This window comes from Neovison vison, chromosome 13, assembly GCF_020171115.1.
Source record: "Neovison vison isolate M4711 chromosome 13, ASM_NN_V1, whole genome shotgun sequence".
Lineage (NCBI taxonomy): Eukaryota > Metazoa > Chordata > Mammalia > Carnivora > Mustelidae > Neogale > Neogale vison.
In genome coordinates this window covers 147,679,404-147,822,113 of record NC_058103.1, presented here as the reverse complement: position 1 = coordinate 147,822,113, position 142,710 = coordinate 147,679,404, and the positions used below count along the sequence as shown (strand labels likewise).

Below are 142,710 nucleotides of genomic sequence, written 5' to 3'. Positions count from 1 at the left end.
GTGTGTGTGTGTGTGTGTGTGTGTGTATGTGTGTGTGCTTATCTTCGTTAAATTTTACTTTATTTTACAGTTTACCCATCTCTTTTTAAATCTCATTTCTGATTCCATTAAACCTTGAAATAGAATGGTACCCCGGGTCGTTGGCTTTGGGGTTCTGCATAGTCTGTTCCTTGAAGTTGACACCAAATCTACAAGCCAGGAAAAGTCAGCTGCTCCATAACTAATACAAGTAGAATGAAGTCCACAATCTCCTAGGTTGCTGAGGAAAATGTAGCTGGAGAGCTTTTCACAAATCAAGTCATCCCCACATATTCTCTTTGTTTATCTTGTCCATCATGGACAAGTTAATCCTCAAAAAGCTCATGTTTCCAAAGACTGTGCATTCTGTAGATGGGTTTGGGAGCTCCAGGCCTCACTTCGTGATGTGCGTGTTGGCCAAGGGAAGGATGATGTAGAAACAGAACAAGAAAAGCAACTCCTCCGTGGTTGACAGAATTTACCTCATTGCTATTCTAGGCGGGGGGCGGAGGGGTGAGGGTTGGGGAGAGTGGTTTCTTTGGGTACCCTGGTGGCCACTGGGGCTGTCTTTTGGTTTTGAGACAATGATTAGAATGTCCAGAGAACTTTTGATGCATACTGAGGTCTCTTGCTTTAGGAACTTAGGACTCTCAATGATGTGGCTGAGGACTTCAGGGAAGAATGGGTTACCTGGACACCGCTTAGAGAATCCTCTTCAGGGGTACCACCCAGCACAGTTAGAAGACTGGGCTCTCAAAGGGTAAGGCTGCTACTCTCCTTTAGATTTCAGACTTAGATATTGTGAGACTGTCCAGGTCCGAGTGGTCTCTAGGGAGCCTGGTCTCTTAGAGCACCAGCTCTCTGAGAGTCTTTGTTGCCTCCCTTGTAGAAAAAGAATAACTTCCACTTTTTTTTTTTAATAACTTCCATCTTTATGGCACTTTATGGCTTGCAGATATCGTTGATATTTATTGTCTTGTTAATATCTCACCACAACTCTTTGATGTGGTTATTATTATCCCCCTCTTTCAGGTCAGGACCCTGAGACTCAAAGTTAAGTGGCAGAGGTGAGAGTCCAACCCAGGTCTTTGTGGCTAAGGGGGAGCTGTGTTTTCTCCTGTCACTTCAAAAACAGACAGAACAAACCTCCAGTGCTTTTTCTAAAATCCAACAGCTACCCCTTCTCTTTGCTTTACTTCATGAGTAGTATATGCCCCTTGAAGAAAAAGAGAGACAAAATGGAAACCAAAGTCCCACTCCATGCCACGACTGAAGAGTTACTATCGTCCCGCATGGTTCTAAGGATGTATGTAATTAACAAAAGCAAAAGAAAAAAATTGGGCTCATACTTCTATGTTCAGTTGTGTATCTTACTTTTTTACATAATGTATTGTGAATATATATTGACAACAATAGTTTTCTATACATTGCTTAAAATAACTACTTAGTAATTTATTGATTGGAATATGATAACTTCTTCCGTTAGGTTGAACTGTATACTTGACCATTTTTAAACCACTTTTTAGCTTGTACCGTGGCAGATTCATGTGGCTTAGTCACATATGATTATTCCTTTGTCATGAGACAGGTCTCCAGATCTTCACCAGTATGTGATGACCATCTCTTAGCTGTCTTTCTTTTTTAGGTCTTATTTATTAAAATATACTTAGTTAGTAATTAGCTAATATATCTTTTGCACAACTTTTTTTTTTAAGTTTTATTATGATGATGATTATTATTATTTTGTTGTTGTTGTTGTTATCTCTACCCCCAAGATGGGGCTCCAACTCACAACTGACGTTAAGAATCACATGCTCGGGGGCGCCTGGGTGGCTCAGTGGGTTAAAGCCTCTGCTTTCGGCTCAGGTCATGATCTCAGGGTCCTGGGATCGAGTCCCGCATTGGGCTCTCTGCTCAGCAGGGAGCCTGCTTCCTCCTCTCTCTCTGCCTGCCTCTCTGCCTACTTGTGATCTCTGTCTGTCAAATAAATAAATAAAAATCTTTAAAAAAAAGAATCACATGCTCGGGGCGCGTGGGTGGCTCAGTGGTTAAAGCCTCTGCCTTCGGCTCAGGTCATGATCCCAGGGTCCTGGGATCGAGCCTCACATCGGGCTCTCTGCTGGGCAGGGAGCCTGCCTCCTCCTCCTCCTCTCTCTCTCTCTCTCCCTGCCTGCCTCTCTGCCTACTTGTGATCTGTCTGTCAAATAAATAAAAATCTTAAAAAAAAAAAAAAAAAAGAATCACATGCTTTTTCAACTGAGCCAGCCAGGCGTCCCACAGCTTTTTATTTTAACTTTTTTATTTCCTTAGAAGTCCCAGAATTTGGGGCGCCTGGGTGGCTCAGTGGGTTAAAGCCTCTGCCTTCTCCCAGGGTCTTAGGATCAAGCCCTGAATCAGGTTCACTGCTTGGCAGGGAGCCTGCTTCCTCCTCTCTCTGTGCCTGCCCCTCTGCCTACTTGAGATCTCTGTCTGTCAAATAAATAAGTAAAATCTTAAAAAAAAAAAAAGAATTCCCAGAATTAGAATTGCTGGATCAAAGAATAGATACATTTCTGAGGTATTTCATATTTTTGCCAAATGCCTTCCAAAAAGATTGAATTATTTATTCCTACAAGTGTTATATGAAAGTGTCCATTTCTTTACATTTTATCTATCCTGGTAGGTATTATAATTTAAGAGTCTGGGTTAAATAATTGTGACAGTGAACATTTATTGAGGACTTACACTTAATCTGCTATGAGATAGGTCTTATCATTATCCCTAGTCTACAGAGGAAGACCCTGAGACACAGAGAGTTTAAGTCACTTTCCTGAAGTCACACAGCTTGTAAGAGGAAGGGTTAAGATTGAAACTTCGGTGGTTTGCACTCTTTATCTCCATATTGTATAGTCTGTTTTTATTGTCTTTATTTGAATTTCTTTGATTAATGGTAAGGTTAAAGATTTTTCACATCTTTATAAAGATTTTCACATTTTTACACATTTACATGTATGTGTGTGTGTCTGTGTGTGAATTGCCTATTTGTATCCTTTGCCCATTTTTTTTTTCTTACAAGTGTTTGTCTTTTTCTCATGCATGACTGTATCTACTGCTGTCCTTCTGGGAAAAGTTTAAAGCCCAACATTATAGTTAACTTCCCTGATTCTTTCTAAGGGTGAGGTCATGGCAGCATTGTTGCTGATAAAATTATCTCTCTACGTGACTTTAGCCTTGTGCCTTCAGAGATGAATTATTGTGCTCACTCTGGACTTCTATCACCCATGTCTCCTTGTTTTGTTGTTGTTGTTATTGTTTTAATGGGAGGAAAGGGGCTGTTTTCTCATCGTCTTGGGGAAATCACCCTGTTTTATCACTCCATCATGGCAATTCTTCCAAGGAGACCAACACCCATTAGCTTAGCGTCTCCCTGGGCTTTCTCCTCTACTTAGGGAAGGAGAAGGGCTTGCCTTTTTGGTCAAGCATTGTGTGGTTGGCTCAGATTAATATCCTACATTCACCTTCCTTTATAGACTTGCCGGTACAGGTGTAATCTCCCAGCTGGAACAGAAGGAAGAGCCGTGGGTGCTACCACTCCAAAACTTCGAGGCAAGGAAGATCGTAAGGGAAAGTCACACGGGTGAGATGTGGATATTACCCCGTGGGAGGAAATCTAGCATTTCAGCCTTGGTTTCTTGTTTTTGTTTTTGTTGTTGTTGTTTTTTAAGATTTTGTTTTTATTTATTTGAAAGAAAGAGAGAGCATGGGAGATGGGGAGGGGCAGGGGTAGAGGGGGAAGCAGACTTCCTGCTGAGCAGAGAGCCCGATGCAGGGCTCAATCCAGGAACCCTGTGATCATGACCTGAGCTAAAGGCAGATGCTTAACTGGCTGAGCCACCCAGGGTGTCCCCCAAGATTCATCTTACAAAGGGTTTAGGAATTTATGTTTTCTGTAAGCTTAATGAACTTCAATAAACTTTTCACAAGTGAGAGGTGCCTGCCTGGCTCAGTCTGCGGAGTGTGCAATTCTTGATCTCTGGGTTGTGAGTTTGAGCCGCACATTGGATATAGCGATTACTTAAAAATAAAATCTTTATAAAAAAATTAAAAAAAAAACTTTTCCCAAAGTGAAAACTTTACACAAAGTCAAATTAAGTGTAGTCTGTTGCCAAAGCGCTAACCTCAGTCTTTCTCACTGCCTTCTGATGCTTTGTCCCGATAACTGGTTAACTTTGTTCCCCGTTACCTTTCGTTCATTTTTCAGACTTTGAGAATCAGGTGACAAAACTCAATCAGGACATTTCAGAAATAGCAGAACGATGTGGAGCATCTTCAGAAAGGGCCAATAAAGATATTTCTCATCCTCCTAGATGGGGAGGAAACTGGGAGAGGGACCTTGAATTCGAAGGGCAACATGGAACCCTACCAGGAGAGGGCCAACCGGAGCCCCTTCCACAGGAGAAGGATTTAAACAAGCTGCTGGACGGATATGTGGGAAAGAAGCCTGTGTGTGCAGAATGTGGAAAAAGCTTCAACCAGAGCTCCTATCTCATAAGACACCTGAGAACCCATACTGGTGAGAGGCCTTATAAATGCATCGAGTGTGGGAAGGGCTTCAAACAGAGTTCAGACCTTGTCACCCATCGCAGAACGCACACAGGAGAGAAACCCTACCAGTGCAGCGGGTGTGAGAAAAAATTCAGCGACAGCTCTACGCTCATCAAACACCAGAGAACCCACACAGGTGAGAGACCCTATGAATGCCCAGAGTGTGGAAAGACCTTTGGGCGGAAGCCACACCTCATAATGCACCAAAGAACCCACACAGGAGAGAAGCCCTACACGTGTCTGGAATGCCATAAAAGCTTTAGTCGAAGCTCAAACTTCATCACCCATCAGAGGACCCACACGGGAGTGAAGCCTTATAGGTGTGATGATTGTGGGGAAAGTTTTAGCCAGAGCTCAGACTTGGTTAAGCACCAACGAACCCACACAGGGGAACGGCCCTTTAAGTGCCCAGAGTGTGGGAAGGGCTTTAGAGATAGTTCTCACTTTATAGCGCACATGAGTACTCACTCAGGAGAAAGGCCTTTCAGCTGTCCTGACTGCCACAAAAGTTTCAGTCAGAGCTCACACCTGGTCACGCACCAGAGGACACACACAGGGGAGAGGCCGTTCAAGTGTGACAGCTGTGGGAAGGGATTCGCCGACAGCTCTGCCCTCATAAAGCACCAACGGATCCACACGGGGGAAAGACCCTACAAATGTGGTGAGTGTGGGAAGAGCTTCAACCAGAGCTCCCATTTCATTACCCATCAACGGATCCACTTAGGAGACAGACCCTATCACTGTCCCGAGTGTGGCAAAACCTTCAATCAGCGTTCCCATTTTCTCACACACCAGAGAACACATACAGGAGAAAAACCTTTCCACTGCAATAGATGTGACAAGAGCTTCCGTCAGAAAGCACATCTCTTATGCCATCAAAATACCCATTTGATCTAGGAAAATGGTATGTAGTGGTTCTTCTGCCCTTTTCCAGATTTTCATTTCTGCTGCCTCCCGGTGCTTCCTGTAGAGAAAGTCTGAACATGGACATCAGTGGCTCAAGCTGGGCCTTTTCCTACACTTTAATGGTGACGATAAACCCATAGGCTGCAAATAATGTTCTGAATACAAAAGGCATTCCTTCAGTGTTTTTAACTGACCTTATGGAAAGGTGAGTTTGGTGGTTGAGGCTTGATTACGGAAAGAGGAGTGAGATATGTGGGGCCACATTATCACTATTAGTGATTAATATTTGAGCTCTTATAAGCCCTTAATACTAAATAACACCGGGCCCTTAAAAAGCCCTCAATACCTTTATTAGCCTTGTGATTCACTAAGGAATTCATTAGCACAGCCCTACAAGGCCAGAACTCGCAAGCAATTAGATTGCAACTAGAGGATTTGGGCCGTGAACACAAAGATGTAATAAAGCAGAAAACACTCTCCCTATCCAGTGCCATGCAGACGTTAGTCACCAGATGTCTCATCGCTGTGACAAGGCAGAATTCTCCTAGAGGATGTTTGTGGTCTTGTGACTTCAAGGCTGAAAGAATTTCAGAAGCTCTTTGCACACAGGGTATGAGGTACTCCCACTGGAGGCTTGCTGCCATTGGAGGCATAGAAAATACCCCACCATCAACTAGCCAGAGGAGGCTGGAGAGGACTATAAAACTGGAAGCAAAACCGCTGAGACGCTAAATATTACCAGGATCCTTCCCGGCATTTAGCTGAAGGAAACAGCTCCCGTTTTCTAATCAACTGGTTCGTGGGCCCTGTAGTTTTAAGTTAACGCAAGCCTGATTTTTTTTTTTAGATTAATCATTTTATGCACCAGCACATTCCTATATTTAGCAGAAATAAATTGAGGGAAGGCAGTGTGTTGGAAAGAACACTGACTGCTTTGAGAAGGTGAGGTGTTTGAGCGCTGGCCCTGATATTTAATTTGGCCGGACTTTACCTCCTCTCGGCCTCTACCTTACCTACCTCACAAGGTTGTTGTGAGGGTCTAACGTGCACACGCACACACACAAGCACTTTGTTGTTAAATTATAAAGTCATGATGTCTGTAAAGTGCAGTTTTCTAGTATTGTTGGAAATATCTTTCCTCCAAGGAACTCTGGTTAATATTTCTCCAGGTGCCCCCTTTTCTCTCATAATAACAGATTTCTTTCTTTACATGTTGAAAACCTAAGGCCCGAAATCGCCAAATGACGCATTGTGGGTCCCACAGGGGACAGAAGAGCCAATATTTGGCAGCAGGTCCCCTCTACAACAGCACAGAACGGACCAGTTCTGTGTCTCAGAAGTGAGACACTCCGTGTAGGACTGGATGCCCCAGATTATATGCATCAACCCATTTTGAATTTGGAAATGATGGATGGATGTGGCCCAAATTCCAGGGAGCTTTACGGGATCCTGTGCTGGGGAGTGAGAAGGGGAAGGGCAGAGCTGGGTGTGTCACACTCGGACAGAAAAGCGATCTGAAGGTGTTCTTTCACGCCTTCCTGTGGCAGTACAGACTAAATTATTACGTGAGCCTTTTAACAAGAGTTCATTCTCTTTCATTATATGGAATCCTGTCGGAGAGCTGTAACCCAGCGGGAGAGATAGAACTCAGCTGATAACCTCAGCTCTTTCTTTGAAAGAGTAATCAGATTTTTAAAATACAAAATCAGTGCAGTGGTTCTCAAAACGTGAGCCCAGACCCGTAGCATTAGTGTCACCCGCGAACTTGGTAGAAATGCACATTCTAAGTTCCCACCCCAGAGCTGCTGAATCAGAAACTAGGGGTGGAGCTCAGCAGTCCGTGTTTTAATAAGCCCTCCAGGCGATGTGACATATGCTCTAATTTTGAGAACCACTGCTGTAAAAGGTGTCTCTTCTATTAAACACAGCCGCAATACTATTATTACTCTTGAAAAAAATGAGCAGTGATTCACAATATCATCAAATATTACAGTCAATGTTCACATGTCCCTGGTTATCTTACGTTTTTTTGCTTTTGTCATTTTTAGTTTGTTTGAATCAAAATCCAAGTAAGGTCTCCATATCCATCTGTTGGCATGTTCCTTTCATGTCTTGATCTGCTCCCCACGTCCTCTGTCTCTGTTCTTATAACTTATTTGTTGAGGAAACCTGGTTGTCCTGTAGTGTTCCCCCAGCTCTGTGTTCGTCCACTTCCATTCTCTGGGGTCTTTTAACATGATCCTCTATCCTCAGCTCCCCCCTCTTTTTTAAAAAAATATTTTATTTCTTTAACGTAGTCTCCACACCCAACATGGGGCTCAAACCCACAACCCCAAGATCAAGAGCCAAGAGGCATGTGCCCCCCGCCGCCCCCGACTGAGCCAGCCACCCCTCCTCTGCTCTCCTAATATTGGTATTTGGATGTATAAACATGATCAGATTCAGATTCCGAGAGGTAAGAATACCCCATGGTGAGCTCGCGTCCTTCTACCGGGAAGTACATGGTATGATTTTATCTCATGATGTTGGTAGTCCTCATGCCATTTGCGTTTGCCAAATGGTGATGTTTTATTTTCATAGTTTATTCCTTCTTCATTTATTAGCTGAAATACTTCTATAAGGAGAACTCCCTCTTCCCAATTCTTTGGTTTCCTCAAACTAGTTTATATAGGAACGGCACACTAGGTGGGCGTTGGTGGTGGTCGTTTTTAAGATTTATTTATTTACTTGTATGAGAGAGAGAGTGAGCAGAGGGAGAGGGAGACAGGCAGACTCCCCGCTGAGTGGGGAGCCCAACATGGGGCTCAAACTACTTGAGCCCAAATCAAGAGTCAGACACTTAGGGGCCCCTGTGTGGCTCAGTTGGTTAAGCATCTGCCTTCGGCTCATTTCATGATCCTGGGGTCCTGAGTTCGAGTCCTGACATCAAGCCTCATGTTGGGGCTCCCTGCTCAGTGGGGACTCTGCTTCTTCCTCACTCTATCCCTTTCCCTGCTCATGTTCTCTCCCTCTATCCCTCTCTCTCAAACAAATCTTAAAAAAAAAAAAAAAAGTCAGACACTTAACCAACGGAGCCAGCCAAGTACCAACCCTAGCTGTTTTATTAGAATTCCCTCAGTTTTTAAATATTACTGCCTGGATTTCAGCCCCATGCCTTAGATTTCGGAGCCCTGTCTCCTGAGAGACTGTTTCTGGACATTTATAACTGCATAAATCTCACAACTTTTCTAAGGTACTCCCTTGTTTTCCTCCTGCCTTACTCCCCTCCAGTTTGTCCGGTTCTGCCATCAAACAGTGTGTAAAAGAGTTCAGTAAGTACTTGAGTGATTCCTTAGTCAGGGACGGACTCCAACTTGCCAAGTCATACTTGCCAGGACTGTCCTGCCTGAAGCAGGAGAAGAAGCCACGTCCCTATTAGCAGGGAATGATTCTGCCTCTTTTTCAGGATAATATGAGCGTATACCATCTTTGTCTCTTTTATCTGCCTACGTATTGTTCTAAATCAAATACGATCTGTATGATTTTTTTAAAGATTTTATTTGTTTAATTGACAAACAGAAATCACAAGTAGGCAGAGAGAGTGGGGGAAGCAAGCCCCCTGCCAAGCAGAGAGCCCAATGCGGGGCTCAATCCCAGGACCCTGGGATCATGACCTGAGCTGAAGGCAGAGGCTTTAACCCACTGAGCTACCCAGGCGCCCCAAGCAGGAATATTTAAATGCTAGTGGTGAGGGTTGAGGTAGCTGCCTTTCCCTGTTTTCCCTTTGTTTCTAACCTATGCCTGGGTCATTGGTGTCTTGCAATACACCACATTTCCTCACTCTGTCACTTCAAAATCCTCATCCTCACCAAGCCCTAACGATTTTACTTCTTCGCTGATTGCTCTCAAACCTGTGTCAGACCTCCATCCCCACTGCCACTCCCCAGCTCCAAACAACCACCACCGTGTTTTCTGAGTTCCTGCCTTCATCTCCTAACTGATCTCCCTGATTTTGTTTTTGTTCTAATTCCTTCTCATAGAAACAAAGTAATCATTTAAAATCTTAAATCGAGTCACATCCCATCACCTGTCTGCAGCTTCCCATTGCTTTTAGGATAAAAACCCAAATCTTCAACCAGACCTCCAAGGCTCCCCTTGATTTAACACTCCCCCCGCCCCCACAGCCTCCTCTGAAATCACCTTCCTTCTCATGTTCCCTTCATCCCTTGATCACACCAAGCTTGTACACACCTTAGAGCTTTGGTCCTAACAGACCCCTTGCCCCAGAATGTTCCTTGCCCACATCTTTGCTTAGGTTCCTCTTTGCCAACCAGCTTTCGGCCTGAAATTCACCTCCTTGCAGAGACTTTCCCTGACTGTCCCCACTTAAGTCAGTCCTCATCTCCCTGCCCTCACTATCCCATTACCCTCTCTTATTGTCATCAAAATCCATACAGCTGACAGCTTCTAGCTTATCGCTTGTTTGGGTGAGCTCCATGAGAGGAGGGAGGCACTTGTCTACCGTTCTCTTCCCAACACCTAAATAGTGTCTGACATGTAGGGGCTGGTCAGTGAGTGCTCCCTGGATGGGTTAATGGACACATACTCACGGCAAGGAACTTACTGTGTTGGAAAAGTAGCAGTGTGAGACAATGCTGGACAGGTGAGTGAGGGTCACCCCAAGAAAGCTCTTAGCTGCCAAACTCAGGATTTCAGACACTATTCTCTGGGGCGGGGCGTGTTGCTGATGGCCTGGTAGCGGCCGGGCATGATCAGCCGTTGAGAAAATGTGATTCGGCAGCTATATGTAAGTTACATTAGAGAGAGAAACTGAAGGCATTGAGATGATCTGTGATATAAAGTGTTTATTGCACGATGTCTGGCCCCACAGTAAGTCTCCAATAAGTGAGCGGCATCACTGAGCACCCTGGCAGGCCCCGGGAGACACCAGAACAAAAAGGCAAGATTGTGAAATCTTTCTACCTCAGGATAATTCCTAGGCCCCATTATTACATTCTTTCCCTTTCCTCATGTGTGCGTAGCTACTATCTGGCCAGTACATGTAGCTAGTCTCAGGGCTGTCAGGTCTAGGATCTTTTATTTTATTTTTAAGATTTTATTTATTTGACAGAGAGAGAGAGAGAGATCACAACCAGGCAGGCAGAGAGAGAGGGGGAAGCAGGCTCCCTGCTGAGTAGAGAGCCATGCAGGGCTCAATCCCAGGACCCTGAGATTATGACCTGAGCTGAAGGCGGGGGCACCCAGGTGCCCCTCTAGGCTCTTTTAATAGAGCTTCCCATCCCCAGCATGGCTTTGGCTTAGATTCCTTCTTCTCCCTTATTTGCTATATATTGTTGGTGCCAAGTCACATAACCTCTGCCTCTGCCCTGCTTTCTCTCTTCTTTTTTTTTTTTAAAAGATTTTATTTATTTATTTGACAGAGACAGATCACAAGTAGGCAGAGAGGCAGGCAGAGAGAGAGAGGAGGAAACAGGCTCCCTGCCGAGCAGAGAGCCTGATGCGGGACTCGATCCCAGGACCCTGAGATCATGACCTGAGCCGAAGGCAGCGGCTTAACCCACTGAGCCACCCAGGCGCCCGTGCTTTCTCTCTTCTTAAATTGAAAAAGAACCACGTGCTTTCTTTAAAATTTTCCACGAATACAGAACTGCCCAAACTAAAAAAGAAAAAAAAAAATGGAAGGGTGCCCAGCAGGCTTAGTCGGAAGAGTATGAAACTCTTAATCTCGAGGTTGTGGGTTCGAGCCCCACATTGCATGCAGAGAATACTAAAAAAATAAATAAACTTTATAAAAAATTAAATAAGAGAAAAATACTGGCCCCTGAGCGTTTATATTTTTTAAAAGATTCAATTTATTTATTTGAGAGAGAGGGAGAGAGCACGATCGGGGAGAGGGGGAGAGGGAGAGGGAAAAGCAGGCTCCCCACTGAGAGAGAGCCTGATGTGGGAGTCGATTCCAGGATGCAGGGATCATGGCCTGAGCCAAAGGCAGATGCTTAACTGACTGAGCCACCCAGGTGCCCCTGGTCCCTTAATGTTTTTAAAAACAAAAACAAAAACAAAACAATCTCACAACCCAGATTTTACCTCTGTAATAGCGTGGCAAACCACATCTTGTTTCTGGCTCCTCTTCTCCACCCCTGCTGTCATCATCTGAGCTAAAGAGATGGTTTTCCATCTTGACTTTTCCCTTCAGTTCAGTGCAACAAACATGTACTGAGTCCTACACTGGACAAGACAGTGAAATAGGTCCTACACTGGACAAGACAGTGAAATAGGTCCACATGTGAGAGCTCTTGAAATTCAAGCAAGTTACCAACTCTTTCTGACCCTTATATCCTTATCTGCAAAATGAGGATAGTCCCTCTGCCTTCTTCATGGGGTTGAGTGGGGATCTATGAGATGACGCACAGAAGACTCTCTGGGTAGTACCCGCTTTTATCTGGTCCATAAATGTCAATGACAACAATGGTAATGATGATAATCTTTACCTTGGAAGAGTTTATAGTTTAATGGGGAGACTTGAAGAATAAGAATTATCTAGGGGCGCCTGGCTGGCTCAGTAGGTGGGGCATGTGATTCTTGACCTTGGGGCTGTAAATTCCAGCCCCACGTTGAATGTTGAGATTACTTTTTTTTTTTTTAAGATTTATTCATTTATTTCATAGAGAGAGAGAGAGAGTGTGGGGGGAGGGGCAGAGGGAGGGAGAGAAAGAACCTTCAGCAGACTCCCGCCAGGCACAGAGCTTGACATGGGGCTGGATCCCAGGACCCTAAGATCACCACCTGAGCTGAAATTAAGAGTCAGACACCCAAGGGACTCTGCCACCAGTTGCCCCAAGTGTAGAAATTATTTAAAAAAAATTTTTTTTTAAAGAGAATTTTCTAAGTGAAGAAAGGTGGGAAAATATTTTTGGAAAAGAGGGGGTGAACAGTTTAATTTAAATTAAAAGGTAGAGGAGTACCTGGCTGGCTCAGTGGGAAGAGCATATGACTTCTGATCTCAGGGTCATAATTTCAAGCCGTTTGTTGGATGTAGTAGAGATTACTTAAAAAAAAAAAGAAGAAACTAAAAGACAGACATAGAGCGTGGGAGGACTGAAGAGAAGGAGCTTGGACTTATCCTCTAAGGATATGTTTCAAAGCGTGAGCCAAAATAAGAAAAAAATACACACAGAAGGGTCAAAGTACAATAAAGGTAAAAACAGGCTAAATTAAACAATGGATCACTTGAGCTGTAGGGGTAAACATGCATTGTATAATCAAAAGTAAAGGATTTATAAATATGAAATTCAAAGTAGAGGTTCCCTGGGATGGGGGGAAAATGCTCAGTTTCTATTTCTTAAGCTGGGAGTTGAGCACACAGGTTTGCTTTGTACCATAATTCTTCGAATTAAATGCATTATTGACATCTTATTTACAAGATATCTCACAAGGAAGAAAAAAAAAATAGGAAAACAGAACACTCCTCCAGACACTGAACTTTTCCACTTACATCTCATAAAGTTAGGGTATTCTATGGGGCGAAAAAAAGGAAAAAAAAAGACAACCCAAGAACCAAGGCCTAAACAGACACCAGGTCAATCCCCACCATTCTTCCTCAGTCACGACCTCATACTTCTTCATTTTTCTTTCAGGTAAAAAACCAAATCCTTCTGTGGATAAACTAGGACTAATAATGTTCAGAAGCTTACAGGCCCACCCTTCTATAAGCAGCCAAATGTGGACCCTCCATCTAAATGAGGGGCCTGCTCCATTAATGGTGCTCTTATGAACACTTTTTCCCCCCAGGGGAAAAAAATATTTCACCTTGTAGATTATTTCCATAGGGTGTGAATATTTTTACAGCTCTGGTTACTTGCTGCCGAATAATTTTCAGAGCAAATTGTACCAATTTACAATGTTCCCAGTAATTAATGACTACAGTCTTACCACACCCTTATCCTTGAGAGATAGTTTTGCTGCTTTAATAGACCTGATTCTCACGTATTGTTTTAATTTGCATTTCTTTGATTGCTAGTGAGGTTAAGCCTATTCTTCACATGCTAGCTTCTTTCTTGTTATGTCTTCAGTTGTTAGTCATTTGTGTACTTAGGCCTTGGGATCAGGATCAAACTCGAATATTTGAGGTGTACCTGGTTGGCCGGCTCAGTCAGGAGAGCATGAGAGTCTTGATCCTGGGGTTGTGCATCTGTGCCCCATGTTGAGGGTGAGGTTTCCTTAAAAAAAAAAAAAAAAAAAAAGACAAAAACTTGACTATTTAACATGGAGAAACTCACGTTTTTCCTGTTCCCGTCCCTTCCTCTCCCTACTATACTATTTTTTTTTTTTCATTTCAGAAGTTATACATGGGGCACCTGGGTGGCTCAGTGGGTTAAAGCCTCTGCCTTCGGCTCAGGTCACGTTCCCAGGGTCCTGGGATTGAGCCCCGCATCGGGCTCTCTGCTCAGCAGGGAGCCTGCTTCCCCCTCTCTTTCTGCCTGCCTTTCTGCCTGCTTGTGATCTCTCTCTCTCTGTGTGTCAAATAAATAAATAAATAAACAAATAAAATCTTAAAAAAAAAAAAAAAAGAAAGAGAGCCCAGAAATGTACCGTCAACTCTGGTCAACTCATCTTCCACCAAGCTGGAAAGAATGTCCAGTGGAAAAAAATCTCTTCAACAAATGGTGTTGAAAAAATCAGACAGCCACATGCGAAAGAATGAAGCTGAACCATTTTCTTACACCTTACACAAAAATGGACTCAAAATGAATCAAAGACCTATGTGTGAGACAGGAATACACCAAAATCCTAGAGGAAAACACAGGCAGGAAACTCTTTGACCTTGGTGGCAGCAACTTCTTCCTAGACATGTCTCCAAAGGCAAGGGGAAAAAGGCAAAAATGAACTATTGGACTTCATCAAATGAACTTCATCAAGATAAAAAGCTTTTTCACAGCAAAGGAAACAGACAAAACCAAAAGACAAACTACAGAATGGGAGAAGATATTTGCAAATATCTTATCAGATAAAGGGTTAGTATCCAGGATCTATAAAGAACTTACTGAACTCAATATCCAAAAAAAACAAATTATCCAGTCAAGAAATGGCCAGAAAACATGAACAGACATTTCTCCAAAGACACACAAATGCCAACAGATCATGAAAAAATGTTCAACATCATTCAGCATCAGGGAAATACAGATCAAAACCACAAAGAGGGGCGCCTGGATGGCTCAGTCAGTTGAGTGGCTGCCTTCAGCTCAGGTCGTAATCCTGGGGTCCTGGGATTGAGCCTCACATCAGGCTCCTTGCTTGGCACAGAACCTGCTTCTCCCTCTCCCTCTGCCTGCCTGCTGCTCCCCCTGCTTGCGCTCTCTGTCAAATAAGTAAATAAAATCTTGAAAAACAACAACAACAACACAAAACCGCAATTAGATAACACCTTATACCAGTCAGAATGACTAAAATTAACAAGCCAGGAAACAACAAATGTTGGCGAGGATGAGGAAAAGGGGAACCCTCCTACACTATTGGTGGGAATGCAAGCTGGTGCAGCCACTCTGGAAAACAGTGTAGAGGTTCCTCAAAAAGTTAAAAATAGAGCTACCCTATGACCCAGCAATCGCACTACTAGGGGTTTAGCCCAAAGATACAAATGTAGTGATCCGAAGGGGTACCTGCACCCCAATGTTTATAGCAGCAATGTCCAAAATAGCCAAACTATGGGAAGAGTCCGAATGTCCATGGACAGATGAATGGATGAAGACGTGGTGTGTATATATATATACAATGGAATATTACTCAGCCACCAGATAGAAAGAAAGAAAGAAAGAAAGGAAATCTTCCTATTTGCAATGATGTGGATAGAACTAGAGGGTACTATGCCAAGAGCAATAAGTCAATCAGAGAAAGACAATTGTATGATTTCACTCATATGTGGAATTTAAGAAACAAAATAGAGGATGATAGGGGAAGGGAGGGAGAAATAAAACAAGATGATATCAGAGAGAGAGACAAACAATAAGAGACTTTTAACCCTAGGACACAAACTGAGGGTTCCTGGAGGTGTGGTGGGTGGGGGGATGGGGTAATTAGGTGATGGGCATTAAGGAGGGCACGGGATGTAATGCGCACTGGGCATTATATGCAACTGATGAATCACTGAACTCTTCCTCTGAAACTAATAATGCACTATATGTTAATTAGCTGAATTTGAATAAAATAAAATATTAAAAAAATATCAGAAAATACAATTAAACAAAAGTAGGTAAAATCACCTGATATTCCACCTTCTAGAGATGACCACCACTTGTTGTATATCCTTTTAAACTTTTCTCTGACAAAAATAGTCACAAATGTATCACCTAATCTTTCTGAGCCTGTTTCCTCATCCATAAAATAGGACTACTTGTCTTTCAAGTTGACGGTGAAATAAGCCAGTGCATATGAAAGTGATTTATAAAGTTCAGGATGTTATATAAAAGGAAGTTGCTGCTATTAATCAAATACTCTTTATTCTGTTAAGCAGGGGGACACTCGGTTCCCTGATCACTGCCCGCCCTCTCCAGAACGGCATCTTCTTTCTAGAACGACTTCCTGCTGCAAGTCTTCCTACGGAACAAGTACCCACTCTATTTTTCAAAAAATTCAACGTGTAAGATAGAGAAAAGATATAAAGGGTAGTGCCAAGAACAACCATGTACCTAGCACACAGCTTAAGAAATAAAATTTTAGGGGCTCCTGGGTGGCTCAGTGGGTTAAAGAAATAAAATTTTAGGGGCGCTTGGCAGGCTCAGTCTGTGGAGCATGTGAGTTTTCATCCCAGCGTCATGCATTCAAGCTCCCCGTTGGGTGTAGAGATTATAAATAAATAAACTAAAAAAAAAAAAAAAAAGAAAGAAAGAATTTTACTGATAGGACATAAAGGTTCCTCTAACTACTTCCTCAATTACTATCCCTTCCCCAATCCATATTCTGCTCACCTGAATTTGAATTCCTCATTCCGTGATACTGTGATTTATAATAAGAAACAGATATTTAAGGGCACCTGGGTGGCTCAGTCAGTTTCTCTTGGTTTTTGCTCAGGTCACGATCTCAGGGTTGTGAGATGGAGGCTTGACACTGAGTCTGCTCGAGATTTTCTCCCTCTCCCTCCACTCCTTTCCCTGCTTGCACGTGCTCTCACTCTCTCTAAAATAAATAAAGAAATAAAATCTTTAAAATATATATGTGTGTATATATATATATATATATATATATATATATTTATTTATTTAGTCTTACCCCCACTTCAGGCACAGAGCTCCCCAACCCTTGGAATTTCCTAAGTGTGGAGAGTGTTAAATGTGTTAAATGAGTCTTTTCTTATATTAATGAAGCGACTTTTGGAAAGCTGCTGGTTGCCAATGGAGCTAACCAATGGGTTAGAGTTGGAATTTTCACTCCCACTCCCTGACCCCTGGGGAGAGAGAATGCTGGACTTGAAGCCATCCTGAATGATGATGACCAATGATGACCAACAATTTAATCAATCATGCCTACTTAACAAAGCCTCCCTAAAAACCCAGAAGGGCAGGGTTGGGAGAACTTCCAGGTTGGGGAATGCAGGGCCGATGGGGAGAGCAGTGTTGCTGGAGAGGGCTTGGGAGCTTAGAGCACCTTCCCCACCCTCCCACCCCCACCATGCGCCTCTTCCAACTGGCTGTTCCCAAGTCATAGCTTCTTCTTCTTCTTCTTTTTTTTTTAAGATTTTATTTTATTTATTTGACAGAGAGAGATCACAAGTAGGCAGAGAGGCAGGCAGAGAGAGAGGGAGAAGCAGGCTCCCGGCTGAGCAGAGAGCCCGATGCGGGACTCGATCCCAGGACCCTGAGATCATGACCTGAGCCAAAGGCAGAGGCTTAACCCACTGAGCCACCCAGGCAATAAACCATTCATCTACCATATAAAATGTTTCTCTGAGTTCTGTGAACCACTCCAGCAAATTAACTTAAGCTGAGGAGCAAGGAGGTCTTGGAAATGTCTGATTTATAGTTAGTTGGTCAGAGGAGCACAGGTAAACCATCTAAGCTCACCACGTGTCTGAAGGGGGTTTGGGGTGGGGGGCACCTTGTAGGTGAGTCCTTAATTTGTGGAATCTGATGCTATCAGATGTAGATCATGTAGCTAATGTAGATGTAGATAATGTCAGAATTGAGTTGAATTGCATTGAATTCTCAGACATCCTGTTGGAGTTCAAAGTGTTGTTTGTTGGTGTGGGAACCCTGTTTTGGAATTTGGGTCTCAAAATACACTCCTATGCCTTTACATTTATTTATGCTTTCTCTCTCTTTCTAGAGATTTTATATATATATATATATATATATATATATACATACATATATATATACACACATATATATATGTATGTATGTATATATATATATAAAATGAGGTAAATGCTACACCCAATGTGGGACTCAAACTCGCAATCCCAAGATCAAGAGTCCCATGCTCTCCCAACTGAGCCAGCCAGGTGCTTCTCCACAGAGGTACTGATGTAGGTCCCTAAGCAATGTATGGCACTGATTTGCATGAACTTGTTTAAATTGTGTGTGAATGGGTATCAAAGTGAGTATTCTGTGCTTCCCCTCCCCTTTCAGTATCATGCTTGTAAAATTCATCTGTGTTTGTACCTGGACTTGTACTTCATTCATTCCCCTCTTTCATATTGAGTATGTGATCACACTGCAATTTATTTGTTTTCTCGATGATAGCCATTTAGGTCATTTCTGGGTTTTGCTGTCTCAAAAATGTTCATTTCTCCAATGTGCATTTTGGTATGTCTCTTTGTGTTCACGTGTAGGAATTCCAGAGAAATGCATATATACCTAAAAGAGCAATTCTGAGGTCCTAGGGTAATTAACTAGATATGGCCAAATTACTATGCTCTCCAAAGTGGTTGTACTAACTTCCATTCTCACCAGAAATGTATAACTTTCCTTCACTATTCTTCCTTGTCAACTCTTAGTTTTCTCAGACTATTAAATGATTCTAATACGATGGATGTGAAATGACATCTCATTATAAGTTTTAATATGCATGTCCCTGATCAGTAGGGAAGTTGAGCACCTTTTACAAATTTATTGATTCCTGGGGTGCTTGGCTGGCTCAGTTGCTACAGCATGAAGCTCTTCATCTTGGGGTTGAGTTCAAGCCCCACGTTGGGCATACAGCTTACTTAAAAATTGAAAAGAAGGAGCACCTGGGTGGCTTAGTTGGTTAAGCTTCTGCCTTCGGCTCAGGTCATGATCCCGGGGTCCTGGAATCAAACCCTGCATCGGGCTCTCTGCTCAGCAGGGAGTCTGCTTCTCCTTCTCCCCCTGTAATGCCCCCTGCTTGTGGTCTCTCTCTCTCTCAAATAAATTTTTAAAAAATTATTTTAACTGAAAAGGAAAAAAGCAGAAAACAAGTTTATTGATTGTTCATGTTGCTTCTTTAGTGAATTCTATGTTCATAAAGTACCTATTTCTTTTTTTTTTAAGATCTTATTTCTTGATCTGACAGATGGAGATCACAAGCAAGCAGAGAGGCAGGCAGAGAGAGAGGAGGAAGCAGGCTCCCCGCTGAGCAGAGAGCCTGATGCGGGGCTTGATCCCAGGACCCTGAGATCATGACCTGAGCCGTAGGCAGAGGCTTAACCCACTGAGCGACCCAGGCACCCCCAAAATCTTTTTAAAAATTTTAAAAAAGAGAGAAACACATAGAATAGTTGAGGGAAACAGACCACACAGAGTTTCAATACAAAAAGGAATATGTGAGGGGCACCTGGGTAGCTCAGTCCGTTGGGCATCTGATTCTTGATTTCGGTTCAAGTCTTGATCTCAGGACCCTGGGATCCAGCCCCACATCAGGCTCAGTGTTCAGCAAGGCGTCGGGTTAAGGATTCTCTCTCCTTCCCCCCTCTGCCCCTCCCCCTACTCATGCGTGTGCACATGTGCTCACTCTCTCTCTCAAATAAATAAATCTTAAAAAAAGAAAGAAAAGAATATGGGAGCTAGAGAAGGGCTATCCCAAGCACCAGGGAAGGCTCTCTGAAGGAGGGTGTCGCTTAGGGGAGCTGGTGTATAACGGACAAGATGAATGTGAGGCACAATCGTGAGATTAAGCTTTGTTTAAGCTTTGCACCTGAATTCTCCTCCATCAGATGCTCTGATACATGAAGATGTTGCCAGTGAGTCCACTAAAATGAATAACACGATCGGTACTTACGGGTCAGAGAGCCTCGCTCTGTACTGTGCAGAACAACCTAGAACTTGGCCGTTATCTCACCAGACTGGATGTGGGTCAGCTAACTAGTGTCTTAGGGAGGACATGGCTGGCATATGTGTGTGTGTCATTTTTTTCTGCGATAGTCTTTACATATGCTTCAAGTCTTGCGGTATTTTAAGTTGCTCTGTTCTAGCAATAGAAGTGGTGGTAGAAATGTTCCCTGTAATCTCGTGAAAGGCCTAGTAAGATTGTCTCTTCTCCATAGCTACAGGAGCCCACAGGAGAGTGGCATTCCACCAAGGACCTGCCACCTGTATAATCTTTAAAGGGAATGAGGAACGATGAGGGGAGACGTTATTTATAACCCTCTCACCTGAAGCATCCACCCGTTACCCAACCGATAACCCATCATGACTGAGGAAAGAGGAGGTCACCCCCCCTGCAAGGATTGGGTGTCTTTCTAAAGAGGTTCCACTTGGACTTCTGTAAGCATCGAGTGGCCTCCGCTCTTGGAGACGAGCGAGGGAGCTGGGGGTAAGCCGGACACATGCACACATGGGTATGCCCACGCACAGCACGTTTTTACAACTCCCTGGCTTTGTTTACCCTATTTGTCCAACTTGAGCTTTCTCACACTTTCCACGGGTCATTCCTTGGAAGACTTGTTTAAGTAACACCTCTTCTAGGAAAACTTCCACCATCTAATAAAAACCAATGGTTCTTGGGGTGCCTGGTTGTCTCAGTCAGTAGAGCATGTGACTTTTGATTTTAGGGTCCTGAGTTCGAGCCCCATGTTGGATGTAGAGTTTACTAAAAAAAAAAAAAAAAAAAAATTGGGTCACCTGGGTGGCTCAGTTGGTTAAGCATCTGCCTTCCGCTCAGGTTATGGTCCCGGGGTTTCTGGGATTGAGCCCCTTGTTGGGCTCCCTGCTCAGCGGGAAGGCTGCTTCTCCCTCTGCCCCTCCCCCTGCCTGTGCTCACTCTCTCTCAAAAATAAACAAATGCAAAAAAAATTTTTTTTAAAGATTTTATTTATTTATTTGAGATAAAGAGAGTGCCTGAGAGGGGAGAAGTTCAGAGAGAGAAGCAGAATCCCCATGGAGCTGGGAGCCCGATCCGGAACTCAATCCCATGACTCTGGGATCGTGACCTGAGCCAAAGGCAGTCACTTAACCAACTGAGCCACCCAGGTGCCCCAAATAAAAATTTCCTAAAAATCAACTGTTCTCTGCTCAGCGCTCCTAATGATTTCTCGATGTCCAAAAGCTCCAGGAGAGTCCTTCGTCATGTCTGTGCTCATCGTGTTCCCGGGTGGACGCGGCCTCACAAACCTTCCCGCTCAGTTCTCCTGGTAGCCGCTCCCGCAGACAGGGGGAGGCATATCGGCAGACCAGTGTGTTCCCGCACGCCGGCTTTCGGTCAAGTGCAGTGTGAATCCAGGGTATGTTGCTAATTACCTCTGTCATCTTTGGAAAATGAGTTAACCTTTCTGAGTCTGTTTCCTTATCCTTAAATTCGGAGAATTATAGTAGTTCCTGTCTCACAGGCCTGTTATGACAGTCAAATAAGATGAGTCACAGCAAGCATTTAGAGCCGGGCCTGGAAGGCACTCATTACAAGTTAGCTGTTCTAACGAGCAGCACACTGTCGTCCTGTAGATGTTTAAAAGGCGTGTGGTGAGAGAACCCGGCAGGTGCAGGCTTGTCTCAGGATCCAGGCCTGCCAAGGAGGTCGCTCCTTGCTTCAGCCTCCTCTTCTCTCCAGACTTCGATGAGGCTACCTTCTGAGCTCCTGGTTCCTCACGGGTCCTTACATTGGTCCTCTCTCTTTCGCCTTGAAACTGTACTAGTGCCTTGCGGCCTACTCTAACCCCAGTCCGGAAACCAATGCCCCAACTCCATTCTGGGCTGACTTCCTGGCTTCCTCCCACAGCTTCCGAGTCTCTGTTCTTAGTTGTCCCTAGGCCAGGGCACAGATGTTCACAAATGTTTCTTGAAGGGTTTCCAGAGGGAATCAGGCATGTGTAAAAAGTGAGAAACAACTCCTCACTGATAGAGGCCAGTAAACTGGGAGGTAGAACTGAATAGCAATTGGCCAGAGATTTTAGAATCAGAAAGACCTAGACTTGGTTCCTAAGTCTGAATCTTATCACCTTGAGCAAAATACCTAACCTATATGTACCTGTTTCCTCATTTATAATATGAGGATAATTATATCTCTCTCATAGAGTTATTGTGAAGATTACATAAGACAATATATATAAAAGACCTAGCACATTCTAGAACATAGCCAGCAGTTGGTAAATGGCTGCAATCATGAGCAGGTAGTTAAAATGCTTTGCTCCTTTCTGAAAACCGGTGAGGTTGAAGTGTCTAAAGTCAGACTACTTGCCAGGGGCTCTGCCCAGACGTAAGATCCAGAGAATCTGAAGTACAAGGCAAAATTTATTTGTCAGAGAGAGGCAGAAGTAGGGAAGTGGCAGGCAGAAGGAGAAGCGGGTTCCATGCTGAGCAAGGATCCTGATGCGGGACTTGATCCCAGGACCCTGAGATCATAACCTGAGCCAAAGGAAGATGGTAAACCCACTGAGCCACCCAGGCACCCCCATTTTATGCAAAACTTAATTGTCAGCATATTTGGTAAGACTACCTTTGAACCACCTCATTCCTCTCCAGATTCACCCAAATATCCCTGGGAATATGTATTAGTTCCCTACTGAAATCTGGGCAAGCTTGACTAGATTCTTTGCTCAAGGCCTTATAAGGCAAAAGTAAAAGTATTCACTGGACTGGACCCTTATCTTGAAGATTTGGGAAAGAATCACGTCTAAGCTCACTTAGGTCATTGCAGAAACAAGTCCCTTGTATACGTGGATCTGGGGTGCCTCTTATCTAGCCGGCTCTTAGCCAGGGGTCACTCTCAGCTCCTCAAGGTTGCTGTCAGGTCCTTTCCGTGTGGCTCCCCCAATTCTTAAAACTGGCAATGGCCCACCTGTGCTTTGAGTCTCTCTGACTTCTACTGCCAGCTGGAGAAAACACTCTGCTGTTAGAAGGCTCAAGTGTTTACCTGGATAATCTCCCTATTTGAAGATCAACTGATTAGGGGTGTTTTGGTTTTTGCCTCTGGTTTCAGCTCAGGTTGTGATCTCAGGGTCATGAGATTGATCCCCAGGAGGGATCCAACAGCAGTGCACAGTCTGCTTGAGGTTCTCTCTCTCCCTGTCCTTACTGCTCATGCTCTGTCCCTCTCTCAAGTGACTAAATAAAATCTTTTTAAAAAAATTTTTTTAAAAAAGATTTTATTTATTTATTTGACAGAAGGAGAGAAAGTGAGAGTGAGAATACAGGCAGGGGAAGCAGGGGAGAGAGAAGCGGGCTTCCCTCGGAGTGGGGAGCCTGATGTGAGGCTTGATCCCAGGACACTGGGATCATGTCCTGAGCTGAAGGCAGATGCTTAACGACTCAGCCATCCAGGTGCTCCGCTTTTTAAAAAAATACTTGAAAAAAAGATTTAATTTAGTCACTTGAGAGAGACAGAGACAGAGGCAGAGGATGAACAGGGAGAGAGAAAAGGCAGTGGAAGAAGCAGGCTCCCTGCTGAACTGTGAGCCTGATGTGGGGCTGGATCCTGGGACCCTGGGATCATGACCTGAGCTGAAGGCAGACATTTAATCATGTGAGTCACCCAAGTGCTCCTAAATAAAAAAATCTTTTTTAAAAAAGGATCAACTAAAAAAAAAAAAGAAAAAAGGATCAACTGATTAGTAACATTAATGATATCTGCAAGATCTCTTCAAAACAGTACCTTGAGTAGTGTTGTTGTTATTTTTAAAGATTTTATTTATTCATTTGACAGAGAGAGAGAGCACAAGCAGGGGGAAATGGAGAGGGAGGAGCGACTCCCTGTTGAGCAAGGAGCTTGACGTGGGGCTCAATCCCAGAACCCCAGGATCAAAGCCAAAGGCCGATGCTTAACCAAATGAGCCACCCAGTTACACCCCCCCCCCCGATTAGTGTTTGACTGGATGTCTAAGGACTAGAGATCTTGGGCAGCCGTCTTAGAATTTTGCCCGACACAGCATAGTTACAATCCCCTGAAAACCCCCCTCAGTCCCTTGAGTTCCTTGACACGTGACCTTTGGGGTGTTGAGAAGCGATTGCCTCCGATTTCTCAACCTCATTCACAAGATGCTGGTATCCAAACCCTGTAAGTTCTCACACAAGGGACCAAATCAGTCAAAAGTGTTACTGTCTGTCCTAGGGAATGCATCGTTCCTGAAAATTTCTGTATAAAGTCTATAAAAAGCAAATGTTAAAATTCTGACATTAAGGATGCCACATTTATTAACTATTCATGTTGAGTTTATCTACCCAAATGTCTGAAGAGTTAATGATCTGTTTGGGAAGATGGGTAAATAAATGACTAATTATAATTCAATGAGGTAGGTGCTATAATAGATTCATATAAGGTTATAGACTTCCTGGAATCAAAGACAACTTTTTTTTTAAAAAATATTTTATTTATTTATTTGACAGAGAGAGATCACAAATAGGCAGAGAAGCAGGCAGGTAGAGAGAGAGAGAGAGGAGGAAGCAGGCTCCCTGCTGAGCAGAGAGCCCAATGGGGGGCTTGATCCCAGGACCCTGGGATCATGACATGAGCCGAAGGCAGAGGCTTTAACCCACTGTGCCACCCAGGCGGCACAAAATATATATATTTTTAAAGTTGTCTTTGAGGGGCACCTGGGTGGTAGGTGGTAGGCAGAGAAGCAGGGGCACCTGCTTCTCTGCCTACTTGTGATCTCTCTCTGTCAAATAAATAAATAAAATCTTAAAAATATATATATATATATATTATTTATTTATTTGAGAAAGAGAGTGAATGAGAGAGAGAGCACAAGCAGGAGTTAGGGGAGGTGCAGGGTTTGGGGAGAGGGGACGAGGGAGAAGCAGAATCCCCGCTGAGTAGGAAGCCTGATGTGGGGCTGGATCCCAGGACCCTGGGATCGTGACCTGAGTTGAAGGCAGAAGCTTAACCAACTGAGTTACCCAGGTGCCCCTCAAAGACAACTTTGTTGTTGCATCATCAAGTTCCAACAGCCTTTTGGGACATTAAGAATATCCTATGGGCACCTACTGACTCATGCAACTCTTGATCTTGGGGTCATGAGTTTGAGCCCCATACAGGGTGTAGAGTTTACTTAATATTAATAAAAAAAGACTATTCTATCAAATGTATATGTCCTAAAGATTTTATTTATTTATTTAGCTGGGAGAGGGGCAGATGGAGAGGGAGAGAGAGAATCCCAAGTGACTCCCCTGTGTGGGGAAGCCCAACGTGGGGCTCGATCCCACAACCCTGAGTTCATGATCTGAGCCAAAATCAGGAGTCAGTCACTCAACTCACTGAACCACCCAGGTGCCCCTCAAATGTATATGTTTTTACAAAAACTTGACTTACAATAGCATATGTTTATCACTGGAATTACTTACTAGCCTCTTCTCTAAACCAAACGAAAAGACTCTAACTTTTTTGGATCCACTAAACTTTTCTTGAAGAGTGAATCTGTCATCAGTTCTAAGTCTGAAAGTTCTTTGACTTTTCCCGAGAAATTTGTTAAGATGTGCAAACCATAACCATCCTGTTACTTTTCCACCTACTTCTCAATTTGGTAGCTGACTAGTTTTTTGTTTTTCTGGTTTTTTTCCCCCAATACTGATTGTAAGACCTATCCTGATTGCAGAAGTATTAAAATGTGAAAAACTTGGGGCTTATTTTTGAAGATATATGGTTTCTAAAGGCTACTGAAACATGAATGAGGAAGTGATTAAAATTTTGCCTGGGTGAGGTGTGACATTTGACTTGGGTCTAGGAAGTTGAATAGGACTTTCCCAGGCAGATAAGGGGATTAAAGGTATTCCAGGCCCAGAAAAACTTCTGTCCTGGTGCTTATCTGAAGCTATACTGTTAATGTTACACTACTCCCATGAGTCTGTAAATTCCTTGAGGTCATGAACCAATTTCATCTCCCAAAATGACCATTTAGCTAATTATTTTGTAATTTAATTTTATTTGATTAATCTATTTCAGAGTTACTAAGTTGATTCATATTTATACTTACTGACAGAAGGAGTATTTTGTGTAATTCATCATAGAAAACTTGGTAAATACACAAAAGCAAACAAATTCCACACAAATCCATCGGAATTCCACCACCTGGACAAACCATTGTTAATGGGGTATATGCTTCAAGGCTTTCTATTTCCATCCTTTTAAAGCAAAAATGGTATCATATTTATCAGTTCATAATTTGCTATTTTCACTAAATCATCGTATTAGAAATATGGATCATTATTTGCATACTCAGTGTCCCATTGGAGGAAATACTGCCTAACTCATAGTTTTCTATCCTTAATTGGCTCTATTTCCTGACCACAACTAATTGAACTAAAGGGTTGGCATCTGATTGCAGGACAGCCCACCTGTGGGTGGTCAGAGACATACCCATGAGGTGAAAAGATGAATTGGGCCAATCATGCTTCTGGGTTATAGAATTGGGCGACTAAAAGACTATCCTCAAAGAAGCTGATGGTAAGGATGCTGTGACCTTGAATTAAAGCCCTGGCAAGTCAAATAAATAGAAGTCAGAGTTGTGAAGGAGCAGAAAAAATTAGAACGGAGGAGGCTGGTAGTCAAAAAGAGGAGGGTAGGAGCAGACCTACAGAGAAGTGGAGATACCTTCAACCTTCCATTAGTCCTGTTTTTCTTTTCTTTCTTTCCTTTTTTTTTTTAGATTTATGTATTTATTTGAGAGGGAGGGAGAGAGAGAGTGAACAGGGGGTAGAGAAGGAGAGGGAGAGAGGATCCTCAGGCTGACTCCCCACTGACAGTAGAGCCTGACATGGGGCTCGATCCCAGGACCCCGAGATCATGACCTGAGCTGACCAAGAGTTAGCCGCCTTACCGACTGAGCCACCCAGGCTCCTCTAGTCCTGTTTTTCTTGCTCCAGTTCCCATCCATACATATCTTTATTATAATGGCCTCTCTTCTAGTCTATTTTCTCTGGAGGTAGAATAAGTGGGTCGCTATCTCCTGTGGCCAGTCAGGCGTGACCAGAGCCACAGACCATCCCAGTTATGACTATAGAGCATTTTATTGGGTGGAAGCCCTTGCTGACTTAAAAGCCTAGCAATGGGCATTTAGCTCATTTCCAATAAGCATATTTGTTGATAATTTTTGCACATTAAAAGTAATTTCATTATGGGGTGTCTGGACTGGCTTAGGAGCATGAAACTCTTGATCTCAGGGTTGTGAGTTTGAGCCCTATGTTGGGGGTAGAATTTATTAAAAAAAAGGGGGGGGCACCTGGTTGGCTCGGTCAGTTAAGTGCCTGCCTTTGCTGGGGTCCTGGGATCCAACCCCTTATTGGGTTCCTTGCTCAGCGGAGAGTCTGCTTCCCCCTCTCCCTTTGCTTCTACTTTCTTCCTCCCTCTTTCCCTCTTGTGATCACTCTCCCCATCTCTCTCAAATAAATAAGTAAAATCTTTGAAAAAAATTCCACTGTGATACATTCCAAGAGAGGGACTTCTTGGTGGAAGGAAAGCTGCTTAGCGCCACATTGGACTAGATTGTATCCATTTAGTCCAACGGTCTGTGCAGGAGACCAGTCGCTTTTCTCAGCCCCTTGCCAACAGTATCAATTAAAACAAACAAAACATTGCTACTCTGATAGGCAAGAAGTACTAAGGGACCAGTTATGATCTTAATGTGCATTTTCCTGAATCTTCTGTTTATTGACCAGGCACTTGGGCTTTGTCATTAGACTTGGGATTTTTTTTTTTTTTAAAGATTTTATTTTTATTATTTATTTGAGAGAGACAGTGAGAGAGAGCATGAGCGAGGAGAAGGTCAGAGAGCGAAGCAGACTCCCCATGGAGCTGGGAGCCTGATGTGGGACTCGATCCGGGGACTCCAGGATCACGCCCTGAGCCGAAGGCAGTCGTCCAACCAACTGCGCCACCCAGGCGTCCCGGGATTTGAGCTCCAGATCTACCTCTTGCTATGTGGCTTCAGTTAAATTACCAGTTCTCCATTTCTCATCTATAAATTGGAGATAATGGACAATGATAGTTCTTTTTGTTTATTTGTTTATTTATTTTTGCAGGGGTGGGGGTGGGGTGAGGCAGGAGCAGAGGGAGAGGGAGAAATCTTCTTCTTCTTCTTTTTTTAAGATTTTATTTATTTATTTGACAGAGAGAGAGAGAGAGAGAGCACAAGTAGACAGAGAGGCAGACAGAGAGAGAGGGGGAAGCAGGCTTGCTGCTGAGCAGAGAGGCCAATGTGGGGCTTGATCCCAGGACCCTGAAGACTGTGACCTGAGCCAAAGGCAGTGGCTTAACACACTGAGCCACCCAGGCACCCCTGGAGAAGGAGAACCTTAAGCAGGCTGCATGCTCAGTGCAGAGCCCAATGCCAGGCTCTATCTCACCACCCTGAGATCATGACCTGAGCTAAAATGAAGACGCAGATGCTAAACCAACTGAGCCACCTAGGTGCCCAATTCTTTTTCTTTTTTTTTAAAGTAATTTCTACTCTCCTAATTGAGCCATCCAGGTGGCCCCGATAGTTCTTACTTTGTAGGGTTATTATGAGACTCTGATGAGAAAATAAGCACAAAATATTTAGTCCAGTAAAGCCTTAGTACCTTTCAGTTATTCTGATTATGAAGAATGACTAAATGTGTGACCCTCAGATGAAGCTTTGTGACATATCTGAAATTCAATGGAATATTGATTTAAATACCAGTTAGAATTGCATGGTCCTAGGAATAAGAAAGAATGCATGAGGAATGCCTGTCTAGCTTACTGGGTAGAGCATGCAGCTCTTGACCCTGGAGTCATGAGTTCAAGCAGCACTTGGTCCTGGAGTTTACTTAAAAAAAAAGAAATGCATGAGCCCACTAGGTTCATAACCTTTATCATTAGAAAAAATATTTATGTATTTGGATTCCATCCATTACAAAGGTCTTTAAAACTCAAATAAAAACACGTGTATGTATTTTATTTTATTTATTTTATTTATTTTAAGATTTTATTTATTTATTTGACAGAGAGAAATCACAAGTAGACGGAGAGGCAGACAGAGAGAGAGAGAGAGAGGGAAGCAGGCTCCCTGCTGAGCAGAGAGCCCGATGCGGGACTCGATCCCAGGACCCTGAGATCATGACCTGAGCCGAAAAGGCAGCGGCTTAACACTGAGCCACCCAGGCACCCAAAACACATGTATGTATTTTAAAAAGCCAAGAAATATAAAATAAAATCAAAAGATAAACTGGGTAGGACTTGAAGATTTCTAAGAGTAGTCCGAGGAATAGATAACAAATTTTGCAATCTATGACATAATATGAAAAGAAGCTCAAAGTGACAGTTGGCACAGTGAAAAGAATGGCTCTGAAAGTTTGCAGGTCCAGGAGTTATGTCTGGTGGAAACCTCTGATCAAAAGTAATCTTAATTAATTAGGTTGGAAACTTTCTTAGCAGCTCTGTACCTTTCAACTCAGAGAAGCTTTAAAATTAAGTTCAGAAGAGTTTAATGGGGTAAAAACTATGGGATTAATATGTTGGGGTTAAAAAGAAATGTGTGCATATTTCACATTTTATGCACTGTCAATGTTTTCTTTCTTTTTTTAAAGAAGATTTTATTTATTTATTTGACAGAGAGAGAGAGAGCACAAGCAGGCAGAGTGGCAGGCAGAGGGAGAGAAGGAAGCAGGCTCCCCGCTGAGCAAGGAGCCTGATGCGGGACTTGATCCAAGGACCCTGGGATCATGACCTGAGCTGAAGGCAGCCGCTTAACCAACTGAACCACCCAGGCATCCCAAGGTCAATGTTTTTCTTTTTAAGATTTAAAAAAAAAGTTTTAATGTAATCTCCACCCCCAACATGCAGCTTGAACTCACAATCCCCTCCCTGTTCAGTCGGAAGCCTGCTTCCTCCACTCACTCTGCAGCTCCCCTGCTTTTGCTCTCTCTCAGTGTCAAATAAATAAAATCTTAAAAAAAAAAAAAAAAAAGACTCAGATTCTCTACCAGCTGAGTCAGCCACGTGCCCCTGAACTTGCAATGTTTAAGAAAATTTGGCTCAGTAGAGTGACAGCCTCGTATGTATAATTGAGCTGGTTTTAGACTTCAGCTTTAGGTTGAACTCTTACTAATTTTGCACATGTAACTGGGCCATCTAAGAGAAATTTAGATTCATTTATTTGTAAGTTTGATCTATAAGGATTGCTAAGCTTTGAAGGTTTCTAGGTTAGACAGTTGAAGAAATTGTGTAGAAACCCAGTAAATTAACTTTATAGACATAATTTGAAATGTTTGGAGATGTTGAATTAACTAAGTTTGTGAATGGGACCAAAAATTGTTCAAAGTTTCTGAAAAGTGATTGGTGAAATATGTCAGGTGTAGAATAATAAAATTTCTAAGCTGAACTTGAGCGTTTAGGAACTTTTGAATTTGTAATAAATTAAACCTTTGCCTGTTTTATTTATTTATTTTTTGAGAGCGAGCGAGCACCAGTAGGGGGTTGGAGGTGGAGAGGGAGAGAGAGAATCCCAAGTAGACTCTACACCCAGTGTGGTGGGCGGGTGTGGGGGGCTGGATCTGACGACCCTAAGATTATAACAGGAGCCAAAATCGAGTCAGAGCTTAACCCACTGAACCACCCCCACACCCCAAATCCTTGCCTGTTTTTTCTTTTTTAACTTTATTTATTTATTTGACAGAGAGAGATAGAGATATATCACAAGTAGGCAGAGAGGCAGGCAGAGAGAGAGGGGGTAAGCAGGCTCTCTGCTGAGCAGAGAGCCTGATTCCGGGCTCAATTCCAGGACCCTGAGATCATGACCTGAGCCGAAGGCAGAAGCTTAACCCACTGAGCCACCCAGGTGCCTCCCCTTGCCTGTTTTTTAATGAAAGGTATTTCATTCTAGGTTTTCAAGATTCTCACTTTATTTTGAAGAAAGACCGAAGAGATTGCAAATGGCTAGACCAAAAAGCCTCCAGTCAGGGGATGCCTGGATGGCCCAGTTTGTAGAGCCTGTGACTCTTGATCTCAAGCCCCACATTGGGGGGCAGAGCCTACTTAAAAAAAAAAAAAGAAAGTTAGTTTGTGAAGGGGCTTATTTGGCATGCTAAGGAACTTGGACCATATGCTGAAGGGTATAATGAAACAATATAAAAAGGAGGAAAGCAAGGGCATTTGCACTTTAGGAAGAATATGCTTCTGACCCTGGGGAGCTGGCTGGCAGAAGAGGGCATAGAGATGGTGACAGTCTGAGCAGTATGACAGAGGTGATAGAGACAAAAGCAAGGCACTTCAGAATGCTGATTGGATGTAGGGCATGAGGCAGGGAGCCAGGCCGTGTCCTGAAGGCCAAAGAGCACTTGCATTAACAGAGAAGATAGCAGGAATAGTCCGTGTTCAACACATTGTATTTGAAGTGTCTGCAGGATTTACAGGTGAAAATGTCCATTACACAGCTGAAAAGACTGAGTCAAGTCATCCACAGTCTGGTCTGGAAATGTACATTTACAGCTCTTGGGCAGTATAAGGTGGAGAGGGAATAAAAATAGCGAGAAAGTCTGGGCAAAGGAAAAAGGGAAGAGGTTAAGGAGAGAATTCCGTAGAATACCAGTACTTTAAGGGCAGGCCACAAGCCAAAAAGGAGAAGGGACATCCCTAAAAAGGGCAAAGAATCCCCTAAAAAAAGAAGAACTTGCCAAGAACAGGGGCAGGGAAACCAAGGGAAGGAAGAAGCTTGGGCAGTTCTCCTGCCTTAGCGACCACTTCTCAGATAGGAGGCGGGGAGCAGTTTGAATCTGGCATCTGCCAGCGAATCTGGGAGGGGATAGGACAGACCGTGCATCCGCGGAGGCAGTCTGGGTCCTGCTTTCATCCCACAAGAACACTTTGGGCCACTGCAAAGGATTCCTTCCTCCAACCCTTTGGTGCAAAAGAGTTTAGCTGGGTAGACAGGAGAAAAGAGGGGGCCGTCCTTTTATTTCAAGCCTTATTTATTTATTTATTTGACACAGAGAGAGAGAGAGAGAGAGAGAGAGAGAGAGAGAGATCACAAGTAGGCAGAGAGGCAGGCAGAGAGACAAGGGGAAGCAGACTCCCTGAGGAGCAGAGAGCCCCACGCCGGCTAGATCCAGGACCCTGAGACCATAACCGGAGCTGAAGGCAGAGGCTTAACCCACTGAGCCACCCAGGCACTTGATTTTCAAGACTTTTTTAAACTTTTATTTTTAAAAATTTTATTTATTTGACACAGAGAGAGCACAAGGAGGGGAAGCTGCAGAGAGAGGGAGAGAGAGAGAGAGAAGCAGGCTCCGGCTGAGCAGGGAGCTCTATGTGGGGCTCCATCCCAGCACCCGGGGGATCCTGACCCGAGATGAAGGCAGAGGCGTCATCCATGGAGTCCCTCACGTGCCCCTTTCTTTAAACTTTTAAGTGGATTTATTTAATGCTGAATTTCCTCCCGGCCCATAAGCACTTGTTTCTTCTGTAGCACCTTTTCCTTCCGCGCAACCTCTACTCTACTCTGGTTTAGGAACACCTCTTTTTCCCCGTAAATCGGCCTTTTCAGTCCCCGACCTGCCCATGGGGCGGTGGCCCGCAGGGCAGGGCTCCAGGGCGGGGGCGGCCACCCCGGCTGAGCCCAGAGGACCTGCCTCCTGCCTTCCGCCTCCTGAGGGCGTCGCTGCGCGGGGCGGGGCCAGCAGGGCGGGGCGCGGGGGCGGGGCCGGACGGCGGGGCGGGGCCTCAGCCCGCCCGGCAGCCCGCGCACTCTGCAGGAGCTGCAGCTGCCGCCGGCCGCGCCTTCAAGGTCTCACCGCTTCCTCAGCAGAGACCCGGGCTCGGCCGCCATGTCCGCCGCGGACGAGGTTGACGGACTGGGCGTGGCCCGGCCGCACTATGGCTGTGAGTGCGGGGGCTCCGCGGCACCGGGGCTTGGGGGCCGGGCTCGCTGCCTCCGGGGCGCCGGTTTCCCGGGGGCTCGCGCGGGCGGGAGGGTGCGGCAGGGCGGCTGCGGGCCGCGCGGACCCGGAAGAGCCGGCCGGGCCGGGCGGCGGGAGGGAGGGGTGGCGGGCGGCGGGGCGCCCAGCCGGGTCTCCGAGGCGGTGCCGAGGACGCGGGCGGCCTCCTCTCCGGGACCGGGACGTCGCGACCCTCGGCCCCACCCAGCGCCTCCCGCCTCGGAGTGCGCCTCCGGGAGCCGCCGAGATTTGGCGCGGCGGGGACGACCTCGGGTGAGGTGGCAGGAGGCCGGGGCAGGGCGTGTCCCGGAGACCCGGGCTCCCTCGCGCTTCGCGGGGAGGCGCTGCCCCGACTGCTGCCTGCGAGCTGGCCCCAGGCCGGCGGAGAGGGGCGGCCCCGGGCGGGCCACTTCACCTTTCTCGGGTTTAGTTCCCTCGCACAATTTCAAAAAATTAAAACAAGAAAGAAAGAAAGAAAACAAAACAGAACCCAACCCCATGACTTCCTCATTTTCTGAACCTCATTTTCTGCCGCTGTCCGTGGGACGTCATTGAACTGTAGGTGGGGGAGCTGTGCCACCGGCCGAAGGCGAGCCCTTCGGAACCCGGAGATTTCGTCTTTAGTGTGTGTTCTCGGGATAAGGGTCCGTTTTTAGGGTCATTTCACCCAACAGTTAGGTGTGCGGTACTGTGTCACTTTGTGAAATTAAAGATGAGTAAGATCAGGCCCTGCCTTCCAAGAACGTTTTAATCAGACGGGGACAGGTGTACAACCTAACGACAGGCAGGTGCCATAGAGATAAAAGGGGCAGAACGGGCCCGGCAGTAGGGTGGGTGAGGAGGAGGGGCTTGGGGGAAGGCGGTGGGAACGCAGGTAGCCGCCTTTCAGCAGCGAGCCTTGAAGGACGGAAAGTCCGACGGGGCAGGGCGGGGTCAGAGAGGAAACTCGAGGAAAGAGCGTGAATAAAGGTCTTGAAGGGTAGAAGGGCACAGGGGTGGGATGAGAAGGGGCAGGGAGAGGGAGAAGAGTTTCTAAAAATAGTTGGTGCCAAACTGGGAAAGGCCTTGAGTGCCATCCCAAGGAATTTGGAGTTTATGCCCTACCCTGGGTGTCCATGAAGGAGGCAGGTTGACACGGATTGCCTGGGTTTGAATCTGGATCCAAGCGCTGATTAGCGGTGGAGCTAAGAGCAAGCCAGCCTGTTACCTCATCTGTAAAACAGGAGGGATGATCACAGGACTGCTGTGGGACTTCAGTGAGAGGATGCACGGAAAATGCTTCGCACAGTACTGCCATTTAGTTCTCAGTGATTGCTGGCTTTGGTTACTAATAAAAAAGGGAAAATGACATGATTAGCTCTGTATCAAGAGAGAGTCTGGCAGATAGACCAGAGCAGATCTGGGCCAAAATCTCAAGTCCGTATACTTTTTTCAAGTTACAATAAAATTTATTGTTTATGTAGTAAATAATGTTTATGTTATCATAGGGGTTAGATGAATGTATTTGAAACCCCGTAATTGCCGTTCTAGGAAAGTCATTGTAGTACATCTGGCTGTCCATGTATCTCCACAGGTTACCCTGCCTCTTTCGGTGACTAACAGGAATTTGATGCTGTGGCATTCTTTTATCGCTCAGAAGGGTTACAGGTCCTTGTGTTTACATTCTTTTCTTTCATGTTTTAGCTGTCCTGGATAATGAGAGACTCACTGCTGAGGAGATGGATGAGAGGAGACGTCAGAATGTGGCTTATGAGTACCTTTGTCATTTGGAAGAAGCAAAGAGGTAAAGATTGGCCGGCTGGAGAGAAGGGAGCTGTTATGGTGTGAACACAGATAGAGATCTCTTTGAATGTGTTGTAGGTGTGACTGGAGGAGGCTGGTAGTTTGAAGGAGTAAGTATAGGTAGGGTATTTATTCATGGGAGCAAGTAGCCTTGATGGCAGTTGATTGTGAAACTCTTCGATGGGCACTTAAGTATTCTGAAAAATTTCCAGATATGTGTTGTTTGGTTTTGTGCTTATGATGCACATTTTGGGCACTACCAGCTGTTTGGGAGAAATAGCAGGGTTTTTTTTTAACTTTTCTTTTTTTTCTTTTTTTTAAAGTAGGCTCCATACCCAACATGGGGCTCGAACTCAGGACCCTGAGATCAGGAGTCACATGCTTTATGCCTGAGCCAGCCAGGTGCCCCAGAAAGAGCATTTTTGAAGTTTGAAGTTCCTGGCCTTAATGTTTCACAGGTTCTTCACTGGTTTTAATATATGAATTGGATTCATTTTCTGCTTTGGTAGTGCTCTGGGAACAGGCCCGTCCATTTGGCAATGTCCAAAGTTTACCAAAGTCAGCATCCTCTGCTTTCTTTGTAAAGTGAGTGCATAGGGCAGCTTTTCTTTTTTCAGATGCTCCGACACCTTGCCGTCTTATTCTTGGAGTGTCAGTTCGCTATCAGTGGTTCATTTCTTTTGTTTTGTTTTTGTTGCCTGTGCTCCTTTACAAGGCCCCAGGGCAGATAGATGTAATTACAGATCATGTTTCCTATATGTGAGCTTTGGTGGAAAAGGCCAGTATGGGATAATGGAAGGTATTTGTGATCCAAGTCTCATGAAAATCAAGGGTGTTTCAAATGGTGCTAATAAACAAAGGTATTTTTGTTTGGTTTGGTTAATACTGAAAATCTTAAAACAGTCTAGGAAAGTTCAGAGAACAATACAAAAAAAAAAAGTCCTTGTATTTCTGAAGTTACAAGTGTTAGTCCTTTTCCTTTTCCTCTCAAAAGACACAGTTGGAGTCCCTTTTGTGCCCCTTCCTGGTCCCATTTTCCTTTTTCTGTCTCTGGTGTTACCTCTGGCATGCTTTAGGTGTCTTGAATCCGGGCTGCTTCTTTTCTGAGCTTTAAAGCTTTTCCTTTAGACTCGGGGGAGGGGATTAATGATGATTTAGGTGGGAAGAATGATAATAACACTTATTTTTCTAAATAGAAGGTTTAAACAGCAGGAAGTGAATATGTAATTAGAAAAGGGGATGTTTCAAAAAAAGGGGGGGGATGTTTCTCATACAAAGTTTGTAAGGGCCCCATGGAGGGGGAGAAGATTAAGTCCTTTGTTACTTAAACTGAACTAGATCTAGTTTTGGAAGGTCAAAGAATCTGAAAGCTGCAGCTGGCATCTGGGAGACCATCTTGTGCTCTGTGAAGCCTTTGGTGTCTCTGTTGAGGTGACTTGGGAATGAGAGGGAAGAACCCCAGCTCCCTTCCTTCCTCCATCTGAAGCACTTCTGCTTTTGTTTTAATCTTGGGTTTCCACACTGAAATTCCCTTTTAACACAGGCTCTCTTGACTGCCACTCCCTTGCTCCACTGATGTAGTTCAGCTACTCCTCTGCTTGAACTCTTTCATTTCAGCGAGGACACCAGAGCCTGCGTTTGCATGGTCTACTTGTAGTTTTCTTGACTGAGCAGTAGCTTTTTTAAAAAAGTCAATTCAGGGGTGCCTGGGTGGCTCAGTTAAGCATCTGCCTTCGGCTCAGTTCCTGACCCCAGGGTCCTGGGATCCAGCCCCACATCGGGCTCCTTGCTCAGTGGGGAGTCCGCTTCCCCTCCCCACTGCTTGTGCTAGCTCTCTCTCTCTCAAAAAAAAAAAAAAAAAAATCAATTCATACAGTGGTTCTTTTTTTTAAAATTATTTGTCAGAGAGAGAGGGAGAGAGAGCGAGCACAGGCAGACAGAGAGGCAGGCAGAGGGAGAAGCAGGCTCCCTGCTGAGCAAGGAGCCCGATGTGGGACTCGATCCCAGGACGCTGGGATCATGACCTGAGCCGAAGGCAGCTGCTTAACCAACTGAGCCACCCAGGCGTCCCCATACAGTGGTTCTTAACCAAATGTGTAGTTAGTTAGATCATCTGGGGAACTTAAAAATACAGATATTTGGGCCTTACCATAGAGATTCTGGTTCAGAAAATCTGGGCTGAAGGTCTAGACATCTGTATATTTTTGTTTTTGTTTTTAAGATTTTATTTATTTATTTGTCAGAGAGAGCACAAGCAGAGGGAGCAGCAGGCAGAGGGAGAGGCAGGCTCCCTGCCGAGCAAGGAGCCCAATGTGGGATTCGATTCCAGGACTCTGGGATCATGACCTGAGTCAAAGGCAGATGCTTAACTGACTGAGCCACCCAGGGTTCCCTACATCTGTATGTTTTAAAGGCTTCCTGTGGTTCTGCTGGGCCCCCTTCACTGAGAAGCAAGATCCAGAAAGCTTTTAGAACTCGGCCTTGTGCTGGGTTATGACAGTCTGACCAGAATGGTGTTTTCTGTCAGTCACATTTCCTTCTCTGAGTGCTGTGGCAGCAAGGCACATTTCCATCTGCTCTGGAATGCATTCCTTTCTGTCAGGTGTTTTTCCCCAGAATTGAAAAGCAGCCTATTTCCTTAACATCCAAGATCACCTGGAGGGTTCTTTAGCCGGACGCTTTTGCAAACTTAGGAAGTGCAGTGAGACATTGGTTACAGTCTTTATTTTTTATGCTTTGGGTTATAAGGAAGGGTAAAATCGTGGCACATTGCCCTCTTGGCCTGGCGTTGTGGAAATGTGCCTGGTTTGTTTTATGGAGGCAATCACAGGATGCCGTGGTGGTGGTGGTTATTGTTGAAAGCTTTGAAGAGAAAATCAACTTTGGAGGCGTGTATTTAGATTTTACTACCAGAAAGGGCTTGGAAGAATCCCCTAGAAAAGAAGACTACGATCCCTACTGGCCATCTGAAGTGGGTGCTACCACCCCTAAAAAGCGTTTGAGGTAAACCACAGGCCAATCACCTGCCCTTCCGTATTAGCTGGGGCTTCAGCTCCTCTTGGGTTTCCTGCCCTGGTGAGCCGGGCTCCACCTCGTGTGCGGCGAGGGCCACACTTTCCCGTCTAGCTAGAGCCTGGCTTACCTTTTCGGATTGGCCCAGATCCTGTTTCCTTCACAACCTCCACACCTCCCAAGTTGGAGGAGCCCCAGAGTCTGGAATTTACACCCCTTCCAAGTCCAGGGGGAAAGATCAGAGAGATCCAAGGGAGAAAAGGTTCCCCTCTTTGGTTCTATTTATAATACCGATGCTCCTCCCCTTGGAGTACAGGAGCTCCATTGTGTATCCTAGGACACTCCGTTTTCTCCCCTACCTGTAACAGAGCTCCTTCCCGAGAAGAGAGGAGATTGTGTAGAGAGCGTGAATATGAGTGTGTGGAAACAGTGAGTGGAAGGATGCCTGTAGAGAAGTGACGGTGTGTTGTGGTGTGGGTTTACATTTCCCTCAAAGGTTAAGTGGGAGAATTCAGGAGTGGTTCCATAGAAGAGTGCACCAGGAGTGGTTGGAAAAAAGAGAATATAGAGATTCTGCTTTTTCCTATGTTTTAGAGAGTAGCTTTAATATGGAAATGAATAAAATATCATCTGAGGATTCAGGGCTTTTTGCTAAGGACTGCAAAGCAGACCAGGCACTTTAAATGTGGGTTTATTTTTTTAAAAAATTATTTATTTATTTGATGAGAGAGAGAGAGATCACAAGTAGGCAGAGGGAGTGGGGGAAGCAGACTCCCCGCCAAGTATAGAGCCCGAAGTGGGGCTCGATCCCAGGACCCTGAGATCATGACCTGAGCCGAAGGCAGAGGCTTAACCCACTGGGCTACCCAGGCTCCCTAATGTGTGTGTATTTTTATGGGTTTATTTTTATCTTTTTGCCTGTTCTGATGGGCCTTACATTTGTTTTGGCTAAGGGGCAGTTGTAGAGGTGAATAACATTTCCACTTGGGGAGGCAAAATTTAAATGCATCAGGTACAGGAAGTGCTTGAGTCTTGGTCAGAAGGAAGTAATCGAGGGAAAGGTCAGAATGTCTACGTGAGCAGCCCCAAGAAGAGAACACATCGGGCCTGGCAGAGCAGGCAGCGTGCAGGTGAGGACAGTGCCTGTGTGGAGCCAGGAGAGAATTCAGTTAGGTTAAAGGTCACAGTAAGAAGGGTGATCGTAGCAGTCTTTGAGTTTGATGATGAAGTGTGCCTTCTTTCAGAGGCTTGCTGTCTTGGGCCACGTTCCTCTTGCTGTGTCCCTACCCCAGCTGAAGGGGCAGGGTACCCCAGCCCCTTGTAGAAGGGGAACTAAGGGTTCCGGCTGGTTGGAGACCGCCAGAGATGACATGGTGTTAACAAGAGCATAGCACCAGACAGAGACACTCTTCCTTCTGTAATTTGGGGGAATTGAGAAAGTATCGTGAAAACTTATCCAGTCTTAAGAACAAATTCTCTTTTGTGCGTATGTCTTTGTTGTTGACATTGAACAGGATGGGCTCTTCAGATCTCTTCTCCTCTTCATGGGATCAGAACTCCAGTAACATCTGGATATATCCAGGCTGGCACACTGCGATCATGAAAATAAGTTAAAGACATTTAATTAGGCAAGAAAATAAAAAATGGTAGGTGAAGTGACTCAGAAGAACAGCTTGCCCACCAGCTTCTAGAATCCCCAAATGGAGGACTATCACTTCATTTGTAGGAGGCTGATCCATGCTCTCCTCTTACAGATGGAAAAACTAATTTAGTTGCCTCATGAGACCCTGTGTGAGTAAGGGGGCCATATAAATGTCGTTACTTAATGGCATGTTTGACTGCAAACTGGGTATACTCGTGTATTCATAGTTTTTAGTCTTAATTTTTTTTTTAAAGATTTTATTTATTTATTTGACAGATCACAAGTAGGCAGAGAGGCAGGCAGAGAGAGAGAGAGAGAGAGGAAAGCAGGCTCTCCGCTCAGCGGAGAGCCCGATGTGGGACTTGATCCCAGGACCCTGGGATCATGACCTGAGCCGAAGGCAGCGGCTTAACCCACTGAGCCACCCAGGCGCCCCAATTTTTTTTTTTTTTTAAGATTTTATTTATTTGACAGAGAGAAGAGAGCACAGAGCAGGGGGAGCAGCGGGCAGAGAGAGAGGGAGAAGCAGGCTCCTTGCTGAGCAGGGATCCTGATGTGGGGCTCGATCCCAGAACCCTGGGATCATGACCTGAGCTAAAGCAGACACTTAACTGACTGGCCCATGCACTCCTAGTCTTAACTCTTACAATGATGACACAGATGAAAAAATCTCTATTCTCTCTTCTGAAGCTTACCTTGGTGCACCTGCTTTGGATAGACTTACTAATAAGAAGTTGGTTGCATTTAAAAGTGTGTTGGAGCACCGGGGTGGCTCAGTGGTTAAGTATCTGCCTTTGGCTCAGGTAATGAGCCCAGGGCCCTGGGATCCAGCCCTGCATCAGCCTCCCTGCTCAGTGGGGAGTACACTTCTCCCTCTCCCTCTGCCTGCTGCTCCCCCTGCTGTTCTCTTTCTCTCTGTCAAATAAATAAATAAAATATTTTTTAAAAAGTATATATATATAAAAAAGAAGTATTTGTTAAAGTTCAAACTAAGAGTGCTTTTGCACATGGTAATAATGTTACAAATGGGAAGATTAGCTCCTAATGTAGCCAGGAAAATGTTTTACTGCTGTTTACCCTGTGGTGTGGCTGAGACACTTAGCAAAAGTTACAATTTACAAATGTGGAGAGTAGGGATGCCTGGGGGGCTCAGTCAGTTAAATGTTGGCCTTCGGCTCAGGTCACGATCCTACAGTCCTGGGATGGAGCCCTGTGTCAGGCTCCCTGCTCCGTGGGGAGCCTGCGTCTCCCTCTGCCTGCTGTTCCCCCTGCTTGTGCCCACACTCTCTTTTTCTCTCACTCTGACAAATTAATAAAATCTTTTAAAAAAAATCTGGAGAGTAACCTGATACATATTAGGCAGTCATCTGTTGTTAGTACTAAGCACTAAGAAAGGTCATATGACTTTAGTCTCATAATACTTATAATTAAATGAAACAGACATTTTAAAAGTCTGAACAAAACGTTTTTAAAATCTTGACCGTTGAGATACGTGAAGTGAAAAGAATGAGGACTTTCAGTTTTGGCAGGTGTGATTTTTGATTCTGGTTTTGCAAGTTGTTTAAGTTGCAAAGTGAGTTGGTTAAGCATCACCTTTGGAGTGAGCCCAAGTTTGTACTTTGCAGAATGGAGACACCCCGCATCTTACGGAGGTGCCTAAGGTGCCGTGAGGGCTACTTGCCCGGCACAGTGTCTGAGCTACGGTAGGGCTGCAGTGAACACTCAGTGGGTGTATTGTCTGTCCTGGTCCCTGGGGCAAAAACAGATGTAATACGAAGATGATGACGTGTTAGTAAACATTTCTGGAGAATTATCTGGGCACTTTCAAGGTCTTAACGGTTGGTAGCTCGAGTTTTTCACTTCAGATTTAAGCTTTTGTTTGGAAGGAAACACCAGAAATAGAGGGTACCTCTAGGGAGTGGAGTGTGGGGGTGGGGTGTGTGAGAAGACTTTTCCTTTTTATTTTAGAACACTTTGGTATGTTTAAAATGCTTTTTACAGTGATCACAAATTTTGTAATACAGAAGAAAGGAAGGGCTTAAGTAAAAGGAAAAACCATCTATATAATTTTTAGATAGTGGCATTCACAAAGTTAGACTTTTAAATTGCTATAGTATTGTCTTAATTACTATTTTCAGTGATTACATAACATCCGTAAGTTATTTAGGCTAATTTCAGTTTAAAATCATTGCTTTGATTGCTGGATAGTTTAAACATTTTCCCCATGTACCTGTTATCAGTTTTATTTTATTGTGCAAACTGTTGATGATGTTTGTCTAGTAGGGTCATGAGGTTAACTTTCATGAACTGACATAATACGGACATCAACGTTCTCTTGTATTTTTTTTTTTTAAGATTATATTTACTTATTTGACAGAGATCACAAGCAGGCAGAGAGGCAGGCAGAGAGAGGAAGGGAAGCAGGCTGCCTGCTGAGTAGAGAGGCCGATGTGGGGGCTCGGTCCCAGGACGCTGGGATCATGACCTGAGCTGAAGGCAGAGGCTTTAACCCACTGAACCAACCAAGTGCCCCCCTTCCGTTGTATTTACTACCAACATTTTCTCTTGGTTTTCCATTTTTTTAAGATTTTTTTTTTTAGGTTTCTTTGACAGACAGAGATCATAAGTAGGTAGAGAGGCAGGCAAAGAGAGAGGCGGGGAAGAAGGCTTCCCACTGAACAGAGAGCCTGACTTGAGACTTCATCCCAGGACCCTGAGATCATGACCTGAGCTGAAGGCAGAGGCTTTAACCCACTGAGCCAGCCAGGCGCCCCTGGTTTTCCATTTTATTTATTTTTTTCCCACTGTATAGAAGATTTATTATTTTAATTTTTTCTATTTTATTTTCATTTTATTTTTAAGTAATCTCTGCACCCATTGTGGGGCTCCAGCCTACAACCCCAAGATCTGGAGTCGTGTGGTCCACTAAGCCAGCCAGGCACCCTTTGTACAGAAATTTTAAATTTTATGCAGTTGAGGTGTTAAATCTTTCTTTTTGTAATTTCTTCTATAAATTCAATGCTTAGGTAGTTTCATTTCTCTAAAGCCTTGCTAAAGTGTGAAGTTTATATTGTTGGCTTTTCTTTGATTTAATGGTTTAAATTTTTTTAGAAATCTAGGTCTTTAAATCTTACGGTGTTTTCTAAATTATTCTGTCATTTGAAAGCAATCTTGGGGCATCTTGGTGGCTTAAGCCTCTGCCTTGGGCTCAGGTTATGATCTCCTGGGATTGAGCCCCCCCAGTTGGGCTCCTTACTCAGCGGGGAGTCTGCTTCTCCCTGTCCCTCTGCCCCCCCACCTCATGCTCTCTCACAAATAAAAAAAAAAAAAACAAAAAAAAACAAATAACCCACAATCTTTTTACTAGCTATTAGCAATTGATATCTACTTTGTCAAATATTAAATTGTGTATAGTTTTGTTTCTAGACTCTTCATTCTTCTATGGCGAAATATATATCATTTTTCTTTTTTTTTGTTTTAAAGCTTTTATTTATTTATTTGATGGAGAGAGATGACAGCGAGAGAGGAAACACGAGCAGGGGGAGTGGGAAAGGGAGAAGCAGGCTCCCTGCTGATAACGGAGCCCAATTCAGGGCTCAATCCCAGGACCCTGGATCATGATTTGAGCCAAAGGCAGATGCTTAACGACTGAGCCACTCAGGCACCCCTTCTTTCTTTCTTTCTTTTTTTAAGGTTTTATTTATTTTGTGGGGAGAGGGGCAGAGGGAGAGAGAGGGAATCCCAAGCAGACTCCCCCACTGTCCACAGAGCCTGCCCCAGAGCTCAGTCCCACTACTGGAGCAGAAACCAAAAGTCTGGTAACACTCAACCCACTGAGCTACCTGGGTGCACCTGTATTTCATTTTTCTTGAGAAAATGTGTTGGACTTCATTTTCTTGTACTTACTGAGAAATATCTAAATGAAGCTAACTTGATTTATTTTTTATTTTTTTTCAAGATTTTATTTATTTGACAGAGATCACAAGTAGGAAGAAAGGCAGGCAGAGAGGGAGAGGGGGAAGCAGGCTCTCTGCAGAGCAAAGAGCCTGGCTGATGCGGGGCTTGATCCCAGGACCCTGAGACCATGACCTGAGCCGAAGGCAGAGGCTTAACCTACTGAGCTACCCAGGCACCCCAAAGCTAACTTGATTTTAGCGGCGTACAAGTAACTTTTTTTTTTTTTTTTAACAATTTTTCATTATTTGAAACTTGGAAAATTCTTGTTTCTCAGTGTTTCCTTGAGTTACATATTAGAGTTGATGTTGGCTTGGTAATTTTGCCTGTGATGTGGAAACTCTTGATTTATGTTATCTTTTTTGTTTTAGCTCTAGGAAGTTGTTGAACCTTTGTTAATTGGTTCTGATTTTTTATTCTGATTTATTATTGGTTATTATTGGTTTTATTTTGGGGTGCTGTTGGTATGTTAGATCTGTATAGTTTGTTTTATGGCTCTTTATCATTTTGTCTGTTTTATCAGCATTCTAGATATGTGTCTCACATCTATCTTCTGATTTTCTGATTTGATTTTTTTTTTAAGATTTTATTTATTTATTTGACAGACAGATCACAAGTAGGCAGAGAGGCAGGCAGAGAGAGAGGGGGAAGCAGGCTCCCCACTGAGCAGAGAACCCGATGTGGGGCTCGATCCCAGGACCCTGAGATCATGACCTGAGCCGAAGGCAGAGGCTTAACCCACTGAGCCACCCAGGCACCCCCTGACTTGATTTTCGAATGTCTTGATTTTTTTCCTGGTCTGTTAATGACAGTTGCTCTGTCCTACTGCAGTTTTCATTTTGGACTGTTAACTCCTTTTCCCTCTCTGTTCTTGTTAATAGATGAAATGGTCTTTAATTAGTTCATGAAGAATAGTGTGACACATATAGCATTCTTTTCAGGCAGAAGAAAGGAGCTTGCAGCCAGGAGTTGGGTTTAATACTTCACCAGTTCCCCTTATTTTCAGTAAGTCTTGGAGTGGGTGTGGCCACAGGAAACCAGTGTTAGTTGGCTCGCTAAGTGTGTGGATTGTCCACCAGTCAAGGTTGGGAAAGTCTAACTGGGCTAAGTGGGCCATCCGTCTGATCAAATTTGGCATATATGTCTTCTGGTCTTCAAGGTCAGAGTAACAGTTGTGTTTATATATTTTAATGTTCCCAATGAAAAAATAGTAAAAATATATTTGAGGGCCTACATTGGCATGTTCTAGGAATTTAATTTTCTGGCTTTACATGGTGACCTGTCCCTGATTTCAGTATAATTTCTTCTGCTTCAAAGTTTAGCACTTTGGGGATATCTGTCGGTGGCAGGACCTGTTTTGAACATTTTTAAGTCATGTGGCATTTGATGAACTAATTCCTCGCTGTTTGCAATTGCACTGCTGAATAAACTCCTTCACGGGAAGTATTTGTATAAGAAAGTGCTGGTAGGCAAAGTGAGACCATCCGGAAGTGATTCATCTGACTGGGGCTGTTTGTTTAAAATTTGGGACTTGGTTGCCTAGAGACGGTATCTTTGAGCAGACGGAGTGAAGTGCCACTTGAGTACGGAGGCTCGGCTCCCCACCTGATTGAATCATGACTCTGCCGCTTGGTTTTTCTCCCAGAGGAGGTCCTGGTATTCTGATTTGATCCCTTTGCCTTGACGTGTGTGATTCAAACATCATAAACATATAATAAGTGAAAGATCTGGTTAGTGTTTTACTTTGGAGAAAAAGTTTACTTGCTTAAGCTTGGATGTTTTTAATTTTTTCTTCTAATTCTATGTCAGGAAGAATTACTTTGTCATTTTTTAATAAGGCATTTTATTACAGAAACCTCAATAGATACTTTTACAACAGCTAAAAGGAAACAGACTAAAACCCCAAAACCCAACCCTGCAGTTTGCAAGGACGTCATACTAGAAGGTATTTTCTGTCTGCCCCAAGATCACGGTCGTCCTCTGCCTCTTCACTGTCACCCTTGGGACCATTTGTTACTATTTCATGAGCACTTACTGCACTCCAGGCTCTGTGCTTAGCGCTTTCCTTGTGTGCTCTGACCAGCTAGTCTCGAAGCCCCTCGAGGTACTTATTCTTATCTACATTTAACAGAAAAGAAAGCAAGGCTCCGGAGGCTGACTCGCCCATCCAGTAAGTGGTAGATCCGGATTTCAGGTTTGGCAAGTACTTACAGGGTCAGTCTGCCACTTAGTTCTACTGCTTCTAAAAATACTGACCGCAACCGTCACTACCGGTAACGCAGCAGAATGATGATGGACTTGATATACAGCACAACTGTGAGATAGGCATTATTTTTACAGAGGGGGAAAAAATGAGTTAGTATCCCTCGTCTGATGGTCTTGTAACTCTCCGCACACTTCTGAGCCTGCTCTGGGTGACCCTAGTACTACTGGTGCTGTCAGCCTCTCTAGGCCCGGAAGGGGCGACATGTCAGCCCACCGTTTAAGTCTACTGGTTCCTGGAGTTGGTAACTGCCAGGCTGTCCTACAGGCGAGGTACTGTCCGCGCCTTCCTGCTGCTCGCTGCGGTCTCTGGCCTGCCCCTCTGACTGTCTCAGGACAGTTCTCTGATTGTCTCATGTCTTTGTTTTGTTTTGATTTGTCTCATAGCTTAGTGTCTGACTAGGGTGTTGGACTCTGTCTTATACTTTCTTTATTCAGTGGAGAGCTAAAGATAGTGATGGACATACGTAAGTAGCCATTAAATGTTTGTTGATGGGGGGGGGGCGCCTGGGTGGCTCAGTGGGTTAAAGCCTCTACCTTCTGCTCGGGTCATGATCCCAGGGTCCTGGGATCGAGCCCCACATCGGGCTCTCTGCTCAGCAGGGAGCCTGCTTCCCCCCTCTCTCTCTGCCTGCCTCTCTGCCTACTTGTGATCTCTGTCAAATAAATAAATAAAATCTTTTAAAAAAATGTTGATTGGGAAAAGATTTATTCATGCTTATGAGAGACGTAGTAAACATAGGGCCTCGTGACTGGCTCAGCCAGTGGAACATGCAGTTCTTGATCTCAAGGTTGTGGGTTTGAGCCCCAAGTTGGGTGTAGAGATGACTTAAAAAATAAAATCTAAAAAAAAAATATGAAGAACGTAAAATCTAAGTTTAGGGAATTTTGTAGGTGTCTAGAAGCATGATACTGGCCTGTGACAGATGTGTATGCTTAACTTTTTTGACCTAACTCCTGCTCACAAAGACTTTCCCCTGGAAGTGGAAATGGATGCAATAGAGATGATGGAGTAAAATACGGGGGCTCTGGGGAGGCCAGAGAGTTCCCAGTTGGTTTCCTTGTTCACAGCCTGGGATCTACTTTTGATTTAGCTTAGAAAAGCATTTCTTCTTCCCACTTGCTTGTTTTTTAAATAATGACCTCATGCAGACAGGAGTGGCAAACTGGATTGGAAATTGCCTTGGATCATTTGGCAAGAGCTGTATTTTTTGGTGTTGTGGGTGGAGGAAAGTCCTGTCTAAAGGCCTCTATTTCTTCTTTACTCAGAATACCTTCCTGTTGACTCACTGGAAATCATAACGAAAAGCAGAAGGAGCACTGGAGAGGCAGCTGCCAGCCCAGGGCTTGGCTTCTGTTGGGGCAGATGTCTGGGGACTGAGAGGATGCTGGCTTTAGGCAAAATTGTAAGACTTTTGTAGTGGAAGGAAAATACTGTTGTTGTGATGGGTATTTATCCATAACGTAGAAAATATCTGTTTCTGGGGATAATTACTCAGCCACATAAAAATCAAAATATTCTCTAGAATAGGATTAATTAGTGTTCCTAAAAACTGAAGCAGAAGAAACTGAAGTATAAAGGGAGCTAATGGGGAAAAATTGAAAAGAAGGAGGAAAAACCGATGATCATTGTAGTAAAATGATATGAAAATAAATAGAAAAAGCCTTGGGGGGCCTGGGTGGCTCAGTCTTTAAGTGTCTGCCTTTGGCTCAGGTCATGACCCTGGAGTCCTAGGATAGAGCCCTACATCATGCTCTCCGCTCAGCAGGAAGCCTGCTTCTCCCTCTCCCACTCCCCCTGCTTGTGTTCCCTCTCTTGATGTCTCTCTCTGTCAAATAAATAAATAACAAATCTTAAGAAAAAGCCTCACAGTATAGCCAGTCATTTCATTATGAATAACATATGCCGGGGCTCCTGGGTGGCTCAGTCAGTTAAGCAGCTGCCTTCTGCTCAGGTCATGATGCTGGGGTCCCAGGATCAAGCCCCTCATCCAGCTCCCTGGTCAGCAAGGAGCCTGCTTCTCTCTCTCTCTCTGCCTGCTGTTCTCCCCACTTTTGCCCGCTCTGTCTCTGTCAGATGAAATCAAAACAAAACAAAACCCAAATAACATGCAGGTCAGATGACCTTTAGAACAGCTATAAGGAAAGAAAATTTACTTACTACTTACAGGACTATTGCAACAAAATGTCTTTCTGCCCTGAAAACATACTGTTCTATCATTAGTCTGGACAGTGTTTCTTAATCATTGGTTGAATTGGTAGTGCTAAGCAGTGGTTTGACTCTGAGGGTTTTCCTTTAAAAACTTGAGAATTCCCCCCAAAATATTTTTTAGGCAGATTTTAGTTTTTTAACTAAAACTTTTTTCCTAATCATTAAAAAAAAAAGAGATAATACATGAACCTGTCTTAGAGTCTAGGCTGGGGTATACAGTGAAAAGCTGTGTCCCAGCCACCCAGTTTTTCTCCAGATGGAACCACTGTCATGAATGCGTGTGCTTCAGTATTCAGTACGTAGAGATACAAGTCACTTTTATTTCCTTCTTTAGAAGCGATAGTGCACTGTACATTTTGCTTTGCATCTTGTGACTTATTCCACGTGAGTACATTAGAGTGCCGCATTTTTTTTTTAAGATTTTATTTATTCATTTGAGAGAGAGAGAAAATGAGAGCAAGTGAGCACGAGAGGGGGAAGGTCAGAGGGAGAAGCAGACCCCCGCTGAGCAGGAAGCCCGATGTGGGACTCGATCCTGGGACTCCAGGATGATGACCTGGCTGACAGCAGTCGCTCAATCAGCTGAGCCACGCAGGTGCCCTAGAGTGCCACATTTTTATCTCCACATTTGCACAGCTCTTCTGTGTGTAGATTTAACCTACCGGTGCACATTTCCCTCAACTTTGCTATTATAAATAGTGTTCTAGTTAGCAACTTTTTGTGTTTGCCATTTCACGCTTGTGCATATTCTTGGAGGGTAAATTTCTAAAAGTGGAATTTCGGAGTGTGTACATTTAGTTTTGATAAATATTGTCAACTTTCTCCGTGGGGGATTGTTCCATCCTCAGTATATGAGAGGGCTGGCTTACCCATAATTTTACCAGCCTGCAGTATGAATAGTTTTTTTGAGTATTTGTGAATTTTGTAGGTGAAAAATGGTATTTTTTTGTAGTTTCATTTTCAGATTATTTAATTTTGAGTGAAGCTGAGCATCTTTTAAAAAAACTTTAATTTTTTCTTTTTTTTTTTTTTTTTAAAAGGTAGGCTCCACACTCAATGTAGGGCTCAAACTTTTAAAACCATGAGCTGAAGAGTCATGTGCTCTGCCAACATAGCCAGCCAGGCATCCCTGAGCATCTTTATACGTGTCTAAAAGCCAGATGTATTTCTTTTTCTGTCAACTGTTTTAGTTGAACTCTTTGCTCATTTTTCTGTTGAGTCATTGACTTTTTTTTTTTTTTTTAAAGATTTTATTTATTTGAGAGAGTGTGCAAGAGAATAAGCACAAGTGGGTTGGGGGCAGAAGGAGAAACAGATTCTGTTGAGCAGGGAGGCCATTGTGGGCTCGATCCTGGGATTCCAGGATCATGACTTGAGCCAAAGGCAGGTGTTTAACCAACTGAGCCACCCAGGCACCCAGAGTTTCTGGCTTTTCTTACTGACTTGTAAGAGCTCTTTATATATTGAGGGAATTGACTCATTAATAGAGTCAATAGAGAATTTAAAAATTGACTCATTAATAGAATGTGTTTTAACAACATAGTTTTATTTCATTTTGTTCAGGTTTCCCACTAATGCTATTTCCCATCAATGGAACTACTCTGTCCTGTACCTAGACACTCCATTTGCAACTATACCCCAGGATAGGATGTCACATTTTATCACAATTAAAGCTCATCATTAGATTCAAGGTATTTTGAAAGCAGAACAGTCATGCAGTGTATACCATCACTCCAGCAATAAGGCAAACTCAAATTCAATCAGTACACATCACTGATAGGTGCCAATAAGAATGTTTTACCTGTAACACTCCCTAAAGAGCTTTCTTTGAATTTAAAACCTAATAGCTCCTTTCTTCATTGAGATAAAATTCATAACATAAATTTGCCATGTTTAACCATTCTAAAGTATGCAATTCAATACTTGTTTTCGGTATATTCACAATGTTGTGCAGCCACCATGACTGTTTAATTCCAGAAAATTTTCACCCCCAGAAAGCCCACACCCATTAGGCAGTCACTCCTCATCTAGCATCTCTTTTTGAATATGGTTTATTCAGCCGGCTCTATATCTTAACCTCCTTACAGCCTAGTCCACATTTATCCAACCTGTCACTGAAGTTGCACGAGACATACTTGTAAATGCCTTGCTAAAAACTACACATTACTGTGTTTCTCTGATTCACCAATCTGGTGACCCTGTCCAAGAGGAAATGATGTTAATGTGAAAGGGCTTGTCTTGAGAAGTCCTAGCTGAATTCTAAGTGTCACTTCTTTCCTCACTAAGTGCTCATAAGCCATCTGTTTGACGCTATGCTAGGAATTCTGCCCGAGACTCATTTGCTAGACAACAATTTGTCTCTTCCTTTTTAATAATTAATACATTTGCCCTTCTCCACTTTTAAAAACCACATTAAAACCAAAACAAAACAAAGCAAAAACAAAAAAACAAACAAAAACCAAAAAAACCACATTTCTGTTCTGCCTAATGCCTTAAAGATTACTGATGACAGCTCATCAGTTATACCTACAATAATGGTTTTAATTTAAGCTAAGCCAAGAACATGAGAACTCGAAGAATAGAAAGAAACTACAGATAAAACATGTAGCAGTTGAGAACTGACCATAAACATGCCCCAAATTCTTACATGAAATAGTCTCTCAAATCCATCATTCTGGCAAAGAACAGCATTTCTCAATCCAATATATACTGGAACAGGAGTGCCTGAGTAGCTCAGTTGGTTAAGCATTGGGCTCTTGGTTTGGGCTCAGGTCATGATCTCTGGATGGTGAGATCTCTGGATGGTGAGATCCAGCCCCTGGACTGGCTCCGCGCCAGCAGGGAGTCTGCTTGAGATTCTCGCTCTCCCTATGCCCCCTGCCCAGCTTACAGTCTCCCTCTCTCCCTCTTTCTAAAGTAAATAAATAAAATCTTAAAAACAAAACCCCACAATTCTGGAACAAGAAGGATGGTCTGTGAGAAGAGTCTGATAGTAAACTAGGTTTGAGAAATACTGTTTACACTATCTTCTCCCTTGGAGAGTCAGAATTTACAGCCCATGATGAAGATTAACCCACAGAGGAAATAGTCTGTTTAATTTGGCTTAATCCATGATTTCTGAAGTTTGACTACTAAACACTTTCTTTCTTAATTCCATAATAATACTCATTAGTAGAATATACCTCAAAAAATAGTGATCTGGAAAGTCAGCCACACAGTGTTCAAATCCTGAATTGTATTCTCCTTTAGCACAAAGAATAAATTATGTAGCTTGGCAAGTTGATTCATCTCTAAACAGTATCTATGCCAAAGCTGTTAATCTAAAACCTGTTTCCTCAATGCCAACTTCATTACACACTATTAATCTTTTTTTATGGCACAATACAACTTGCTTGAATGTACTCTGGAAAATTCTAGCTAATTTCTCTAAAATGATCTTTTTATGTTAAATTAATAGAAATGTGGCATATGCAAAAGGAAGAGGTTCTTTCACTGTCCTCTGTGTTGGTCAGGGGTACCTGAAGTTGGTCGTCAGGTCTGGAGGCCATAATTTAAGAGGGATCTTGACAGTAGTCTAGAGTAGGGATGGTATATAGTGGCGGGATTCTTTCACACCTGCAGCAGGCCCTGCTGATAGATCAGAATCCTTTTCAACATAAGACCTGAGGAGCCACTCCCAATCAGTGGGAGTTGGTCCACTGGTTGAGACACGATTATTGCTCAAGGACTAGGGCATGTTGAATGAGCCTGATCAGAATGATCAGAGGTCTGTAAATTACGATGTATGAGGAATCATTGAGAGGACTCAGATTATTTAATATGGAGACAGGAGTTAGGGGGACTCTAGAAATGTAGAATCTCAGAAGTGCAATAGTCAACCAGTATAGGAATTCATTCAACTGTTAACATCTTGCCTATGTTATTTTTTAAAAGATTTATTTATTTGAGAGAGAAAGTGTGTGAGCATGTGTGCAGAGGGGAGGGAGAGGGAGAAAGTCTTAAGCAGACTGTACTGGGTGCAGAGCTCGATCTCATGACCCTGAGATCACGACCTGAGCCAAAACCAAGAGTCAGATGTTTAACTGGTGTGCCACCCAGGCCCCCCAACATTTTGCATACATCATTAAAAAAATCCCTGAAAAATGAAAGAGGGGTTCAGTTTGTCACGTGTGGTCACAGAGGAACAGAACCAAGCAATGGAAATCTGCTTAATATGAGGAACTTTTTTTTTTTAAAGATTTTATTTATTTATTTATTTATTTATTTAAGAGAGAAAGAGAGAGAGGAAGAACAAGTAGCAGATAGAGGGAGAGGGAGAAGCAGGGTCCCCATGAGCCAAAGTAGATTCTTAATCGACTGAGCCAACCAGGAGCTCCAAATCCGAGGAACTTTATAACAATAAGAATAAAGATATGGTAGGGCACCTGGGTGGCTCAGTCGGTTAAGTGGCTGCGTTTGGCTCTGGGCATGATCCCAGGCTCCTGGGATCAAGCCTCGCATCAGACTCCCTGCTCAGTGGAGAGCCTGCTTCTCCCTCTCTCTCTGCCTGCTGCTCTCCTGCTTATGCTCTCTGTCAAATAAAGAAATAAAACCTTTTTTTTTTTTAAAAAAAGAAAGATATGGTAAAAATCTTTACCAAATATAAGGAACTTTATAATAGTAAGAAATCTCAAAAAAAAAAATTCCCAAAAAATGTGCTTTGGAAAAATCCATGTTGCAGAAGATTTTTAAGCATAGACTGTACAACAGCTGATGGAAGATTTTGTTCTAACCTAAGTACTTCTTGAGTTACTCAAAACAGTTTTTATTTTCATTTCCTGTGTTACTAAGAGGTACTTTGATTTTAAATGAACATTAAAAAAAAAAAAAAAAAAGATTTCATGATTTATTTGAGAGAGAGAGAGAGGGCACGAGACAGGGGAGGGGAAGAGGGAGAAGCCGGGAGCCTGACCGACGTGGGGCTGGATCCGAGGACCTCGGGATCGTGGCCTGAGCTGAAGGCAGACGTTCAGCTGCCTGAGCCACCCAGGCGCCCCTAAGTAACTTGATAACATTCTGTTGCTCTTCTTCTTCTTCTTTCTGACATGGCTGAAACAGTGGGGAAAAGCACTTTGTATAAAATAAAACAGGTAGAAAGCATTTCTGGGCTCTGTGCAGGCCCCTCTGAACTAGAACTGCAGAAGATGACAGCAGCTTAACGCAGCCTGTCCTTATGGGGTGTGCAGATCGATCGGACAGATAGGGCATCACCATTTCAGAAGTTACTCAACATCAAAGGCTGAAAGGTCTAACTGATGTCACAAGACGACCTACAGCTGCCAGTGAAATGATGCAGTTAAATGTGTGAGAGTTTAGATGAGGGAAAGGTTATTTTATGGCTGAGTTTTGCAAGATAAGCTGAAATTAGAAGGGAGAGAAGGCAAAGCATAAATACACATGTTTTTGTCTTCCTTTAGAGTTGAGACTTTTTCTCCTTGGTATCCAGGAGCGCCCCTTCCACAGGGCTTTTCCACAAAGTAGATGCTCATTTGAATTGGGGCAAAGTGTGTGGAGTGTGGGCGTCGGGATGGTGAAGGGAATTTCAGTGTGGTGGGGATAGGAGCTTATGATGATGTTAGTATTAGTACTTGGTTATGACTGAGACCTCAGTACTGTAGTCCTGAAGCCAGAGGGAAGGAACACGTTGTGTCGTTCAGTTACTTACCGAGCCCCATGCTTCAGAGATAAATCAGAAAAGGATCCCACCCTTATATACTTAAATAACTATATTAAGAGGTTAAGAGGTCAAGTTTATTTATTTTTTAAAAGATTTTATTTATTTATTTGACAAAGAGAGCACAAGTGGGGGAGAGGCAGGCAGAGGGAGAAGGAGAAACAGGCTCCCTGCAAAGCAGGGAGAGCCCAATGTGGGACTCAAGCCCAGGACCCCCAGATCATGACCTGAGCCGAAGGCAGTTGTTCAACCAACTGAGCCACTCAGGCGCCCAAGAGGTCAAGTTTAGAGGGAGTTTGGAGGAAGGAGAGCTTATTTCCAAGGGTAGATCATGGAAGAGTGCATGGAGAAGGTGACTTTTGAAAGTAACATTTGAATTGTCACATGTGAGGCTGATCAAAAATTTTACCAATCTGTATTCTCAGTAGTCCCCTCCATCCCTAGCTTCTCATTATGGCTTGATGACCTTCACTCTCTCTACAAACTCTCTTAATTTCTCTGATCTTAACAAATTTATCCCATGTCATTTAACCTTCTAGCTTTACCTTCCCTGTAGCAATTGGAGAAGTATCTTTCTTCCTCTTTTTTTTTTTTTTAATTTTATTTATTTATTTGAAAGAGAGAGCACAAGAACTGGTGTGGAGGGGTGGGGTGGTTGCAGAGGGAGAGGGAGAATCAGACTCCCTGCTGAGCAGGGAGCCAGACGTGGGGCTTGATCCCAAGATCCTGGGATCATGACCCGAGCTGAAGGCCAGTGTAACTGACTGAGCCACCCAGGTACCCAAGTCTCTATCTTCTATGCCTGGTTTGGATCCTATCCCTTCTGTCTTCTAGGGTTGTTATTCCAGTATTGTTTTCTTAACTATAACTAAGGTTTTTTCTGCTGATTCTTTTCTCTGTAGTAATAAACATCCTCATCCATTCAAAATCTACTCCCTTAATACTAGGCCCTACTCTGATTATTGTCCCTTCTATTTTTCTTTTAGGAAAAATTTGTCTTTACTCCCCGTTGTCCACTTCTTTATCTTGAACTCCTGTGGGTGTGATTTGTGTGCCCTCTTCCCCCACTGAAATTTCTCTTGCTCGAATCACTGATGACCTAATTGTTATGTCCGTTGGAAAATTTTCAGTACTATTTGAGAGAGAGAGAGAAAGAGAATGCACCCACACACTGAGGGGGGAGGGGCAGAGGGGGAGGAAGAGAGAGCATCTTAAGCAGGCTCCACGCCCGGGAGAAGGCCAGTGCAGGACTCAGTCTCCCGACCATGATTTCAGCTCATGGGCCTGACCTGAAATCAAGAGTCAGATGCTTCACTGACTGAGCCACACAGGTGCCCCAATATGTAGCTTTCTTAATCTCGGTGGCATATGACACTCTACTCTGTTCACTTCATGAAATTTTCTCCCTTTTAACTGGGTGGCTTTTATACCTTTTTTTTTTTTTTTTTTTAAGATTTTATTATTTGTCAGAGAGAGAATGAGCACAGCGCGAGGAGGGCAGCAGGCAGAGGGAGAAGCAGACTCCCCACTGAGCAGGGAGCCTGATGTGGGACTCGATCCTAGGACCTTGGGATCATGACCTGGGCGGAAGGCAGATGATTAACTGACTGAGACACCCAGGCTCCCCACCTTTTTATACTTTTTGAATGTTCACCTTTGTACATATATGGCCTGTCCAAGAAAGTCAAGCGAAAGTAGCACCTCCTCCAGGGAACACCCGCCCTGGCCCCAGGTCTGAATGAGATGTTCCTGTCTTGTGTTTCTGCCACTGCTCACCACCGTATCTTTTTTATATAGCTTTTCACAATATATTATAAACGCCTTATGTTTTTCTCTTCCCCACTATACTGTGAGCCTCAGAGGGGAAGGAGTATGTCCTCAGTGAGTATGACAGTTAACCTCTCCGTGACCTGTTCTCACTAAGTACTAGATCTGAAAATTCAGTTTCTGACCCATGACTTGTTCCGCAGGCTCCCCTTGTTCCCCGAGGGCTCCAGCAGCTGCAGCCGTAGGCGCGGAGGGCTGAGAAGTGCTTTTGCAAAGAAATAACTAGCTGTCTGCTGCCTCGTAGAGGACTCTCACCTGGTCCTTTTCTCCCACGCTGCTCACGGCCAGCCGTGACCGCAGCTGCTGAGATTTCGGATCACCTGAGGTCAGCTCAGCTGGAACATTTATTTTATTTTTCCACTTAAGGTTAAAAGGTCTTTCACGCTTTGTGATAGATGGTAAAGTAGAGATGGAGGGCTTGGTAGGTCAGCGTGGTAGTGTTTCCCTGGGGTCCGCATCTGAAGACTCTGGGAATGCGCAGTTAATCCTCTTAGCCTAGGGACGCTCTAAAAAACTTCATTGAAGTAATAATTTACATGCCATAAAGTTCTCCTGTTTTTTAATGTACGACTTAATGATATTTAGTAAGTCGACCAAATAGTGCAGTTGTTACCTTAGAGTAGTTTCCATCACCCCGGGAAGAAAGGGGCTCTTGAAAGAGGATAACCATTAACATTTAATTTCTGCCTGTGGACTTGGTACAATTTATCCCGTTCAGCAAAGAGTAAAGTTTCTCTTCTGTCTCTCACTCTTTCTTACAGCTGTTCAAACTGGCTTAATTCACACTAAAGTTTCTTTTAAAGGAGAAACTGTCAAGGTTTCTCATGTGCTTGCAGGGCTTGGAAAACAAGCCTTTATCATTTCTTGCTTGGATTACTGCTGGGGCTTCCCTCGATCTTCCTCACCCCGTAGGATACCTCCTCATCCATATGATCTGTACTGCTTGCAGTGACCTCTCAAGTTATATCCGATCATTTCATTCCTTTTTTTTTTTTAAAGGAGCCTCCTTGCCCAGTGTGGAGCCCAGTGCCCAGTGCAGGGCTTGAACTCAGAACCTTGAGCTCAAGACCTGACTGAGCTGCCCAGGCGCCCCTGATCATTTCATTCCCATTTCAGATCCCTCAGAGGGTCTGCACCTTCTCTCCCCTTGGCCTGACATGTTTGCCCCCCTGACCACCACCCCCCCACCCCACCCCACACATAGTCCTTCAAGACCTAAATGCCCTTCTCTCTGAGAAAGTAGCACTAATGCCCTTTCTTCTTTAGCTGGTCAGTTCTCAGTCGAATACTCTGCCTTTGTTTCTCTTAAGACGTGTTCCTACCATGCTGGGTTGAAATTACTAGGCTGTTTCCAGTGCCTCAATGGTGCTTAGACATGTTGGTGTCTGAGTAAAATCCTGATTGCCAGGAAGAGACTGCCCAGCTTGGGACGTTTTCAGCAGCGAGTAACCCTGGCATGTGGGGGCATCTGCTGTGCAAGCGGGGTGTGGTGACCAGAGGAGCGGCTCCTGGAGGAACCGAATCTCGATGGTTTGGAGTAGTCATTTCCGGCATTGGTATGTTCCCCTCTGTATTGCACCGAGCTGGGAAACCACTGAAGTCACGTGCTCAGCAGAACCCGTTCAACTTGTTTCCTCTTCACAGACCCCTAATTCACATTCCCACCCTGATTCTTTTCTCCCAGTGCGTGCTGGAGGTCTGGGCTTGTTTCAGGGCTTACCGCACCAGTTTTCTGAATACTGGTTTCTTTGTCTTGCTGCGGGCTGGAACGGGTAGGGCCCAGCCTGCAGTCCCTTTGACAGATGCTCTCTGCAGGACAAGGAAGGCAGGGTACTGGGTGTTCCTGGGATCTGGCTCTTGCACACACGTCCTCCTGTATGTGGAACACGGGTGCACAGCACCCATGACTTAGGGCCCATGGGTGTGGGTTTGCATATAGCATCTCAGTTAATGCTCACAACTACCATGTTTTTACGGACAGGAAACTGAAGCTCAGAGAGGCTAGTTAGGTAAATTGTCATTCTTACTTCCTTCCCTCATTACGCAGGGAAGAACTGGGTCTGTTCCTCCTCCATAACTAGTGCTCCCGTGTTCTTTAGAACGTTGCCTTCTTCTTTGGCTCTTTATTTCTCGTCTCTTCGGTCCCCTCAGCACTTGTTGCTTTCTTGCAGCCTGCAATTAAGTGCCTCTTCCTGAGTCATAAAGAGGGAGAGGTGCCTTCCTAGGACATGCCACCACCTCAGACCAACCCTTTCTCCATTCCTCCAATTTCTCTTCCCTTCTTAAACTTCCTGAAAAGGAAGTCTGCCTTGGCTGTTTCTAGTTCCCCCTAGAATTTGCTTTTCTGGTTGTAATCTCCCTTCCCCTGCTCACCACTCCACTAAGATGCCCCTCGTGGGGGTCACAGATGGCCTTCTTCCGTGTTTGGTACATCCTTTTCCCTAGGCCATCCGTCTCTCTGCAGCATCGAAGTTGGTGACCTCTCCCAGCTTCCGGCAAAATTCTCCTTCCCTGTGGTCATGCGATTCTCTCATGTTTCTCATTTTACCTTAGTAGCCCCTGTTTGTAATACATTTAAGTGTTGGTGTTGGTGTTCTCCGAGGCACAGTCTTGACCTTTTTTTTTTTTTTTAAAGTTATTTATTTATTTATTTAAGTCACCTCTACACCAAACATGGGGCTCGAACTCACGATCCCCAAGATCAAGAGTCACATGCTCCTCTGACTGAGCCAGCCAGGCATCCCCTGGCCGTATTATATGTTGCTTTACGGTCCGTTTCTCTGGTGAGCTCATCCACCCACCCCCTATGGTGCCACTCTTCACGCCTTGTCTCCAGCTGGGTCTGCCCCCTGAGTTTTCCACACTCGTGTTTCCACTGCCTGCAGGTTGTCACCACCTGACGTTTTGTTCGTGTTTCGAGCTGAACACGTTTCCGGCCTGAATTTATCATTCTGGCCTGTTTCTGCTGGCGGCCCCGCCTCGCTGCCTGGCATCCTCTTTCATTTAGTCATCCGCGCCACAAGTCACCACATCATCTTTTAAAATAAAACAACTTTTTGCCTTTTATAGAAGTTTCTGAAAGTTTACTAAACATGGTACATGTTGCCAGATTTTCTTCTGGAACAGTGTGAGAATGTGGGGTTTCCCCACGTATTGGACAATAATAAGTCACTATTGTTCCTTATCTTTGCCAGTCTGATAGCCAAATAATGGTGTTATTGTTACTTTAATTTGCATTTCTTTGATTAGTAGACTAAGAATTTTTCCTGTAATTATGGCCATTTACTTCTTCCGTGAGTTGCCTGTTTATGTTTCTAGATTTTTCTAGGGAAATACTTGTCATTTTATTTATTTCAAGCATTTAAAATGTATATAGAAGATTGTTAATTTCTTGTTATGTTGCAGAGTTTTCCCTCCAGTTTATCTTTTCTCTAAAAAATTTTTTTAATTGCCTTAAGTTTAATTCTTTAAAAAACTTATGTATTTACTTGTCAGAGGGATAGAGAGAGAGAGAGAGAGAGCGAGCATGATAGGGAGCACAGGCAGGGGGAGTGGCAGGCTGAAGGAGAAGCAGGCTTCCTGCTGAGCAAGGAGGCTGATGTGGGACTTGATCCCACCACCCTGGGATCATGACCTGAGCCAAAGGCAGACGCTTAACCAACTGAGCCTCCCAAATGTCCTGAAGTTTAACTGCTTTTTATGTAGCCACTTTATTCCCCCCTCACCTTTTTTTTTTTTTTTTTTTTTTTGTAGAGCCTAACACAGGGCATAAACCCAGGACCCTGAGCTCAAGACGTGAGCTAAGATCCAGAGTCAGTTCCTTAACTGACTCAGTTACCCAGGCGCCCCTCCCTCTTCCTTTATATCTGCTGCCATAAATTTGTTTGAAAAGGCTTTTCCCATTTCAGGATTGTACAACCATTCATCTGTAATTTTTTCCTCCTTTTATCTTACTCTTTAAATTCTCTAATCCATTGTTTAAATTTAAATTAAAATTTTTTTTTTTTTATTTTTATTAAAGATTTTATTTTATTTATTTGAGAGAGAGAGACAGTGAGAGAGAGAATGAGCGAGGAGAAGGTCAGAGAGCGAAGCAGACTCCCCATGGAGCTGGGAGCCCGATGTGGGACTCGATCCCGGGACTCCAGGATCACGCCCTGAGCCGGAGGCAGTCGTCCAACCAACTGCGCCACCCAAGCGTCCCTAAATTAAAATTTTTTTAAGTTAACTCTACCCCCAGCTTGGGGCTGGAACACATGACTGAGATGAAGAGTTGCATGCGCCACTGACTGAGCCAGCCAGGCCCCTTGAATCCATTTGATGTTCTGTGTCATTAGCAAGATGTGAAGTCAGGACTTAACTTGGCTTTTACCCCCCTTTTTCTTTTCCTGTTGTGTATAAAGCCATTGTCTCCCCCTCTTAGCCCTTACTCCCAGCTGTTTAACCAGCTGTCAGGAGGGGTCAATTTTCCCTTGTAGTTGCTCACCAGTTTTCTTTCCCTTCCCACCATTGCCCTAGTCAAGGACCTTACTGGATTCCTTTGACCAACCCACTCTTCTGTTCGAAAACTTCGGTGGTTCCCACGGCCTGAGAATTAAAATGCTGGTGCTCCAGATACATCTCTACTGCAGTAGCTCATCATTCCCCAAATACACCATTTATTGCCATGCCTTACTTATTTATTTTTTAAAAGTAATTTCTTTTTTTTTTTTTTTAAGATTTTATTTATTTGTTTATTTTGACAGAGAGAAATCACAAGTAGGCATAGAGGCAGGCAGAGAGAGAGAGAGGAGGAAGCAGGCTCCCTGCTGAGCAGAGAGCCCGATGCGGGACTCGATCCCAGGACCCCGAGATCATGACCTGAGCCGAAGGCAGCGGCTTAACCCACTGAGCCACCCAGGTGTCTCTTAAAAGTAATTTCTACATCCGATAGGGGGCTTGAACTTAAAATCCTGGGATCAAGAGTCATATGCTCTGCCAACTGAGCCAGATGGGCGCTCCTGTTTTTGTGCCTTTTTGCCCTTTATTTTTGCTTTATCTCAGATGTCTCCTTTTCCCATTTTTCTTCTCTCCAAATACGATTTATCTTATAAAGCCTAGTTGAAAATAAAAAAAAAAAATAAAAATAAAGCCTAGTTGAAATATCATTCCACTGTAGCTAGTTGTTTAATCACCTCTGTTCCCGGGGGTGATCTCCTTGAAGGTGGGTGCAGGCATTTAGCACATCTCAAGCTGCTGATAGCTGTTGCATGGTGTAGTCTATTAGAAATGTGTCCTGCAGGGGACAAGGGTGCCTGGGTGGCTCAGTCAGTTAAGTGTCTGCCTTTGGCTCGGGTCATGGTCCCAGGGTCCTGGGATCGAGCCTCACATTGGGCTCCCTGCTCAGCAGAGGACCTGCTTCTCCCTCTCCCTCTGCCTGCTGTTCTGCTTACTTGTGCTCTTTCTTTCTCTGTCAAATAAATAAATAAAATCTTAAAAAAAAAAGAAATGTGTCCTGGGGCACCTGGGTGGCTCAATTGCTTAAGCGGCCCACTCCTGATCTCAGCTCAGGTCATGATCTCAAGGCCCTAGGTTTGAGCTCTGGCTGCACTGGGCTCCGAGCTCTGCGGGGAGTCTGCTTGATTCTCTCTCTCCCTCTGCCCCTGCCACTCTTTCTCTGTATATATAATAAATCTTAGGGGTGCCGGGGTGGTACCCCTAAGCATTTGCCTTTGGCTCAGGTCATGATTCCAGGGTCCTGGGATTGAGCCCCAGGTCGGGCTCTCTGCTTAGTGGAGAGCCTGCTTGTCCCTCTCCCTCTGCCTGCCACTCCCCCTGCCTGTGCTTTCTCTGCCAAATAAGCAAATAAAATCTTAATAAATAAATAAATATATAAATAAATCTTTAAAAAAAAAAAAAAAGAAAGAAGAAGGAAATGTGCCCTGAATGGATGTGTAGCCATCAGAGTGGACAGATGTTTTTTTGAAAGGTGATTTAAGGGGTGCCTGAGTGGCTTAGTCAGTTAAGCTTCTGCCTTCTCAGGTCATGATCCCAGGGTCCTGGGATTGAGTCCTGCGTCAGGCTCCCTGCTCACCGGGGAGTCTGCTTTTCCCTTTCCTCCCCACTTATGCTCTCTCGCTATCTCTGTCTCTATCTCTCACATAAATAAGTAAAATCTTTAAAGAAAAAAAAGTTGATTTAAAATATGTATAAAACAGAGCTCCATAGAAATAGGCTATATGTGAGAGGTAGATAAGATTATTATTTATGAGAATTGTGATCTATTAAAAACAAACCTTTATATAAACTCTCATTTTTCACACTAATTGTGTCATTGTCACCAGTGCTTAGTGTTTAATGGGCTTTTCTCCGGGTGCTTGATACAGGAAAGTCCTGTGCTCTTTCGGTACTGTGGGGCGGGGTGCTTCAGGAAGCCCAGCTTCAGAACCTGAGGTTTTGTTAGTGAATGTTCTGAGGTGGTAGCTATTACAGTTATTGAAGGAGACAGTAGATTGTAACAGGAGTTTGGGTTTTATTTATTTATTTATTTGACAGAGATCACAAGTAGGCAGAGAGGCAGGCAGAGAGGGAGGGGGAAGCAGGTTCCCTGCTGGGACTCGATCCCAGGACCCTGAGACCATGACCTGAGCCGAAGGCAGAGGCTTAACCCACTGAGCCACCTCAGCTCCCCTTGTCATTCCTTTTTAACAAACAAAGAAACTGGCTACGTGACTGTCTTGATAAGAGACAGGTTATAAATCCGGGTCTCTCTCTCTGTTTTTTTATTTTAACTCTATTTTTTTGAAGATATATTTATATATTTTAGAGAGAGAAAGTGTGCAAGTTGGGGAAGGGACAGAGAGAAGGAGACAAGCAGATTCCTTGCTGAGCAGGGAGCCTGATGTGGGGATTAATTCCAGGATGCTGAAATCATGACTGAATCAAAACCAGGGGTTGGATGCCCAACCAGCTGAGCCACCCAGCTGCCCCTAAACCCAGGTCTCTTAAAGTCCAGTGCAGGCCACGTTATATACACGTGTGTGTGTGTGTGTGTGTGTGTGTGTGTGTGTACTATATATATTTCTTTTAATTTAAATTGTGTATCATGCATCATTGGTCTCGGATATAGAGTTCAGTTATTCGTCAGTTGCATATAACTCCCAGTGTGCTTCATGGCCACATTATATTTTGAATTCCATGTGTTGTCTTGCTCCACAGGGCGGCTTAGGGTGCCAAAGGGGCACAGGTGCTGGTTTAGTAAAAACTTCTGGCTGGTAGAATCCAGAAATGAACGTTTGGTTATACGTCAGCAGCAGCAGTCAGGCTCATGAGAGGATTTGAAAGCATTCAGGCATGAAAGTGGGAATGAGTGGGAGGAGGAGGAGATCTTTTTTTTTTTTTTTAATTCATTTGACAGAGATCACAAGTAGGCAGAGAGGCAGGCAGAGAGAGAGAGAGAAGGAAGCAGGCTCCCCGTTGGGCAGAGAGCCCAACTCGGGGCTCGATCCCAGGACCCTGAGATCATGACCTGAGCAGAAGGCAGAGGCTTAACCCCCTGAGCCACCCATGCGCCCAAAGGAGGAGATCTTTAGTGAGATTTCCACCTGAGGGATTCTGTGATGAACATAAGAACTGGCAAAAGTTGTGTTGCCATTGATTTATAGAGAATGCATAGGCTGGGGGACGAGCAAGGGGAGAGGGAGAAGCAGGCTCTGCACTGAGATGGGAGCCCCAGGCCGCAGGGCTCTACCCCAGGATCCTGGGATCATGACCTGGGTCTAAAGCAGACGCTTAGCCAACTGAGCCACCCAGGCGTTTCTAGGTTTATTTACTTTCTAATTTTTAGCTTTATTGTGGTATAATTAACATAAAATTGTAGGATATTTAACGTGTACAGAAATAACGTGTACATTGTGATTTGTCATACGTGTACATTATGAAAGGTTTAGGTTTTATTTTCTTTTTGTGAGAATGTTCAAATTCTACTCTCTTGGCAAATTTCAGTTACACAAGAATTGTGGTCCACAACAGTCCCCGTGTTTTACATTAGAGCCTCAGACCTCATCCTCTTATGTGTGAGAGTTTGTACCCTTTTGGCAACCTCTCCCTATTTCCTTTACCCCTTACCCCATGGCAACTACTTTTAGACTGTGTTTCTATGAGTTTTCTTTTGTTTTTTTTTTAGATTTTATATATGAGCAATACCGTGAAGTATAACGCCCACAGGTTCATCTGTGTTGTCACAAATGGAAGGATTTCTTTCTTTCTCATGGCTGAATAGTAGACCGGTGTGTGTGCACGCGCGCGTGTGTGTCACATCTTCTGTATCCATACATCTGTTGATGGGCACGTCTCTTGTTTCCTTATCTTGACTATTGTGAATGATGCTGCAGTGAACACGGGAGTGCAGATAATCTCTTTGACAGTTGCTTTCATTCCTTCAACTATTTACTCAGAATCGGGATCGCTGGATCGCGGGCAGTCCTGTTTTTAATTTTTTAAGGAAACGCCACATTCTCCTTAATGGCTGTACCAGTTTACACTCCCACCAGTAGTGCACACAGGTTCTCTTTTCTCACATTGTTCCCAACACTTGTTGTCTCTTGCCCTTCTGATGACGACTGTTCTAAGTGTCAGGTGATGTCTCGTTGAGGTTTTCATTTGCATTTCATTTCATTTGCTGACAGTTAGCACCTTTTGTACATCTTCTTTGGGAAAATGTCTGTTCACTTTCTCTGCCCATTTGTAAATTGGATTGTATGGTTTTTTGCTCTTGAGTTGCATGAATTCTTTAATTTTTTTGGATATTAACCTTTTATCAGATACATGATTTGCAGATGCTTTCTTCCTTTTCGTAGGTTGCCTTTTCCTTTTATTGGTGGTTTCCTTTGCCTGTGCAGAAGCGTTTTGTTTGGTGTAGTTCCACTTCTGTTTATTTTTGCTCTTGATGCCTTTGCTTTTGCTGTCAAATTCAAAAATATTATTGCCAAGACTGACGCTAAGGAGCTTACCTGTGATATTTTCTTCTAGGAATGTATGGTTTCAGGTCTTAATGTTAAGTCTGTAATCCATTTTGAGTTGATTTTTGTGTATGGTGTAAGGTAGGGATCTATGCAGATTTATTATTAAGATTTATTATTAAGCAAGGGGTACCTGGCTGGCTAATTTGGTAGAGCATGTGACTTGATCTCAGGATTGTAAGTTTGAGCCCCACAATTTGGTGTAGAGATTACTTAGAAATAAAATCTTTAAAAAAATAAAATGTATTCAAAAAGCTAAATTAAATGCTTATGTTTTATAAGAAAGCTTTGTGTGTGAGTTGAAAATCAGTGTGGACTTACACTAAAATACCTAAAACCCCATTTAGTGGACAGAATCTGGAGAGATACTAGACTTTTTCCTGTATAGGATACCTGCAACTTGGCCCTGTTCATTCTGCTCTGTGGGGCTCAGCCCTGGTAGGTTTTTGGAGTGATGGGATCAGAGTAACAGTAGTCTAGTGAAGAGGATTCTTAACTAGGAGTCAGGGACCTGATTGATTCTGCCTTTGCCAGTAGCTAGTAGTTGACTTGGACGGATAGACCTTATACTTATAAAATGAGGGGGTTGTGTAAGTCGATACAGCCTTTGGACAAGCTTTTGAACAATAAAAAAAGTTTCTTTAATGTTTATATTTCTTTAATTTTGGAGTTAGACTTCTAAGGTCCTTTCCTTAGGAGTTAATTCTAAATACAGCAGAACATTGTGCACAAAGATGTTCCTTGCAGTATTATTTAATACCTGAAACTGTTTGGAAGTGACGTAAGTGTCCAACATAGGTGACCAGTTAAGCACTTTGGAGAATTTTTGTGTAACTCAGTCTTCAGAAATTATATAATAACATGGAAAATATTCATAAAATATTGAGAGGTGTCTACTAATTTTCTTTAATGAATACATATTATTATATTGAAAAAACAAAACAAAACCCAAAGGGATTTGCCCTAGGAGTGCTTTAAGTTCTTGGCTATCATCTTGTGATTCTGTGGTTTCACTAAACCACAGAGGGGGAAATCTCAGATGGGCTGTAGAGGACAGAAAGGGGGGGGTTGTTGAATCTTCTCAGGGCTATAGTAGAATCTATACTTCAGCTAATATTAAAAATTAGAGTAACATAGCATCCTACTGAGTGCTCTTCATTTTTCAAAGCAATATGGTCCCGATTTAACTTACTTTTTAAACTTAATTCTTATAAATGAAACCCGTTGATACTCTCTTGTGAGACAGAGGTTCCCACCCTGTGTGTGGGAATATGGAGGGCAGCTTTGGGTTTGGGGCACAGAGAGACACTTCTGTATTTTGCCTGTTTATTCTAGCTCTCCCTTACCCCTTTTCATCAGATCACAGTAGCCTCTTCTTCTTCTGGCCTGACATTTCTGTGATGTGCAAGGTATTCTCTTCCACTCTACAAAACTAGCTGTTAATCAGGCCTGCTTTACAGCAGTTTGCCTCAGGAAGGTGTGGATAAAAGCTTGTGGAAGATGACGCCGTGGTTCCTCCTTTGACTTTGACTTTGATGTAGTCATCTCAGAGAAGAACCGAAACGCCTTTGGTAGCTAGCCTCATTCAAGGCAAAAGTATTGCGCTGTGCTCTTTATCCACAGTCTATGTGTTTACCTTGTTTTGAGGAGAAAATAAGTAATTTTTTCTTCAATACATGGTGAAGGGCTGTTCTTGGCTTAGACTGCAGTTGTTCTAGGCTTGTTTCTGTTAATGAGAACACAAGTTCCACTGTCCCCTGAGAGCTGTGATTGGCAGGAGCCATTTGCTGTATCCTTTTTAGCAAGAAAATATTGGAAGGCTGGTAACAGGAGATGAATCCTGGACTAGGCTCTTTTCCATACCAGTGAGCTCTATTCTTTTCCACTTTGCCCTTCTGGTCGTTGGGCTCTTGCAGAGGTTTGGATTTTGTAGCTCTTACCCATTGGTATCTGTCTTAACTACCGTGGCAGCCCTTCTGGAAAACTCATTTGTGTGCTCCTACCACCCCCCCCCACCCCCACCACCTCCAACTGCCGTGATTTAAGTTCCAGTACCTGAAAGAAAAGCCAGAGGTAAAAACTTCTTATCACTGGGTATAGGGAATGATGAGAAAATTCTCTGGCCCATGCATACACCCCAGCCAGTATTTATTTAAGTACATACTATGACTATTTTTAGAACTTGAGAAACACAGAGAAATTGTTCGTTTTCCTTACTGTTTTGTAAAAATTCTGAGCAGTAACCTCAGTTTGGAAAGTCAGAATTAATACAAGAAAGTCTATTCTGAATTATAAAAGTAACAATTTATAGAACTATCATAAATCTAAGGTCTGTTGTTTATCATTCAAGCAATTTATTAATAAAAGAATTACATAAACATGCGTACGGGGAGCCTGGGTAGCTCAGTTGGTGAAACATCTGCCTTGGGCTCAGGTCATGCTCTCAGAGTCCTGGTGGTCCCAGCATCAAGTCCCTGCTCAGCAGGGAGTCTGCTTCTCCCTCTCCCTCAACTCTCTCCTCGCCCTCCCCCTTGGTCTCTTTCTCTCTCAAATAAATAGTCTTTAAAAAAGCAGAACCATCAGGGTGCCTGGATGGCTCAGTTGTTAAGCATCTGCCTTGGGCTCAGGTCATTACCCTGGGGTCTTGGGATCAAGCTCCACACGAGGCTCCCTGCTTGCTGGGAAGCCTGCTTCTCTCCCTCTGCTGCTCCCCCTGCTTTGTTCCTATTCTCGCTCTGTCTCTCTCTGTCCAAAAAAAAAAAAAAAAAAAAAAAAGAAAAAGAAAAAGAAAAAAAAATCGTAAAAAAAAAAAGCCAAAGCATCACCTTTAAATGATTTTTATTTTCCTACACGTATGTTGGTAGAAAATACATGCAGATGTGCCTTGTTTTATCTTGAGCCTCCCTGAAATCTCTTGAGAAATGTTTTAGGGGGAAATGCAGTCTCCTCCCCCACCTCTGACAAACCCACATTCATTTTTACTGCTTCCATTGGCATTTCCTTCCCTGTTTCAGCTGAGATCATTGACTATTCATGTAACCCCCAAACAGCCTTAAAAGCTGGACCTAGAAATTCTTTGTGGATTCTGAAACTGGAAGAGAACATACATTTGAATTTTTGAACAACTGAAGTGCTGCCGTCAGCTACACATGGCTTTTCTTAGGAGTTCTGCAGGAGTGACCTCGGGTTAGGGCCTGAGGTTTCTGGGCAGTCAGGGGCTGGGGAGCCAGTTGGCTCTACTGCCACAGAAGAAATCAGGGTAGAGAAGAAGGTGGCTTTGTTGCTCGGGAGTTTTCCTAAGATCTGACTGGGTCAGGACAAGGATGTGTGTGCAATTGGATCTTAAAAGAGTGTTGCTTATGTGGAACTTAAACTCCTCCAGGGAGAATGGAAATGAGTCTCAAAAGTCTCTTAAGGAGGGGATCAGACCTTTCCTCTGTTGTCACGTCCTCTCCCTTTCGTGCAGGTGGATGGAAGCGTGCCTCGGGGAAGACCTGCCTCCCACCACAGAACTGGAGGAGGGGCTTAGGAATGGGGTCTACCTTGCCAAACTAGGAAACTTCTTCTCTCCCAAAGTGGTGTCCTTGAAGAAGATTTACGATCGAGAGCAGACCAGATACAAGGTGAGTCCTTCCTTGCTTGGGGCTTAAATTTCCTTAAACTTGAAAGAAGATTTGTGGACTTTATCCTGTCCCAGAGTTATTGAGAAATATGTGTGAGTGTGTGTGTTCCTTTAAAATAAAACACCTCTAGGGGCGCCTGGGTGGCTCAGTGGGTTAAGCCGCTGCCTTCGGCTCAGGTCATGATCTCAGGGTCCTGGGATCGAGTCCCGCATCGGGCTCTCTGCTCAGCAGGGAGCCTGCTTCCCTCTCTCTGCCTGCCTCTCCATCTACTTGTGATTTCTCTCTGTCAAATAAATACATAAAATCTTTAAAAAAAAAAAAAAAAAACCAAACTAAAATAAAACACCTCGTGGAGAGTGGAGAAGATAATGCAAAGTCAGGTATAATAATGAAAGGTGGCTCTCTGTATTTTTTTTTTTTAATTAAAGATTTTATTTGTTTATTTGAAAACAGAGATCACAAGTAGACAGAGAGGCAGGCAGAGGGGGGCGGGAAGCAGGCTCCCTGCTGAGCAGAAAGCCGATTCGGGGCTCAATCCCAGGACCCTGGGATCATGACCTGAGCCGAAGGCAGAGGCTTTAACCCACTGAGCCACCCAGGCACCCCAGCTCTCTGTATTTTTGATACAATTCCTGTGATGGGGTATGTCTGGAAATCTTTATGGTTCGTGATGATTTTTTTTTACATTTCTTAGAAGGTAGAGGAAGTAACTAGGGAGAATTACAACTTTAATTTTAACCAAGCACTGAGATCTATTGGCAAATTAAAGTAATAACCTTGCAACTTTAGGGGGAATAAAGATCCCTCTGTGACATTAAAATTCGAGGTAAATTGGAAAAGCAGTCCAATTTCAGGAAATCGAGGGCGGTGAGAGGCTTTGATTCTTGTGGCCCAGGGCCCTGAAAAAGAAAAATCAAGTTGGGATGTTGACAAGGACCAAAATCTGCTGTGGGGGAGCTTTCTTACGAGCAGCTATTTGGAAAAGGATGAGTGTAAAAGATAGAGGAAGATTGCAAAACCAAGGGCAGATGTAAGCGGGTTGACTATGGAGTTGGGCCAGAACTTGGAATGAGCTAAGGATGAAGACAGAGTCCAAGGAGGTTTGTATGTTCTATGTTTATGTTCAAAGGACAACAAGGAAGGTCCAGGCCCTCAACCAAAATTAACATCTCAAAGAGAAACTTTTCTTTTCTGAAGACAGTTCTGGAGCTGTTCTGTGGAGCACTCTACAGTGTGGACAGAGCAGCGAGACATTCATTCATTAATTTAAAAAGATTTATGTATCTTTAGAGAGAGCACTAGTATGAGTGGGTGGAAGTGGCAGAGGGAGAGAATCCCAAGCACACTCCCCACTGAGCACTAGAGCCCAAAGCGGACCTGGATCCCATGACCCTGGCTCATGACTGAGCCAAAACCTAGGTCAAGACACTCAGCTGACTGAGCCACCCAGGCAACAGGACATTTCAAACAAGAGTGAAGACTACGTGGCGATAGAAACAGTAGTCCTGCCCATCTTCCCCTTGAGAGTAAATCTTTCTCTAAAATAGCAGACCTAGAGATGAGTCCTTTATACCACCAAACACCATGTCCACCACATGAGTGGGTGTTTGTGTAGTATGAAAACCCTGATTGATATATTTAATGGTATCTGTCGGTTTGTGAGTATTTTCTACATGCCAGATACCACCCTGAGTGCTTTATGTACATTTTCCCATTTCATCTTTACAACAAACTGATGAAGTAGGTGTTACAGATGACGAAGCTCAAAGAAGTGAAGCGACTTACTCAGTGTCATCAGTAGACAGCCAAGCCGGGGACTGAATCCAGGATAATTGAATCCTGAAGACCGTGTTCTGTAGACCACGTTACACAGGCAGATTGACCAGATGGTTCTTAGATGAAGGGAACTGAAATGTGGATTCGACTTTTTAGGATTGGAATGTGAACATAATGCTATAGACTTTCAATTTAAGGGGCCCTTGCAAAGTCGCATATGGGAAGTTTTGCAAAGAGAGTCTTTATTTGCTATTTGCTTCAATATTTCCAACAGTGCCTAACTGTCTCTTATTTGTTCTAGGCAACTGGCCTGCACTTTAGACATACTGATAACGTGATTCAGTGGTTGAATGCCATGCATGAGATTGGATTGCCTAAGGTAACTTACGTGAGATTCCGAGTTCTGGCTTACATGAGGCTGTGTTGGCACATAGTTGTTATTCTGCCTATAAAGTTATTCTTAATTGAACCTTTGATGATATTCTTTCTCTTTCTTTTTTAAGCACTAAAGGATCTCTTTCTTCTGTTTGTTAGGGAATAGTTTTGTTCTTACTCTTTTTTATTCCCCATCCCTGCTCACCTCACCCTAGAGAAGTTCCCTATGATGTCATTGACTTTTATTACATCAAACTGTAGACTTACATTAAAATTCACATGCCGTGAAATCCATCTTTTTAAAGTCTACAAGTCAGTGTTTTTATTTATTCACAATGTTGTTACACTAAAATTTGACTTTAAGAAATAGGAGGAAATATTTTAGAAGTGTCATTTTACAGCTACAGAATACTCCTTTGTCTGTAAGAGAACATGATGGGCTGTTGTTTTATGTTTCAAGTTGTAGAGGCAATATGATGGCATTTACCTCCCGTTTCTTGTTTTGGTCAAGGCTGTAGTCTTCCTGTTTTTTTATTTTTATTTATTTTTATTTTTTTATTTTTTATTTTTTTTTTAAAGATTTTATTTATTTATTTGACAGAGAGAAATCACAAGTAGATGGAGAGGCAGGCAGAGAGAGAGAGAGAGAAGCAGGCTCCCTGCTGAGCAGAGAGCCCGACGCGGGACTCGATCCCAGGACCCTGAGATCATGACCTGAGCCGAAGGCAGCGGCTTAACCCACTGAGCCACCCAGGCGCCCTTATTTTTATTTTTTTTTATTTTTATGACAGAGTGATTGGGAGAAAGACATTCTTTTTTTTTTTTTTTTTTTTAAGATTTATTTATTTATTTGTCAGAGAGAAAGAGTACACACAGGCAGGCATAGTGGCAGGCAGAAGCAGCGAGAGAAGCAGGCTCCCTGGGGAGCAAGGAGCCCGATGCGGGACTCAACCCCAGGACGCTGGGATCATGACCTGAGCCAAAGGCAGTGGCTCAACCAACTGAGCCACCCAGGTGTCCCTGTCGTCTTTGTTTTTTAAAACATCTTTCTTGAGGTACGGTTGGTGTGCAGAACCTGCATGTGTACAGTTGAATGGGTTTGGAGTGAGTGTGTGTCCTCGCGTGTTCTGCTCAGGAATTTATTTTATTTAGCACCACTCTTAGTGAAATTTGCCATCTCCAGCCTCCGCATCCCCCTCTGCCCCCCATCCCTGGTCCTATCCTGAACCCGGAAGGCCATGCGATATCATCAACTCTTAGAGGCATGGACTGTTTTTTGTTTTCCATATCCTTTGACCCAAGAATTCTACTTCTAGGAATTCATCCCACCCCCGAAATCAGACAAGCCCGAAAAGATGGACACATAGAGTTTTTCAGCATTGCTTAGACTAGAAAAGATAGCACCCACATGTTCTTTCACTGGGGACATTAACTGTGTGGCAGCCAGTCGAATACTAGTACAGCTCGTTAGAAAGGGTGATATTACTCTGTCTTGACAAGAGAAGTTGTCTGTGAGGTGTTAAGTGGGAGAAAAAACCCGAATGGCCTAAGGTTATAAGAGTTTGTGTTCTGGCTAAGGTGAGATCACTATTTTTATGTAAAAAAATAGATCTCTATTTTTATGTATGTATCATTTTATGTAAAAAATTTCCCTTTTATTCTTGGGAAAAGTCTGTAATGGGATGGGATTTCTGTGTGATGGGATTAAGGGGTGTTTTTATTTTCTTTATAACTACCTGTGGCATCTGAATTTTTATAACCAAAGACAGATTGAAAGAAGTGAGGTAGGGAGGATCCGAGGTCCAAGAGGGGCTAGAACCACCGGGAGACGAACATTCGAACATTCAGTACTTAGCATAGCGCCAGCTCAGTTTTGCATATCTGTGTTTTGAATTGAGTTAAATCCAGAGCCAAGTCTTGGCAGAAGACTAGCTTTTGTCCTCCTTTTTTCAGAGCAGAATGCTGAAGCTCTCTTCCTCATACTGGTAGGTTTGAGAATTAGGCCCACAAATGTCAGGAAATGCAGTGTGTCAACTTCTTAACGCCTACTTGGCCTTTCTGTGCACCTGTATCTTGTTGTACCTGTTTCTTTTGTAGTATGCCTGACGGGCAATGATGATTTAACCTCTTTTAAATGGTACTAAGAGCTTTGTTAATATGTGCTATTACTAGTAGTATTGTTACTACAAAATGCTTTTTTACTGATATAATTTTACTACTTCTTTTGTTTACTAATGGTAGTATATTGTCCTGGACCACAGCTATAACAAACATTAGAGTTCTCCAAAGGCTTTCAGAGACAATAGGGCCATCATGGCTATCAGCCTGGAAATGTCCACTCTATATGATTTAGGTCCAGAAGACTTGTAATGTGGATTAATGATACTTAGCCTAAAAATTTTTGCCCATAATACAATGTATGATATATAATTGACAATGTATATTATATATATACAATATATATAATATAATATAATAATATATATCATTGACAATACATATATAGTGTCTGTAGGGATATCTTCCCTAATTTCTTAATATGGTACAAATAGGCTAATTATAGAAGCTTAATGTGGTAAGTTTTTGGTTCTTCTCACTTTTGTCTTTTTGTTATAATTGGTCTTGTTGGCCACCTCTTCCAGAAAATACTTTGTGATTTTTGTCTTTGATTTTTTTTTTTTTTTTTTTTTTAAAGATCTTATTTTTAAGGGGTGCATGTGTGGCTCAATCATTAAGTGTCTGCCTTCGGCTCAGGTCATGGTCCCTGGGTCCTGGGATTGACCCTGCATCGGGCTCCCTGCTCAACAGGAAGTCTGCTTCTCTCTCTCCCACTCCCCCTGCTTGTGTTTCCTCTCTCTCTCTGTTTTTCTCTGTGTCAAATAAATAAATTTTTTTAAAAAATCTTTAAAAATAATTTATTTTTAAAGTAATCTCTACACCCAGTGTGGGGCTCAAACTCATAACCCAAAGATCAAGAGTCATGTGCTCTCCTCACTGAGCCAGCCATGCACCCCTTGACGTTGATTTTTAAATTGTTTTCCATCTACTCAACTCCTCTTCCATCTTCCTCTTGTGTCTACCTACCATTTCCTAGTTGTGGGGGTTCCTTAAGCTGCTGTCCTTATTTACTTAACATTCTTGTTCTCATGCTTTCAGTTATTTTGAAGGCTTTGCTATAAGATAAACACAGTTTCACATGGCTGCTCGACAGCTCTCGGCTAGTTTTCTGTTAGCTAGAATTCCTCCTGTCTGAGCGTAAACCTTCCTTTTCCCCCAAGTGAACCTCCCCTCCTCTATACTAAATGGTAACCTGTCCTCAATTCCCCTGTCATCCATCTCAGAATCTTGAGGTTACCTTGAACTCCTAAATGCAGTTATGCTCCAAGCCTTCCTCATGTATTTGAAATGTTTCTTTTATCTGTTCAGAGAGGTTATCAGTGTGCCTCCTGAGCTTCAGTTTCTCCGTGATTCAATGTACCCTGTGTCCTGTCTCCAGTCAGATCTTCTGAGGCTCTGTTTTTATCCCTGGCTTCACAGCTAGGACTTCTCTGGGGCCTGCATATCAAGTTCAGACTTGTCTGACTTTTGAGGCCCTCATAATCGGATTGCATCCTACCCTACCCAACTGTATCTTTCTGTTACTTTCTAAAACATATTCTGTGCTGTTTTCGGGAAGGGTGGCTCAGGGAGACCATGATCTTCACCTTTCAGGAGATGATGATATCTCCATCTTGGAAAGTGAGCATGCAGAGTTTGAAGAATGATCAAAAGACAGTTCTGGTGCATCCCATCTCTCGAGGGGGGGCGGTTCTTTCTAGTTGAGAGTCATAGGTATTATGGGAAATGCATGAAAACAGACAAACACGGTGGGTCAAGGGCTCTGACAGGCCCATGGCGCTACAGGCCTTCTCCTGCTGCCTTTCACTACTCATCCAGATTCTTCTGACAGCCTCAAAATTCAGTCTTTCACTTCTCCAGACCATTATCATCTCCTTTCTCCCTACATTATAGAATGAATTTCGTGGTGCCACATCACCATGAAAATAGATAGATCTTGAAATTCAGGATTATACCCAGTCTAAACCTACTGTGTTCCTGTTTGACCTCATTTGTTAATTCATTAAATGCAGAATCCCTTCCATGACCTTGGCTCTGGGCTTGGCATTGAAGATATGGCAATGAATTGCATAGACCTGATCCCTGCCTTCATGTAGTGTCTAGTCAAAGAGATAATAACACAAGTAATCGATTATTTGTGACATGTACTAAGGAGAACACCAGTCTTCCCCATTCCCATACAATATCCGCTCTTGCAGCTACTTCATCTGTGTATCTTTTTTCTTCTCCCAAGCATGTAACACATTTTTTTTTTGAAGATTTTATTTTTAAGTAATCTCTGTACCTGGTGTGGGGCTCCAACCTCACAACCTAGAGATCAAGTCACACACTCCACCAGCTGAGCCAGCCAGACGTCGCTGCATATAACACATTTTAATATTTTATAGCTTTTTTCCAATGTCTAAATGTAGTAATTCACACAACCGAAAGCACCCCAGTAAATGCTCATTGTTGAGTTATTCTGTATCTAGACATGGTAGATGGGAACTGGGCAGATCACGGTCCTCCGGAGCTTCCCACATTGGCCAGTGGTTTAAACTGCTCAGCGCTGTGTGTCTTCTGCCCATTCTGAGTCTGCAGGAAGCAAATCCCTTTCACATACCTGGTGAAACTCAGTGGATTAACCAAATAAGGCTTTTCCAACTCGTGCTTTTTATTCTCTATTATAGCTTTTTATTCTTTGCATTACTTAAGATGAATTGTCTGTTCCCCCTAATGAAGTTACTTGCTGAATGCAATAATGTTTGCTGATCGTTTTATTTGTATAATTGGTGGTTGGTGAACGATCCAGTGGGTGGATACCTTACTCTGCTTCTTTTATTCCTCCTTAGATTTTTTACCCAGAAACTACAGATATCTATGATCGAAAAAACATGCCAAGATGTATCTACTGTATCCACGCACTCAGGTAATCAGATTTTCTTGGTAAAATAAACAGACTGCTAAACTGCCAGAGGTGGGAACTTGGGGGCAGGCGAAATGGGTAAAGGGAGTCAAAAAAACACTTCCAGCTGTAAAACAACTAAGCCCTGGGGTTGTAACTTACTTCCCAGGGATTTGCTTTACTAATGGTGTAGTGTATGCTTGAAAGTTGCTGAGACAGTAGGTCTTAAAAGTTCTCAGCATGGGGTGTCTCAGTGGCTCAGTTGCTTCAGCATCCAGTTCTTGGTTTCAGCTCAGGTCATGATCTCGGGGTCCTGGGATCGAGCCCTGCATCAGGCTCCCCCCTCGGGGGGGAGTCTCCTCCCCCCCCCTCGGTCCCTCCCCCGACCCCACTTAAGCACATACACTCTTTCCCTTTCTCTCTAAATTAAATAAATATATCTTCAAAAAAAAGTTTCTCAGCACAAGGAAAAAAAATCCGTAACTCTGTGTGGTGATGGATGTTAGTGAGACTTACTGAGGTGACCATTCTGCAATATATACATATATTGAATCATTATGTTGTACCCCTGAAATTAATGTGATGTTCCATGTCAGTTCTGTCTCAGTAAAAAAGAAAGCAGTGTAGGAATAATGTCTGACTTGAATGTATAGCTTTTTGTCCATGGTGCAATGAGAAAGTTCTTGCATTAGCTTCAGGATTTCCAAATAGAATGGGATACTTTTGTCTTAACAAAGTGGTGAGAAACAGCTGTGTTTTTCTAGGGAATAGGGAGAAGGGATTTATTCATCCCCATAATAGCAGATAATTTGGCTCTGAAAACAAAGTGTAGTCTTTCATTGTTGATCTAGTATTCCTGTGAACTGTACATTTCAGCTGGGAAGCAGTTCTTTTCTTTTTAATTAAAATCTCTTAAGAATTACAAGAAGCATGTACATTTCAAATTGTTTTTTTTTTTTTTAAGATTTTATTATTTATTTATTTGACAGACAGAGATCACAAGTAGGCAGAGAGGCAGGCAGAGAGAGAGAGAGGAGGAAGCAGGCTCCCTGCTGAGCAGAGAGCCTGACGCGGGACTCGATCCCGGGACCCCGAGATCATGACCTGAGCCAAAGGCAGCGGCTTAACCCACTGAGCCACCCAGGCGCCCAAGCATGTACATTTCAAAACTTATTACTGTTTTCTGTTTTGCCACAAGCCAATAGCTGAATTACAAAATACACTCATCATGTCTTAATAATTTAGTAGTGTAATTAAATTTTATCAACATCTTCAGATAATGCCAGCAACTGTCAAATGGTTGATTTTTTTTTTTAAAGATTTTATTTATTTATTTGACAGAGAGAGATCACAAGCAGACGGAGAGGCAGGCAGAGAGAGAGATAGAGGGAAGCAGGCTCCCTGCTGAGCAGAGTGCCCAATGTGGGACTCGATCCCAGGACCCTGAGATCATGACCCGAGCTGAAGGCAGCGGCCTAACCCACTGAGCCACCCAGGCGCCCCCAAATGGTTGATTTTTAATTTACTTAGTTTTCTAGGTCCTCACCAAGCCATTTGTTCATTAAGTAATATTTATGCGAAACAGATATGACAAATAGGAACTGAAACAAAGTATAATTTTTTCATAATTTCATAGTAGATTCTGAAGATGGCTTAATTTCAGGCCCTTGGCTGTTAGAATCGGCGAAATACTGTATTGGAAGGAGGAGGCAATGTGTGTGGAGGGAGGGTGGGGTTCAGTAGATATGACAGCACCACACGGAGTGGGACAGATTTACCTGGTGGCCGCAGGGCTATATGAGAAGGTGGTAGAAGTGAGTGGGACATGTGGCTGTGGTTTCTTTGCTCGGGCTGCTAATTTGATGAAATTATAAGGCATCCTCTATGTGTGCTTAATAAATGTTAATTACATACATGAATATATGTATCATATTGACCTGTGTGTGAGAAGCCTGTTGTCTCAGGTTTGATCAAATATGTGCCAGACCCTTTGGATCCCTGGAAGCCATGTGAAACCCACAAAAGAACGAATGTAGCACCAGTGCACAGCCACGCTCTTGTGCCTTTGTTTATTCTGTTTGCATGGCCTGGATGCCCTTTACTCCCGAGTTTAACCCACGTTCTTCTTCAGCTGCTACTGTGGATTGCCACATTTCTGGATGCCTTCTTTTACTTTTTCTCCCTCAGACAGAATTAGCTGCTTCCCGTCTTTGTGCTCTTTTGGTGTTTGCACAGACCTCTTCAAGTGCATGGCTTTCCATCATCCTCGGGTTTTTCGTTCTTGCTGCTGGCTTTCCCTGCACTCCTTGGGGGCAGGACTCCCCCGATCTTTGTGTCTCTAGTACTTAGATGCCTCACATGCACTAGGTAGTCAAAATCATACATTGTAACAAGCCTTCCTTCTCCTTCTCTAGCTCAAGGGGATATCTTCTGCCCTATAAATGAGAAAAGAAAATGGTACTTTCTTTTACCAGATGACTGTTCATGTTTGTCTCAGTGTATCCAGTCAAGTTTTAATTCAGTTCCCATCTTCTTGGTGAGGGTTTGTGATTTCAGCGACTCTTGCTCATTCCTCTGTCTAAACACCTATGTTTCTTTGTTTCTTAGTTCTGTTGTTTCTTGCATACGTTCACTGTCTTTCTCTCTATTACATTATTAGCATCTTAGGGACAGAGGTCATGCCTTACATTGCTTTTCCAAGGTACATGTCATACATTTCCCTCCAAGGTACATGTCATAACGGACAAACAAAAGTAACCCAAGATTTAATAAAAAAACACTTAGAAGTGGGTGTTGTTTAGGGGAATGTTCAGATTGTAGCAGTTTCAAGTGTATCTGTCTGAGCCAAAATCAGATTAATTCTGAGTGTTGTGATTGGCTCAGTGTTACAGTGAGGTTTGCCTTTGTTGATAACCTTGTGAAGGTTGTACCCACAATGGATGTCTGAACGCGGCCGGCAAAAGGCCCCGCTGGCAGAGCTCCTCTCTGTGAGTTCTGCAGAGACGGCTCTCTCCAACGTCATCTGGGTCCCAGACCCCCAAAGTCCCTGAATTGGAGATGAAGAATTAACTGTGCCTTTCTCAGAATCGGAAGGGGAGGAAGTCTGCTATTGTTATTCATTTCTCTTCAGTATGCAGCCTGTGCTTGGAAATTATATACAGAGCAGTGTGTTCTGGTTGGTGATTTATGATTTCTTTCCTCCCTGGAGTGTTTTTCCCGAAGGGCTGGCCGTTGTTGATAGGCAGGCAGTGTATACCTGCTGGGAGCCTCTCTTCAGCGCACGGTACAGCAGTGTTCGAGAAAGGCACCTTGCTTCACTGTGTGTGGTGAGGCCCCTTCTCCCTTTTGGATTTGCAGTAACAGAAAAGTATTATTAGCTCCCTGTTTCTCCCTTCCTCCCTTTCTTTCTTCTTCTCTTTTGAGATAGTCACTGTATTTAGTCCTGCTAAATTACTGTCCTGGATTACATTCCACCCTCAGATAAGACCCCAATTCTTTTCTTCTTCTTTTTTTTTTCTTCTAAGATTTTATTTATTTATTTGACAGAGAGAGATCACAAGCAGGCAGAGAGGCAGGCAGAGAGAGAGGGGGGGGAGCAGGCTCCCCGCTGAGCAGAGAGCCCGATATGGGACTCGATCCCAGGACCCTGAGGTCATGACCTGAGCTGAAGGCAGAGGCTCAACCCACTGAGCCACGCAGGTGCCCCTATTCTTTTTTTTAATTAATTATTTTATTTATGAGAGCGGGAGCACAAGCAGGAGTGCTGCAGAGGCGGAGGGAGAAGCAGGCTTCCTGCTGAGCAGGGAGCCCAAGTGGGGCTTGAGCCCAGGACCCTGGGATCATGACCTGAGCGACCCAGGTGCCCCAAGACCCCAGTTCTTTATTTCCATTTCCTCTGAGGTTTTATCTTTCTAAGAACTGATTTTGGGATTAAATTTGCCCATAATCCTAAAGAAATGTAAAAGCTGAAAATCATCTTTAAGTTTGTTTCAAACTCATTTGTTGGCAAAATCTGATCAGAATTAATTAGTTATTTAGAATATTTGTCTCCTTATTGTGATTATGTGTATGTTTCTCTGCAGAGTAATATATTATAAAATTATAATTATAAAAAAATAATATTTTTTTTCAGGGGTGCTGCCTCAAGGCTTGCTGGTGTGTTTTGTAATACTGTATATACTTAAGTAAACAGATATTGTATAATACTGTATACACTATAAAACCTTTCTAATATCTGAGAAATCCTAAATTCATATCTGGCCCAAAGAATTTAGATCAGGGACTGTGGACGGTACTAGATTCTGTTTCCTAAGCAACTGCTGTGTTTGTGTTTAAGAGCCTTTATTAACAATCTTTGAGATCAGCATAGTGACTTCTAGGTTGCTCTGCAGGCAGCAAAGATAAGAGGAATCCACACCCTCCTTTCCCCATTACTATGAAGTACAGGTTCAGTAGGAAAAAAAGAAAAGGAAAATGAACCTGAGCTCAATCATAGGCTGACTGTTGTAGGCAACTAACAGTTACTTGTACAATTAGGGAGGACAGGAGCAAAGATTGGAAAGGGGTGTTTACTGGTAGGACTGAAAGTTTCAGCTTTGAGGTTGACTATTCTTGGTTCTGGGCAAAAGGGTCAGAGTGGCCATTGTAGTTATATTCGTAACTCCAGCACCTCCTTAAAATATTCTCAATAATTGAGATAAAAGAAAGATGGTGCCTCTGTCTTAGCTTCTCTTCTACTTTACTCGTAGCAGCTTGGAATGTCTTAACAACTTTAATTTACCTTTGAAAGACCTAAAAAATGAACTCACTCTTCTTGGGCTTATAAAAGTGACATTCTTGAAGTTTCTTGATGTGTGGCAATCACTTTCTGCTGTCCACGTAGAAATAAAAGAGTGAGAAATTCCTGAAGAAATTTGGAATATGGGTAGGACGTATTATATGGGAGAAATAATATATATTGTGGGTACATGGTATAGATCCAGAATGTTATTGGCTATTTTGCTTTGAAAAATTTTGTTGAGAGGAACATTGTATAGTTCCGTTTTGAGCATCTTACTCTAAAAAACACTTAATCATATGCATGATTCATACTTGTAGTTATCTGAGAAAATAATTAGCTACTCTGAATGTATAAATTTGAATGTCTTTTCCAAATACTTGACTTTTTTTAGATTATACATTTGTGTTTGTCATATACAGTTTAAGTCCTGATCAGTTCTGTGAATGCAAAATACACGATCCGTATTCGTGTTTAGATCAAGCTGAGGTTTACAGATTATTTACACAAATTGTAGGTCACTCTGTTGAGTTTCTGTGACTTGTTTCCTAAGCGTTTTTAATTTATTCCCTTATTGCTAGTCTGTCAGTGTCTTGCTTGTGTCCATCTCTGTCAAGTACACTTCTTATTGTTGATTCTGATCTGCTGGGTCCTTAGCATCCAGTTATGGTCATTCAGGCTTGTAGACATTTTCTTATCCACCTGTCTGTCTGTGAAAAGTTAATATTTATTAATATATGTCAGGTTCCGGGTAGATAGTGGTGAACAAGACTTTTATTGTTCCTGCCTTCATGAGATTTAAAGTTGAATAGATTTCTTTTTTTTTTTTTTATTTAAACAATAAAGATAAGATGTTTATTTAAGACTCATGAATTACCTGAAACTTTTCCATCAGTAATATGAAAAATAAGACTTTTTATTTGAATCATTTTCATGACACTTTAAAAAAAATATTTGTTTATTTGACAGAAATCACAAGTAGGCAGAGCGTGGGCAGAGATAGAGGGGGAAGCAGGTTTCCCCCTGATCAGGGACCCCGACGTGGGGCTCAATCCCAGGACCCTGAGATCATGACCTGAGGTGAAGGCGGAGGCTTAACCCACTGAGCCACCCAGGCGCCCCCATTTTCATGACACTTTCATAGATATCTTGTTTGTTAAAACTTATTGATCACAGGAAGGTGTACAGAAGTGAAGGTTTCTCCACCTAGATAGACTACATTCACACTGCACACTGGATTTGTACCGGAACTGGGACTTGAACTTGTGTCTCCTGATTCCCAGCCCAGTGCTTTTTGCATTGCATGAAGTGACTTTCTAGAACAATATGATGTAGAACTCAGAAAAGGTTCTGAGATGAAGTGCGGTAGCTGCAAAGGGGGATAGGGCAGCATGCAGGGGTATATATGTTCAGAATGTTTGTTCTCTTTATGCTGACTTTCCTCCTTAATCTAAGAGCAGCCCCTGGGTGCAGCTGGGAGGCCTAACTCTTTTTGCATATCGTGTCTTCTAGTTTGTACCTGTTCAAACTGGGCCTGGCTCCTCAGATTCAAGACCTATATGGAAAGGTTGACTTCACAGGTAAGGAGTTACAGACTTGGCAGGAAATGCTTGATTTATGGGGAAATAGCCTGGAGAGTCAACAGTACCAATCTTAAAGACATAGGGCTTAAAAAAACACGCTGGCAACAGAGATCAAAGAAGTGTAACTTGCTTCTCTGGTGCATTGAAAAGACAGGTAAACTGGGAATTTCAAACTTTGTTCTCTCATTTTAGGAAGTACCTACAGTGGGCAGAGAGCAAGGGATGACAATTTAGTAATTTAAAAATTGAACTTGTTTACCTTATTCTGTATGTATTTACTTTTGTCAGATGCTTGAAGAGATGGGGGCTTGGGGAGAAAAAGAACAGTGATATTATTGGTTGAAGTAATATAGATTCAAATCCTTTGAACTGGTCATTATTCTATAGACTTGGGAATTTTAAATTTAATAAAACTTTTATCTGTGACATTTTTCCTTCTGGGGAAGTTGTTCACCAGACCTGGGGCAATGGGCCAAACCTTACATGTTGTTTTCTTTATCATTTGGCTTCCTGCCTTGGAAGCAGAATGGTCCCATAGCAGCTTGTGACTTGGTGTGTAAAGACATCTGGCTGGCTTGTGGGCCATTTGTTCCTGAGCTTCCTTCACAGCTGCTCCTTCCCAAGTACATTGTAGGAAATGCCACAAGTAGCAGTTTTGAGCAACTCTTTTCTGTAGGGCTCTTTCTCATGTTACACTGACTTTTGGTGCTGTTGATAATAGTAATAATAGTTAATGTCTATTGAGTGTATGCTTTGTGCCAGGCACTATGTTCAGTGGTTTCCGTATATCGTCTCATCAAATCCTCGTAACAGTTCTAGGAGGTAGCCGCCACTTCTTCCCATTGTGTAGTTGGGGAATCTCTTTCCTTCTCTGAATTCTGGAAAGGTGCTTAATTTGCTCGCCTGGGTCTTCATCTTTTCCTGTAGAAGAGGAAATCAACAACATGAAGATCGAGCTGGAGAAGTACGGGATCCAGATGCCCGCCTTCAGCAAGATTGGGGGCATCCTGGCTAACGAGCTCTCAGTGGACGAAGCTGCGTGTAAGCAAGGAGCAACTTTGTGGGTTCAGATGGGTTTGTTGCTACCACCTTCAATCAGGAATACTGTGATGGTCCCAGACGTTAGGAGTTTTGCTAGCAAGCTTAGGTCGGTAGAGGGAAGTCAACACTGCTGCGGTCTTCTCTGCTACTGTTATTTGGAAGTGAGTGATTTTGATGAAAATGAAAGCATTAGAAAGTGAGTTCTACATTTCACTGTCTCTTTGGGTTTGTTATTTTTGTCATGGTATTTACATGATTGAGGGTGAACATTGCCATAATACCTGCTTGCAAAGCTCTTTAACGAATATTTCCCTGTGAGATTCCAAACTCAGCATCCCAGACATGGGATCACAGGCAGAGCTGTGGCTCTGTGCATCCCAGAGGAGACTAGGCTTACTGGATTCAGGGAGCCATTCCTCCAACTCCAGTCATCATTTCTCTAGCACAGTGAGCCTTTTCCTGCAGTAGGGGGGACGGTGTTGTTCTGGGTGTGTCGTGTACCTCCCTTACTCTATATAACCCCAGTGTTCTATGTTTTGATTTTTTAATTTAATTTTATTTTCTTAGTGCATGCTGCCGTTATTGCCATTAATGAGGCTGTTGACCGTAGAATTGCAGCCGACACATTTGCGGCTCTGAGAAACCCCAATGCCATGCTTGTAAATCTTGAAGAACCCTTGGCTTCCACGTACCAGGATGTGCTTTATCGGGCCAAGCAGGAGAAAATGACCAACGCTAAAAATAGGGTAAAAATGGAACACTTCTTCCTTCTAATTGATTTATATTCTTTCATTGTTTGATATGAGTCCATTTTAAAAATCACTTTTCTTGAAGTATAGTTTATACACAGTAAAATTTACTGTTTTACATGTATGGTTCGATGGGTTTTGACAAACGTGTGTGGTTACAAAACCATCAACCCCAGAGTCCCCCGGTCCCTCTTCACAATCAGCCTCCACTCCCCATCCCTAACCCCAGGCAACCTCCAGTCTGAATCGAACACTGTATTTACCTTTTTAAGAATTACATATAAATGAAATGGATTTACATAATATGCAGTCTTTTGGTATTAGATTCCAATTTGACTTTTATTCTTTAATTTTGTGTGAACCGATGAGAAGTTCTGAGATCTGGTCTTTGGGTGTGCTGTTCCGCTCAAGTCTAAGGCAAGGGTGCAGGCTCCTGAGTGAGCAGAGTTCACCAGGGCTTCCTGCTCCTGCCCAGTTCTGGAAGCTTCCTTGGGCTTGTTGTTAACAAGTGGGTCTGTTTTTTATGTTTTTAGTTAAGGGCTGTGTAGCATTGCACTGTGTGCTCCATTAATGATTTTAAGCCACACCCTTACTCTTTGTTCTCTCCTGCTGGGGAAGCAGTATGTTTCTGAGGTCTTCTTAGAGAACTGAACTGATTCATTGCACTTTTTACTCACTTTCAGACAGAAAACTCTGAGAGAGAAAGAGACGTTTATGAGGAGCTGCTCACTCAAGCTGAAATTCAAGGCAATATAAACAAAGTTAACAGTAAGTATGTTCCTGAATTGGGTACCTTCAGGGATGCTGCAGAATAATGTGGGTGTTAATCTGTTCTTGGACTGACGACATGGTTTATTTACCTTAATTTTATTTTATTTTATTTTTTATTTTTATTTTTTTAAGACTACTCATTTATTTGTCAGAGTGAGAGAGAGTGAGAGAGCTCAAGCCGGGGGAGGAGGCAGGTGTCCCACTGGGCAGGGAGCCCAATTTGAGACTCAATCCCAGGACCGTGGGATGGTGGCCTGAGTCGAAGGCAGATGCTTAACTGACTAAGCCACCTAGGCGTCTCTAAGTTTATTTTAGACATTAGTGGATTTGCTTACAAACTATTGCTTCTGCTTTTTTTTGTGTACATATGTCTTCTGTTTCAGATGCTGTCTTCCTTAGGCAGGCCCTCCCTCTATCTGCTATAGCTGCTAGAACTCCTCTTGTTGGCTAATTTCACTCTTTCACCCTGTATTAACACACTTAAAAAAAAATCTAAATAGGGATTTTATTTTTTCTTATTAATTTTTTTAAGTAGACTCCATGCCCAGTGTGGAGCCCAACACAGGGCTTGAACTCATGACCCTGAGATCATGACCTGAGCTGAGATCAAGAGTCGGACGCTTAAATGACTGAGGCACCCAGGTGTCCCTATTTTTCCTATTTTTATTTTTTAAAAAGATTTTATTTATTTATTTAGAACGAGAGCGAGAGCAGGGAGAGGGACAGAGGGGGAGAGAGAGATCTCAAGCCGACTCCATGGTATGAGTGGAGCCTGGTGCGGGTCACAACCCTGAGATCAGGACCTGAGCCAAAACCAAGAGTCGGAGGCCTGATGAACTGTGTCACCCAGGCACCCATATTTTTCCTATTTTTGAAAGTAGTATTATAATTTCATTTTTACTTCAAAGAGTAATAAAAGTTATCCAGATATAAACCAAAACCACACAAAAAATTAGACCTCCATTCCCTAGAAATAACCAGTATTGATTTTTTTTTTTTATTTGAGAGAGAGAATGCACGCACAGAAGCAGTGGGGAGGGGCAGAGGGAGAGGAAGAAGCCAGCTCCCCACTGAGCCCTGACTGAGCCACTCGGGTGCCCCACTACTATTGATATTTTTATGCATATCTTTAAAAATATATTTAAACAAAAATGAGATTATACCGTTCTTACTGATTTTTCTCTATATGTGTTACATACTTCTGAGGAATTTATGTCTTAAAAATGTCATTTTCATTTTGTCACTCTTCCGCTATAGAACCTGCATTGATTGGTTCCTCACTACTTGCCCAGCAAAAAGCAGATTCCCTAGCCTAGCGGAGTTTTTAATGTGGTATTTTATGCATACAACTCTTCTGTGAACTCATTTGCCTAATTGTATCCCGTATTCATTCTGTTCCTTTCTTGACTCATTAAAGAGTCTCCCTCTGGAATGGCATGGACCTGGGACTTGCTCTCTGGGCTTCTTACTAATAGCTGTGTGACATAGGACCCCTGTGGCATAGACTTATTCTGCCGATGGTGAGATAATGCGTACAAATTGCCTGGTATTTAGTGAGTACCCATAAACATTGGCATTATCACAGCTTTTGCTGATTGTGTATTCCCGCTATAATGCCCTCGGGCCTGACCCAGATTATACCCGGCATTCACGGTCCACCTCACTTTGACCTGCGCCCATTCTCGCTCTCCCGTGGCATTTATAGACTAACTGCATAATTTTCTATGCAATTATATGTTGTCTTATATTGTTTGCCTTTGTTTCTGACATCTCCAACTCCTTGAAGTACAGATTACTTAGGAGTCCTGCTTCTTTTGAAATCCCTGTAATTCTTAGTGTAATGGTTAGACTCACCAGAAGAACTAAAAAGTTTATTTGATTTCAACCAGACTTGACCTTTATTTGCTCAAGAGGATAATAACGATAGTAATAGTAATCTGTGTCCTCTGTGTTCACTGAGAGGCACTAATTTCTCTTTTGAACCAAGAATCTGAATAACTAGAGAGAACTTTACAGGATTTTACCAGCTCCGTATGACCAGGAGCTTTAAATCTCGACCAGCAGTCTTTGTGTTCTGTTCCATCCTGATTCATTTAAGATAACGCTTTTCTGAATAGAGTAACAGGTGTTCCATTCACGTGTGGGTGATGTGTTGCGCTGTATCTACCTGTATGATCCTAAGCCGGCAGATACAAACCAGAGTGTCCTTTTAGCTTTAGTTTTCTGTGTGAGAAGAAAGTCTAGCATGTTTCTTGCTGTGTACACTGCATAAAACACTCTTTGTTTTAATAAGGCTGGTTTTTTCTTACTATGTTGTTTAGGATTTTATAATCATTGTAGCTTTACCTGGCTAAGTCAGTGAGAGTCGGTTATGAACCTCTGGGGGAAGAGCCGTAGCCATATGCGATTACAGTGTTCCTTTCAGGGGTGCCCCGGGTGGCTCAGGGGGTTAAGTGCCCAACAGGGTCTCATCTCAGGTCACGATCTCAGGGCTGTGAGATGGACCCCCGTGTTGTGCTTGAGATTCTTTTCCTCTCTCTCTGCCCTTCCCCCTCCGCTGCCTCTCTCTAAAATAAATACTACTTTAAAAACTTCCGCCTGGGTGGCTCAGTGGGTTAAGCCGCTGCCTTCGGCTCGGGTCATGATCTCAGGGTCCTGGGATCGAGTCCCGCATCGGGGTCTCTGCTCGGCAGGGAGCCTGCTTCCTCCTCTCTCTCTCTGCCTGCCTCTCTGCCTACTTGTAATCTCTCTCTGTCAAATAAATAAATAAAATCTTTAAAAAAAAAAAAAAAAAACTTCCCCCAAATTGCTTTCAGTGTAGCAGGGAAGATGGACCTGCAAGTAAGTTCAGGGCAACTTGCTTAGAACAAGGTATCAAAGGTGTATGCGGTGCAGTCATAGAAAAAGAAAGGAACAATGACTTCTCCTTGGAGGTTTGTTTAAGAACCTTCACTGGATAGACAGGTGAGGACAAGGCAGGATTCCCCAGAGAGGGACAATCTTTTCCTAACCGGAGAGCAAGTCTGGAGCAAGAGAAGGTTGCGTGCTAGAAAGATAAGGGAACTTTAGGTCCCCGGAATTATCTTAAATATAGATAAGATTCTTTCCCCGAGGGTTTGAGAGCAGCATTGAAGCCACCGCCCCAGGAGAAAGCTGCAGGCCAGATAGTTAAAAATGAGAACAAGCTTTCATTTACTGTTTTGTAGAACAAGGAAAATTAGACCTTAGTGGAAGAAACTATTTAAATGACGTTCTAAACTTCATTATCTTTATAGTATGAACGTTAGTACATGCTTATTTAAATTTATTTATGTAGTAAGAATGCTTCTAGTAAAGGCATAATCAGCCAGATTCTTTTGTAGATGGATAATCTCAGATTCTACATCGCATACCTAGAGAAGGCCTGGTTGTTTACCTGTATTGGTTTTATTTTCTGTCCCCACTCCTGTAAAAGCTCTACCAGGACGGACATCATTTGTTCTGTTCACAGCTGTGTTTGAGGCACAAGGCAGGTGTTGGGTAAATGCTGTTGAGGGAGTGTGGGCGGGTCATTGGCTAATGGTCACAGGGACCCGCAGCCTGGACTCCAGGAGCCCGTGCCTTGGCGCAGTGATGAGTTAGCTGAGCTGCAGGTGTGATCACTGGGAAGCAGTGAAGAGCCCCTTAGGCATCTACAGAGATTTAAAAATTTTTAAGTTAAGTTTTATTTTCCTTTTAACACCTCATATTAATTTTCTTTTTGTCTTTTGTTTTTACTAACATTGAAACATGTAAAATTTTTAAGTGCTGCTATGCTCCAGATATTTTGATTTTTAGTATATTATTATTGATTTGTTTTGCTACTTTGGAGATAAAATCAGATCCTTGGGTGGAGCATGGTGGGAGAACTCTGTTTTCTTCTAAAAATGGGGAAACTGAAAATAATACAGTAATGATTACTTCCCAGTGGCTGTTATTTTTGAAGTCAGAAAATACCTTACTCTGACTGCCAACCTAAGACCTTGTTGATTTTACAATATACGAAGTGCTTTCATGTGTGTGATTTCGTTTAATCTTAACAAGAACACAATGAGGAATGTGTCTTTATTCTTTTCAGATTAAGGAACACCTAGGTTTTCACTGCCAGATGTTAAAGACCTCTTATCACCACGATCCTCTCGGCGTAGAGAGTTCAAGAGGGTGTAGACAGCCTCTACCATTCCCCAGGGTCAGACCACCCTTGCTATCTGGGCACTCACTGTCCTGGTGTGTTTAGGAGGTAGCAGGGTAGTGAAGGGATTTAGACTGATGCTGTTAAGAAGGAATGAGGGCTCTTTAGTCTGGGCTGGACTGTCAGAGGGAAAGAGGGACTGGATGTATTTAAGCGTCAGCACTAGGGTGAAAGCTTTCAGTTTGTTTTGTTTTGTTTTTAAGGAAAATTGCCCAAAGATGTAGTAAATTGCTGTGGGAGAAACCTTCTCCTGTTCAGGAGTTTCATCTAAATAATAACTTGGTGTTTAGAGGCATTTAGACATGCACTGGTTTAGGTTGTTGTGTCTTCTGTTGCTGCCCATATCGGTGCCAAGGTGTCTGCATCTGGAAGCTCTTTAGTAGGCCTGAGGTGTGTCCAGGAATCTATTAACTGACTAACAGCCTTACTGGGGACCCCTGGACCTGGTGACTTTAAGGTTCTCTTCCAGTCCCAAGATCTTGTGCTTCCGTGATATTCCAGAACAAAGACCATCTGAACTATACTTCCCTCATCTGAAATCGAGATTGGTTTTGGGGAAGGAAGAATATTTTAGGCTGTGATGCTCCCATAGTGCTCTCATAAACTGTGGCCTTTTTCCCTCCTCAGCGTCTTCTGCCTTAGCAAACGTGGACCTGGCTTTGGAGCAGGGCGTGGCACTTGGCTTGTTCAAGGCCCTGCAGTCTCCAGCTCTGGGCCTTCGAGGGCTGCAGCAGCAGAATGGGGACTGGTACCTCAAGCAGCTCCTGAGCGACAGAGAGCAGAAGAGACAGGTAAAAGTCGGGCGGGCTGAAGCCACGGGCGTTCTTGCACAGCCATGTGAATCGTGCGCTGTCCGTTGAAGATTTTGATGGGGCCTTTTCCCCCTGCAGTTAGAATATAACCTATGGTTTTTAGTATGACTTTTTTTCTTGCATATAGATGTAGGTTTTTAAAATATCCTCAGGTTAAAAACACACTGTCTTTAGCTCTCTTTTGCTTTTCCAGTTGTAAGCTCTCTTAAACAGGTAGTACCTCTCTCCGAACCTAACCGCCCCTTCACTGGAAACATGCTGCTTGTCCCCCAACTAAAAGCCGTGGGGAAAACCTGAGTCTCTTTTACTCTCTGACTTTGGGGATTTCTACTTAAAAGAAAGCGCACGTCACTAGTATTCTCCAGCCAGCACTAGGAAATGCTTAACGTGCAGGAAGAGTGGACTGTGGATTTGTACTCAGTGGGGTTTGTAGAACTAATGCGAGTGGCTTCCTTTTTTGTCTGAATGAGGACAGACAATTGTACATTTTGCAGACTCCCAGCATATCCCAGCCAGAGTAAGCAGCATTAATGTGCTAATGAGTCTGTAAACCTCTTGTGTCAATATTTTGATGCCTCTCACAGACTGTCGTTCTTTTTTTAATGTGCTGGTATCTGGAAAGTCACTCTACCCCACATCTGGCGGGGGTTTGGCTCTCAGGAGGACTGTCGCTTTCTCCACATGGAGCCCGACGCTGTCACTTGGTGCCGTGGTTCTTCGCCCCTGTGACTGCTGTGAAGATAGCACCGTAAGGCCTGGAGGCAGAGGCATGAGAATCCTCACGTAAATGTTCTCTGCTTTTCTCAGGGTGGCCAGGCCGATCCCCTGCAGAAGGAGGAGCTCCAGTGTGGCGTGGACGCTGCAAACGGTGCTGCCCAACAGTATCAGAGAAGTACGGGGCCTCCCTGAGATCCTGAGTGGGGCTTAGGTCCCTGGGGCGTCTGAGGTCAGCTCCCGTCACTCCAAGCCTGCAGCCGAAATCGGGTACAGGGTGCCTCTGGCAGGAGGGCTCCTCTAGTTCTCAGAGTAGAGCCCGAGTCTGTGGGGGCTCACTTCGGCTAGCAAGCACTTGAGCGTTGGAGGAGACGACACTTCGGGGCTTGGTGGGTACCTTCTGGACGGTGAAAGAGAGAAGAACGTGCCCAATGTGTGCAGAGAGGAAAAGGAAGTGTGAGCAGAGATGCAGATGGTGAAAGATGTATTGGGGCAGCAGTGGTTAGAATTAGATCTTTGCAGATAGCTGGGCCCGAGCTGTAAGACAAAGGCTGGGGAAGATTGTGGAAACCTTTGAATGGCAGCTTGAGAAGCTGGTACTTAGTCGCCAGGCCGCCTGGGATGAAAGAGATGTTTTAGAAAGAGGTGCAGGACAAATTGGAGTGGAAACAGCTTTATTAGGACGTGGTTGGTGTAGCGGACAGTTGCCCAGCACACAAAGGGGGAGGCTGTCTTTTTTTTTTTTTTAAGATTTTATTTATTTATTTGACAGAGAGAGGTCACAAGTAGGCAGAGAGGCAGGCAGAGAGAGAGGAGGAAGCAGGCTCCCTGCTGAGCAGAGAGCCCCATGCGGGACTCGATCCCAGGACCCTGAGATCCTGACCCCAGCCGAAGGCAGCGGCTCAACCCACTGAGCCACCCAGGTGCCCCGAGGCTGTCTTTTTAAAGATGAAAGTTCCACTTCAGACATCACAGTTCACAGTTTATCCACAGAATATAACCCAGGCTTGCGTCTCCTTCCCCTCGGGCCTTCCCAAGCCAGCTGCATTTCTGGCCCGTTCTCTGCACAGGGCTGGCAGCCGTGGCAGCCATCAATGCTGCCATCCAGAAGGGTGTTGCCGAGAAGACCGTCCTGGAGCTCACGAATCCCGAGGCCCAGCTGCCCCAGGTGTACCCCTTTGCTGCTGATCTTTATCAGAAAGAGCTCGCTACCCTGCAGCAGCAGAGTCCTGAAGTGAGTCAGCCCCGCCTGTGTCGGAGGGCCGAGTGGGGTGGGGGTGAACTTAATCCCCACTTCTCAGTGTACTTGGCAGAGCTTTTTTTTTTAAATCAGGAACTTAGACTTCTTACGGCTTAATTGAACCTCTGACCTCCCTCTGTATCTAAGACTGTCTTGTCCTCACCTTTTTCCCCTCCCCTTCTCTGTACAGCATAGCCTCACCCACCCCGAGCTCTCTGTCGCCGTGGAAATGCTGTCCTCGGTGGCCCTAATCAACAGGGCGCTGGAGTCGGGGGACATGAACACAGTGTGGAAACAGCTGAGCAGTTCTGTGACAGGCCTTACCAATATCGAAGAAGAAAACTGTCAGAGGTGGGTGCCCAGGGCGGTAGATGGGATCCGTGGGACACTGTTCCTCTGTCTGTACTCTGTCTATTGGGGGTCAGCTCTCTCTCTCACAACTTTGGGGTTGTGAGTTTGAGTCCCACATTGTGTGTAGAGGTTACTAAAAAAACAAACAAAAAAGCACAACCTTAAAAGAAAAAGGGCTATTTTTGCATTTTCTCGTTTTGCTGAAGTTAACTCCCCAGTCTCAAAGCTGCCCCCCAGGATATGTGAGGCTGTCGGAGCGTCTTAGCTGTCTTTGGTCCTTGGATGCGGTGTCTCCAGTCTTCTCATTCCTGTCACCCCTGACAATCCTGAAGGTCCCTTTTCTTACATTGTGCTTAATTGCTTTTTTTGTTGGGGGGCGGGGCAGGTATCTGGATGAGCTGATGAAACTAAAAACACAGGCACATGCAGAAAACACTGCGTTCATTACGTGGAATGACATCCAGGCTTGCGTGGACCATGTGAATCTGGTGGTGCAGGAGGAGCACGAGCGTGAGTAACGGGCCCACCCATCCCCTCAGAGAGTGCCCGTGCCACGTGTGGGGCTCTGTGAGCTGCTTCTAAACGCCGCTCCAGCCAGGGTGGCATATTGTTTCCAAAACGTCAGGCAACCGCTCTAGACAGGTGGTATGTAACCAGAACTAAAACTCTCAGGAGTGACTTGCACGTGATCTGTCATTTTTAAATGTTTCATAACAGGTAGTTTAGTTCTGACACTCACCACCCGCCTTAGGTCGTCCCGCGTGGGTGACGGGCTCGGTCTTCCCTAAGACTCCGCTCGTTTCAGTCACCAGCCCGGGCTCTGAGGCACTCCCGGGTCACCACCTTCTGAGCCTCTGGCTGTAAACTCAGAGCTTCCCTCAGCAACCCCGCCTCAGGTCCAGTCGTGTGCTGGAATGACATAGAGAACTCCAGAAAGTGCTGTATTTATGATGATCGTTTTTAAAGTAAGGATACAAAGCGGGACTGGCCAGAAGAGGAGACCAACAGTGATCCCAAATATAGTGGGGACCCAAATGCCAAGCTTCTGTGTCTCAGGCAGTGTCTTTGGGATGTGAATCACAATGAGGGAAGCGCTCCTGAACTTTGGCGAGGCAGAGGTTTTTAAGGATGACTGTGAAGGGTTGATCAGTGGCCATGTAATTATACTCCATTTCCAGTCCACCCCACCCCCTCTCTCGAGATTGGAAAGCTGGGCTGATACCACAGTATCAAGGGGCTCAGGGCCCCCGTATTCTGCTCACAAGCTTGGTCTTTCCAGCATGACCAGCCCCCAATCCTGAGACTATGAGTGGGAGGAGGGGAGGCCACCTCGTTAGCCTAAACTCTGGGGTGGTCCTAGAAGCCGGGGCGGGAATAACAGATAATTATAGATAATCCAGTCATTTAGGAAATTTTTTTTTTTTTTAAGATTTTATTTATTTGAGAGAGAGAGATCGAGAGAGTATGAGATGGGGGAGAGATAGGCAGAGAGAGAAGCAGACTCCTCGCTGAGCGGGGAGTCCAATGCTGATTCAGTCCCAGAACCACAGGAGCATGACCTGAGCCAAAGGCAGTCACGTGACCAAAACAGCCACCCAGGCACCCTCATTTAGGAAATTCTAATGGGGTTAGTGGCGCCTTCCCAGGAACTGAGGTCAAAGGTCAACTGAGTTTTTATTATACCACAGAATCTTTACAGAAGTAGCACAGCTGCCCAAGATACCTGAGGAGTGAACATTTCTAGTCTTAATTTGTTTTCCTGTGAAAAACAGTGCATTGATTGAGAAGAGCCTTGCCTTAGGGTTGGGGAGCCCTGGGGTGGGATCCGCTGTCCACTTATTCATAGTGGAATTTCGAGGAACAAATCTCTGAGCCTAGTCTTTTCTTAAAGATGTTGAATCAGGGGACTTTTTACGAGCCCTTGAACGCTAACATTTTCTGAATCAGAAATAGTTTCAATCATATTGGAATGTATTTGAAAGCTATACTATTAAAGCCAGTTTCGTCAAAATTCTCTTTCATGTTAGAGCAATTACAAATAAAACAGAGACTTGAGGTTTCAATGGGACTACAGATACCAGGGAGTTTATTTTAAATGAAACAAACCAAAAATTTTTAAAAATTTAAATGCTGCTCAATATTACAGGCGGCAAATTGTAATTTGAGTCATGATAGCACTTGGGTAGATTTCTGATTACTTAGCATGTTTAAAAATTGATGTGTTTAGGGGCACCTGGGTGGCTCAGTGGGTTAGGCTGCTGCCTTCGGCTCAGGTCATGATCTCATGGTCCTGGGATCGAGTCCTGCATCAGGCTTTCTGCTCAGTGGGGAGCCTGCTTCCTCCTCTCTCTGTCTGCCTCTCTGCCTACTTGTGCTCTCTCTCTGTCAAATAAATAAATAAATCTAAAAAAAAAAATCGATGTGTTTATATCATTTCTTAATTTAAAAAATAACCTTTGCCACTTCATATTTAGGGATTTTAGCCATTGGTTTAATTAATGAAGCCCTGGATGAAGGTGACGCCCAGAAGACTCTGCAGGCCCTGCAGATTCCTGCGGCCAAACTTGAGGGCGTCCTTGCAGAGGTGGCCCAGCACTACCAAGACACACTGATCAGAGCCAAGAGAGAGAAAGCCCAGGTGAGTGGAGTGAACTTGTCCCTTTGTGTTCAGAGAACTTCCTCCCTCGGGGAACCAAGAGAAAGGTAGGGCTGTTTCCTGAACACCTTTAGATTCAGAGCACTGGAGGGACATGAGATGTGACAGTACATGTTTCGACTTTGTGTGTGTGTGTGTGTGTGTGTGTGTGTGTGGTTCTCTGTTGTTCTTGTTGTAAACACATCCCTATTTCTATCTCTTTCTCTTTTTTTAAGAGAGGGAAGGGGCGGGAGGGACAGAGGGAGAGGGAGAAAGAGAATATTAAACAGGCTTCATGCCCAGTGTGGATCTTGACTTGGGTCTTGACCTCACGATCCTGAGATCATGACCTGAGCTGAAATAAAGAGTCAGATGCTAAACCAATTGAGATACCCAGGTGCCCCCATTCTTGTGTCTTGTTAAGTAAATTCTGTGTCAAAGTGTAAGATCCAAAAAATGTTTAAGTTATGTAAGTATGTAGTTGTATAAATTTTCAAAAGTTGAGCATACCTGGGAAAAACTTAACAGAACAGTGTGCTGCATCCCATTCTGCCCTCGTCCATCTCCTACTGCCCCACCTGCTGGGAAGCACCATCCTGATTTTTAACACCACAGTTGATTTTTTGCCTGTTTTAAAACGGTATTAGAACGGTATAGGAGTCCATACATTACGTACTCTTTTGCCCAAAATAGTATTAGTGAAATTCATCTGTGTGGTTGCAAGAAGCAATAGTTTGTTCATTCTTACTGTTGTGTCCCATTCCCCTCTGTGGTTCTAGATTCTGTTATTGGAAATTTTGAATTGCTTCACTTTTTGGCTATTACAAATGATGCTTCTTTGAATATTTTAGTACATGTCTCTTGGTAAATACATTATCATTTTTATTAGGTGTACATTTAGGAGTAGAACTTATGCACCATAGGGAATGCACATGCGTTAAGCTTTAGCAGATAATGTCATGTTTTTATGATAACTTTATTGAGATATAATTCACATAGCCTAGATCTCAGCATTTCAGAGTATACATTTCCATGGTGTTCAGTCATGACAGAATTGTGCGACCACCGCTGCAATCAACTTTAGAACACTTTTATCACTCCAAAGGAAAGCTGGCTCTCATAAGTCACTTCTCATTTTCCCTCAATCTCTCCAGCTCAAGACAACCAGAAGTCTACTTCTGTCTATGGATTTGCCTATTCTGGACATTTCACGGACATGGACTCATTAACATGTGGTCCTTTGTGACTGGCTTCTTTCACTTAGCGTGGTTTATCCAAGTTGTAGCGTGTACTGGTAGTATATCATTTCTTTTTACGGTCAAATTATATTCCATTGTGTGGCTTTAGCTCCTTTTATCCATTCATCAGCTGATGGACATGGGTTGTTTCTGTTTTATAGCTATTAGGAGCAATGCTCCTATGAACATAGAGACCTTTGTAGCTGATTATAACACAAACATATCATTTTAAAAGTTTGTCTTAACCTCTCAGCCAGCTTGTTGAGGAAATGGACAAGATTTATACCTCCTCTTATCATGTTGCTGAGTAGGAAGTTGCTTTGTATGTAGTAGACCCTCAGATATTAGTTCCATGGTTAAGGCATAGTTCTGTTTTTCTAATTGTGATTGATCTCCTTTTAGGTTCTTCCTAACTAATAACAATTCATTGTTGGAAGGACGATACCATTCTTTTCTGACCTAGACGCTCCCTACAATGAGGTTCTCGTAGCAAGCAGAAAAAATAAATGAAATTCTTTTTTTTTTTTTTTAATTTTTTTAAAAAATGTGTGTAACCTCTACACCCAGGGCGCTTAAACTTCCAACCCTGAGATCAAGAGTTGCTCTACTGACAGGGCCAGCCTAGTGCCCCTCTAAAAGAAATTCTTAATTTAGGGGATCAGATTCTTTCTGGAAAATCAAAGGTAGAAAAACAGACCAGGGCTTCTGTGTTTATTAGAGCTTTTGTATACTCACACTATGCAGGCTCTGTTAAGTTTGGGTTGGGATAGAAGAGTGTGGGTAATATTATAGTGTTGATAGGTCCCCTTTGATTCCATTGTCAGGAGAGTAGTTGGCATTACCATGTCCTAATCATGTAAATGTGGCAAGTAGGAGGTTTCATTTAAGGGGCACATGATTGTGCTGAATGTTGAAACACAGCTCCTGTTGTGTAGTCAGGAAACTTGGAAAAAGGGATCAACTGATTTCATTTACTTGGGTGAGAAGCAGTTGGCTGTAGGGAAGTTGTAAATGGAGTTCTCTGTCTTGGATATTAATTTGGGATCATTTGGATCAGAGCCTCTCAAACTTGGCTGATTGTTAAAACACTTGGAAAGTCATTTTTAAAATACAGATTTCTAAGCTTTAACTCTGTTCCTGCTGATTCAGAATCTCTAACTTGGGGCCTGGCTGCAGTAGTTTTGGGAAGGCCAATGGTGGTGGCGTTTGTTTTTGCTACCATATAAGTCTGGAAGGAATCTTGTGTCTGATGGACAGAGGCGTGGGCTTTGGGCGAATAACCTAGATCTGGTTTGCTAAAAAAAAAAAAAGGCAACCTCTGAAAAAGGAGAGAGTCGTTGGAGGGTATAACTTGTACCTGCTCTCACTCATGCTGTAAGCCTGACTGCTCCTTTTGTTTGGGTCCTGGCAGTTAAAGTTTTAGAGGATGTGACTAGAGTTTGAAGCATTTCCTTTTGCTGGGAAATAACTTTGAGAGTTCATCAAAGGAGGAGAAGGGAGGGGGGAAGGTTAGAGGAAAATTTGCTTCATACTGCCAGGCTTGGCTTTAGTAGACTGTATATTTGATAAATTGGCTTTTTTTTAGGCCTTAGCTTATTAGTTCCTCTAGCCATTTTGGGAGTGGTTTTAAAAATAATCATCTGAATTCTAAATTTAGCAAGCAAAAGATCTTAATTTAAATTTGGTCTGTAGTTTTCTTTTCTTGTGATATCTTTGTGTCTGGTTTTGGTATCAGGGTAATTACTGGCCTCATAGACTGAACTGGGAAGCTTTACTTCCTCTTGGAGGTTTTAGAAGAGTTTCTAAAGGGTTGGTGTCGACTGCCTTTAAACATTTGGTAGAATTCACCAGTGAAGTCATGTGGTCTTGTGTTTTGGGTTTTGTTTTGTTTTGTTTTTGTAGAATGTGTTTTGATTACTAATTCCATGTCTGTATTTGTTATAGGTCAGTTCAGATTTTCTTCAAGTGTTCTGTATGCTTCCTACTCTTTCTCATTGCCTTCTGGGAATTCCATTATGCATATATTGGTATTATAAATGGTGTCCACAGGTTTTTGAGGCTTGGTTCATTTTTCCTCATTCTTTTTTTTTTTTTTTTTTTTTAAAGATTTTATTTATTTATTTGAGAGAGAGAGACAGTGAGAGAGAGCATGAGTGAGGAGAAGGTCAGAGAGCGAAGCACACTCCCCATGGAGCTGGGAGCCCGATGTGGGACTCGATCCCGGGACTCCAGGATCACGCCCTGAGCCGAAGGCAGTTGTCCAACCAACTGCGCCACCCAGGCGTCCCTCCTCATTCTTTTTTCTTACTGTTCCTCAGACTGGAGATTACTCCTCAGACTAATTTAAATCGACCTGTCTTCAAGTTCACCGATTATTTCTTTTGAATGCTGAAGTCCCTTTAGTGAATTTTTCATTGCAGTTACTGTACTTTTCAACTCTAGAATTTCATTTCATTCTTTTTAAATAAATTTCTGTCTCTTTATTGTTATTCTTTGGTGAGATATTGTTCTTATCCTTTTAGTTCTTTAGACATGGTTTTCTTTAATTCTTTGAGCATATTTGCAATAGCTGAGTTAAGTCTTTGTTTCCTTTTTTTCCTGTTTGAACCATGCTTTCCTGTTTCTTTCCCCCCCACCCAACTTTGGTAGTTTCATAGAATTGTCTTTTCTTCTTCCTTTTAAAAATTTTAATTCCAGTATGATTAACATACACTGTTACATTAGTTTCAGGTATACAAGACAGTGATTCAGCAGTTCTGTGCATTACTCAGGGCTCATCATGGTGGTGATTTTTAATCCGCATCTCCTGTTTCGCCCATTCTCCTACTCACCTCCATTCTGGTAACCATCAGCATGTTCTCTATAATTGAGAGTCCAGTTTTTTGGTTTGTCTCTTTATTTCCCTCTGCTCATTTGCTTTGTTTCTTAAATTCCACATAGGGGAAATCGTATGATACTTGTCTCTGACTGGCTTAACTTACTTAGCATCATACTCTCTAGTCCCATCCATGTTATTGCAAATGCAAGAGAGTCTATTTTTTTTTTTTAAATATTTTATTTATTTATTTATTTGGCAGAGAGATCACAAGTAGGCAAAGAGGCAGGCAGAGAGAGAGAGAGGAGGAAGCAGGCTCCCTGCTGAGCAGAGAGCCCGATGCGGGACTCGATCCCAGGACCCTGAGATCATGACCTGAGCCGAAGGCAGCGGCTTAACCCACTGAGCCACCCAGGTGCCCAAGAGTCTATTTTTTTATGGCTTCGTAGTATGCCGTTTACCCTATCTCCTTTACCCATTCTTCTGTTGATGGGCACTTGGGCTGCTTCTGTAATATGGCTATTGTAAATAATGCTGCAGAAAACACAAGGCTTTTCACTTAGTGTTTTTGTATTCTTTGGGTAAATACCCAACCGTGGGATTACTGGGTCATGTGGTAGTTCTGGGTTTTTTTGGTTTGTTTTTGTTTCTTAATTTTTTTTTTAAAAAGACTTTATTTATTTATTTAACAGAGAGAGAGAGAGAGAGAGAGATCACAAGTAGGCAGGGAAGCAGGCTCCCTGCTGAGCAGAGAGCCTGATGTAGGGCTCAATCCCAGGACCCTGAGATCATGACCTGAGCCGAAGGCAGAGGCTTAACCCACTGAGCTACCCAGGCGCCCCTTTGTTTCTTAATTTTATTAATTTGAGAGAGAGAGAGGGCGCGCACGCATGCTCTCGCGCAAGCACACAAGCCGGGAGTGGGGAAGAGAGAGAAGTAGACTCGCTGCTGAGCAGGTGGCCCAATATGGGGCTCTGTCCCAGGACCCTGGGATCATGACCTGAGCCCTAAGGCAGATGCTCAATGAACTGAGCCACCAGGGCGCCTGTGGTAGTTCTATTTTTAATTCTTTTTTCTCAAACAAGGGGTCTCACGTGTATATTATTGAACCAACTGACTATTGCTAAAGCCAAGTAGCAGAAGAATCATTTCCCCAATAAAACATGTCTGTTGTTCAGGTAGTAGCGATGCTCACAGAGAGAGAGGGTTACAAGCTTGTGATCTTCATGCGAAATAAATGTGTGCGCCATCTCGTGTGTGGTCCCTCATGAGCCCAGTCTGCTTCTTCAGTTCCTCCCTGGAGTTGTACCTGATTTCATTACCAGTTTTCATCCTTATCCACTGAGGAATGGAGTGATTCCCCCTTTGTTTCTTGACCAGAAGTTGCTTGATCCTGAAAGTCTTATGAGAAGACGCGGTGAGGAGCAGTCAGCTGCACGAACCATGATGGTGGAGAAAAGAAGAGAGCTAGGTTTAGCTTTTTGAGGCATCTCTGTACTGTTCTCGGCAGTGGCTGTACCAGTTTGCATTCCCAGCAGTGCAGGAGGGTTCCTTTTTCTCCACATCCTTGCCAGCACTGGTTGTCTTTTTGGTTTTAGCCATTCTGACAGGTGTGGGTTGATATCTCATGGTTTTGATTTGCATTTCCCTGATGATTAGTGACATTGACATTCCGGGGTCTGTTAGCCAACTGTGTGTCTTTGAAGAAATGTCTTTTCATGTCTTCTGCCCATTTTTAATCAGGTTATTTGTTTTTTGGGTGTCAAGTTGTATAAGTTCTTTACATATTTTGGATATTGACCCCTTATTGGAAATGTCATATGCAGATATTTTCTCCCATTCGGTAGGATTTCTTTTAGTGTTGTTGACTGTTTCCTTGCTGTGTGGAAGCTTTTTATTTTGATATGGTCCCAATAGTTTATTTTTACATTTGTTTCCCTTGCCTCAGGAAACATACTAGAAAAATGTTGCAATGGCCAGTATCAGAAATTACTGCCTGGGTTCCCTTCTAGGATTTTTATGGTTTCAGGCCTCACGTTTAAGTCCTTAATCCATTTTGAGTTTATTTTTTTACATGATGTAAGAAAGTGGTCCAGTTTCGTTCTTTGGCATGTAGCTGTCCAGTTTCCCAACACCATTTGTTGAAGAGACTTTTTTCCCATTGCATATTCTTGCCTACTTTGTTGAAGATTAATTGACCATGTTTTCGTGGGCTTATTTCTGGGCTGTATATTCTGTTCCATTGATCTATGTGTCTGCTTTTGTGCCAGGACCATGCTGTGTTTTTGTTTTTTTTTTTAAGATTTTATTTATTTATTTGACAGAGAGAGAGAGATCACAAGTAAGCAGAGAGGCAGGCAGAGAGAGGAGGAAGCAGGCTCCCCGCGGAGCAGAGAGCCCAATGCGGGGCTCGATCCCAGGACCCTGGGATCATGACCTGAGCCGAAGGCAGAGGCTTTAACCCACTGAGCCACCCAGGCGCCCCCATGCTGTTTTAATTACAGCAGCTTTGCAGTATAACTTGAAATCTGGGATTGTGATACCTACAGTTTTGTTTTTCTTTTTCAAGATTGCTTTGGCCACTCGGTGTCTTTTGTGGTTCCATATAGATTTTAGGATTGTGTTAGTCTGTGAAAAATGCTTTCAGTATTTTGTTGGGAATTGCATTAAATCTGTAGGTTGCTTTGGGCAGTATGGATATTTTAACAGTATTTCTTTCTCCTAATCCATGAGCATGGACTGTCTTTCCATTTGTTTGTGTCATCTTCAGTTTCTTTTGTTGCTGTTTTTTTAGTTTTCAGAATTCAGGTCTTTCTGCTCCTTGGTTAAGATTATTCCCAGATATTTTATTATTTTTGGTGCAATTGTAAATGTGATTATTTTCTTAGTTTCTCTTTCTGCCGCTTCATTATTAACATATAGAAATGCAACAAATTTCTATATGTTGATCTTGTAGCCTACAATGTTACTGGATTCATTTATCAGTTCTAGTAGTCTTTTGGTGGAGTCTTTAGGGTTTTCTATATCATGTCATCTGCAAATAGCGGAAGTTTTACTTCTTCCTTACCAATTTGGATACTTTTAGTTTCTTGTCTAATTGCTGTGGCTAGGACTTCCAGTACTATGTAGAATAACAGTGGTGAGAATGGATATCCCTATCTTATTCCTGACCTTAGGGGGAAATTCTCAGTTTTTCACCACTGAGCATGATATTAGCTGTGGGTTCTTTATATAGAGCATTTATTATGCCGAGGAATATACCCTCTAAACCTACTTTGTTAGGGGTTTTTATAGTGAATGGATGTTGTATTTTGTCAAATCATGCTTTCTTGTTTCTTTGCATGTCTTGTAATTTTTTGTTGAAAACTGGATATTTTAATAATTGGGAAACTCTGGAAATAAGAGTCTATCCCTTCCTCAGGGTTTATTGTTGTGTTTGTTACTGTTGTTTGTTTCGTGACTTTCAATTCTGTTAAGTCATATGTGGCTACTGAAGTCTCTGCTCGATTAGCTACAGATCAGCTAATGATGATGCAGAATATTAAAAGATTTTATTTATTTATTTATTTGAGAGTGAGTGAGTGGGGTCAGGGAAAGGGACAAAGGGAGGGGAACAAGTAGACTCTTGGCTGAGTGTGGAGCCCAACACGAGGCTCTGTCCCACGACCCCAAGATCATGACCTGAGCGGAAACCAGGAGTTGGACCTTTAACTGACTGAGCCACCCAGGCACCCGTAGGCAGAGGATTTTTAAATGCCTAGAATCAGTAAAGCTCCCAGCCTTTGCAGAGGGCCAGTGTGCATGTTGGGGCACACCTTCACTACTCAGCCAGGCAATTTACGGTTCTGCCTTAGCCCTCACTTCATGCTTGCACAGAACCTCAAGGTCAGCCAGAGATGAGCCCTTACAGCCTTACCAGATGTCTTCTGAGCATGCGCACAGCTTGCACGTGCATCTGGCCTTCTGGATTTCCATCTCAGGAGCATGTCAGAGACTTTTCAAAGCTCTCTGCACGTCTCATTCTCAAACTTTTTTTTTTTTTTTAATCTTTTTGGTTAGCTTATTGTTTGCCTACATTTTTATCCACTGCTATAGACGTCTGTGATATTAAACAAGTGCCTCTTTCTGTTTTTGGTAAATGCCCCTGGAGAAAAAGCTGTTTGCATTGGGCAAGCTCTAAGTTCAAAGGAAGATAGCCTTGCTGTGGCTTTCAGTCAGTATTGGTCAGTGATATCTGAATGCCAAGCCATGGGTATCAGGGATTCTGAAGGAACCCATTTTATAATTATAGATATGAATGACTGGTAAATCTCTGTTCTGTTCCCCCACCCTGTAGTATGTGTGTACACAGACAGACATTCATGTAGCTAAAAGTAAGCTGGTCGGCACCTGTGTGACTGTCGCAGTTGCTGGGATATTGAAATACTTTTGTTTGGTACACCGCTTCTGTGCGGTAACTGAAGGATTACTGTACCTAATCCAGCGGGCCACACGATTCTGCTGCATTCTGGATGTTCAGTGCTTGCGGTGCGTAGCTGATGCATCTGTTGTAGAGATTCAGGTTCATGTATGTGTGTGTCTACATGTGTATATGGCATGTGTGGCAGAGTTCATATGCGGCATGGTTTGCATGTGTGATGACAGATAAACTCTTACATATGTTGCATACATGTACACATGATCCGCTGCAGCCTGGATTTTATTTATCCTCACACATGCAAACCATGCTGCATATAACAGGAGAGACTTCTAAGGACGTATTAAGGGGTAAGAAGTGCCTTCTCGAGGTGTGCGAGTCTGTGCTTTACACACACATGTGCGCGTACGTGTTTGATAGCTGTTCTTTTGCTCCTTGTCCCTTTCCTTTTCCCATAATTTGTGGCTTCTCCACCTCTTTTACCTACAGTCACTGCCCACTTTTTTGGCTCTTATTTCTGGTTTCTGTCTCTTCACCTTTCCTGAAATGGAGCCAGTTGGCTCAGCGTTAGCGTTGTTAGGGGCAGTGTTTCAGCCTATTTTAAGTAGCATTTTCACTTTAAATCTTTTTTATCTCCGTAATCTCCACAGCACCTAGCCCAGAGATTGTAACTCTCTGCTCAGTGATTTGTGTTAATCTTGGGTGATCTCTTTAGAGTGTGCAGGGGAATCTGGGGCTTTTGTCATCTTACTGGATCTGATCGGAGCTGAGAGAACCTGTTCTTTCCTCGCCCTGGGATGAGGGGATGTATGTCGCCTCTCTTTCCCAGTATTTCTGTATCATTTTTCCCCAGACACACCTGCGACACCCATCTGTTCTCCTTCCCTTGCCTTCCGTACTGTAGCTCTGCCCCCTGCTTCTTTGGGGAGGACGCACGGATATTCATTCATGGTTCTGCTCTAGTCCGCCTGGGGCAGAGAGAAGGCACGACTCTGAACGGGCAGAATTCTTAGTAAGCTGTGCCTTCCTGTGCCAAACCTCCTGGCTCTGCATGTAGCAGATTCTGCTCAGAGGTATCAGTCTGATGGGTAATTAACTTAAAAGCGAACCCCAAAGAGCCTGGTTCTGTGGAAATACTTCTGTTTTTACATGAGAGGATTTTCAGGCTTCCTCTGTTGGAGCCTGCGCCTCCAGCCCTCTCACTGAGGATCTCTCTGTTCACACCGTCCCAGAGCTGTGGCTCCCTCATCCTCCTTTGTCACCCTGAAACTCATGCTTGGCATTTCCGGAATTTGTTCGGAATTTGTTCGTGTGATTTTAGGGGGATTGTGTGTGGCCATTTTCTGTTTGCAGTAACGGACAGGGCAGGCAGTAGAAGCTCGCGAGCTTCTGCAGCTCTGTGGTGATTTGTTCCCCACCATCACTTTCTTAAAATTGGGACAGTGCTCCCTTGGGATTCGAAGCCCAGCACTTACCATAGTTTGCTTAAATGATCTTTCTTTGCAAACTGCATTTCAAAGGAGTAGATCATTGCTTTCAGTGTCAGTGGCCTGCTTTTGGCCTTTCCTGTCACCAGTGTGTTTTATAAATGGCAGGAATTGGGGACGGCTTGGTTTTGCGGAGTGAAACATTGTGTCTCCCTCCATACTAATGTGGGGGGGAGGTGAGGCCTTCTCTGAGCTTTGGCGACTTTGGCTGGTGGGCCTTCTGCGGGTGGTGAAAATTTCCACTTGGCCTTGGAGCCCAGACCCTGCTTCATGTGGCACCATCGTTGTGGTTCCTGCACCACCCCCACCCCGTTGTCTCACTGGCAGATCATATTTACGCCAGACAGTCAGAGTGGGGTTTTGATCTGCCATTTACCCCGATGGCTAGTAGCTCGAGCCCGAGAAGCAGTTAATTTTGTTGGCTCTGCCAGGATCGTCTCAAATGTGACACTGTCAGCCTGGCCATGTGAAAACCTGAGGTTCCTCACCTCTTGTGGAGAAGACTCCCATCTTCATCTACCGAATTGGAAACATGAGCAAACAGACGACCCTGTTGGAGACAGTTGAAACCTCTGTAACCTCAGTACGACCCCTGAAAGCTAAGTCGGTGTCAGAGGTTTCCATCTCTGACTCTTGGGCTGAGACTAGGCAGCGGCAGGGTATGGACCGTGTTGCCCGTGCCCCCAGAGCATGGAGTCCCGGGGCTGCTCCCCAAGCCACTTGCCCAAATCAGAGAGTGGTAGCCAGATTCGTGGACACTGGAAGATACTAGAGAAGGCTATTTCTGGCAGTCCAGTTCTACTTAAAATGCCTTTCAGAGGGCGTGTGGGTGGCTCAGTGGGTTAAGCCTCTGCCTTCAGCTCAGGTCATGATCTCAGGGTCCTGGGATCGAGCCCTGCAATAGGCTGTCTGCTCAGCGGGGAGCCTGCTTCCCTCTCTCTCTTTGCCTGCTTCTGCCTACTTGTGATCTCAAAATCTTAAAAAAAAAAAATGCTTTTCAGAGCAAATGATTGCCAGTAAGCTACTGAAAAAAAAAATAATAATTGGGGGTGCTTTGGTTAGTTAAGCATTGACTCCTGATTTTGCCTCAGGTCGTGATTTCAGGGTGGTGAGATCGAGCCCCATGTCAGGCTCTGTGCTAGATGAGGAGCCTGCTTTAGATTCTCTCTCTCCTTCTCCCCTTCACCCCCACCCCTGCCAGCTCATGCGGTCTCTCTCTTGGAAAAAAAAAAGCCCAAGACATATTTAGGAAGAGGGAAGTAAGCCAACACTGCTATTTCACTTGTGTCCCCAGTATTCAGCTCAGACCACACTATGGGCCTGTGAGGCCTTTGTTGGCCATGCCAAGGAAACAAATCACCATTTATTATGTTTCTGTGTGAAAATGTGTTTTTAAGTTTCCCACAACTGATTTAACATTCAAGTTTTAGAATCTAAAGGGGGGGGTATGTTAGATTGCCTGTAGTGGCTCCTGGCTTTACCTGTGATAAAGTCTGATGCTCTTAAGAACAGTCGTCATAAAGAATGTCAGTGTTGTTGCCCAAGGGGGCTTTTTAAAAAGTACCACATGTTCATACTCCTAGGGTGGCCCCTGTCACACTAATGAAGCCCCTGGGCCCCTTGCCAGTTGGTCCTTTTGCCACTTCTAGCTCCTCTTGACCTCCCAAACCACTTGCCTTCATCTTCCCGCACGCGTCAGCTGCATCTGAGGCGTCTCTTGTACTCTTCTACCAGGTTGTTGAGGCCCAGCCTCTTTCATTTGACTATTTGGTGTGTCTGATGTGTTTGAAACTCCTTCTTCATGTGATCGAGTCCCCAAAACCCCATTGATGTCTTGTACCCTAATTCCTTACCTCTGATGTTGTTTTGCTTTCTCGTGGTGTGTAGGAAACCCAGGACGAGTCAGCTGTGTTGTGGTTGGATGAAATTCAAGGTGGGATCTGGCAGTCCAACAAAGACACCCAGGAAGCACAGAGGTGTACGTATCCGTGGTTTATTTCTGTTCCCGTGGCTTGTGGGGTGACGCCGCGCTCCTGTTTCAGCGTTCAGCTTGGCAGAGAGATGGGATGTGGGCAGGGGCAGTTTGCCAGGAGACGGACAGTGGGTGAAGTAGTGTGTGACTTTAGACACTTCCTAAACTGTTCTGGTGACGATTCTCTTCCGGGATAGTTGCCCTAGGAATCTATGCCATTAATGAGGCAGTGGACGGTGGTGATGTTGGCAAGACACTGAGTGCCCTTCGTTCCCCTGACGTCGGCTTATATGGAGTCATCCCCGAATGTGGTGAGACTTACCAAAGTGACCTTGCTGAGGCCAAGAAGAAGAAACTGGCAGCAGGTGAGTTTTGGGGACATAAATATGTGCCCTGAAAGGAAAAGCTTGACTCTGGGGGGTTGGGGGGTAGAGGCAGCTGTAGGGAAATATACTTTAGTATAGAGGCACAGTATTTAGGCTTATTTTAGAGCTCCTAAAGAGATAATATCCCTATTTAAAAAATATATGTATATATATTCTCTCCTCCCCACCCCCTTTGAGAGCAGCTGTGTTAAAAAGGTCAATTTTCTGAAAAAGCAAGAAGGATCCAAGTATTTGACAATTTATCTTTAATAGGGCAACATTTCATAGGGCAATCAGAGTTCTGATCGCCTAAGTCTATAAAGAGTTAAAAGTCGTTTATCTGCAGAAAGAGGGGAATAAAGATAAGATTTTTCATCCTGTTGCATGGCCTTTTTGTTTATTAACTGGAGAGGCTGAATGGTTGCAGATCTTTTTATTGGAATGGTTTTCTGACATGGAAGGTCTTAGATGCTGATTTGGAAGAAACAAAGTTAGTCAAGGTCAGATCCACAATTGGATTTCATATTCTCTTTTTATAACATAAAAATGACTGAGCTAAATGAGACACCACAAAACTGTGATTTAGAGGGACTTAGGATGCCCCTTACTCTTATAGATGCGAGGTCCAGGGTTTGGAATGGTTCTGTTTAGACTGTTCCCCGGGCTAGAATAATCCTGCAGTGTTGGATGCATGAGTGTGGGATGCGGCTCCGGGTCTCTTTATCCATCCTTTATTTTCTGTCAGGAGATAATAACAGCAAGTGGGTGAAGCACTGGGTGAAAGGTGGATACTATTACTACCACAACCTGAAGACCCAGGAAGGGGGATGGGAGGAACCCCCAGACTTTGTGCAGAATTCAATGCAGCTTTCTCGGGAGGAGATCCAGGTAGGTCACATTTCCTCACAAAGAGAAAAAGCTGAGAGAACGTGTTCTAGAGCCAATTCTAGTGGGAGGACAGGGCCTGTGCTTAGAAGCCCTGGACTAAAATTAAGGCTATATAATGAACTGTATGAGCTCGTTTTTTCCTAGTGGTTGAGGAGATGACTAAGTACTAAATTAGTAAGGCATCTGAGCTATAGAATGAAGTGTGGTAAATTATGTGCTCACTAAAGAAAAGTTGGATGATCAGGAAAAAAGAAAAATGAAAAGTTGCTTGAACTGCTTGTTAAATGCAGTGACTATTAATCTCTGATTTACCTTTCCAGTCTTTTCTGACTGTCCCACAAACTCCAGGCTGTGCTATTTCATTTTTATTTTTTATTTTTTTTTACGATTTTATTTATTTATTTGACAGACAGAGATCACAAGTAGGCAGACAAAGAGGAGGAAGCAGGCTCCCTGCTCAGTAGAGAGCCCGATGTGGGGCTCGATCCCAGGACCCTGGGATCATGACCTGAGCCGAAGGCAGAGCCTTTAACCCACTGAGCTACCCAGGTGCCCCCAGACCATGCTGTTTTAAAATATAATCTGCACTTTCAGATAAGCTCAGTGTTTTTTATAGCCGCTTTTTTAAAAATTAAAAAAAAAAAAATTTTTTTTAATAAACATATAACGTCTTTTTATCCCCAGGGGTACGGGTCTGTGAATCGCCAGGTTTACACATTTCACAGCACTCACCGTAGTACATACCTTCCCCAATGTCCATATCCCCACCCCCCTCTCCCGTCCCTCTCCCCCCCCAGCAACCCTCAGTCTGTTTTTTGAGATTGAGTCTTTTATGGTTTGTCTCCCTCCCAATCCCATCTTCTTTGATTTTTTCTTTTCCTACCCCCCCACCACCCCCACATTGCATCTCCACTTCCTCATATCAGGGAGATCATATGATAGTTGTCTTTCTCTGATTGGCTTATTTTCTAAGCATAGTACCCTCTAGTTCCATGCATGTCGTCGCAAATGGCAAGATTTTCATTTCTTTTGATGGCTGCATAGTATTCCATTGTGTATATATACCACATCTTCTTTATCCATTCATCTGTTGATGGACATCTAGGTTCTTTCCATAGTTTGGCTATTGTGGGCATTGCTGCATAGCCGCTTTTAAAGTGCTTTCCCCCCATCCTCTGTGTGTTTGCTTATGCTGGTCATTCTTACTGGTTGCTCATGGATTCAGTGGTTACTCCCACCTCCATGAGTGTAGCAGGCTCTTGTCTAAGCAGTGGGGCTGCAGTCGTGGACAACACTAGTCCCCACTGTCATGAGGTGTCCCTTCCCTGCCATGTATATTTGTCAAACTTCTACCTGTCTCAAGTGTCACCCCCTCGATGATTTTTTTTTAAGTTTATTAAGTAATCTCTATACCCCATGTGGGGTTCGAACTCATGATCCCAAGATCAGGAGGTGCACACTCTTCCCACTGAGCCAGACAGGCTTCCCTCCTCGACGAATCTTTAAAAATTCCCTTCCTTTCCCCCTCCAACTTCATTTGAAGCCCCCTGCCCAAGAACTTAATAGTAATTCAGAATTGAACCAACTTGGATTTGAATTTTAGTCATGTCTGTACTTGTCTCATGCCCACTTCTGGTTTTTAAAGTGAGCCTCTAAGTTTGCAGGGTTTGTGTCCTTGATGTGCTGTTGTGCACTTTTAACATTACTTGGTCCTGGGTTCATGTGCGTTAAACCAGAGTTGTCTTATAACATTAAAAGAGAGGAAAAGGTATGGAGGGGAGATGTTCAGGGAGCTCCCCTAGGTCATAGTTAGAAATGTTAATTTTATTTTAGTTCATTTTTTTAAGTAATCTCTATGCATACCGTGGGGGGCTCAAATTTATGACCTTGAGATCAAGAGTCAGGTGCCCTGCGGACTGAGATTCCTAGAAGGAGAGGACAGTACAGGCCATCTGCTTCTGTTGGGCAGCATTTCCCAAATCCTGGGAAGAAAAACTGCGGTGCCCACATGTGCAGAAAGTGAGACAGTCCCCTTATTCAGAACACCTAGCAGAGGGATGCGTTTCTGTCTTGGGCTTGAAGTTCTCTTCTCACCTTCTTGGTCAGTGTTGCACCTTCTTTGCTGATGATTTCACCATGAGGAAATTTAAGGAAAGCGCTCAAACTCTGTGATGGGATGTAAAGATGTGTCAGTCTCGGGTTCCCGTTCTTCCCCGAGTGATGGTGAAGACAGCACGGGACTGAGGTCCTTCAGTGAGAGGCAGACAAAAACAGATGCTCGAAAACAGTGATGTAGAGGGAATGTAGAGGAAGCAGTCAATTTTGTTCTGGAGAAAGACGGCACAGATCATATTTTAGCAGGCGTGGAGAAGGGGAAGGGACTTTGTGAGGAAAGAGACTGGGGGAGCATGGGCCATTTACCGGGAGACGAGCAGTCCTGGGCCTGTTTACTGGCATGTGAGGAAAGACCTTGGTGAGTTTCCAGGGCCTGACGTACCCCAGTAAGGAACCAGGCCACCTCTTCTAACAGTAATTTTTAACTTTGAGTCGCATACCCCTTCAATTATCTCATTAACTTGCACAGAGATGCTCCTACTTAATGTTTTGTATATAGACCTAATAGAATTTTAAACAGGGGAGGGATGTTCCTTCACTTTGGTGCAGGCACTAACCTCCTTAAAAAAAATAGTGGCCCTCAGATTGAATTCTCCCACTTTGTACTTCTGCACTTTGAGTCAGTTTGGATCTTCATGGAATCCTTAGTCATTTTCTTCTCCAAACCTTATCGTTCATATTATCTCTGATTTTATTCTCCCAGTTCCTCAACCACCTTGTGCTCCTTCTCTTCTCATAGTTCCAGTTATTCTCATATGGAACCTGGATCTGTGCTTTTTTGAATTGTCTGTGGGTATGAGATGAGGCCTAAGAATCTGCATTTCTGACTGGCTCCCCCTTCCTGACACTGATGCCATTGGCCCCAGGGTACATTTCTGATAGTAGCCTACATATGTAGGCATGTTGCCTTCATTGTAGGAAAAAAAAGGACAAATATTTTTAAAATCCTGTGGAATTTTCCTGATGTGGCCTTGCCTACAGATTTGTCATGTGTTTCTTCATGCTGAATGCCTTGAAAGTTAGTCTGGCCCCTCACTAATTCATCCCCCATTACCATTCACTTCTTAGCTCACAGCAGTGTGGTTTCCCGTCCCACTTTTACTTTGGTAGAACTCTTGCTTTAGAACTTACGGATAGCCTTTTAACTGCCAGGTTCACTTAGGAGAGCTCCTCCTATTTGACCTCTCACTGTGTTTTCTTCCTTAAACTTGTGGCTCTTTTGGCCTCTTTAGTGTGATTCTCTTCTGGTTTTCCCACTTTCCAGGGCTCCTTCTTAATCCGCCTTCTCTCCCCCCACTGAATCACGACAGGATGCCCCCGGCCTCCTTCCCTTCTGCTTGATCATCTCTGAGGCCTCAGTCAGGTCCGTGGCTCTAGCTCTCTCTTTGGCGCTTATGAACCCCCAAACCTTGTATCTCTGGACTTCAGTTCTCCTAACCGCCAGGTCTGCCTTTCCATTTGCAGTCTAGATGTCCAGTAGGCATCTCAAACACAGTCTCAGAAAAACAGGCCCCAATAGTATATAACGGTGTATTTTTTTCTCCCATTAAGTAATTCTGGAGTCTGGCAGTCCAGCAAATGTGTCATGGCTCCGTAGCCGTCTGTTCCCAGGATCCGTCTGTCTGTCTGCTCTGCCATTCTTAGCACGGGTTTCTACTCTCAAGGTCACCTTGTCATTCAGAATGACCTCTTGGAGTATCAGCCATCCAGTTACCAGTTTAGGCAGGAAATCGGAGGAAGGGAAGGAGAGCAGAGAAGGCAGGATGTCCCCTATCTGTCTCTCTTCGGGAGCCTTCCCTGAGGTCTCCCCAGACAACCGCGTACACTGCATCACTGCATGGGCTGCTTCCATCCCCAGCTCATGGAGTCTTCTACTCGCACATGTCGGTGGCCAGAAAACGATACCAGGACTCTGATACCAAGGAAAAGGGGAACGTGGATATGAGGGGGGTAACCAGATGTTCCCACTGTCCTCGTGGCTGCCGCCCCTGCTCAGCCCCGGGTCACCCCTCACTTGGATTACAGTAACAGCGTTCTGATTCACCACTCAGGCTGACCTGCCGGCTGCCCTGATAACAGTGCTGCTTCTCTAAAAATCAGTCTCCTGGCTCTGTTCCTCTCTTGGAAGGCGTGCCGGTTCTCCGGTGCCTGTGGTCCCAATCCACACGCTCCGGGCTACTTTTAAGGCCATTTGCAGTCCTGCCATTTCCCTGTGGTGTCCTTCCTCCACTGTGGCATTCTAGGGGCTCCTGTGTTATACCTGCCATCCCGTTCTCTTGTCAGCAAGCATGCTTCTGGCAGGCAGGGTTGGGTTGGTGAGTGTGTAAAGGTCACAGGTGTGTTTGTAACTTTTTTTTTTTGGATGTGAGAACAACTTGGCCCTGGGAAATAGCCCTGAAGTCTTCATTCCCACTGCTTCATTAGAGACGTGGGGCAGACTTGGGCGTGAGGGTTGGTGTGTGTGCAGGGGAGGAGAGTGGTTAAAGTGTCCGTCCCCCCCGTGTGTGTCCTCTAACGTGACCGCGTGCTTCTCCAGAGCTCCATCTCGGGGGTGACGGCTGCGTATAACCGAGAACAACTCTGGCTAGCCAACGAAGGCTTGATCACCAGGCTGCAGGCTCGCTGCCGTGGATACTTGGTTCGAAAAGAGTTCCGATCCAGGATGAATTTCCTGAAGAAACAAATCCCGGCCATCACCTGCATTCAGGTATCTCAGAGCCCATTCTGCAGACCGCGTGGGGGCGGCTTCAGGAGCAGGGGTAAGAAGCACTAGCTCTTACGATCCAGTGGGAGTGGTTTTTGCCCTCTGACTTCTTCTTGGTCTCTCCCTTTTTTGACAAGTACTTCCTCTTTGTTATTGTTGTGATCAGAATGATCGGGTGGGCTGGAGGGTTTTCAGGGTGAGTAGTCTGGCCCAGACAGGGTTCTTCCTAGGTACCTCGTTGTCTTCCAACCCTGCTCCTTTGTGTCCGATCTGAATCTGGTCTGACAACAGTGACAGGGTAGTGTGGTATCACGGGAAGAATTCCAAGTTAGCAGTCAAGTCCCCACCCCTGCCAGATGGTGGTGAGCCTCTCTCAGTTTGCTTCCTTGTTTGTAAGTGGGGTACTAATACTTACCTTCCCCACCCGATTTGTTGTGAGGAGCCAATAAGAGAACCTGTGTGGGTGGCCTTGAAAGGCCTGAAGCGCTGTGCTAACATAGGGGAAGCGGGAGGTCACCCTGTGCTCCCCCGATGGAGGGACAGCCCACGCCCTCATTCCCCTGTCACTGCTGGGTATGGTTCTTTGGAAAGCTTCACTGTGAATTGCATTTGGGTAATTGACAAAGATGAGACTTTTTTTTAAAAACTCCCTCTGATCCTTGGACAATAATATGTCTGCTCACATTTGATGGTTTCAGTCACAGTGGAGAGGATACAAGCAGAAGAAGGCGTATCAAGATCGCTTAGCTTACCTGCGTGCCCACAAAGATGAAGTTGTAAAGGTACGGTAGTCCGGCAGCATTTCTCAGCTCAGGACGTGAATGTGCTCTGTGTTGAGAAGGGGGACTGTTCTAATATCCAGGATCCCTTCTCCACAGATTCAGTCCCTGGCAAGGATGCACCAGGCTAGAAAGCGCTATAGAGATCGCCTGCAGTATTTCCGAGACCATGTAAGTACCCTTGAGGATAAGGACCAGTAGAATTAGTTTTGCTCTATTTTTGGTGAACAGATGAACAAAGGAATTTCTTCTTTGTTTCTTAGATAAATGACATTATCAAAATCCAGGCCTTTATTCGGGCAAACAAAGCTCGTGATGACTACAAGACTCTCAGTGAGTAACTGTGCTCGGCAGACAAGAGTTGAGGCAGTGGTTGAGAGCTACCAGGTTCTGGGTATTCTCCACGGATCTCTTTTCGGGTTCTGAAGGCAAGGCTTGGGGGCTGGGCTGCTGCTTTGTGATGTAAGTCCCTTTGCTAACCCATGGCTAGATGTCTTGATGCTTGCCGTCTTAACCTTTGTTATAACATAGCGATGGCATGACCGAGAAGGCTACACTTGCCAGTTGCCTTTGCATGTCTCAAAAATAAACAAGTATCTTATGTGTGTGTCGAGTTATTTTTTCAAGACAAGGCTGACGTTTCCCCAAGACTTAGAACTTCTTCTGGTAATTGCATTATGTGTCTGACACACGCTTTCTTTCTGTCAGTCAATGCTGAGGATCCTCCGATGATCGTGGTCCGAAAATTTGTCCACCTTCTTGACCAAAGTGACCAAGATTTTCAGGAGGAACTTGATCTTATGAAGTTGCGGGAGGAGGTCATTACCCTCATTCGTTCTAACCAACAGCTGGAGAATGACCTCAATCTCATGGATATCAAAATTGGACTGCTTGTGAAAAATAAAATCACACTGCAGGTATGATCTGGCACCCGCAAAGGCCTTGGGGCCCTTTGTCCTGCTTGGTTCCCTCTGTCTTACCTGTTCTGACTTGCAGGTAGGGTGGAGGCTGGCTTTCTTCTCAGCTAATGCCTTCTTTAAAAATTACATAAAAAACAAAATAATTCAGTAGCAAAATTTTAAATAGAAGAAAAGATACAAAAATCATCCCAGAATTCCAACCCCCCCACGGTCATTTTGTATCTTCCATTTTCGCTTACCGTTAGAGGATAAGATGCTTCACATGTGATTACTAGTTCTAAATACTGTTTTTAATGGCAGCACCTACCTGACATTTCATTGTTTTCAAGTTTTTATTACAAATAACATTGTAGTTAATGTCTTAGTGAACACATAGCTTTTGTGGTATTTAAGACTTTGTTTTTAATATAGATTCCCAGAAGTTGGTTTTCTGAGTCTATGGACATTTTTTTTTTTTTTTAAAGATTTTATGTATTTATTTGACAGAGAGAAATCACAAGTAGATGGAGAGGCAGGCAGAGAGAGAGGAAGGGAAGCAGGCCCCCTGCTGAGCAGAGAGCCCGATGCGGGACTTGATCCCAGGACCCTGAGATCATGACCTGAGCCGAAGGCAGCGGCTTAACCCACTGAGCCACCCAGGCGCCCCATCTATGGACATTTTTGTGGTGCAGGTTTTTTTTTTAAAGATAATATTTATTCAGTTGAGAGAGAGACAGAGACAGAGAAGGCACAAGCAGGGGGAGAGACAGAGGGAGAAGCAGGCTTCCCACTGAGTTGGGGGCCTGATGCGGAACTTGATCCCAGGACTTTGGGATCGTGACCTGAGCCGAAGGCAGATGCTTAACCATCTGAGCCACCCAGGAGCCCCTGCTGCAAGTTCTTAAGAGGGAGCTGGAAGTAGGAGATTTGATGGGTGTGCTGAAAATAGGCTACAGTGTAGTGATTCTAAAATAGTTAATGGGATCTGCAAGTTTTTTTGGTGTTCCAAGGCTTTTCTCGCAGTGCCCAGTTTCATCTTTCAAAGCTTTTTGATTTATGTGTATGTTTTCATTTCCAGGATGTGGTTTCCCACAGTAAAAAACTTACCAAGAAGAATAAGGAGCAGTTGTCTGATATGATGATGCTAAATAAGCAGAAGGGAGGGCTCAAGGCTTTGAGCAAGGAGAAGAGAGAGAAGCTGGAGGCTTACCAACACCTCTTTTATTTATTGCAGGTGAGTGGTTCCTGGAGCCGCTCTTATAAGGCTTAACCTGCTTCTTTTCCCACAAGAAGACCTTAGCTAACATGCATCTCTGTGAGAGCATTTCTGGCTTCCACTGAGGGGTGCAAAGGGATGTCTCACTTTTCTTAATTACTTCCACACATCCTAATGCTTCAAGTTCAACAGAGTGTGAATATCCGTGCCAGCCCTTATATTACCTAGAAATTATGTATCGCTTGGTTTTATTTCAGACGAACCCCACCTATTTGGCAAAGCTGATTTTTCAGATGCCCCAGAACAAATCCACCAAATTCATGGACTCTGTAATCTTCACCCTGTACAACTACGCGTCTAACCAGCGAGAGGAGTACCTGCTCCTACGGCTCTTCAAGACGGCGCTCCAGGAGGAGATCAAGTACGAGCAGATGGCTGCCAGGCCGGGACCCCGTCCCACTCACTCACAGTTTGAGATTCAGGCCTGCCCGTCCTCTGCCTGACCTCAGTTAACACTGTGATCTAGGTGAAACACTGACTCGAGAGAAGCTTCCAGTTTTTAAATCACAAGTACAAAGTGTTGCTGCTTCAAGGAGGTGGTAGAGTAAGAGATTCACTGAAGTGATTTTAGGAAGATTCTATATTAAGATAATGATTTTTTAAAAAGCAAACATGAAAATGCCACATTTTAAAAATTTTTTTAAATTTTATTTATTTATTTGACACAGAGAGAGATTACAAGTAGGCAGAGAGAGAGGGAGAAGCAGGCTCCGCTGAGCAGAGAGCCCGATGCGGGGCCCGATCCCAGGACCCTGGGATCATGACCTGAGCCGAAGGCAGAGGCTTTAACCCACTGAGCCACCCAAGCACCCCAAGATGCCACATTTTTATCTTAGTAAAGGTCCCATTCATGTTCCCGTGATTGAGTTTGCAAACAGCAGGAGGGTCCTGGGTTCAGGTCAGTGTCAGGCAGTGTTTCTAGACAAAGAGCCCGTACCTCCTTCCTTCCAGTGGTTTCTCTTTCCAGGGGATGGGGCCTTCTTTGAGTAGATGTTCTGTCTGTACGTTGATAGACTCCATGATTAGTTTAATTTGAATTTGTGTCTGATGTTTTTAGGTCAAAAGTAGATCAGATTCAAGAGATCGTGACAGGAAATCCTACAGTCATTAAGATGGTTGTGAGTTTTAACCGAGGCGCCCGGGGCCAGAACGCCCTGAGACAAATCCTGGCCCCTGTCGTGAAGGAGATTATGGATGACAAGTCTCTCAACATCAAAACTGACCCTGTGGATATATACAAGTCTTGGGTTAATCAGATGGAGTCTCAGACAGGAGAGGCAAGGTAAGGCAACTGCAACACCTTTTTGGTATTTTTGTTACTTTCTTTTTTAAGCATTTAACCTTTGATTTATAAAGTAATACTTGTTCAGATAGTTTTTCCTTAGAAACCTCCTCTTTACATTGTTGACCTGGTGATTTATCCCTGCACAATTTTTTTATTATCCACAAATATTTATTGAGTGCTTGCCGCGTGCCAGGCTATGTGTAGGGCATATGTACAGTACAAACGGAACAGACAAGCCCTCTGCCCTCTGTTCATGGTTTCTTGCATGGGAGAGACAGGCACCTGAACATGAAATGACGGATTGAGAGTTTTATGAAGTCTTGCCTCGGGAACTATAATGGGGAGTACAGGAGGGAAGTAACTTAGGTCTAGTGGTTAGGGAAGGCATCTCTGAGAAGGTGGAATTTCACATCACTGCGGCCTAAAGGTTAAGATGGGGCCAGTCTTGCTGAGAGCCAGGTGTAGGCACTTCATGTCAGAGCACTCTGAGGTAGAAGGAGCTTGGGGGTCCCGGACCTGAAGGACACTGGCATCTTTGGAGATGCAGTTGGACGGGAAGACTTAGGTGCGTGAGATCAGCGTGTTTCGTTAAAGGGGAGGAGATGGTGTGGGGCGGCCCTGGAACCCTGGGGGCAGGTTGGGCTAACGTAACTCAGGATTTCTGGGCCAGGGCGGCCATTTAACCACCAGCATGAACACATCTAGAGAAAGGTGTGTCAGTAGAGTGTGCGATGCTGGGAAATTACAGTTCCTAGAGCCAGCATGTGTCTGGTTTTCTCCAGCTTGAGTGGGAGTGGAGAGGCTGAGCAGCTTGGTGCTGGTGCTTTTGGTTTTTCCTGGCAGTTGTGGAGCAGGTCGAGGTCAAGGTTGTGCATGAAGTTCCCTGGAGCTGAGCAAGGTTGGCTCTCCGTATTGTCACTACTTAGAGCGTCCTCTGTGGGCCAGTAGCTGAAAATCCTGGGTGCCTCAGCACACGTGGAGTTCAGCTGGTGTTTCTCATAGCCACGATTTCTCAGGGAAGGAAGCAGGGCGCTGACTCCATCCTGGCTCGGGCTCCTTCCCGTCCTACATGGAGTCGTGGACTGGCGCAAGCTCCCGCTCTGAGCTCTGCTGCCCAGTGTCATGCTGTCCAGGTGCCTGGCCCCCAGGCAAAGGGGAAGGCGCACTCTAGATTGAGGACTGATGCTCTGCTGACTCTGAGAAAGGCCTTATCCCCTCTGGATCACTGGGCACCTGATCTGTTCTCAGTAACGTGTGTGTGTCACCAGGAGGTGGGTCATTGCTGGGTGTGGTGGAAAGTGCATTTGTGTTTTGCCCTGAAACCTGAGGCTCAGATCTGGGACTGTGGTTGACAAATGCCGTGCCGGACTGAGAAGTTTTGCCTGCAACCCAGGGTGTCCCTGCCCGACAGGTCACTGGCTCAAGGGTGTGGAGTTACCCCTTCTCATGGTCCATGAGTCAGGCCGTTTCAGATCAAACTTCTGGTAGGCATGCCAGGGTTGTCCCCCCCCCCGCCCCCCCGTGAGCGCCTGTCACAAACTGGTGTCTTACTTTGTTATATTTTTCATAAAATGGAAAATTGATTTCAATACATTTTTTGCCAGTGATAACTGGGAGGTGTAACAGTGCAGTGGGAGCCGATCCTGCCTGTGGGCGTCGCGGATCCCTGAGCTTCAGACGCTAGACACAGGGACTGGGACCTGGTCCCCTCTTGGGAATGTTTGAGAAATGTAACGTTCCGTTCTCTGACTTCACTCATTGTGCTGAGCACTTTCATTCCCTTTGCTCATTACTATTTTTTACCAAATGTCAGTTACACATAAAGTTAAACATTTTGTTGATATAAAATGTACAGAACACATAACTTACAAATAACAAAACATATGCTACTCTTACAAATTCCACATAGCCAGTTTCAAACAGAATGCTTTTACTGATTTTCACTGAAGTCTGGTGTTGGTAGTCTGCTTAGTTGTAATTCAGACATAATATGACAAATGCCATTGTATCCCTATCTGCTTGTATCTGTTTGCTTCTGCTCCTGTGACAAATTGCTACAAACTTGGTGGTTTACACTAACAGAAATTTACTCTCCTAGCTATGGAGACCAGAAATCTGAAATCAGTATCAATGGGCCAAAAGCAAGGTGTCGGCAGGGCCAGGCTCCCCGCTGGAGGCTCTAGTGGGAAATCCGTTCCTTGCCTTCAGTTTCCCTGGGGGCTGTTGGCATCCTTGATTCGTGGCTGGATCACTGCAGTCATGTCACCCTCTCCTCCCTGTCTGTCAAATCTCCCCCTGCCTTTGTCTCGTTAGGACACTTACAATTGGATTTTAGCCACCCAGATAATCCAGGATAATCGTTACTCCTTTTTGACCTCGTTGGCAGTACCAGAACCTTGATCCCAGCATTTCGTTCATGTCTTTTAGCCCCTCCTATCCTTCCCAGTTAAGCCTAGCATGTCTACTATACTTTCTTGCCAGTTTCTTTAGACTCTCTCTGAGGGATCTTATCAGCTCCTCAGGCTTCAGTTTCTGTATGTAACTGTCACTTCCCTCACCAATACCCAGAGAGTCACCACATCCCACTGATTGTGTCCCCTTAGCATCTTAGATCTGTCCCCTTGGTCCCCACTGCTGCAACCATGCTCATGCATGCCCTCATTATTTCTTAATCAGGCTGTGGCACTAACCCATCTTTCTCATCAGGGACTGTCCGTCTTTAATGCATTCTTCATGGGGAGCCACAGAAATCTTCCTCAGGCTCAGGTCTCCTGTCCTCTGGTGGCTCTCCCTGGCATCCAGGGAAGTCCAGACCTCTCAATGTTACCTACCAGGCCCTCCACAACCCAGCCCCTCTTTACTTGACCACTTCATTTCTCCTCTTCCATTGCTCTGCATTTGAGCTTCCTTCCTGGAGGACAGTGTTTCTCCTTTTCCCCGAGTTCAGGTGTCTCTTCCGTTCCTCCCATCTGAGTGGCAGCCCCCTGCCCTGTGGCACCGGTTGGCTTATTGTACGGCGTAGTATGTTTACCAGTATCAGCGTGTCTCTCCGACCAGACTGTGAGAGACTCGGGAAGCTGTCGTGTCTTATGATAGCTTTTATCCCAAGGGCCTGTCACAGTGCCTGGCAATAGTTCTAGGCACCCAGTGCACACCTGAAAAGCGCGAGCTCAGATTCCGGCCCCACCGTTGACTGGCTGTCTGAGCATCAGCACCTTAGCTGATCTCTCTGGGTCTTTCTGTTTCTGTAAGACACAGTCCTGCCTCGGGCTCTTCCTGCTTGTTGCCTAACCCAGTTGGGGGTGATTTTTGCTTCCCCAGCAAACTGCCCTATGACGTGACCCCTGAGCAGGCTCTGGCTCATGAAGAGGTCAAGACACGGCTAGACAACTCCATCAGGAACATGCGGGCCGTGACAGACAAGTTCCTCTCTGCCATCATCAGCTCTGTGGACAAAATCCCGTGAGTGCCGTGAGTCGGGAGCCCGGATAGAGCCCAGTGTGAGGGCCCTTCTGCCCCCCCGGCCGCTCTCATGGAGTTTTGTCTGTCCCACAGCTATGGGATGCGCTTCATCGCCAAAGTGCTGAAGGACTCGTTGCATGAGAAGTTCCCTGACGCCGGTGAGGATGAGCTGCTGAAGGTAAGACCGGACGCTGGCCCGTCCTTGTCCTCCGGCAGACTGTTGAGGAGAGGCCCGACTGAGACCTTCAGCTAGTGTGCAAGCGTAGATTCCGACAATAGCTCCCCTTTGGTTGTGAGCTCTTGAAAGTGATCGTAAATCATAGATGATACCTCTCTTAGTCCCTGTGTAGCTCCTTTACTGTTTGGCACACAGATGTCCAACAAGTAGAGGAGGAGGATTTTCCTGTCTGAAGAGAAATTTCTTGGGTCCTATCTTTTTGCTGAAGAATTGCTCCCTCTGCTGGTGGTCGGGTGAATGGCATCAAGCGCCGTTTCTGCTAAGGCTGTTGCTGATAACTGTCTTTCTTACTCGGCTATGCTCCTTCCCTTTTTTTTCCCTCCCCTTAATCTGAACGCTTTTTTCTTCTCTCTCCTAGTTCTGTGCTTTCCTACAATGAGGCCTCGATTCTAGACTTTCTATTCAGGTGAATTAAATTTTTTTTTTTTTGAATGAAACTCCTAGGGAAATGCTATGACTATCCTTGAATTCTTCTGTGGAGATGTGTGTCAAATGACTTTAATTTCAGAGGCATGAACTTGTCCACCGTTGAAGTCTGCAGCATGAGGATGGTGGGGGTTGAACAGATGACACTATGCTAATTAGGTCATGTGGGCTGCGGCAGCCCGATTTGCTGCTATGATAATGTGAACAGAGGATGCCCTAAAACACTCAGTGACAGACTTTAAGTCTGTCATTGTTACCTCCTAAAGCTGCTCTTTCCTTGTAGTGATACTCAGTTCTGTTCTCGTTCTCTTTTTCTCTGTGTCCAACCGAGGGATGTTTGGTCGTGCTAATTTCAGACCCTGCGAGGAAGTGTGTGCATGTGTGCATGTGTGGGTGCATGCATGGTGTTTACTTTTCCCCACAGGACTGCATTTTCTGCTTTTCTTTGCTAGCAAAGTCGTTTGTGGCTTACTCGGTGGAATGGTTTTTAACACCCATCTCTCTTTTCCATCTGTTCGCAGATTATTGGTAACTTGCTTTACTATCGATACATGAATCCAGCCATTGTCGCTCCCGACGCCTTTGATATCATTGACCTGTCAGCCGGAGGCCAGCTCACCACGGACCAACGCCGAAATCTTGGCTCCATTGCCAAGATGCTCCAGCATGCAGCTTCCAATAAGATGTTTCTGGGAGATAATGCGCACCTGGGCATCATTAACGAGTATCTCTCCCAGTCCTACCAGAAATTCAGGTAGGGGAAAAGGAACAAGGTACTTGTGGGCGTGTTTCTGAGTGTCGGGACAAAAATAGATACCACACTTGGCTTTCCCTGGACCCTGCTGTGCTGCCGGATATATGTTTGATGTGCTCATAGCTTCTGGATGTGAAGAAGAGGATTTTGAGCTGTTAAAATATATTCCAACAGAATAGCCCACACTTAGCATAAAAGCAGTGAACCCGCATTGGGCAGGCGTTAATTTGTAATCAGAGAAGAACTGGAGAGTGCTTTCAGCATTTGTAAATTAAACATCCAGTTGTGAGTTCAGGACATTGTCTTAAAGATAAAGTTGGTTTGCCTAATGACTCCGGTGTTTGCAAACGGTCTTAAATTATGGGTGAGCAGTTCCTGTGGGTGGAATTAAAACTGGGTGGAGGGAGAAGTTATTAGAACCGCCACCCAGAGGCCAGGAAGAGCAGCGAACACGTGCAGCTTCTCTGGAATTTTTGGACTGACGGTCTTCTCTTTGAACGCCTCACTCCGGAGGTTTGTGGGATATCTTCTCGCCGACTCTGCACACGTGTCACCTGGGGAATCTGGCTCTCATGTTTATTTTCAGACGGTTTTTCCAAACTGCTTGTGATGTCCCAGAGCTTCAGGATAAATTTAATGTGGATGAATATTCTGATTTAGTGACCCTCACCAAACCAGTGATCTACATTTCTATTGGTGAAATCATCAACACCCACACTGTAAGTATTTTTTCTTTAATTACTTAACTTCCTTGTAATTGCCTTCCCTGGGTGCTGCTTACCATCTCTGGAAAGCCAGATACCTCCCCTTCCTTTGGTCTCGCTGACATCACATCTGCCTTGTTTCCCTTTGCGTATTAACAAGATCTGCTCAGTGTCTCAAAGTGATCCGAGGCCCTCTGCATTGGAGTCACCTGGGCTGATGGTCACAAATGACGTTCCTGGACCCCACGACAGGCCCACTGAAACAGAGTCACCACGGGTGGGCTCCAGAGTCACCATTGTGAGCGCTGATCTCTTTGTCGTGGCCCAACACCGAGGTTGATTTTTCAACATCTAAAATACCCACTTTTTCCTCTGTGGCCCTTAGAGTGATTTCCCTTGGGTGCTCTTTTTCCCCCCAATATTTTTGTAATTCATTCTTTTCTCATTTGGAGAAACAAAACAGGAAATGAGGAAATACATAAAAAGTAAAGCTTGGGTGGCTCAATCAGTTAAGTGTCTGCCTTCAGCTCAGGTCATGAACTCAGGGTCCTAGGATCGAGCCCCACACTGGGCTCCTTGCTCAGCAGGGAGCCTGCTTCTCCCTCTCCCTCTGCTGCTCCCCTTGCTTGTGCGCTCATGCTCTCTCTCTCTCTCTCTCTCTCTCTCTGATAAATAAATAAATTAAATCTTAAAAAAAAAAAAGGTAAAGGAAATTTCAGGTACTATACTCTCTGAGGGTATCCCTTAGGACAATAGTATCTTAAAGGCTCTGCTTCAGTGTCCCCAAGATGAGGTCATGGGTCCAGTGTACTTCTCTCTGACCTAAGAGATGCCGTAAGTAGCACACATTAAGTACGAGTGTGCATGTGAATTTTTTGAATTTGTCTTAGGGTACATTATAACTTTGGATTTTGAAGTCTGTGGGGTTTGTCGTTCTCCCCCATGTAGGGTCTGCTTAAATCCCTCCTATCCACGAGGTAGAGACTATACTGGTATTTCTTCTCCGTGCGTTATCCCCTAAGTCATCCAGCAGAGGCCAGCGTGATGCTTCATGTGTCGTACGGTTGACTTGGCTTGATTTGCTGGGGATTGGCCCGTCAGTTCTTTGAATGCAGGAGCTTGGTTATCAGACCCTTCTGTGCTGTCGGGCCTAATTGGTGGGGCTCAGGGCTGATAGGCTGTGTCGCACATGGACTTGACTTCTGGGTGTTCCATGCAGCTCCTGTTGGATCATCAGGACGCCATTGCTCCGGAACACAACGATCCCATCCATGAGCTGCTGGACGACCTGGGCGAGGTGCCCACCATCGAGTCCCTGATAGGTAAAGTTCTGGCTTAACCACCCAGAAGGTGACAGGGAAGGTGCTGGAGGGAGGCTCAACTGCCACCTTCTCCGCCTCTGCGTCCCTCCAGCTCTGAGTGTGCCTGAGGGAAGACAACAGATGTGTCCCACCCCTGTCTCTGAGGAGCTGAGGTCCAGTGGAAGGGGGACTTTTACACATGGATATTATACACATAATCCTAGAAGTCCTATAAAGGAAATGAACAGGATATCTTAGAGATTTGTTATATTACAATGACTGAAATGGCTTGTAAGCATTTATGAAATTGTTATTATGGATCCTTTGCTTTTGTCATTTGGCCTTTAGTTTCTTTATTTCTCAACAAGAGGGTGTCCTTGCCACAGCAGAGCTGCTGGCTTATTCCCATATCTTCTTAGGCACCTGAGGCTGGCATTCCTATCTCCTTGGGCAAGCATTCGAGTATTAACATCTGTCCTCCAGGGTCTCCTCTCTTTGTTACGCTGATCCTCTCTCCTCTCCCCAAACTGCAGGAGAGAGCGCTGGCAATTTAAATGACCCCAATAAGGAGGCGCTGGCTAAGACAGAAGTGTCCCTCACGCTGACCAACAAGTTTGACGTGCCTGGCGACGAGAATGCGGAAATGGACGCTCGGACCATCCTGCTGAAGTGAGTGCTGGGGGTGTCGGGAGTGGGAGGAAGGAGGCCGACGCAGCACAGTGATGCCTTGGTTTTGGCGGACACGTCCACTTGTTCGTCCCTGAAACCATCACCGCGACCTTTTAAGCCTGTCGTGATTCTGGCCGCCCTTATCTATTATACTCGGCGCAGGGCTTACCTGCCTCAGTGGCTAATAAGAAGCTGAGGTGAAACTCACTCCTGAGAAATCCTCAGCCTGGTACCCGCGCTATCAGCCTGGGGCCTCGAGTGCCTTGTGCTAGCAGCTGCCCTGCGGGCCCTGTGTGAAGCGGCGTGTGTGCTGCTGCTCAGCTCCGTGCAAGGGAAGGTGGGAGACCTGGTGACGGTGACGCTCTCCCCCCATCTCCTTTTAGCACGAAACGTTTAATTGTGGACGTCATCCGGTTCCAGCCAGGCGAGACCTTGACGGAAATCCTGGAAACCCCAGCCACCAGTGAACAGGTAAAACTTAACAAGGGGCACAGGAGCTCCCATGATTGATGTGGGCCATGGGCGAGGGGGTGGGGCCCGAATCCCAGGAGATGCCTCCCTGCGGGCGGCCCAGAACAGTGATCCCGTCCATCAGCTGTTGGATGACCGGGCAAGGTGGGGGTTGGAGCCTCCGAGCAAGTTGTTGGCTCCCACGTCGAGAGGCCGCTGCTCCCGGGGCATCAGGCTCACGGCTCATGCAGTCTGTGTACGTGTTAATTTAATTAACTGAGGCAGAATCGGCAAGTCTGTCTGATAATCGATTGAATATTATTGTATCATTAGAATTGTGCTAAGTGCCTTGGTGGATAGAAGAAAATTTCAGAATGTAGCTCCTGAACTCACTGAACTCAGGATCTAGTTGGAGAAATGTGGCATACAGAGCTGAAATACTTAGAAAACCATTAAAAATTGACTTGGGGGGCGCCTGGGTGGCTCAGCGGGTTAAAGCCTTTGCCTTCGGCCCAGGTCATGATCCCAGGACCCTGGGATCGAGCCCCACATCGGGCTCTCTGCTCAGTGCAGATCCTGCTTCCCTTCCTCTCTCTGCCTGCCTCTCTGCTACTTGTGTTCTCTGTCAAATAAATAAAATCTTTAAAAAAAAAAAAATAAAATAAAAAAATAAAAATTGACTTGGATGTTGGCTTTAAAAATAGCCAAAGCTCAGGAAAGAGGCCAGTGAGGAGCAAAGCGTCAGAAGACGCGGACCCGAGCCACACTCAGGAGGCGTGGATGGGACTGGGTGTGCGCGTACACGAGAGGCGTCTTGGGCAGGAGAGTCCACGCAAACAGGCGTGGGGGAGGGAAGGGCCTGACATATGGTTGCTCTGACCTTTCTAGAATGGAGATGTGGGTGAGGGTGAGCAGGGAGGAGTAAGACCGAGAACAAATTAAGTCGAACCCTGCTTAGCACTGGACAGATGCAGAGTAAAGGACTTCTGTAACCCTGGGACCATTTACGGCTCTCACAGCAGATGGTGGTCGAGCAACGGAGCTGTGGGATCAAGTCCGGCCCCACTGGTCGGGGGCGGCTTGGCGGTGGGAAGTGGTGGATGAGGCACTTCCTGTCTAAGATCCCTCTTTTGCATTTGTAGAGTGTGAAGAATAGGTCATTTGTTTGAAATGTTGAGCACAAATATCCTTTTTGTTAGACGAGAGTTTACTGGGAAGCACGATTATGAAGCAGGAAAAACAGGAGCTGCTCCGGGCCCTCGCAACCCCGCCCCCAGGGTTCTGGGTACCTGTGGGTGTCCCTTATTGCGGCTCCCAGGACTCCTTGAAAACCACTGTTTCTAATGAACTCTCAGCTCTTTCATGCCATGATTGATTACTGACTAGATGTGTGGGAGGGACGAGAGGAGAATCATAACCAGCCACTGCAGCTTGTTTGACGGGAGGAAAGGCAGACCCCATCTTGAATGAGAGCCTGCTGTTAGTGTGGGCCTCTCACCCGTGTTCTTTCATGTCCCCTCCCACTACCTCTGGGAGGTGAGTCTTTTCATCCTCTTGTTACAGCCGCGGAGTCTCAGACCGTTAGAGCTCACATAACTGGCCCACGGCCGTCCGCGTGTCCAGGCAGAACCAATCTTGGATCAGACGCCTTCTGACTCCAGGGCTTATGCCCTTCGTCTTGTGCGATGCGGAGTGGTCTTGACAGCAGGAGGAAGGGGCATTCTGGGAGAGGGAGTTGCTCCAGTTTGGGAGGAGTCACAAGCCATTCCAAATGGGAGCGTCCCGGTACAGACAGTTGAGAATGCGGTACCAGAGGCTTAGCCGCAGAGATGTGAGATCTGTCCGCATAGATGTGATGAGTGAGGTTTTGAGAATGAACAATGGGAGAGAAACTGCCACGGGTCCCTTGGAGGTACCAAAGCCATGCCTAGGGCAGGGAGAAAGTGCAGAGGGTACGAATGAGGGGTGGTAGTTGGGCATGAGAGCCAGATTGCAGGGAGCTGAAGAAGGAAGAAAGCACCAGAAAAATGGATTAGTGGTGTGGGTCATGTTGGGCAGAGACATAATGGGCAAACGTTGGATGTTGACTGCCTAAAGAAGAATCGCAGGAAGGACTTTCATTCTCTAGAAACTGGCATTTACAGCATGCTTGAGAGCGGGGGGAGGCCGTCTGCGTGACCCGGCCTGGTCTAGGTGGCAAAAGCATCGACTGAGCACTGGTATCACCTTGGTGTGGTTACAACATTCACCCAAGGGCGAAGCTGTGTTTCAGGGAAAATTAAATGACTCTCGTGTCTCAAAATGTGATAGGAAAAAAACAAGGGATTTTGTAGCACTGGAGCCCAGTCTCCTAACTGTACGAGAAAATCCAGGACAGAAGTCCCATGAGGCCGTGTGATTTCAGCGATGTAATCTCTTCTAGAGGAGATCCGCCCATGCTCCATGCAGTTTCTCTGTCCATTGTCAGAGGGCAGGTTTGTTCCCTCTGTTTCCAGAATGAACTGTCAGAGCTGTATAAATCCGGGTGTGGATATGCTCTGTAGACTCGAGTTTTGGGTTAGTGTGCTGAACTTGCCAGCAACTTCTTTCTCTTCTCTGTGTCTGTAGGAAGCAGAACATCAGAGGGCCATGCAGAGGCGCGCTATTCGTGACGCCAAAACTCCCGACAAGATGAAAAAGTCCAAATTCGTAAAGGAAGACAGCAACCTCACCCTCCAGGAGAAGAAGGAGAAGATCCAGTCGGGCTTGAAGAAGCTAACAGAGCTTGGGACAGTGGACCCAAAGAACAGATACCAGGAGCTGATCAATGACATTGCCAAGGTACTGCGTGCGGCATGGGCAGGGGCAGCCTGGGCATGCGCAAGCCTGTCTCAGCGGCTTGTGAGGTGACTGTAGCCATTTGGAGGACAGCATGCCTTCAGTGCACAGGCAGGTCAGGGACCTCTTCTCTGAGGGCTTGTTGTCAGCTTCTCCAGCACAGGGACCTTGCCTGCCCTTTGATGACTTACTCCATGGCCTATGTCACTAGGGAGAGACCCTAATTAGAGCTTCCTATGCCTTGATTGGTCTTTGGCCTTAAGGAAGTCCTCTAGATTTTTTAATGACTGCTGTGACACATAAATTCACATCCAGTGGGTCATGAAATACTTGATTTGTGTCAGTCTTCCCAAGTAAGGGGCTCTGGTGTGGGCCCAGAGTGTGGGCTGGCGCACTGCTGGTCCAGTAAGGCAGTACCATGCACACTAGGGAGCTTGCTAACTGATACAGTAAGATGATCTTTTCTTCCCTCTCCTGACACCGTATTTAGAGGTTAAACCAGCTTTGCAAGCAAATTACAAGAACATGGAACTCTGTAAAAGTAACATATTTCCCTATCTGTAATACAGACGGGGAAAATATAGACAGGGAAAAAGATTAATGAGATCTGAATTTCTTTGCTAATTTTTGAACATAAATTGATGTTGTTGGGACACCTGGGTGGCTCAGTTGGTTAAGCATCTGCCTTCGGCTCAGCTCATGATCACCCAGTCCTGGGATGGAGCAGCAGGGAGTCTGCTTCTCCCTCTGCCTCTGCCCCTCCCCCCACCCATGGCTTGTTCGTGCATGTGCTCTGCTCTCTCTCTAATAAATAAATAAAATCTTTAAAAATTGCTGCGTGTGATCACGCAAGCAGTTGAGCACTGCTAGGCTCTGCCATGGATGATATGAGAAGTATGTGACACCTACCGTCATTTTCCTAATTTTGAAAATTCTGTCTTAGGACATTCGGAATCAGCGGAGATACAGACAGAGAAGGAAGGCCGAGCTGGTGAAATTGCAACAAACTTACGCTGCTCTGAACTCGAAGGCCACTTTCTATGGAGAGCAGGTGGATTACTACAAAAGCTATATCAAAACCTGCTTGGATAACTTGGCCAGCAAGGGCAAGTGAGTGTATATATATGTACTTTTTAAATTTTTTTTTTTTTAAAGAATCAGCATCAAGGGAAAAAGAAATAGAGGCAACTGAAGTGACCTTGGAAGTTCTTACTTAAAACGTGTGTGTTATTTTTTGCTTTAATTCTTGATTTTGCTTCTGATTGTTTGCATGATTACCTAGTTCCATTTGTTATTGTGTGATGTAAATAAATAATGGAGGGGGTACTTCAGGGTGCTTATTTCTAAACATCCCTGTTCTAAAATATCTTATTGGCCCTAGAAATGAAAGAATCATGGAAGGGGGTTAGTTAGTGCTCCCCAAACCCGGCTGTGCCTCAAAATCACTTAAGGAATATGATAGACATTTTGATCCCCTGGCCTCTCTCTGTACCTCCTGGGGCCAGGATCCCAGACCCCAGCTTTTTCCCAGCTGGCTCCAGTGATGATTAGCAGCATGCCCATCCTATAGGGAGGGAAACTGAGGACCCAGAGAGATGGGGTGGTAGGTCCAAGTTCTACTTGCATTGCTATCTAGAGTTAGTTTATTTTGTACTTCTCAGTTTTAAGTTTAAGAATTTTCCAACTTCAGAAAGGTTGAGAGAAGAGAGCAATATGTACTCTTCACCTGTTTTTGGCATTTTACCACATGAGCTCCCCTTCTCTGGCTTCCTTACTCTTCTGCCTGCACTCCGGCTCTCTCTTTCCCTCCCTAGAAGACCGAGGTGAGGTAGGGATGAAAGTCGGGCCCACCCAACCCAGCTTGTGAGGCTGGTTCCTGTGACCTTTTGGCCTTCCCCATCATTCTTTGAGCACTTCTTGACTTCATATAGACACAGGTGTTCTGGCTCAACTTGTACTTTCCCCTCCCCAGGCTTGGAATTAGCCATTTCTCCAAGCATTCCTGGTGCTTTCTAATGAAGAGTGGTATTTAGAAACCAAAATCCATGCACTAGATGTGCTTGTTGCCACAGGGTCGTCGTTGCTTATAGGCATTCTAAGCAGACAGAGGGGCTCTGTGGTACCCCATTGCATACAGAGACACTTGTGTTGCTTCTAGTTATTTACTTAAAAAATTCTGCACCAAATACCAAAACCTCTTGTACCTAGGTTATTTTGCAGATGTGGGCATATTTTTGAGGATAAATTCCTGGATGTGGAATCACTGGATGAAAGATTTTGTACAGGTGTAATTTCTATAGATCTTTCAGTTGCCTTCTATGGTGGTTACACCCTTTAACTCCTGTACCAGCATTCCCGCCCCATCTCTTGAGGGCCTTCTGTGGAGCCTCAAATCCCAGTTCTCAGGGATCTCTAGTCTTCCCATGTTTATTTTTGAAAAATCACTTCTTACCTTGATTATCCCAATAGCCTCCTAAGGTCTATTTCTTTTTACTTGTCCCCATTCCTCTGTATTTGCTATACTGGTTTAAAGTCTTCTAAACATTACTTATTCTGAGATATATTTATTTTTGCCCTGCCAGGGCACAGGGCTTACAGGGACTCCCCTGAGGTTCAATATAGTTCCTTCATGTTGGTGTTAGAAGGTTAAATTCATGGTGGGTTTGCAAGTACAATTAAAGGCAAAAGCAATTTAGTGATGTTTCCTCTGCAGAGATTGCTCAGGTTAATCCTAATACTAACTTGCCATTTTAGAATCAGTATGTTACTCAGGCTGGTGTATGGGAAGTTCGTTTTCTGACCTCATATCCTTGAACTATTGACAGACTTGTAGTACACGGTTACATACAGAAAGTGATAATGGGGGCACCTGGGTGGCTCAGTGGGTTGATCCTCTGCCTTCAGCTCAGGTTATGATCCCAGGGTCTGGGATTGAGCTCCACATGGGGCTCTATGCTCAGTGGAGAGCCTGCTTCCCCACCCCCGCCCTGCCTGCCTCTCTGCCTATTTGTGCTCTCTCTGTCAAATAAATAAAATCTTTAAAAAAAAGAAAGAAAGTGATAATGGCATGATTTCCCCCCCCCACAGGGTCTCCAAGAAACCTAGGGAAATGAAAGGAAAGAAAAGCAAAAAGATTTCTCTGAAATACACGGCAGCAAGACTACATGAAAAAGGAGTCCTTCTGGAAATTGAGGACCTACAAGTGAACCAGTGAGTATTTACTTTTTTACTTTGTCTTATATGTTGACTTCATTACCTCTTTATCTTACTGCCTTTATTTTTGTTACGTGGTTGGTCATTTTCATATATTCTATCTACTTATATATCTGTTTAGGACAGCACTAGGCCTAATAGTCAGAGTTAATTTGTCTGTCATAGAAGGGAAAGTATTTCTTCTCCTTTGTTGTGGAATATTTGCTCCAGGCTGTGTTCGTACCTGCTTGTGTGGGCCCCATCTTAACCTTTCCTCTTTAAAGGAGGATGCCATTTCTTTTTCTCCTGTGTCTAAGCCAAGAATCAATAAGAATAACAAGAAGAGGAATTTACTTTATTTCATTTGAGGCTGGGAATCAGGGGATTACCCTCCTTCTCTTTCCTGGGATGTGCCAGCTTGCTGTCGACATGGTTCCCGAACCTGTCCTGGCTATCATTAGCAGGCATTGTTATATACCGACCCAGCTGGCCCTGTGACCTCTGGCAGCTGAGCTTGCTGATTTTGAGTCTAGTAAAACAACAGGTTTGTTTGAGATGAAACTTAATTTCTCTCTTTTTTTCTTATTTTATTTATTAGATTTTTATTTATTTGATTTATTTATTTGTCAGAGAGAGAGCATAAGCAGCAGGGGAAGGGCAAAAGAAGACGGACAGGGAGAGCAGGCTCCACACTAACCAGGGATCCCAATGTGGGGCCCGATCCCAAGACCCTGAGATCATGACCTGAGCCAACGGCAAATGCCTAACTGACTGAGCCAGTAAGGTGTCCCTGTAACCTGGTTTCAGAGCCTTTAACAGCAAATTAAAAAGAAGAAAGACAGGCAAAAAAAAAAAAAAGTGGGTGACATTTGAACAGTAGAAAATAATGACAAAAAGAAGGGAAGAGATATAAATATGAGACAAACTCAAAAAATACATAAAGTGCGGGGCGCCTGGGTGGCTCAGTGGGTTAAGCCACTGCCCTCGGCTCAGGTCATGATCTCAGAGTCCTGGGATCGAGTCCCGCATCGGGCTCTCTGCTCAGCAGGGAGCCTGCTTCCCTCTCTCTCTCTCTCTGCCTGCCTCTCTGTCTACTTGTGATTTCTCTCTGTCAAATAAATAAATAAAAATCTAAAAAAAAAAAAAAAATACATAAAGTGCTCAACACAAAAAAAAAAAAACCTCAAAAGGACCAAGGTCTCCAACTGAAAAATGACTGAAGAAAATACAGATAGTATGCCATGATTCACAAACACACATACACATGCAAACTCATCCAGACTCTAAAAATTCAAAGTTTTAAAATGGGATACTATTTTTAACTACTGAATTCAAAAACATGGAAAAGTATGTATGTATTATTATTAATTACTATTTTTTAAGTTAACATATAATGTATTACTTGTTTCAGGGGTACAGGGCTGTGATTCGTCAGTCTTAGATAATACCCAGTGCTCATTACAATACATACCCTCCCCAATATCCCTCACCCAGCCACCGCATGCCACCCAATCTATTGTTAGATTTCAGCAGTACCCATGGGGAAGGCCAAGAGAATTCCTATGATGTCATCCCTTCAGAATACTCCCCTCCAGCAACCCTCAGTTTGTTTCCTGAGATTAATAGTCTATTATGGTTTGTCTCCCTCTTTGGTTTTGTCTTATTTCATTTTTTCCTCTCTTCTCCCTACAACCCCCACCCTGCCTCTCAAATTCCTCATTATCAGTGAGATCATATGATAATTGTCTTTCTCTGGTTGACTTATTTCACTTGGTTTAATACCCTCTAGTTCTATCCACATCATTGTAAATGCCAAGATTTCCTTTTTGATGGCTGCGTAATATTCCATTGTATATGTGTGTGTCTGTATGTATATACATATGTATGTACGTATATATACATACTACACACTTAAAAATAGTTAAGATGGTAAATTTTATGTCTTGTAGTTTTTTGTTTTTGTTTTTAAGATTTTATTTATTTGGCAGAAAGAGATACAGCAAGAGAGGGAACACAAGCAGAGGGAGTGGGAGAGGGAGAAGCAGATTCCCCTCTGAGCAGGGAGCCCAATGCCAGGACCTCAGGACCATGACCAGAGCCAACAGCAGATGCTCAACACCTGCTTGTGGTTTTTATAATGAGCCCTGTCTTGTGGTTTTTATAATGAAAAAAATTAATACTCTGACCAGAAATTCCATTTTGAGGCATCTGTCATAAAAAAACAATCAGAGGTAAAAAACTAAAGATTTAGGGCGCCTGGGTGGCTCAGTGGGTTAAGCCGCTGCCTTCGGCTCAGGTCATGATCTCATGGTCCCTGAATCGAGTCCCACATCGGGCTCTCTGCTCAGCGGGGAGACTGCTTCCTCCTCTCTCTCTCTCTCTGCCTGCCTCTCTGCCTACTTGTGATCTCTGTCTGTCAAATAAATAAATAAAATCTTTTAAAAAAAAAAACCCAAAGATTTACATATAAACATGTACCATAAGCGTAATAATATAAACAGTAAAATCAACTTAAGTGTTGAACAGTAGATGAATGGTTAAATTTTAACTCTAACTTGGAATATTATGTGGCCATTAAAAAGGATGCTTTCAAAGAATGTGAAAAACTCTCAAAATGTTATCAGAGGGAAGATGGGTTACAGGACTATATTTATAACTTATGCTAAAAAAAAAAGTAGATAAGTAAGTGGGTGGTTAGATAAACTTTATGTGAACAGAGGCACAGAAGAACATACACTGAGTATTTTAGAGGTTGTCTTTGGCTTGTGAAATTATAGGTGCCTTTTCTTTTTCTTCATGCTTTACCAATTTCCAAAGTTCAATAATGAATATATGTTACTTCAGATCAGAAAACCTAAAGCAGAGGGAGCTTGCTTCTCCCTCTGCCTGCTGCTCCCCTGCTTGTGCTCTCTCTTTCTGACAAATAAATGAATAAAATCTAAAAAAAAAAAAAGATAACAAAGCAAACTGGTTAAAGTAAAATTATCACAGGAAGTTACCTTCAGGGAGTGACCAGTGAGGACCTCTTGTTGAATCAGATGCTCATGTTCCGTGCGGGGACTTTGTGACCTCTCTCGTAGCTTCTCCTTGGCCTCTTTTGCATCATTCATGGTTCTCAGCTCTGTTTCTGGGAGATAAGTTTTCTCCGTAGTTGAGTTCCAGAAATTCGGGCTGATGTAATTTGATCATCTGGGGAACACCTTCTCCTGTTGCTATAAAATTTCCAAGCTCGTGTAAAAAAAAAAAAATTTCAAGCCAGTTCATAACAGGTTGAGAGTGAATGATACCTTAAATATTTTCAGGAAATAGCAGTGTATCTTTGGTGGTACTGGGTACCCAGTGCCTTGATATCTAGGGCAGCTCCCCTCATGGCTCTTCTTGTTCTTACTCCTTTTAGTTTCCTTACACACCCCTTGCAATTGTCAAACACGGTGCATTCTCACACGCACCCTTCCTCCCTTTCTTTCCTCTTGATTATGCTTTTATCATTAGATTTCAGCAGTGGCCACAGGGAAGGCCAAGAGAATTCGTGTGACATCATCCCTTCAGAGGCCTTCGTGGCCGTCCTCAGTGGTCCCTCTTGCTGTGAACGCAAGGGCTGCAGGCAGAGGTTGTGGCCTCTCCCAAGGTCTATAAGTGTGTGGCACTTAGAGTGGCGGCCACTCCCTGCTTCACCCGTGGAAATACTTTGGACCTTGAGTTTGTACCCCTTTACTCTCTTGAAGATTTTTTTAAAATTTTTATTTATTAGAGGAAGCATGAGAGGGGGGAAGGGCAAAAGAAGAGGAAGAAGCAGACTCCCCGCCGTGCAGGGAGCCCAACAGGGGGCTCGATCCCAGAACCCTGAGATCAAGACCCGAGCCCAAGGCAGACCTTTAACCAACTGAGCCACCCAGCCGCCCCTTGAAGATTGCTAATCTCCTTTCTACATTTCGTAAAATATTTTTATACGAGAACGTAAAAATCACACCCTTAACGATGTTATGTTTCAACAGGTTTAAGAATGTTATCTTTGAAATCAGTCCAACAGAAGAAGTTGGAGACTTTGAAGTGAAAGCCAAGTTCATGGGCGTTCAGATGGAGACGTTTATGTTGCATTATCAGGTGGGTACGCACCATGCAGAACCGAAAGCTCTGATGTGAGGTGGTTGTTCTCAGCGGGGCAGGAGAGTAGGTGAAAAGGAACTGGGTCGGGGATGGCTGTCCACACCCGCAGTGAGCTGGGCTGCATGCAGCCAGGGAAGGAGCAAGGGCTGTTGTGCTTCTGCCATGGTCTGCACTCCCGCAGAGCTCTGGCAGGCCAGGATATCTTCTCCAAGCTTTTGTCTGAAGCTTCTGCTTCCTGTTGTTCAGTGGCTTGAAATGTTTTCTCTCATCTTGATTTGAGGTAGGGCTTAAAGTTGTATTTGTGACAAGCTGTGTGCAAATTGCATCTTTGTAAACTAAATCCCATTTTAAATTCAGGAAGAACTCTGCAGTGAATCATTTTATAACATAGTATTGGCTAATTTTTATTCTGTAGTATCTCTAGGTTTTACACCTTAGCAAAGCCCCAGGTACCTCGAGGCTTCCTGGGCTCTGTCCTCATCAGCCCCGTTTCCTTCTCACTGCTCTACCCTGTTGGCCTGGGCACGGGCCCTCTCTGCACCTGCCGACCTCCCCCTTCCCCCAAGTCCTTGTCCTTTCCTCCTCTATACATGTTACCACTCCGACCAGCGCTCCCCACACTGTGAGCTCCGTAAGGACTGTAGTGTATCTTCATTGCCTTCTCAGTGATTCCATGATTCCATGGTGCACATGCCCTGGTGCTTTCGTGAAAGGAGACCCCGTCAGGCCTTCAGGGTCCCCAGGGCTGTGCGGGCTCACTAGCCCCCCTCAGGTGGCGTGCTCATCCGTGCACAGGGGCATTAAATATGGAGTGAAGATCAGGTGACCCACCAGGGCCTTTGTCCTCATGGAGCCCCTAGGATTTTTCCAGAAGCTGAACTGGTTGAACTTGAACTTGGGGATTCTTTCAAGCACTCTGATTCTTGCTCTCTCATCACCTGCCTCTCTTCTGAAGTTTACAGGTGAGACCGCTCACTTCCTAAAGGTGCTCCGGACAGTGGAGGGCAGTGGGAGAAGCAGGGGCTTTACTCGGGTCCAGATCCACTCCGTCTTTGAGCTTCGTCTTTAAGCTTCATCTTTAAACTTGGGATAATCACACCTCTAAGACTTTTATCAGCACTTAGACACTATCTGATGTGCTTACCCAGTATGGAACTCATACATAGTAGACACCTAATAAACAGGTCCTTCCCCCCGTGCCTTCAAAACATAAAAGCTTTCTCATGTGAAATAGGAAGTAAGACTCTAGCGGACCCCATCACGATGCCCCGAGTGGCCGTGTTCTGGTTTTAGTGACGCATGTGTTTATCTTAGATTGAAATGCCTTCACCTTCTGCAGGTGACCCATCAGTTAAACAAACTGGAGACATGATATTGTTGCTTCTGAAGTAGGAAGTCTGTATGTTGAATGAACGTGCTGCCTTTTCTTTCCCTGTTTTGTGTATTTTGATATGAACCACGTGACTTCTGAACTCCCAGTGGACCAGGACGTTCTGTTGAGCAGTGTGCCCTGTTCCTCGGGCTCTCAGGGGGCTTGTGCCGGGGACGGTTCTGTCATGGGGCACTCCTTTCTCACCCCACTTCATGTCTGTCTTTCCTCGTTCCTTCTGGGTCCCTCCTCCCTACCTTGTGTCTTGTCTCGTGCCACAGACTTGGTTGACGGGCCAAATGTTTCTTTGAACAGGACCTGCTGCAGCTGCAGTATGAAGGCGTCGCGGTCATGAAGTTATTTAATAGAGCTAAAGTAAATGTCAACCTTCTGATCTTCCTCCTCAACAAAAAGTTCTACGGGAAGTAATTGATCTGTTGCTGCCAGCCCAGAAGGATGAAGGAAAGAAGCTCCTCACAGTTCCCTTTCTCTGGTCCTTCTTTCCTCATTGGAAGCAAAGACCCAGCCCTGAACAGAGCCTCAACTTGATACACTCCCAACACCACCCTCTTAACCCCTCCCAATCTAATGGGACTTCTACTGCCCTTTCTTCATAGTGAAATTGTATTTCAGGCTTAGTCTGACCCTCTTGTTCCTTCCTTTTTTCCCGTCACTTAGGAAGGAGCAGGTGCTCCACTAAAATCCCTCTTGGTTGGTACAAGGCTGAGAGGCTGCATGACCCTCTTGTAGGCTTTGGTGTTTGTGTGAATTAGCAACAGGGTTGGTGGGACTTGAATTCTTGTTATTTGGAAGTGGGCGCGCTCGGCACTAGGGACACGCTGGAAGGCACACGACTCGAATGTCAGGTCATCTCCAGTCACTAGCTTGTCATTTAAAGGTGAAGTTCCTGTACGTTTCCCTCCTGTCGGTCAGATGAAGGGATCCAGGGTCTCCTTGGTTCTCGTCCATTCTGATTTCCTTTATGCACAGGAGCTAACAGCAGTCCCTGTTCTGGGTTCAAAGGGAACATTTCTAGCAAAGGGGAGAGATGGCTTTCAAATGTCACCATTAAATGTGAGCAGTGCTGTTGATGTAGCTCTGATCGGGGTGGGAGAGCCCCACTGAACACACCCGGCTGCGGGGGGGCCACAACGGTCCGCCGGGCCTGCTTTTTCTGTGCTGGTGCGCGGAAGGGGGCTCCGTTCCAGAAGGTGCTCCACTCAGCCCTGTCCCTGGGGCGCGGACGGGCCAGCCCTAGCGTAGAGTGGAATTGTCTTCAAAACTGTTTTCTATCTCAAGAGTGCCTTATTAAAGTGTAGATTTACTTCTTGAAATGTGGGTGATAGAAATTTGGAAGATTTATATAATGCTTTAAAAGCCTTTAGAATACTGTAAGAAAAGTGTTTTTAAAAATTGGCTTATTTGTATATCTGAACTCTTAGAACTTTCTTATATAACTACAACACTAGGATTTATCTGCAGGGTTGCAGGGACTTAATCCTGCCTTAAATAGACCAGAACAAAACAAACAAAACCAGCCAATGGACCTAAACTCGGTATGAAGATCGCTTTTCCCCACTTTTTTCCATTCTATTGCTACCCATGCCTGCCCTGCCTTTATTGTATGAGCTCCCATTTTTCTGGGTTTAGTCAAAAACAATTCAGTTCTAAACTTTGAGCTTCAGAAGCTTTTGTTATTACATAAAAAGTCATATACTTAGAAAAAAAACCAAACAAACAACTGTTTATCCAGGAAAATATGTTGGAAATCATGCTACTGAGCCTCTGTGTTCTCTGATGTTTTGGTTCAGTATTCTTTTATCATAAAACATAAAGTTTAACAAAATAAACTTACATTTGAAAATTTATTGATGTATATTGGAAACCAATAAATTGTTTCGTTAATAACAAATCACGTGATGTGTCCCTATTACAAATGTAAGCGTTGGAGATGTGTCTTTCCTGAGAGACCGTTTGCTCAGTTGGGCCACCGCCGTGCAAATGCGAGTTGCCTGCATCTTGACGCCCCCCAGCCAGGAAGAGGTGAGGTGTGGCGCGCCATCAGCCTGACCTGGTTTTTTCCTGTATTTCTGAAGATCATTTTTCAGTGAATATTTTCCTCAGCTCAAAAGCAGATGCTGTGACAAGTAGCATCACCTCAAACACTGGGACCATCCAAAGCGTCAACCCTTTCACTCTACCAGGGGACCCATCCCAGATGCCTCGGGCCTCCGTGGCAGACCGCGAGCAGAGTTTACGGCTCCTTTAGTAAAATACGGTGTTTGGATTATTTGTGAGGATTGTAGTTCCCTTGATACAGCTCCTAATGCAAAGTAGCACAAAACGCACTTCAAGATTTTGGTGGTCGCTGGGTAGCATTACGGTTCGGATCACACGGGATGCCTCCAGACGAGCTCACGTTGCGGCGTTGACTCCACGTAGCCCTTCGGCCTCCTAATCATTAGCCGCCGCCTTCTCTGTCTCGTCCCTCCGCCTCTGACCTTCTCTTCCACCGGCTATGGTGACATTTCTCGTGAATTTACTTCCAGCCGTTCAGACCGCCCATCAGATCGCTGCACACAATTGCCTTTGTATCTCTGTATGAAATAAAAGGTCATTTGTTCATGTTTGTGTTTATTTTTCTCAGTTTCATTGTTAGCAGTTCCTGTTCAACAGTGTCGACCAAAGCGAGATTTAATGATTGAAAACCACAACAGAAAACAACCCCCTTGCCAGTCCTTCTGAAGGAGCCAACCCAAGTCGGCTACCCGTTCACTGAATCACGGCAAAGCGATGTTTAGCCCGGGAGGTTAGCCTTTTTTAAGTGTCATCTGCTTCAAGTAGCCTCCCCAGAGAAAGAGAGCGGGGTGGGGAGAGCACATGTCCCCCCGCCGCTGGTGAGCCGATGGCGGGAAGTTTAAAACCGCTACAGCATCCGATCTCTTAGGAGTGGCAGCACCCCAGGTCCCTCGGGGGAAGTCACCAGAAGGGACCTGGGGAAGCTGCTTATGGAAAGAGTAAACAGCAAACGGGAAGGGGGGTGCTTCCTTTTAAGTAAGGCCCCAGGGCACAGCCTCACTCAAAATACAAGTAAGTATACAAGCATCCCGTTGTGTTTATAAACTGTGGCCAGGGTCTATTGGAAAATTAGGGACTAAGAAATAAGAAGGAAAACAGAATGCTTCTAAAGTAAACAGCAGTGGGAAATAGAAGACAGCATTCCGTGTGAGTGGAAGCGTGGTGGGCGCCGTGGTGGGAACAGGACCCCCCGGGCCCAGCCACTTGCCCCCTGAACCCCACTTTTCTCCTGAAGTGGGGGAGCTGCTCTCTGCGGCTGTGTCACTGAGACAACTTGGGCTCCATGTTGTCCTGCAGAGAAATCAAGGGAGGCAGAAAGGTGCTTCTCAGGACCTAACTGTTAAATAAGGAAACCAGGACCAGGGGAAAGGAGAGGAAGCCCCAGTGACGCAGGCGGACAGTGAGTGCCCCCTGGCAGCCGTGCCCCTCCCACCTTGATGCCTGTGCAAACCCATGAGGAATTGGGGTGAACGTACCCCTCCATGGATTTTAAACCAGACATCTGAATTTTGTAATCTTTTAATTATGAAGCGTGCAAGTGCCCACATACTGTGAATTTCAAGAAAAAAATTCCTCACTTTCGAAGGTTTGCAGCAGAACCCGCTGTCCATTTTTCTTTACACCGAGTGCTCACCACAGTAAATGCGGTCCCCCTCTGTCACCAAGCATTGTTACAGTCTACTGACTAATCCCTATGCTGTATTTTCCTTTTTTGTTTTTTTTGAAGATTTTATTTTTAGACATCTCTACACCTAACGTGGGGGCCGAACTCACAACCCCGAGATCAAGAGTCGCCGCTCCTCTGACAGAGCCAACCAGGCGCCCCTGCATGCGGTACTTCCCCTCTCCGTGACTTACTCCTTGGCAGTTTATACCTCTTAATCCCCTTTATTTCACCCACCCACCCCCAACCGTCCATTTGTTACCTATGAGTAAGAATTTGATTTTTTTCTTGCTTCATTTGTTTTAGGTTTTTTTTTTTTTTTTTTTTTAGATCCCACATGAGTGAAATCATATGGTATTTGTTTCTCTGACTTATTTCTCTCGGCATAATGCCCTGTAGTTCCATCCATGTCACCTCAAGTAGCAAGATCTCTTTCTTTTTTATGACTGAGTGGTATTCCATTGTGTGTGTAGCCCATATCTTTTTTTTTTTAAAGGTTTTTTTTTTTTTTAAAGATTTTATTTATTTATTTGACAGAGAGAAATCACAAGTAGATGGAGAGGCAGGCAGAGAGAGAGAGGGAAGCAGGCTCCCTGCTGAGCAGAGAGCCCGATGCGGGACTCGATCCCAGGACCCTGAGATCATGACCTGAGCCAAAGGCAGCGGCTTAACCCACTGAGCCACCCAGGTGCCCTAATAAACATATAATGTATTATTAACCCCAGGGGTACAGGTCTGTGAATCGCCTGGTTTACACACTTCACAGCACTCACCATAACCCATACTGTAGCCCATATCTTTATCCATTCATCCATCGGGGGCCGCTTGGGCCGCTTCCATATCTTGGCTATTGTAGATAAAGCTGCTATAAAGAGGGTCATATATCTTTTTAAATTAGTATTTTTATTTTGTTTGGGCCAATACTGAGAAGGGGAATTACTGGATCATAGGGTAGTTCTATTTTTAATTTTTTGAGACCCCTCCATACCCTTTTCCACAATGGCTGCACCAATTTACATTCCCCCCGGCTGTGCCCGAGGGCTCCTCTTTCTCCACATCCTCACCCAGACTTGTTATTTCTTGTCTTTTTGATTCTAGCCGTACTGACAGATGTGAGGTGATAATCTCGTTTTGATCTGCATTTCCCTGATGAATAGTGATGGTGAGCTGCTTTTCAAGTGTCTTTTAGCCATTTATAAGTCTTCTTTGGAAAAAGAGATCCCCCACTCTTCTTTTTTTTAAGATTTTATTTATTTATTTGAGAGGGAGAGAGCGGAGGGACAGAGGGAACGTGAGAAGCAGACTCCCCACTGAGCAGGGAGCCCGACGCAGGACCTGATTGCAGAACTCTGAGATCATGACCGGACGCTTAACTGGCTGAGCCACCCAGGTGCTCCTCTCTCTTCATTTTTTGATCAGATATTGTTTGCTTTTGAGTCGTGTAAGTTCTTTTTTTTTAAATATCAGGTGTTTTTTTAAGATTTTATTTATTTATTTATTTGATAGCGATCATAAGTAGGCAGAGAGGCAGGCAGTGCGGGGGGGCGGGAGCAGGCTCCCCGCTGAGCAGAGAGCCCGATGCAGGGCTTGATCCCAGGACCCTGGGATCATGACCTGAGATGAAGGCTGGCTTAACCCACCGAACCACCCAGGCACCCCCAAGCTGTGTAAGTTCTTAATGTATTTTGGATATCAACCCTTACCAGATAAATCATTTGCAAATATCTTCTTTCATTCAATCGGTTGCCTTGTCATTTTCTTGATGGTTTCCTTCCCTGTACAAAAGCTTTTATTTTGATTACAGTCTCAATGATTAGTTTTGTTTTCCTTGCCCAAGAAGACATATCCAGAAAGGTGTTGTTAAGGCCAGTGTCAAAGATGACTGCCTATGTTTTCTTCTCTGAAGAGTCTCTTTTCTCCACTGTATATTCTCTTCTCCTTTGTTGTAGGTTAATTGACCAAAGAAGTGTGGGTTTATTTCTGGGTTCTCTATTCTATGCCATTGATCCATATGTCTATTTTTGTCCCTTATCCATTTTTAAAGGTACACTTTAAATGTACCCTTAAATCTTTTTCCTCTCTAAACTCATGTTTCCATTCCACTTCCCTGAGAATTTTATCCTAACGTAATATTTAAAGCTTAAGTCCTACTTTTTATTAGTCTGTCATGATTATCTAACAGAAATAAATATTTGCTTAATTTCCTTTGACTATAAGGCTGTTAATGACATCCAGAAAGATACTTGTGTCATTATAGTTCTCATTAGTGAATATTTTATCAAAGTCCTGTATTGTCTGGACAGTTGTATAAATAAGGTATTTGAAATGCGTTTCTTAGTGAGATAAACGAAGATTTTTAAATGAAGGTTTAAGAAATGTTACTACTTGTTAGAATGAGACAGAGCTTATGGCCAGCTCTCTTCTGTTTTTCATTTTTATAAATGTAAATGCTGAGAACCTTTGCTGCTCAACAAGCATATGGCAGTGGAGGATGTTGTGTTAGAATGATGCCATCCATTTTGGGAAACGCCTTAGTTTATCCAAAGAATCTCAATGATTTATCACAATTAGGACACAATTAGGTCTTCCAATTTTGTTAAAAGCCAAAAAAAAAATTACCTGAATTTATTATTCAGTTATGAGATCATCCACTTTCTCTGGACTTGGGAATTAGACAAGGGGCTTCACTAAGATTTATTAAATATCTGAATTAAAGTCATAAACTTTTGACTTAGAGACAACTTATTTAACCCAATATGCTAAAGATGCTTGGGGGAAATGGGAATATTTTAATATGGTTTCAGCACTACAAATTTTAAACTTTCTTATTAGGGAAAACTAGCATATAAATAGAAGGAATCGTATAATGAACTCCCATGTGGCCTCAGTGGTTATGCACACATAGTCAAACTGTTCTCCCCCCGAATGCCACTCCAAGCCCCCTTAGGTTGTTTTGACAAATCCCAGATATAGTATCATTTCACCCATAAATACTTCAGTATGTGTCTCTAGCATAGTGTTTCCAATTAGGGAGCAGTTGTGTTCCCAGGAGACATTTGGCAATATTTGGAGATATTTTTTGTTGTCCCAAGTAAGGGAGTGCTGCTGGCGTGCTACCCATTTAGTGGGTACATGCCGGGGTCCTGATCAACACCTTACAATGCACGGGACAGTCTCCTCTACAAAGAATTATCCAGTCCAAAATGTCAGTAGTACCGGGGTGAGAAGTCCCCCTCTTTCCATAGAAGCACTTAAGAAAAGTATCTCCAAACCATTATCACACCTAAACACTCATTTAAAAATACCAGATATTCGGCCAGTGTTTGCATTTCTCCAGTGTCTTGTGATTCCTCAAACAGTTCATATGTTTGAATCAGGAGCCAAACATGGCACACATATC

General features: G+C 44.2%; 2 protein-coding genes across 3 annotated transcripts in view; both read left to right on the top strand.

Annotated features, from left to right (window-relative positions):
* The window catches only part of ZNF774 (zinc finger protein 774), a 7,916-nt gene extending 1,210 nt beyond the window's left edge, over positions 1-6,706 (top strand). The window contains exons 2-4 of one of the 2 annotated variants that reach the window (XM_044230861.1): positions 656-778; positions 3,528-3,634; positions 4,259-6,706. In XM_044230861.1, the coding sequence (XP_044086796.1) occupies positions 672-778; positions 3,528-3,634; positions 4,259-5,499 (1,455 nt within the window). In that variant the 5' untranslated portion in view covers positions 656-671 and the 3' untranslated portion in view covers positions 5,500-6,706. Of the gene's footprint in view, positions 1-571; positions 779-3,527; positions 3,635-4,258 lie in introns of those variants that run through there. The other variant, XM_044230860.1, reaches the window with a different exon arrangement.
* A 25,887-nt stretch (positions 6,707-32,593) lies between these two features.
* IQGAP1 (IQ motif containing GTPase activating protein 1) lies at positions 32,594-137,480 on the top strand. Its single transcript, XM_044229871.1, has 38 exons — positions 32,594-32,721; positions 34,461-34,560; positions 67,647-67,803; positions 69,881-69,958; positions 74,904-74,980; positions 81,246-81,313; positions 82,244-82,357; positions 82,925-83,103; positions 83,790-83,874; positions 88,715-88,878; positions 89,707-89,791; positions 90,684-90,847; positions 91,044-91,204; positions 91,590-91,714; positions 93,679-93,842; positions 105,684-105,774; positions 105,966-106,133; positions 106,879-107,021; positions 111,673-111,843; positions 112,539-112,622; positions 112,719-112,790; positions 112,883-112,952; positions 113,328-113,536; positions 114,597-114,752; positions 114,992-115,155; positions 115,852-116,076; positions 119,401-119,541; positions 119,635-119,719; positions 120,727-120,959; positions 121,546-121,678; positions 122,883-122,985; positions 123,498-123,633; positions 124,017-124,104; positions 126,691-126,903; positions 127,844-128,010; positions 129,988-130,110; positions 134,088-134,196; positions 135,884-137,480. The coding sequence occupies exons 1-38, from the start codon at positions 32,667-32,669 to the stop codon at positions 135,995-135,997; spliced, it is 4,974 nt and encodes a 1,657-aa protein (XP_044085806.1). The 5' UTR covers positions 32,594-32,666; the 3' UTR covers positions 135,998-137,480.
* Positions 137,481-142,710: the final 5,230 nt, after the last annotated feature.

Bases quoted from the DNA above. Each gene is read 5' to 3' on its own strand.
- IQGAP1 (XM_044229871.1), top strand. From the start codon at position 32,667: ATGTCCGCCGCGGACGAGGTTGACGGACTGGGCGTGGCCCGGCCGCAC. The intron at 88,879-89,706 runs GTAAAAGTCGGG...TGCTTTTCTCAG, and splicing joins ACAGAGAGCAGAAGAGACAG to GGTGGCCAGGCCGATCCCCT. The intron at 89,792-90,683 runs GTACGGGGCCTC...TTCTCTGCACAG, and splicing joins TGCCCAACAGTATCAGAGAA to GGCTGGCAGCCGTGGCAGCC.